The 135417-nt window shown below is 48.8% G+C and overlaps 42 protein-coding genes across 42 annotated transcripts; 21 read left to right on the top strand and 21 right to left on the bottom strand.

Moving 5' to 3' along the window:
- Nucleotides 1-845: 845 nt before the first annotated feature.
- On the bottom strand, nt 846-1720 carry Pdw03_1786 (Cytochrome b561, putative; the record flags this gene model as incomplete). Its single annotated transcript, XM_066099999.1, has 4 exons — nt 846-1340; nt 1397-1459; nt 1509-1543; nt 1591-1720. The coding sequence occupies 4 exons, from the start codon at nt 1718-1720 to the stop codon at nt 846-848; spliced, it is 723 nt and encodes a 240-aa protein (XP_065957726.1).
- Nucleotides 1721-2061: 341 nt separating this feature from the next.
- On the bottom strand, nt 2062-2472 carry Pdw03_1785 (Peptidase C45, acyl-coenzyme A:6-aminopenicillanic acid acyl-transferase; the record flags this gene model as incomplete). The annotated part of the gene is made up of 1 exon (XM_014680992.1): nt 2062-2472. The coding sequence occupies one exon, from the start codon at nt 2470-2472 to the stop codon at nt 2062-2064; it is 411 nt and encodes a 136-aa protein (XP_014536478.1).
- A 653-nt stretch (nt 2473-3125) lies between these two features.
- Nucleotides 3126-4646, bottom strand: Pdw03_1784 (Beta-glucosidase, putative; the record flags this gene model as incomplete). The annotated part of the gene is made up of 2 exons (XM_014680993.1): nt 3126-3262; nt 3314-4646. 2 exons carry the CDS (start codon nt 4644-4646, stop codon nt 3126-3128), a joined length of 1470 nt encoding a protein of 489 aa, XP_014536479.1.
- Nucleotides 4647-4983: 337 nt separating this feature from the next.
- Pdw03_1783 (Alpha-L-fucosidase) lies at nt 4984-7206 on the bottom strand (the record flags this gene model as incomplete). Its single annotated transcript, XM_014680994.1, has 1 exon — nt 4984-7206. One exon carries the CDS (start codon nt 7204-7206, stop codon nt 4984-4986), a length of 2223 nt encoding a protein of 740 aa, XP_014536480.1.
- A 775-nt stretch (nt 7207-7981) lies between these two features.
- Nucleotides 7982-9650, top strand: Pdw03_1782 (Major facilitator superfamily domain, general substrate transporter; the record flags this gene model as incomplete). The annotated part of the gene is made up of 2 exons (XM_014680995.1): nt 7982-8956; nt 9009-9650. The coding sequence occupies 2 exons, from the start codon at nt 7982-7984 to the stop codon at nt 9648-9650; spliced, it is 1617 nt and encodes a 538-aa protein (XP_014536481.1).
- A 2213-nt stretch (nt 9651-11863) lies between these two features.
- Nucleotides 11864-12163, top strand: Pdw03_1781 (uncharacterized protein; the record flags this gene model as incomplete). The annotated part of the gene is made up of 1 exon (XM_014680996.2): nt 11864-12163. One exon carries the CDS (start codon nt 11864-11866, stop codon nt 12161-12163), a length of 300 nt encoding a protein of 99 aa, XP_014536482.2.
- Nucleotides 12164-13378: 1215 nt separating this feature from the next.
- Nucleotides 13379-14449, top strand: Pdw03_1780 (Allantoicase; the record flags this gene model as incomplete). The annotated part of the gene is made up of 1 exon (XM_014680997.1): nt 13379-14449. The coding sequence occupies one exon, from the start codon at nt 13379-13381 to the stop codon at nt 14447-14449; it is 1071 nt and encodes a 356-aa protein (XP_014536483.1).
- Nucleotides 14450-14799: 350 nt separating this feature from the next.
- Nucleotides 14800-21899, bottom strand: Pdw03_1779 (Sensor histidine kinase/response regulator, putative; the record flags this gene model as incomplete). Its single annotated transcript, XM_014680998.1, has 2 exons — nt 14800-18859; nt 18916-21899. The coding sequence occupies 2 exons, from the start codon at nt 21897-21899 to the stop codon at nt 14800-14802; spliced, it is 7044 nt and encodes a 2347-aa protein (XP_014536484.1).
- A 977-nt stretch (nt 21900-22876) lies between these two features.
- On the top strand, nt 22877-24512 carry Pdw03_1778 (Lipase/esterase, putative; the record flags this gene model as incomplete). Its single annotated transcript, XM_066099998.1, has 3 exons — nt 22877-23370; nt 23437-24417; nt 24509-24512. The coding sequence occupies 3 exons, from the start codon at nt 22877-22879 to the stop codon at nt 24510-24512; spliced, it is 1479 nt and encodes a 492-aa protein (XP_065957725.1).
- Nucleotides 24513-24817: 305 nt separating this feature from the next.
- On the bottom strand, nt 24818-27076 carry Pdw03_1777 (uncharacterized protein; the record flags this gene model as incomplete). The annotated part of the gene is made up of 1 exon (XM_014681000.1): nt 24818-27076. One exon carries the CDS (start codon nt 27074-27076, stop codon nt 24818-24820), a length of 2259 nt encoding a protein of 752 aa, XP_014536486.1.
- A 593-nt stretch (nt 27077-27669) lies between these two features.
- Nucleotides 27670-28734, top strand: Pdw03_1776 (KRR1 small subunit processome component protein; the record flags this gene model as incomplete). Its single annotated transcript, XM_014681001.1, has 1 exon — nt 27670-28734. The coding sequence occupies one exon, from the start codon at nt 27670-27672 to the stop codon at nt 28732-28734; it is 1065 nt and encodes a 354-aa protein (XP_014536487.1).
- A 379-nt stretch (nt 28735-29113) lies between these two features.
- Pdw03_1775 (Atg11p) lies at nt 29114-33436 on the bottom strand (the record flags this gene model as incomplete). Its single annotated transcript, XM_014681002.2, has 4 exons — nt 29114-29263; nt 29386-33093; nt 33157-33268; nt 33369-33436. The coding sequence occupies 4 exons, from the start codon at nt 33434-33436 to the stop codon at nt 29114-29116; spliced, it is 4038 nt and encodes a 1345-aa protein (XP_014536488.2).
- Nucleotides 33437-33516: 80 nt separating this feature from the next.
- Nucleotides 33517-34556, top strand: Pdw03_1774 (Centromere protein Cenp-H; the record flags this gene model as incomplete). The annotated part of the gene is made up of 3 exons (XM_014681003.1): nt 33517-33862; nt 33961-34132; nt 34187-34556. 3 exons carry the CDS (start codon nt 33517-33519, stop codon nt 34554-34556), a joined length of 888 nt encoding a protein of 295 aa, XP_014536489.1.
- A 1588-nt stretch (nt 34557-36144) lies between these two features.
- On the top strand, nt 36145-37662 carry Pdw03_1773 (Non-histone chromosomal protein 6; the record flags this gene model as incomplete). The annotated part of the gene is made up of 6 exons (XM_014681004.1): nt 36145-36182; nt 36549-36700; nt 36921-36968; nt 37226-37300; nt 37355-37450; nt 37502-37662. The coding sequence occupies 6 exons, from the start codon at nt 36145-36147 to the stop codon at nt 37660-37662; spliced, it is 570 nt and encodes a 189-aa protein (XP_014536490.1).
- A 2550-nt stretch (nt 37663-40212) lies between these two features.
- Nucleotides 40213-42427, top strand: Pdw03_1772 (Maltose acetyltransferase family protein; the record flags this gene model as incomplete). The annotated part of the gene is made up of 8 exons (XM_066099997.1): nt 40213-40631; nt 40706-41320; nt 41379-41456; nt 41508-41740; nt 41811-41922; nt 41976-42080; nt 42141-42322; nt 42384-42427. 8 exons carry the CDS (start codon nt 40213-40215, stop codon nt 42425-42427), a joined length of 1788 nt encoding a protein of 595 aa, XP_065957724.1.
- Nucleotides 42428-42908: 481 nt separating this feature from the next.
- Nucleotides 42909-44135, bottom strand: Pdw03_1771 (coiled-coil domain-containing protein 174; the record flags this gene model as incomplete). The annotated part of the gene is made up of 1 exon (XM_014681006.1): nt 42909-44135. The coding sequence occupies one exon, from the start codon at nt 44133-44135 to the stop codon at nt 42909-42911; it is 1227 nt and encodes a 408-aa protein (XP_014536492.1).
- Nucleotides 44136-44479: 344 nt separating this feature from the next.
- Pdw03_1770 (Homoserine dehydrogenase) lies at nt 44480-45657 on the top strand (the record flags this gene model as incomplete). The annotated part of the gene is made up of 2 exons (XM_014681007.1): nt 44480-44513; nt 44579-45657. 2 exons carry the CDS (start codon nt 44480-44482, stop codon nt 45655-45657), a joined length of 1113 nt encoding a protein of 370 aa, XP_014536493.1.
- A 146-nt stretch (nt 45658-45803) lies between these two features.
- Pdw03_1769 (HRQ family protein 4) lies at nt 45804-46852 on the bottom strand (the record flags this gene model as incomplete). Its single annotated transcript, XM_066099996.1, has 3 exons — nt 45804-46034; nt 46090-46772; nt 46849-46852. The coding sequence occupies 3 exons, from the start codon at nt 46850-46852 to the stop codon at nt 45804-45806; spliced, it is 918 nt and encodes a 305-aa protein (XP_065957723.1).
- A 361-nt stretch (nt 46853-47213) lies between these two features.
- Pdw03_1768 (NADH dehydrogenase subunit 3, mitochondrion) lies at nt 47214-48117 on the bottom strand (the record flags this gene model as incomplete). Its single annotated transcript, XM_066099995.1, has 4 exons — nt 47214-47236; nt 47305-47368; nt 47648-47968; nt 48052-48117. The coding sequence occupies 4 exons, from the start codon at nt 48115-48117 to the stop codon at nt 47214-47216; spliced, it is 474 nt and encodes a 157-aa protein (XP_065957722.1).
- Nucleotides 48118-49202: 1085 nt separating this feature from the next.
- Nucleotides 49203-52123, bottom strand: Pdw03_1767 (DUF221 domain protein; the record flags this gene model as incomplete). The annotated part of the gene is made up of 2 exons (XM_014681009.1): nt 49203-51986; nt 52037-52123. The coding sequence occupies 2 exons, from the start codon at nt 52121-52123 to the stop codon at nt 49203-49205; spliced, it is 2871 nt and encodes a 956-aa protein (XP_014536495.1).
- A 1622-nt stretch (nt 52124-53745) lies between these two features.
- Nucleotides 53746-54079, top strand: Pdw03_1766 (uncharacterized protein; the record flags this gene model as incomplete). Its single annotated transcript, XM_066099994.1, has 2 exons — nt 53746-53771; nt 53824-54079. 2 exons carry the CDS (start codon nt 53746-53748, stop codon nt 54077-54079), a joined length of 282 nt encoding a protein of 93 aa, XP_065957721.1.
- Nucleotides 54080-54510: 431 nt separating this feature from the next.
- Pdw03_1765 (Glucose-repressible protein Grg1) lies at nt 54511-54845 on the bottom strand (the record flags this gene model as incomplete). Its single annotated transcript, XM_014681010.1, has 3 exons — nt 54511-54527; nt 54584-54767; nt 54831-54845. 3 exons carry the CDS (start codon nt 54843-54845, stop codon nt 54511-54513), a joined length of 216 nt encoding a protein of 71 aa, XP_014536496.1.
- Nucleotides 54846-61470: 6625 nt separating this feature from the next.
- On the top strand, nt 61471-64737 carry Pdw03_1764 (Serine/threonine protein kinase Kin1, putative; the record flags this gene model as incomplete). The annotated part of the gene is made up of 3 exons (XM_066099993.1): nt 61471-62043; nt 62104-62731; nt 62789-64737. The coding sequence occupies 3 exons, from the start codon at nt 61471-61473 to the stop codon at nt 64735-64737; spliced, it is 3150 nt and encodes a 1049-aa protein (XP_065957720.1).
- A 7772-nt stretch (nt 64738-72509) lies between these two features.
- Nucleotides 72510-74268, top strand: Pdw03_1763 (Histone-lysine N-methyltransferase, H3 lysine-9 specific; the record flags this gene model as incomplete). The annotated part of the gene is made up of 3 exons (XM_066099992.1): nt 72510-72602; nt 72812-73727; nt 73784-74268. 3 exons carry the CDS (start codon nt 72510-72512, stop codon nt 74266-74268), a joined length of 1494 nt encoding a protein of 497 aa, XP_065957719.1.
- A 3356-nt stretch (nt 74269-77624) lies between these two features.
- Pdw03_1762 (uncharacterized protein) lies at nt 77625-78152 on the bottom strand (the record flags this gene model as incomplete). The annotated part of the gene is made up of 1 exon (XM_014681013.1): nt 77625-78152. The coding sequence occupies one exon, from the start codon at nt 78150-78152 to the stop codon at nt 77625-77627; it is 528 nt and encodes a 175-aa protein (XP_014536499.1).
- An 804-nt stretch (nt 78153-78956) lies between these two features.
- Pdw03_1761 (Calcium channel subunit Cch1) lies at nt 78957-85457 on the bottom strand (the record flags this gene model as incomplete). The annotated part of the gene is made up of 3 exons (XM_014681014.1): nt 78957-80728; nt 80786-83810; nt 83865-85457. The coding sequence occupies 3 exons, from the start codon at nt 85455-85457 to the stop codon at nt 78957-78959; spliced, it is 6390 nt and encodes a 2129-aa protein (XP_014536500.1).
- A 528-nt stretch (nt 85458-85985) lies between these two features.
- On the bottom strand, nt 85986-87315 carry Pdw03_1760 (26S proteasome complex ubiquitin receptor, subunit Rpn13; the record flags this gene model as incomplete). The annotated part of the gene is made up of 3 exons (XM_014681015.1): nt 85986-86532; nt 86595-87154; nt 87265-87315. 3 exons carry the CDS (start codon nt 87313-87315, stop codon nt 85986-85988), a joined length of 1158 nt encoding a protein of 385 aa, XP_014536501.1.
- A 404-nt stretch (nt 87316-87719) lies between these two features.
- Nucleotides 87720-88687, top strand: Pdw03_1759 (60S ribosomal protein eL6; the record flags this gene model as incomplete). The annotated part of the gene is made up of 3 exons (XM_014681016.1): nt 87720-87824; nt 88134-88469; nt 88535-88687. The coding sequence occupies 3 exons, from the start codon at nt 87720-87722 to the stop codon at nt 88685-88687; spliced, it is 594 nt and encodes a 197-aa protein (XP_014536502.1).
- Nucleotides 88688-89681: 994 nt separating this feature from the next.
- Nucleotides 89682-90749, bottom strand: Pdw03_1758 (Sterol desaturase family; the record flags this gene model as incomplete). The annotated part of the gene is made up of 2 exons (XM_014681017.1): nt 89682-90179; nt 90270-90749. 2 exons carry the CDS (start codon nt 90747-90749, stop codon nt 89682-89684), a joined length of 978 nt encoding a protein of 325 aa, XP_014536503.1.
- Nucleotides 90750-91305: 556 nt separating this feature from the next.
- Pdw03_1757 (3-ketosphinganine reductase (Tsc10), putative) lies at nt 91306-92569 on the bottom strand (the record flags this gene model as incomplete). Its single annotated transcript, XM_066099991.1, has 3 exons — nt 91306-92148; nt 92200-92331; nt 92384-92569. The coding sequence occupies 3 exons, from the start codon at nt 92567-92569 to the stop codon at nt 91306-91308; spliced, it is 1161 nt and encodes a 386-aa protein (XP_065957718.1).
- Nucleotides 92570-92854: 285 nt separating this feature from the next.
- Nucleotides 92855-94788, top strand: Pdw03_1756 (Sas10/Utp3 family protein; the record flags this gene model as incomplete). Its single annotated transcript, XM_014681019.1, has 2 exons — nt 92855-93035; nt 93095-94788. 2 exons carry the CDS (start codon nt 92855-92857, stop codon nt 94786-94788), a joined length of 1875 nt encoding a protein of 624 aa, XP_014536505.1.
- Nucleotides 94789-96108: 1320 nt separating this feature from the next.
- Pdw03_1755 (DNA mismatch repair protein MutS, core) lies at nt 96109-99731 on the bottom strand (the record flags this gene model as incomplete). Its single annotated transcript, XM_066099990.1, has 16 exons — nt 96109-96198; nt 96256-96394; nt 96459-96497; nt 96561-96759; nt 96815-96926; nt 96983-97064; nt 97112-97146; nt 97196-97364; nt 97413-97502; nt 97553-97649; nt 97712-98066; nt 98113-98172; nt 98222-98299; nt 98378-99150; nt 99222-99314; nt 99371-99731. The coding sequence occupies 16 exons, from the start codon at nt 99729-99731 to the stop codon at nt 96109-96111; spliced, it is 2772 nt and encodes a 923-aa protein (XP_065957717.1).
- A 333-nt stretch (nt 99732-100064) lies between these two features.
- On the bottom strand, nt 100065-102434 carry Pdw03_1754 (Heat shock protein/chaperonin HSP78, putative; the record flags this gene model as incomplete). Its single annotated transcript, XM_014681021.1, has 1 exon — nt 100065-102434. The coding sequence occupies one exon, from the start codon at nt 102432-102434 to the stop codon at nt 100065-100067; it is 2370 nt and encodes a 789-aa protein (XP_014536507.1).
- Nucleotides 102435-102761: 327 nt separating this feature from the next.
- Pdw03_1753 (Elongation factor 1-beta) lies at nt 102762-103778 on the top strand (the record flags this gene model as incomplete). The annotated part of the gene is made up of 4 exons (XM_014681022.1): nt 102762-102801; nt 102861-102900; nt 103123-103496; nt 103549-103778. The coding sequence occupies 4 exons, from the start codon at nt 102762-102764 to the stop codon at nt 103776-103778; spliced, it is 684 nt and encodes a 227-aa protein (XP_014536508.1).
- Nucleotides 103779-105768: 1990 nt separating this feature from the next.
- On the top strand, nt 105769-106359 carry Pdw03_1752 (Magnesium transporter; the record flags this gene model as incomplete). Its single annotated transcript, XM_014681024.1, has 3 exons — nt 105769-105824; nt 105913-106153; nt 106300-106359. 3 exons carry the CDS (start codon nt 105769-105771, stop codon nt 106357-106359), a joined length of 357 nt encoding a protein of 118 aa, XP_014536510.1.
- A 2001-nt stretch (nt 106360-108360) lies between these two features.
- On the top strand, nt 108361-109007 carry Pdw03_1751 (uncharacterized protein; the record flags this gene model as incomplete). Its single annotated transcript, XM_014681025.1, has 2 exons — nt 108361-108432; nt 108495-109007. The coding sequence occupies 2 exons, from the start codon at nt 108361-108363 to the stop codon at nt 109005-109007; spliced, it is 585 nt and encodes a 194-aa protein (XP_014536511.1).
- Nucleotides 109008-110964: 1957 nt separating this feature from the next.
- Pdw03_1750 (uncharacterized protein) lies at nt 110965-111624 on the bottom strand (the record flags this gene model as incomplete). Its single annotated transcript, XM_066099989.1, has 4 exons — nt 110965-110987; nt 111046-111083; nt 111133-111431; nt 111574-111624. 4 exons carry the CDS (start codon nt 111622-111624, stop codon nt 110965-110967), a joined length of 411 nt encoding a protein of 136 aa, XP_065957716.1.
- Nucleotides 111625-112498: 874 nt separating this feature from the next.
- Nucleotides 112499-114002, top strand: Pdw03_1749 (Ubiquitin carrier protein; the record flags this gene model as incomplete). The annotated part of the gene is made up of 3 exons (XM_014681026.1): nt 112499-112501; nt 112591-112908; nt 112977-114002. 3 exons carry the CDS (start codon nt 112499-112501, stop codon nt 114000-114002), a joined length of 1347 nt encoding a protein of 448 aa, XP_014536512.1.
- Nucleotides 114003-115107: 1105 nt separating this feature from the next.
- Nucleotides 115108-119456, bottom strand: Pdw03_1748 (Cell wall biogenesis protein phosphatase Ssd1, putative; the record flags this gene model as incomplete). Its single annotated transcript, XM_014681027.1, has 5 exons — nt 115108-115147; nt 115217-116217; nt 116274-116633; nt 116693-119283; nt 119360-119456. The coding sequence occupies 5 exons, from the start codon at nt 119454-119456 to the stop codon at nt 115108-115110; spliced, it is 4089 nt and encodes a 1362-aa protein (XP_014536513.1).
- Nucleotides 119457-121932: 2476 nt separating this feature from the next.
- Pdw03_1747 (GLE1-like) lies at nt 121933-123573 on the top strand (the record flags this gene model as incomplete). The annotated part of the gene is made up of 1 exon (XM_066099988.1): nt 121933-123573. One exon carries the CDS (start codon nt 121933-121935, stop codon nt 123571-123573), a length of 1641 nt encoding a protein of 546 aa, XP_065957715.1.
- A 1866-nt stretch (nt 123574-125439) lies between these two features.
- Nucleotides 125440-126526, top strand: Pdw03_1746 (1,3-beta-glucanosyltransferase Bgt1; the record flags this gene model as incomplete). The annotated part of the gene is made up of 3 exons (XM_014681029.1): nt 125440-125699; nt 125772-126065; nt 126130-126526. 3 exons carry the CDS (start codon nt 125440-125442, stop codon nt 126524-126526), a joined length of 951 nt encoding a protein of 316 aa, XP_014536515.1.
- A 476-nt stretch (nt 126527-127002) lies between these two features.
- On the top strand, nt 127003-129432 carry Pdw03_1745 (uncharacterized protein; the record flags this gene model as incomplete). The annotated part of the gene is made up of 3 exons (XM_066099987.1): nt 127003-127025; nt 127432-127639; nt 129382-129432. The coding sequence occupies 3 exons, from the start codon at nt 127003-127005 to the stop codon at nt 129430-129432; spliced, it is 282 nt and encodes a 93-aa protein (XP_065957714.1).
- Between the last annotated feature and the right edge of the window lie 5985 nt (nt 129433-135417).

Genomic DNA, 135417 nt, shown 5'->3' with positions numbered 1-135417 from the left:
CCGAATACACAATACTATGATCGAAATGAATAGAAGTGACAATTCTCCTCATTTTTTTTTGAGCGCAACGAAGAAAGTACACCACAAGGATTGAACCAAGTTGTCCTTTTACATATGCTTCTGTGTGGTTTAAAGAGATTTGATCGACACTTCGATGTATTCGATGGGCCTAACAATCTACCGACACTTAAGAGGCGTCGGGGAGTACGTTGCTCCTCCATAAGCCTGCGTTGTTTCACATCATGGCTCAATTCATCACGAAGGTGCGAGATATCCTCCTTGGGTCTAACTCTGGTTCGACTGTAGTCGTCCGCTCTCGGAGTCCACGAATGTTCGCTCCGAGCCCTGGAAAGCTTCTTTGGCATTGGAAGCGTACTTAAGCTATGTATCTGGCTATTTAAGTGCAATCTCAGAGCCTTGATCTATCTATGGCCGACAATCTTGAGCTGATAGAACTTGACGAAATTGTGGACGTGATTGTTGGGACATCTGCCATTTCCGCAGTTAAAGATTCAATTGTTGCGAATCAGCATACATCGAAGAACCCCCTGATGAGCAGGGCGCTCAGGGAGATGGTCAATTCTATCCATCTACGAAGTGAAAAAAAAAAGCGAGAGGCAGGCACCGAAATAGAGTACGAAAAAGGGTTCGAGTCGCAGAGAGACTCCGTTACATATTGTTTCTTGTCACGTATGGCTTTTCAGCCAAAAAAAAAGATCATGTTTTCCCATGCATTTCCAAGCTCCTAGAATTGGTAGTCGCCTCGGTGAATATAGATTTGTCGACAGGGTCAAGTGTTCGGTTCATAAATCGTTTGCCACATCAATAGCTTCTCAATCTCCATTTCACAACCCCAACTTGTGTGTCTTAATTCTCGCACCCACGCCCGCGAGAATCAAAACGACGGAGACAAGGACACCCCATAGCGGAATATGTATCGCCGTCACGTTGTAGGTGGTCTGCGTCGCCGCCACGACAGTCGCCATCTCCAGCAGTAACAAAACATATCCGCTCCAGCGATGATACTTGTAAATGCGCTTCCCAGCGTCGACACTGCCGAGAATCGTGACCGGCAACGAGAACTGGATGACACCGACCACGGCTTGCAGTACAATGGCGATGTACGTGACCAAGCCCAGAAGACCGTGGGGGGAAACAAAGTGGGGATGGGAACCCTTGTTAAGTTCGATTATAACAAAGGCCGATACAAAGAGGACCACGCTGAGCAGTTGCAAGACGTAGTGGATGCGTGTACCGATACGCTTCTGTTGTGGGGTGGTCGTTGGTTGTAAGATTAGAGCTGCTTGGACTTGAAGAAGAAGAGCAGAACTTCCGAGCAACTGAAAAGATTCCCGTTAGTGTCTTTCAGCCGGTAATCGGCGACTCAGCTCCTTACTGGATGCGGGGTGAACAACGAGAGGGGTAGGGATAAGACGCCTTGCCAGACCAACGCCGCTAACTTTGTTGAATTAGATCTCGAATCTTCGGAAGGGTTGATGTTCTCTCACTATCCAAATTCCTGCTTGCGCGACACTTGCGGTTCCTGAGTTGGTTAGTCGATGAAATTCGATCAGCGACTTTGACGCTCACCTGTGAAGAGGTTCCGATAAAAGCTCTCGTTGGGATTTTGTGTGACATCGCCTGGACGGCCCAATAGAGGCTCGTCTTCTCGCGAGACAATTGTCGCGGGGGGTTGAGGAATTCCGGTTGTCGAAGCCATGGGAGATTTGATGTTCAAGACCAAAGAGTTGGAGGGGGCCAAGAATCCTGTATTGCTTATCCTCTTCTGGTTTTCCTGGGTTGACGATATGTACGAATCACAAGGTCCCTGATTACTTTCTTTTTTTTTTTTTCTTTCGTGATCGTCGCTCCCAATGACGTTTTGGATATCCGCATTTTGCCGAAAAGGCCACTGAGCGAGGGCGATGTGACTCAAAACTATGAAGGTCACACGTGAGTTTCTTACTATGCTGATACTTCACCAATCCATATTTTTGCTGTCAGCTCATTCCAACTGGAATGACTTCCTTCATCGAACTTTCAACACCTTAAAAGCACACCTTAACACCGAGGCTCAGGCGATGGGGCACCACTTCGGTCACCGCGATCGGGTAAAATCCTGTACTGAATATCCGCGGCGACACAAAAGTTCAAAAAGAGCATCATATTCTGGATATCGGCAGCGACTCTGTAGGTGCTGCTCCGATCCTTGACTAGAGTATCTCTGAAACATTGCATCCGTTCCTGGAGCTTGTTACACTTATCGGTCCAACTAGGGTTGTCATGGGTAAAATGAGCCTGTCCAGACATCCTCAGGCCCTCAACGCGCAAAAGAAGAAGACTTAGAGAATTGATCACCATCTGTCGGCCACCCCTGTAATTGTCCTGGAGAATGTCAATCTGAGCGTGTAAGGTGGTCATGAAGTAGCGACGCTCCTCTTCGTACGTACCGTGGCAAGCGCGTGTCGACATGGTTCTGATGGAAAGTAAATGGAATTGAAAAGAGGAGAGTGTGTGGCTTACTTGAGGAAGTTGTTTGGGACTTGATGGCTTGGAGACGGAGTAGTTCGTGGATGATGTGTGTGTTCAGGTGGTGCATCCGGCGTCTATATAGGTTTGCATCAAGTCGAGTACTTGATCAAAAAGAGGTAAAGCAACAACGATCAGTTTCGGTTCTTTATCATCCAAAATATGGGACAAAGACGTGAAAGATTGTTATTCAGAAAAGCAAATTTAGAACAATAGCGGATCTTCTTCTTCATGGTATAGGATACTCATTCAGTCTAGATTCGCCTTTCATAAGGGTTCACCAAGACAATTTTTAGCCTTGCAATAACTGAAAGCAATCTATGGTATTACAAGGTATGGTACGATAACTGGATCTATGCAAAAATCTCTCATTAATTAGAATGATTACTAGATCAAAAGTTACTAGATAAAATAGGAAGTTAGTAAAAGGTCGAGTCAATATAAACCAGGTTCCAACTACGGTTGTACCGGTAGATAGATAGGCTTACCAAGGCACTACTAAAAGAGGAAGGTTAGAGAGCTACTTCGTACATGCCAGATTAGCGAGAAGGTCTATCAAAGAAAGCAAGTAAAAAAATCTTGTAGTTCGTGAAGCTCTAATTAGCGTCTTTAATTAAATGCTGGAACAACCTATCCAAGTAACAGGCAGATTGCTTGGGATACCGAGTCTTTTCTTCGGACTCAAAGTCGATAAATGTGGAACCGAAGCGATCCGCATAGCCAGCAGCCCATTCTAGAGAATCTTAGTAAAATCACCATGTCGACGAAGAAGCCAACAACTTACCCCAGTTATCGGTAAATGTCCAAGCGAAGTAAGATCGGACATCAACCCCGTCTTCCTTCACAGCCCGCGCCAGCGCATTACCAACATAGCCCTCAAAGAACTTGATGCGGAACTCATCATTAAGAACCTCAGGCGTGGGAGCCGTTTCACCCTTCGCAGTAGTACCGTTTTCCGTAACATAAATTGGCATCTGGTATCGCTTATAGATCCAGTTCAACAGCTTCCTGAATCCCCAGGGCGCAGCCCGCAACCACGGAGTATCACTTTCCTCCCCCCGAGACACACCTTGCTTATTCTCATCGAGGATCTCCACATTTCCCTTATGATCATTGATATCAGGTGCAGAAGTTGTGTGCTTCACGAAGAAAGTCGTGTAGCTATTCATACCGTAGAAATCCGAACTCCCAAACACAAGCTTCGATTCCTCTTCCGTGAACCTCGGTAACCGGTCACCGAGCTGCGCCCGCATTGACGCAGGATAATCACCCGTCTTGTACAACGGATCCGCAAACCAAGCGATCTCAAATTCGCGCGCACGCTCCGCAGCCTCCTGGTCGCGCGGGTCCTCTTCATCCCACGCCTCGGACCAGTTTCCATGTAGTGTGATACCAATAGTTCCCTTTTGCCGGGGCTGGAATTCCTCCCGGTACAAGCGCACAGCATGAGCGTGCGAGACGAGCTCGGTGTGCGCGACGATGAACGGCTCGGTAGATGAATCGCCCTCGGCACTACGCTCACGGAAGGACGATCTGCCGGGCGCGTGCACGCCCGCTGCATACCCAGCGAGGGTATAAACCCCCGGCTCGTTGTATGTAATCCAGTGCTTGACGCGGTCGCCGAAGCGCTCGAAGCAGATGCGGGCGTAGCGCACAAAGTCCGGCGTGTAGGCATCCTGGTTCAACATACCTCCGTACCGATCTTCCAGGGCCTGGGGGATATCCCAGTGGAAGAGGGTGATGAAGGGGGTGATTCCATGGCGGAGGAGTTCGTCGATGAGATCGGAGTAGAATTTGATTCCTTGCTCGTTGACGGGGTCGTCGTGACCGCCGAGGGGGATGATGCGGGGCCAGGAGAGAGAGAAGCGGTAGGCGTTTACGCCGTAGGAGTTCATGAGTCCCACATCTTCGCGGTAGTAATCGTAAGCTCGGACGGCGTCATCGGCTGTGCTTCCATCGGCGATTTTGCCCGGCGTGTGGCAGAATGTATCCCAGATCGATATGCCCTTGCCGTCCTTGTTCCAGGCGCCTTCTATTTGGGCTGCTGCGGTGGCGTAGCCATGGAAGAAGTCAGGTCGAAGCACATCTTTGAGGTCTTGCACGGAGTTCAAATCCATCTCGTTGTGTGTGTTGCTCCTGCGTTGGTACTGATGGAACTGCACCAAGAGGGTTGTCAATTGATTTTCTTTGGCTTGGAGCTCTCATCGAACATACCCCGCAAAAAGATATCCGGATAAAGTGTCACGATTCTCTCTGCAATTTACCCTGAGCCTGGGATGTGCGGGTGTTGCTCCGTGGTGGTTGAGGAAGTGCAGGGGTCTGGGGGTAGCTAGCTATGCAGGGTGGAGGCACAACCGCGGGGAAGATGCCTACACCAGTGTAAAGAATTGAGGTATCTGAGATTTCGGAGTCATTTGGTATATCATTGAGACACCGATCTATTGTTTTCAACACCTACTCAATCTTATGCTGACCGCCACCAATAATCTCTACATGTGACTCGTTGAAGTGAACAACCGTAGTCTCTCCACGCTCCGAAAAGATAGTCACTCCACCTACAACACGGCCATTTTCGAAATCAAATTCCAGCTCAAACCCACCTCGTGCCCGCACGCCTCGAATGGATCCAGTCCAATCCCTCGGACATGCTGGAAGGATGCGAATTACCCCGGGCTCATGGGATTGGACCAGCATTTCGATGATGCCCGCCCCACCACCAAAGTTACCATCGATCTGGAAAGGAGGGTGGCTATCTAGTAGATTGGACAAGGTAGAGCGGGACAAAAGCGAGTCTAAATGCTTGCTGCATTCCTCGGCTTCAAGTAACCGTGCGTGTAAGTTAAGCAGCCACGCACGACTCCAGCCAGTATGACCACCACCATGTTCGGCGCGTCGACGAAGAACTTCTCCGCACGCGCCTGCCAGCTGGGGTGTTTTTGCCGGCGTGATTGCATTTCCGGGGTGCAGGGCCCACAGATGGGACGTGTGACGGTGCCCGGGTTCGACCTCGGCGTAGTCGATGGCCCATTCCTGTAGATAACCAGCCGGGGAAATCTTCAATGGTGGGAGACGGGACTTTGTAGCGTAGACTGCTGGAAGCAGGGCATCCTGGAGATCAAGTTTCTTTGTACAGGATTGAAACGCGCCCAAAATAGCATCAATGATTTGGATGTCGATCGTTGATCCTTCACACAGTACACCCTTCTGTCCCTTGTGATCGTAGAACGAGTTTTCTGGAGAAGCAGACGGACTGGTGATAAGATATGCACCATTGGCGTCGACAATCAGGAAGTCGAGGAGGAACTCCACGCACCCCCGCAGGGTGGGGAACATTCGACGAAGAAACACTTCATCGCAGGTATACTGAAAATGATCCCAAATGTGATAGCAGAGCCATGCACCACCTAAAGGCCAGATACTTGCTGGCATCCATCGATCAACGGGGGCTGTATCCGCCCAGATGTCAGTGTTGGAATGGGCCGTCCATCCCCGGCATCCGTACATGATCTGAGCTGTTGTTTTGCCAGGTTCAACCATGCGCTCAAGTAAATCAAAGAGAGGAAATTCGCATTCGGACAGGTTACACACATTTGCAGACCAGTAGTTCATTTGAAGATTGATATTGGTGGTAAATCTGGAGCCCCATGCCGGATGGAAAGATGGGTTCCAGATACCCTGGAGGTTTGCAGGAAGTGATTTGTGTCCATCCCGGCTGCATGATATCAGAAGATAACGACTGTAGTTGTGGTATAATGCGATGAGCCCCGGATCACGAGAAGACTTGAGACGTTGGTCAGTTGGGATTTCAGGAGAGCCTGGCCCAAGTTGCAATTCCATTCGGTCGTAGAGGGACTGGTAGTCCGCAGTGTGACGGGTGCGGAGGTCTTTCAGAGAGAGGCCCAAAGCAATTTCTGCATCTTGCTTGGTTCGTTGATCGATGTCTTCGTGTCGAAATGTAGTTTGAGCCGCGATAACAAGCAGTGTGTCAGTGGAGTTCACCACCAGATTCTTTCCAATTTTGGTGATTGTACCATCAGCACCGTCGCATCGAACTGACACGACACAGCACACTCGACTACTGTTCTTGCCCCCAGGTGTAACATGCATGGTAATGGAGTTGCCGGATGCACTGATATCGTCAAGCCATTCATTTGTTTCAAATTCCACGTCACTCATGCGTGTCAAGCGAACAACAAACTCGGCCTTGCTCGAGGAGTGCAATCTGATCGCAAGTACATCATCCGGGTTACTGGCCAGGACTTCACGTTCGAAGCAAATACCTTGGTACTCATAGCGAACATGCGCTGTAGCACGTGCGAGATCCAAAGAACGCCGATAGCCTGTGACCTGACTGGGATTATGTCCCAAATCCAAGAACAGATTTCCGAGCGGCTCATAGTTCCGCTGGCTGATCGGATTAGCGAAAAACGCCAGCTTGGCGATCTTCTCAGCTTCAGCATGATTTTCCGCCCGTATAGCTTCTCTCAGGCGTGGCAGATACTCGAGCGCGTCTTGCGGATTGCGATCTTGTGGTCCTCCATACCAAACTGAATCCTCATTGAGCTGTAGCATTTCTGTATCGGTGCGTCCGTACACCATGGCTCCTAGGCGCCCATTCCCGACTGGCAGAGCTGAATTCCAGTCCTCCGCAGGTTGTTGGTACCATAATTCCGACATGTTCAATAATCTTCAACTGGTCTGGTCTGTTGGTCTGTGTTGGACTGATGTGTCAACATGGCCCAGTCCTGGAGACCAATGCGGCAGGTCGGTCCGTCAGCCGCCGTGTTTGAGCAGAACAGGCTGAAATTCCGGAAATCTGACAATTCAAAAGAGCCAGAGGCTAGTGGAATGACCAAGAAGAACCCGATCCAATAGGCCAAGGACAAGGGACTTCGGGTAATCCTACCAACAAGCGCCAGCTCTAACACTTCCCCCCGGTTGTTCCCCCAGACTCCAGGCTAAATGTCTTCCCCAGATGATCGACCTCCTTGCGATCCGGGGTCGATGTGACCACGTCAGACTAGCTTTGGGGGACGACTTAAGCGATACCCCAGCCAGCTCAACGCTAGTCCCCCCTGCACTCGCATCTCACTGGTAGGAAATCCCGAGTGCAGATGGCGAGAAAAGATAATTTAGGAATTGGCATGCAAAACGTACATTATGACCCCCCGCACTCACCAATCACTGTCAATTTTGGCCGTTACATTATACCATGAGCTTAATCTGGATCGGATCTCAAGTCTTCTCCGTGACGAAATAGGTCGCGTAGCAACACCCTGGATACCGACCCCCTAGCTTCGAGAGACCGATTGACCGAAGCAGAAATACCCCGGATCATCCCCGCTTTTAGCTCAATTTTGACTGCGGCTCAAGAGTTCTCGACCCGATGCTTCTGGGACGACATCTGTTTGTAACATCAAGTCTATTCCACCGAGTTCGCCAAAACGCAATCATGACCTCGGATGCCGCCTATGCGAAGCCCAAACTGGGCAAGAGTGTAGATCGAGAACATATTGAGGAGATTACCTTGGCACGGGTGACAGAAGAGGACCTATGGAAGTTGTCCGAGGATTCTCTGAATCTACGATCGTGGACGGGAGTTCGCCTGGGTCTCATCATGTTCATCCATGGTTGTAACCAAGCTGGCTTTGGAATCGACTGGGGTGTTATCAGCGGTATCAATGCTTTGGATTCCTGGCATGACTACTTCGGTTTCGGGAGCAGTGGTGGCACATTTGGTTTGATCAATGCTCTGATGCAGATTGGTATCGTCTGCGGAGCACCCTTCATGGGCTTAGCGGACGTGATCGGTCGTCGTGGAATCAATTTCACCGGCAACGCCATTGTCATCTTCGCATCTCTCATGCAAGGTCTTGCCACGAACCTGCCGATGTTCATGGCCGGTCGATTCTTCATGGGCTTTGGGAGTTCGCTCATGTCAAGCTCCCAGTACATCGGCGAGATCTCGCCTATCCATCTGCGTGGTGTCATGGTCGGCTTTTTCGGCGCATGTTTCCAGGTCGGTAGTCTTGCCATGCTTGGTGCCATGATTGGGCTTACCGAGTTGCCTGGCAACAACTCCTGGCGTGTTCCACTCCTTCTTGAGGCATTGTTCCCTGCTATTGTCTGCGTGGGGATCTACCTTCTAACTCCAGAGTCGCCCCGCTACTATGTTTTGAGAGGCCATCGCCAAAAGGCCAAGGAAGTCATCGCCAAATATCACACCACTAGCGCCGACATCAATCAGCCCATTGTCGATGTAGTAGTGACACAAATTGAGGAATCTCTCGAAAGTGACCAGACCGGCTACAGGGCTGCCTGGGACTATCGCGTCTTCTTCACCAAGACGGCCCGTTTTCGACTGCTGGTCTTGCTTCTGTACTCGCTCTTCCAGCAATGGAATGGAGGTGGCATTATCACCTACTACGTGAGTAGTTGGATCGAAGGAAACTCCATTCGTTTGCTAACATCCTTTTTAGATGGTTCCTTCGTTACAGCAACTTGGCATCAAGGGCGAGAAGCAGCTACTCGGTATCAACATTGGCACCACCGCAGTCTATTTCGTCTTTACGGCTGTTGGCGCGCTTATCATCGATAAATTCCGCAGACGAACCATGATCTTTGTGGGCCTGATCAGCATGATTGCTTTCCAAACGGCTACGACGATCACGTCGTGGCAGTACAATCTCCATGCCACCGCCGCGGCGGCTGCGCTCACCATTCTCTGGATCTTCCTTTACCAGACCTTCTCAGCTACATTTGTTGCGACCATGCACAACTTGTACCCAATTGAAATTCTCTCTCTGCCACTTCGTGCTAAGGGTATGGGTCTTTACGGTCTTCTTCAAGGCGGTGCCGGAGCCGCACAGACTTACGGAATTGGCGTTGGCATCGAAAAGGTGGGTTACAAGATCTGGGTCGTGTACATTGTGTACAACTCGATTCAGCTCCTCTTGTCGTACTTGTTCTTCCCAGAAACTAGCCGTTTGTCTTTGGAGGAGATTGATACCGTGTTTGAGACCCCGGGAGTCCACCCGGTGAAGGTGTCTTTAGATATTCAGGAGGCCAAGAAAGCAAGAGAGACGGCGGGCCGGGACGAAGAGGGCAGGGCTCATCGATAAATATCCAATAGCAGGGGGAACTGTTTCACTAAAAGGGACATGATAAGAAAGTTTGATGTAGATTTCCGTCGGGTTTTCAACTTCAATCTCTAGACTTTCGAGCAAGACTTGAGGACTGCTCATCTCAACGCTGCAAAGAAGGTAATTCAACCCATTACATATCGATCAAAGCCAAGGCACAAGTGGCACAGTTGAAACGCGTCGGACCCGATATCAGCCTGTGCCTACCCGTCGGAAGGGCGCTTGTTCTGTCACACAATTTCCGCCCTCTATCTTCTCAAACGTACCTGAGACACTGAACAAAACGAGCTTTAAAATAGGTTGTACCTCGATCAACTTCCCAAAGGGATAGTGTTAGCTTCAGCCCCAAGATTAGATCGATATTTGATTGACATCAGATGATCCCCCGAGCCCTAAAGTGCCCAGGCCATTTCCCATTGAGACACCTCATGGAACATATTTTTTTTTCTCCGAGACTCATCGCCACACCAGTCCAAAACGCAATCGCGGCCTACAGGTCCCCTACATTTTTTTGGCCTGCAGCGTTGCACAAACAAATCAGGTACCGATTTAGGGCCTCACTCCGATCCTTTTATTTTAGCCCTCTATTTCTAACTGATAGGCGATTCTGATCAACAGATTGGGCCTTAAATTGATATCAGGTGCTTGTAAAGAAAAAAGAAAAAAGCGAAACGGTCAACGGGTTTCCTGCAGTCTATAGTGCCACAGATGACCCGGTGTGGGTGCTCTGCAGCCCTAATATGGTTATCCTTGAAGGAATTGGATGGTGACGCAAGCTGAAAAAGAGACAAAAAGAGACAAAAAGAGACAGAAAAAGACAGAAAAAGACCGAAAGAGACTCCGTGGCTATAGTATAAACTTCAGCTGGTTCATAGGGTCTGTTTCCCCCCCTCCCCCCTTTTTGAAATCCTTCGTACTGAAGACGTGTGTATGTCTCTGGTTGTAGAAGAGAAACCCCCAGCCACTTCTAGTCTGGACCAGACACAGCATTCATACTGGTAGCATTTAGCAGGAGATTTGTGCTCATTTGTTTCGCAGATCTGGATGGTGTGCAAAATGAACAATGGTCCACTTGAGATCATGAAGATGGAGGATGAGAGGATAGGTCAACTGAAAATGACGGGCAGACTACATCAACTCTATTTTTGTGTAATCCAATTTCTGGCCTTTCACCCTCGTGGCAAACGATATCGAACCACTAACCCCTCTTTTCGATTGTCTGAAGATATCCGGATCAGAGAATGTTTGCCAATAGCTAATCCATCCTATAGCAAATGAGAACTTGAGAGATAGGTAAATAGACGGAGTGCAACCACACGACATTTAGATGTCTTCTAATCTACAGACCCTGATACACAGAGATGTGCGCACGACCATACGGACCGAGACGGGACTGCATCTGCCGATTGATGCTCGACCCTTCCAGCAAAATTCCTTGAGTCATGCACGCTCGGTTGCGCGGTCTGGCGATTCAAACATGGTGTTACCATGGCTTTTGCACTAAAAGCGCCAGACAAGACGGCAACTCAGATCCATTGGCTCGGCTTCTCGTCACGAGACAGATGGGACTGTCGCCGAGAAGCAAACGGGTCATCGCTGCTCAACACGGGATGTGTAGGTTCCTACTTCGAGGACCATTCTTTATAAGTGAAGAAATTGACAGGGTGGATGAAAGTAAGTTGCATGTGTCTTTTGATCTCCTTCTCTTTCCGGGATGGCTCGACTGTGGCCATACCTCCCCCTCCCCCCTTTTCTGCGCAGCGTTGAAGGGTGATACATCCGGTATGTCGGGTATTGGAGGGGGCGATGTTTCCTTTAAACAATGACGGTGAACAAGATCTGGTCATGATATAATTGATCGATCTTTCGCTTGCTTTCTTCCCCCTATAGCTCTTCGTCTTTCGGTCCTTAGTTTGGAAGTCGCCTTTTTTTTTCGCCACCATCTTTATTCTGTGTTTGCTTCATACGTGGTCTAGGTGTGACGTCGGTCGTGAATCACTTCATCTTTGGACAGAAATACATACTTCATCCGTTGACCATTCTACTGTGCATGTTGTCTCCACTTCGTCCACACTCACTGCATGGCCAAGACACGGCTATAAAACTAGTCTATTGCCTACCGCATCGACTACCTTTCATCTTTCTCTCTCGTGGTACAGTCCGAGATGCCTCCGAAGAGTACACAAGACAATATGATGCCCGAGGCAAAAGGAATCAAGTACGACGAATGCGAGATGGCTCTTTTCCGCGCCAAACTATCGTATCATGCAACGATTGACGAACGAATGGCCTCACAGAACTCAAACCTGACTTCGATTTCGGAAGCCCAGGCTCGAATCCTCAAGGTGTGGGAAATACAGATGCAGGGCACAAAAGATTTGACCGGCAAGAATGAAGGTCGATCTGCAAGTGATAAGAGGGCGATGGCACAGTATGAGTGGAGATATACGGCCCTGGAGAACGTTGCCACACAGACGACTGGGAAGGGATAGCGACAAAAGTGCTTTTTTCTCTTCTTTTGATTTTTTTCCTTTTGCTGTTTGCGTCAATCATCTTGAATGTTGAGAAGGCATTGCTGGCGTTTAGAAACTGTGCAGCTTAGTTTGGTGTGCTCATGCTGAAATGCTATGTCTATGGTACCACACTGATATTGCTCTCATAGGTTGGAGATAACCTCAGGCGTCCTCATCTCCAACATTTCAGGTTCCATAGCAGTTCGTTCCTCTCAACTGCTTGTGGGCTATGTGTGCAATTAGATGTGTTGCCTGATCCTGATCCTGAATCTTTGACTCGAGGGAGAATTTGTAGAGCGTCACACAAGCAGGTTGGTTAACAATGCAACAGCAACGACGTACACCTCTCGTATATTCTTGCAAAGGAACCGGGTGTCCCATTTGGCGAAAGACGTTCGGGACATGTGGGAATCAGTCAGAAGTTCACGAAAGAGTGCGTCATTGTTTAACCTTGTGTACGGGCACTGCTAGATACCGTACTTGACTTGATTCCCAATCATTTTGCCTCGCAAGTTCTTCTGTCTGATGTATTAGCGTCTTGCATTATATGATTGACATTCCATGGCATTGGAACGAATTTAAGCAGGGCGGCTAGCATCGCCCGTATTCACGAGAGAGAGAGAGAGAGAGGTATGGAGAGAGTAATAAACCCCATTGCAAGTCTTGTTGGCCAAATGATTGAATTACGACCAACTCCGAGCTCTCTGTGCCGGTTGTGCAGGATAGCTGTGACTGCCACAGTAGGCACAGTAGGTGCCAATTGAGCCTTTTTTTGTAATTCCTCTGCTTTCTGTGGAGTCTGTGACTCTAATCATGGTGAATGAGACACTGCCATTCGGACAACGGCGCCCATCGGAGACCTCCGACAGGGCTTGCCATGTGGGTCAACAATCCAACTCCGAAATCAACCCCGAAAGGCTCCAAAATGACATTCGATCTAGGCTTAGCGGCTTGCTGAAAAACCTCCAAGTAAATATCGGAAAACACGGGCTCTGATTGGATCTGACAAGAAGAGGATACAAGAGGAATGAGGTTGTTTGTGGAGTAATGGAAACGTATCTCGAGGGGCAAGTCTCCTTATCGATAACCCCCCACTCTGCTATTTAAGTATACAGTCGCCTTCAACACTCTCATCGTCAACTTCTCTTTTATACAGCTCATTGAACAGATAATCTATAGAAATCAATCTAAAAAATGCAGGTCGCGGCCGCTGATATCGACCAGGTGTTCGCACACACCACCAACCTAGCCTCGTGCAACCTAAACAGCAAGATCCTAGCCTGCTCAAACGACTACTTCGCTTCAGCTGATAACCTCTTAACCCCCACTCCTTCCATCTCACGCCCTGGCGTCTTCATTCACACCGGTGCCTGGTACGATGGCTGGGAGACCCGACGCCATAACCCAGATCCCTACGACTGGGCCGTGATCAAGCTGGGCGTCGCCGCAGCCTACATTCACGGCGTCGAAGTAGACACGGCACACTTCATCGGCAACTACGGCGAGAAGGCAGAACTACAAGCAACACATGTGCCGGAAGGTAGTGGCGTCACAGATGCCCAGATCGCAGACCCCAACTTCGCCGGCTGGAAGACTCTTCTACCCGCTTCGCCTTGCGGTCCATCCCAGCGCCACGGATGGAAATTCGACGACGAGATCAGCCAAACGCCCTACACTCACTTCCGTCTTCTGATGTACCCCGATGGTGGCTTTGCCCGTCTTCGTCTCTACGGCCACGCTATTCCCCCTCCTGCCCCGGCTGTCCAGGATCCCTCGGCACCAGTTGAAGAGCTCTCGTCTGCTCTCAACGGTGGTGTGGCTCTTGCCGCCTCCGATGAACATTACACCCCCTCCTCAAACATTCTGCTTCCTGGTCGCGGCAAGAACATGGGAGATGGATGGGAAACCGCTCGCTCGCGCGCTGCTGGCCACGTCGATTGGGCGATTGTTAAGCTGGGTCTTCCTGGCTCGGTCTCTAAGGTTATTGTCGATACCAAAGATTTCCGTGGAAATTTCCCTCGTGCTGTGCGCGTGCACGGCCTGGTCGCTGGCACTGCTGGTGACGGTGTGCCCTCGGCTGATGATGCCAACTGGGTTGAGGTCGTTGAGGGTGACAAGCGCTGCCAGGCTGACACCGAGCATGTGTTTGGGCCTGATGATCTCACTGCTGGTGGTGAGGATACTCGGGTGTTCAGCCACATCAAGCTGACCCTTGTTCCCGATGGCGGTGTCAAGCGACTCCGCATCTTTGGGCGCCGCGCTTAGGCTTTTCTCTAATGTCAGGAGAATTATGTAAATAGCGGGTATTCGAGACTCAAATAATGCACCGTGTTCAAAAGTCCAATTCAGAATATCTATCCAACCACGTCCAATGAAGAAGTACGTTGTTGATCATGACTATGAGCGGAAAACACCATCGTGCTGGAGGACCAAAAATGACCAGATGCGTGATTCTCATAGAATCAAGTCCAAAAGAAACACCAAAAGGGAAAACTACCTCGACAGTGACGAGATGAAAAAGAAAACAAAAAGCCAAAGAGAGATAAAGTCATCGACCCAAATGACGCCTAACTTATATCTTCGCAAACTCGGGTATATATGAAAAATACATGGACTCATTTCTTTTCCAGTGATAATGGTTTCGGTTCATCAGAAGCCGAAGAGGAGTAACTGGTGGGTGTGACGGCGCCACTATCAGCATTTGCTTTCGAACGCTTTTCTCGGATAGCAAGACGAGACTTGGGGTAGGATGGCGGCACGGGAGCGAGGTATCGGTCCAATAGTTCGCTCAAAACGGGCGAGCGGACTGGTTTCGGGAGATAATTGTTCATGCCAGCCTCGAGGCATTTCTCACGATCGCCTTCGATGGCGCTTGCGGTCATGGCGATGACTAGCACTTCGTTTACATTTGGGTCGGGGTCCCGGCGCAGCTCACGGGTGGCGTTGTATCCGTCAAGAGTGGGCATCATCACGTCCATGAGGACTACATGGAATGGATTGCCTTCCTGGGAGCTTGCACGCAGGGCGTCGACGGCTTGTTTGCCGTCGCTGTATGCGTTGCACTGGAGGCCAAGCCCGGTGACGAATTTCACGGCGATCTTTTGGTTGATTGGGTTGTCTTCGGCAATACACACTCTGATCTGGTCACGAGGGATTTGGGTAAGATCGCGAGCTGAAGCCCGACGGACTTCGTTGTCTGCTTTGCCCAAGTCTTGTGACCATGCGGTTTTGACCGCCGTCTTCTTGGGTGCTTTATTGAAGACCAAGTGGAATGTCACGGTCGTTCCAACTCCAGATTTCGATTCAAGCCAGATAACTCCGCCGAGGACATCTTCAATGATAGCTTTACAGATTGACAGGCCAAGACCACTGCCGCCATAGGATCGTTCCGTGGATGCATCGGCCTGGGAGAATGGTCGGAAAAGGCGAGGCTTTTGTTCATCTGGAATACCGATGCCGGTGTCGGAGACCGAGCATTCAAGGCGAACCCGGCTTTTGCCCTCACGTGCAACCCTCGCTTTGACCGTAACTGATCCGGCAGGAGTAAACTTGTAACTGTTGCTGAGGAGATTCATGAAAATCTGGTGGAGACGAACAGGGTCGCCAAGAACAACGAGCTCTGCTGGTACCTTGTCGAGATTCTCGATGGTCTCTAGGCCTCTGTCACGATGCGTGTATCGCAAAGCCCGGATGACTTCTGAAATTGTTTGTTTTAGATTGAGTGGGACCGTGGAGATCTTCATTTTCCCGGCCTCGAGCTTCGAGAAATCGAGAATGTCGTTGATGAGGGTAAGCAAGGTATCAGCACACACGCGAATCGATTCGACGTATTCGTCTTGCTCATTGTCAAGGCAAGTGCCCTTCAGGAGTTCCGACAGACCAATCACACCGTTCATCGGAGTACGCAGATCATGAGAGATGTTGGCAAGAAAAATTGATTTGGCCTTTGCCGCGTCTTCCTTCAACTTCACGTTGTGCTTGGCTTCGGCCTCCGCGTTCTTTGCCTTCTGTTCGGCTTCGCGTGCCAATGCCAGTGCACGCTTTTGGGACTCAATCATGGAAGCATTCTTGGCACTAACCTTGCGAATTTCACGGAACAGCAACGCGTTGGACAATGAAATACCGATCTGGTTGCAAAGCAAATGCAGGACCACAACATTGCGCTGTGTGAACCAATTTGGCTTTCCTTCCAGATGAATGACGCCGAGAAGGCGATCTCCTTGCACGACTGGCAATGCAATGACAGACCGACCAGTGGGGTAATTTGCCAGGTAGGTCTCACTCACGTTAGAAAACCGTTCATCCTCGAGAACATTATGAACAAGAACTTCCTCTTTTGTGCGCATGACATAGTCTGATATGTGCAAGGCCATTCGATCCTCCATTTCCGAAAACGGGAGACCTTCTGGGAATGATTTCTGACCTTTTTCAGAATCACCTGCTGCGGCAATTGCGAAGCCGTTGTCATCGAAGTCAGTAGCAATGATGGCAAAATCGGACCCGTTGCAAGACTCCAAGATGATCTCAAGCATTTTCATGAAAAGCTTGTCAATTTGAAGCTCGGATGACATGACCTGGCTGGATTCGAGAATGCTAGACAAGTCAATGATGTCTAGCCCGACACTTGAGATGTCCAAAGACCGTTCCCTGGCAGGAACGCCGTTTTGATCAATCCACTGTTGTCTCCTCTCATCCTCTTCCATCTTCTGGGGTATCAGATTCTCTTCTTGCACAACATCACGGCTGATCTCAAGGAGTGAATCTACGGTCTGGCAGCCAACGTCTACGGTTTTTGCCGATGTGGCCGTCTTGAGTAACCATTCATGTTTCTCGGCAAGCTGCGACGATTTTCCACTGGCGCCAATGGAGCTCCATGAAGCGATGGCATCTTGGATTACAGCACGAGCCGCCCTCTTTGCTCCACGTCTAACCAAAAACTCGCCCTGCAGCTCAAGGGCCAAGGCCTCTTCAAGGGGCCAACCATGGATTTGACAGTGGTCGATCGCAGACTCGAAGCCCTTAATAGCAGCACTGTGATCGTTGCGAACTTCGGAGATCAAGGCTTCTAGAATTAGAGCCCACATGCCATAGTTTGCGTCAGATGCATTTCGAGCAATGTCGATCTCGGCCTTGTATTCTAAGAGTGTGTCCATCTTGCCATCAAGAAATCCTTGGGAGGGATTGTCATTGTGAAGCACGAGGAGAGAGGCTGCCAGATAGAAATAAATCACATATGACACACGTGCAGACCAGAGTCTGTGCCTAGTGAACAAAAGTTGAGTACCCACTTGGATTGTTCGGGTGTGGTGACCGAATAGGAACAGTGGTATCATGGCAAGACCCCAGTAGATGTCACGGGGTCTGTCTGCGTTGCTGGAATGAACATCCAAGTGCGTCATATAATCAGATGTGTTGTGATTAGCGTCTGACATGATCCCGTCGGCAGATCGGAACTCGGTCTTGCCCTGCAGAGCGCGTGAGACTTGCTGGACTGCAATAAGACTAGCCCCACCGCGGGTATCTTGTCTCCAATTGGGAATTTCTTCGGGGGCATCCTCGCAGAAAGCCTCCAGCTGCGCCATGTCTTGTCCCAGATATAATCGAGTCATGGCCATTGATGAGATGCTGATCAGGGTAAGATATGGGTCACCCAATGAGAAAGAAGCTTCAAGCGAAGCTTCCAACGCCGGTAGTATTGATGCCATAGGTACACGCAAGTGGCTGACGTAGAGATTATGAACGATAGAGCCTCTGCTCTGAGTCGACAGTTCGGGGCAGAGCTCAAGCAGTTCCAGCGAAAGGTCGCCAAGTCTTTTGCCGAACTCGATGTCTTTGAAGCGACCCAGGGAGATCATAGCAAGATGGGAGCAACCTATGGCGATCTGTGCGAATCCACCCTTGAAAATATAAATGTTCATCACTTCAAGCGCCATTCGATAAAAGGTCAACGCATCGTCCCAGTACGTGACCGTCATCGCCTCCGCCATGACTGCGCCGATAGTCACTATAGTAGGGTCATTGGAGACTGGCTTTCGGCCAATAGAGCTCAGATCGGCAGTTTCGAGATAGGATTTGAGCCGATGATAGGCAGCGTCGCACTCCTCATAGGTTGTAGGCTGACGAAGATGCACGCCAAGTTCATCGAGGCAGGTGAGTAGTGATTCCATCGACCGGTGATGATCGCCTATCTGGGCAAAGATTTTGGCTTTGATGATCCAGGCTCTCGACTTGCTTACGGCGTCCTTTCCATGAACGAATACTTCGTTGATCAACCGGAGGGCATCCTGATAGTGGCCTTGAGACCACGACATCTCGGATGTGGTGATAAATAGACGCATGGTTTCATCGTAATAAACGTCCGGTTGGAGGTCATTCCACATGTCATCCTGAAGTAAAGCGATGCAATGACGAAAGTACCAGAGGGCGGAGGGCCGCGCGCCCGACTGAAAAGCGGTTTGCCCAGCATCCCATAAGATTCGTCGATATTCGAGGCGTCGGCTGACACAGGACTTGATAGTCCGTGAGGCAAGTGCCACATGATGAGCCATTGAATACCGACTGCGATGGTCATGGTAATATTTCATCAGTGCTTGTGAAACGATGAAGTGCATCTTCTCTACATTTCGATCTTCGTTCAGAGAAAGAGCAGCCTGCGCAAGTCGTTCATTGGCGAACCTGTGGAAATTAGTAAGAAGTTTAGATGCCCCAGTAACTAAATGTAGATGCCTTACCTGAACTCATCGTCAGTCTTTCCCGTGTTCAAGAGATTTGCTTGAACCAAAAACTGCAACCCAACAACTAGATCACCCTCTGATTGTCTGATGAGTGTGAGATTTGGCGGTGATGTGAGATCAACATCGTCGTCGGCATCGCTCGAATTGAGGAATTCACTTGTCAAGAGCTTCTGCACCAGAGAAAAGGAGAAGGGGCTGCCCAGAAGAGAACCCCAGACCATGATTGATCGAGCGGCTTGGGGGATGTCCTGGAGACGCTTGGTAAGAAATCCAAGTCCAAGCCCTTCGCCGTAGACAGGGGCCACGAATTCCATAAATATCCGATCAAGGTCAAATAGCCACTTTGAGTCCTTCCATGAATACCAAATGCAGTTTGTTCTATAACAAGACTCAAGCATTACTCGGACGTAGAAGGGGTTTCCTCGGCTCTTCTCCTGAACAACAGCACAGAGTGGTGTTAATGTTCGATCGGGTTTCTGGTGCATTGTCGTCGCTACAAGTTCCATGACATGCTGCTCTTTGAGGGGCTCAAGTGCGATTCGCGTGATCGTTGGTATATTTTCCACAAATAGAGACCTTACCTGTTCAGATGGAATCTCGTCCTTGCGGCTTGAAAGTATGAGGACACAGGGGAGCTTTGCTTTGATGATTTTCAATACCAAGTCCAAAGTTTCGTCATCTGCATGTTCGAGATCATCAAGACATATAGTGATCAGTTTGAAATGACACAACGTCCGCAGTATCTCGAGGAATGTTTCCATGAGCCGCATGTTCTTCGAGGCAGCATTTGCCAAAAAGAAATCTTGGGAGGTCTGCCCTTGATCTAGCCCGGGGATCTTGACGTGTTTCGATGGCTCACCCTTATCTGGCATGAGAAGATTGGCCTTTGCTTCAGTCGGTCTGTATTTCGCACCAGGGGACATCAGCCGCTCGGGAAGATCCAAAACTCTATGTAGAGTAGGCCACATGGGTCGTAGGGCTATCCTAACACTATTGTGGTAATCTGTGGTGACATCGCGTTCGGAAAAAATCTGGCGCAAAAGACTGGCCAGTAGTTTTGCAAAAGGTTCAAATGGGACACGTTTGGCTCGGTCCAGGCGAGTGATTGCTATGCATCCGAGTTTTCGAACTGTCGGCTGTATGCGATTTAAGAGGTCGGTTTTTCCAATCCCAGCGGGACCGCTGATTGTGATCACTTCACAGCGTTCGCTGCGGCGAGACTTTCCACTGTTCTTCGGTTTACTCAATGAATGGAGTGATCCTGATTGACTGATAGTGTGATTTGTTGATGGTTGACTGGGAGGGCCGATGGAGGGGTGACTTTCGCGGTCTGTATTATAGGAAGACCGAGAATGAGATGGGCTCTTGACTCTGCTGGAAGCTGCTCCTGGGCTCTGGCCATATGCATCAGGAAAAATTGCATGCTTCGGTGTGGAAAACGACGTATCACTGCCCGGCGCTGATTCATGGGTGTTGACTCGTGCGAGATGATGACTGGCGACATTGGAAGACGATCGAGGAGGCAGATGGAAAGAGCCAGAATCACTAGAGACAGAAGCAAACTCGAGGCTCTCGATGCGGCTTTCGGATATAGACGAAGCCGATGTTAGAGCGTGCATTGTACCCGGACTTTGGGTTCCGGCTTTGGCCAAGGCAGCCGCCTGGCGCTTGTTGACCTTTTCGATGATGTGAAGGATCTTGTCATATTCTTGTTGTCGCCCGAACATCTGCGTTGGGAGAGTGAAGAAAGAAGACACGTCACCTTGCGCGACTTGGAAATTGCTTAATGCTTCACTGTCACCATCACCAAGCAATTTCGCAACATAAGTCAAGTCTCTCTTCACAGATGAAATTGTGTGGTAGCGATCATGAACCACCTTTTGGGTCATCTTTTGGATCACAGCCGAGATAGCATCAGGGATATCCATTCGTTTCCCAGATACTGGCACCAATCTCTTGCCTAGTACATTTTGCACCACATCAACGGGGTCGGTTCCTTCAAATGGTAGCTTTCCCACCAGCATGGACCAAAAAAAGAGCCCCAGCGCATAAATGTCAGTACGACTATCCGGCTCTGTAGGCATCCTTCCAGTCTGCTCTGGAGCAATAAATTGCAGCTTGTACTTGGCTCCAAGCTCCCGCGAAACGGAGGACCACCCCTCGCTGAGAACGTTATCAAACGATCTAGCACCGTTTCCTGTGTTCGCGAGCTTCACTGCACCGGTCTCCGCACTAAAATGGAACGCATCACCTCTGATTTCGCCGTGCACTGTCTTCAGGCCATAATGCAGAATTTCCAGGCAATCGCACGCCCCGATCGCGAAATCAAAAAAGGCCTGCAAGGGGACCTGCTCGCTGGGGGTGGCATTGTTGTCTTCGCCTCTAGACCCTGCCGCAAATGAGGCAGGGCCAAATGTGACTAGATCCCGCAGCCTGTCGTGGCCTGGAGACTCAAAAATTGCAACCAGCAGCGTCTTCGAATTGCCGTCATCTGGTTGTAACCTGATCAAGTCGACTGGTCGTATGGTATGATTGCAGTCCGGATCTGATGATTGTACAATTGACCTAAGCATGTGAAACTCTCGTTCAAGCCGAATGATGTTGGTGGAGATTCGCGCGATTACCGGGATCCATGTTTGGTCCGTTTCTAGGCTGTTTTGGTTGGAAAGTGAAATCTCACTACTGGTTTCACTTGCGCTCAATCTTCGTAAGGCACGGGCGGATGGCCGGATTTCCGTACGCGGGGAGAAGCGCGTGAGACTCGATGGTCCGGAGGAAGCAGGATTGGAGGAATCTGCAAGAGGGGTTAAAACATCCGGTTCCAAGGCATGGCGGTATCCTGAGATGTGCCAGTGATTGTACGTCGAGTGAAACGGTTCGATCGCCTGGTCCCAGGTATAGCCAGGTAACTGGCCTAATCGTTCGAAAAGTCGGGCCGGTGGGAGAGGCAAATCGTCGCCGAAAATAGTACCCTCCTCCATATCTCAAGTTATTGAGTTGTATCCGCCCAATTTGATACCATGAACATGTCCCAGAGCGATGGGTCAAATTGAGTGGTGAGGGGTTGATGAGGATGAGACGATGGAGAAAACGGACACGCAAGATACAAGCATCCACAGGATAGCTTATGCTCAGTAAAATAAACAGTGAATAGACAGATCAGTGTCGCCTTTAGGCGTGCAAAGTGAAGACATCAAAAACGAAAGAGCCTGAAACAAACCAGGGTAGGTCTAGAATTGAAGATGAAGAAACTGGCCTGAGGCCTAAGCTTAGTCATCTTATCATCGCACCGGATTGAGCTGATTGGACTTTCAAAGTTGGCTCCGGGGCCTTATATCAACGTTAATGATGGTATTTTGGGGGAATATCACTGTAGATCACTCAATGTACATTGTGTGACAATCATTTGAAAATGGCCTGGAGGGCTACATTCCTTTTCTTGTTATTAAATATACCCTGTGGCTCAACTTTCGTATCATGCTACAAACGGCCACCGGTTTTAAGCTTTTTCTACACTCGCCACATATGACAGACGGGATTGTGTGCCCATCATCTTTCGATGTCGAGGATTGTGATTGTCATAAGCTTGTTCGCAGGCAATGCTGCAATGTCAGAGTGATTCGAGGCTAGTCTACCCAGGTAGCCTTTGAAGATCTAAATTATCTTGACAACAGTCTACTGATAAGCTAGATGAACTCTCCTACAGGACAGCCCTCATGCTATCTAGGCAACGGTACCACTAACCAATCTGATTGATGTGAGACATCTCGGAAATTAGGGCCTGTGGGGTAAGATGCTCCACGTCCGGACCTCGGCACTGACGCCACTCAGGCACAAAATCCGGGTTAGCACGTTCCAAGGTTAAGATTTAGGAGACGGGGTCATTAGACCCTCTTCTTTCCACCTCTCTGTTCATATATTAGCAGGAGCCAGCGCTCAAGCCTGCTCCCTTCGCACCATGAGCTCGCTTAGAGAACCTTTCCATCTCTTGAAGGAGCTGCTGGTCCGCATCCCGCTAATCCTCAAGACCATCATCCTACATGCAATTCAAATGTCCCCCGTCAAAGGGAAACAGGACATGCGCACCGAATTTACCGTTTCCATTATTCGTTCATTCATGGGAACGAAAGCTCCACTCGGTAAAACCCAGAAACAAGGCCTACGCGACCCCGGTGTCAAGGGCCCCATGTGGGTGTCCAAGGTGACACTCCCGCAGCCCGATATCGATGTACGTGATGCAGTGCTACGTGCAATTGAAGATCTCAAGACCGGCGATGAGACATACGATATCCCTGCACCGGCCGCCGTCGAAGCCGAATGGACCGGTTACCGCGCCGGAGTCGGAAAGAAAACCCCAGAGCCCGACCTCTCAGAAGAAGAAAAGTACAACAAGCTGCGCGAGGAATCGCCGTCTGATATGACGATCTTGTATTTCCATGGAGGGGCCTATTTGTGAGTGTCACTCGTCCCTCTACCTAACAACCATCCACATAGCTAAAGCATTCAAATCAACAAAAGCCTTCTGGATCCTTGCAGCCACCGAATTCCCGTTGCACACCTATCCCACCTAACCGGCGCCCCCGTCTTCTCTGTCCGATATCGTCTCGCTCCTCAAAATCCATTCCCAGCCGCAATTGTCGACGCCCTAACAGCGTATTTGTCACTTCTCCACCCCCCTCCAGGCTCCCTACACAAACCTGTTCCAGCCAACAAGATAATATTTGCTGGCGATTCCGCCGGTGGGAACCTCTGTCTCGTCCTCCTTCAAACGCTTCTGGCTCTCGACCGCGCATCCCACACAATCCGTTTCCACGGCGAGGATGTGCCCATTGAACTGCCGGCAGGCGTCGCAACTGTATCCCCATGGTGCGACGTGACGCGCTCCATGCCTTCTACCAGTGGTAACGCACATCTCGATTACCTCGAGGCACCCACTGTACCCTCGAATGACCCAGCTGTCAAGACTCTATTTACCCCGCTCCCTTTCACCCCAGACGATGTCTGGCCCACGTCCCCGCCTCGCGCTGAGATCTACTGCAACGCCAGCATGCTGAGCCACCCATTGGTGTCTCCGCTTGCTGCCCCAGCTGAGCTCTGGAAAAATGCACCGCCTATCTGGATTTCGACTGGCGAGGAAGGTCTCACGGACGAGGGTCTTGTTCTAGCCCGCCGTGTCCACCAGGCCGGTGTGCCTCTTGTCGCCGAAATGTTCGAGGGTATGCCGCACTGCCACGGTATACTTATGATGAACAGGCCCTCTAGCCATCGTTTCTTCGAGAGCTTTGCTAGGTTCTGTCGTGATGCTGTTGCCGGCCGGGTCGTGTCGACGGGCAATCTCACCTGGTTGGGCTTCAAGTTGCAATCGACAAAGGAGATACCTATTGAAAAGGCCTGTGAAGTCAGTGATGAGCAGGTCGTGGCCCTCATGCATAGAATGTCTGCTTGGAAGCTGGAGGGAGAGATCGAATTGCAGAAGCAATGGCGAGCGACAGCGCGATTGTGAGTTGATAAATCCTGTTTCTCTCATTTCGCAGAACAACATCCTGATTGTCAATTTCATAACCCTGATTACCAACTGTTCTTGTAATAGATAGGCGACAGCCCTCAAACTACATGTAAACTACCTTGGCTTTTTATATGGCTATCTATAAGACTTCGAATTCTTGACTCCTTTCTTACACAAACGGTCTCCGCAGTAATGAATCACTAGCCAATTTTGAATTTAGATGGCAGCTCAAAGCACGTTCAATTAGACCTAGGACGAGGAATAATATCTATCTCACGCGAGGAAACGGAGCTTCCAAGAGCCAGTGAAATGCCCTTTACTTAGTCCGGATCGAAAGGCGACAAAGGAAGCAAACGTGGTGGGAATTCGAAGAGCAAAACTGTAACCTATGAACTAAAGATATTCGTCGCCGTCCATTGCATCCTCCCCCGAGAGCTGATTACCGTCCCATCTCTGCGGGGGTGGGTTCCGAGCTGACCATACAGGCTGCACTGGTTGCACTGGTTGCACGGGCTGCTGTGTGTAGTGAGCCTGCTGTGGTTGAGGCACAACATTTTCAGCTGTGGGGGCTGAGAGCCAAGGGAGCGCAACTGGCGTTCCGTTGATGCGGATTTCACCAATCATACTTCCAAGTTCCGGCGCATCATCCACGTAGCCATCCGAAATACCCATCAACTGCGCCACGAGTCGAGACAAAGCTACACAGATAGCGAAAATGGGCGTGAAAATAGTCGACAGATGTGACCACCGCCATAACATTGTGACAGTTACCCAGGGGTATAGAGGTGCATCGGGCTGCAGGCAATAGCCTTCGCAGCTTTCGGATATCTCGGGATGGCTATATTGGTCCCACATAAGGCATTCGGTGATGTACCAAGAAAGTGAGATGATTATAAACCAGCCGATCTTGGTCGGCCGAAGACGTTGGGATCGCGGCCCCCGCCTCCACAGCCGAGGAAGAGGTATCGCGGCGTAGACTCGCCCATTAGAGTGTGTGCCACAGCCTTTGCATGATTCGCCTGTGTGAAAGTGTGATGACCGCGAGTTATTTTTGGTCAAGGAGCTTGTTTGCGATACAATTGCGGTGTCTTGAGCAACGTGGCCTTCTAGGCCGTCAAGTCCTTTCTTGACTTCGTCGATATGTCTCATTAGAGAGTTGAGCTTAACGTTCAATGAATCCAAGTCAACCACGTCACTTCCTTTTAAATTAGCATTTTGGAGCTCGGCGAGGACGGCTTTTTCGTATGCTACCTCATCTTCTTCAATTCTGGTTTCGCCCAGCCCAGCGTCCATTAATGCCTGCAAGGACTCGATGGTATCATCTCCGAACTCGACGTCTTTGCCAGAGCTGGCATCCTCAATGACCGCCTCCAAAGCACTTTTGGGTAGATGAGGTCGCTGCAACGGGGGCCTTAACTCTTTCTCATTAAGCGGTTCAGGAAGAGACTCTTTCTCGGTAATCTGCGCCGGCTTTGGTTCCTCGGCTTTCGATTTGACATCCGTTAGTTTTGAAGTAGGTGCAGTATCTTTGGACTCATTCGTTGTGCGCTGAGATAAGTTGTCTTTGGTCAGGTCTTCGGGAAGCTCGATCTTCTCGGTCACCCGCTGGGTCATAGGAGTATCAATCCACGCGCCAGTTACCCGAGGGGTCTTGTCGTATATTTTGCTTTCAACCATTTTGAGTGGCTCGGGAGTTTGGACATGATCAACCTTGGAATTTTCAGTCCTGGAAAGTTTTCGTAGGAGGTCCCGAGAGTCACGCTTGCTGGGGCTGGGCCTCGCGAACGACGAGTTTTTGTACACTATGATGGGCGAATTGGGGATTTGCTCGCCGCCACTAGTGGGTGAGGTCTCCTTTGGACCAGACTGCGCTTCCTCAAAATCCTTCTGCGTTGGCTGCATGTGCGGATTGGCGGTGCGTTCTTCGAGGGCGCTTCTAGCAGAAAGTGTGCTTCGCACCAGAGAGCGAGGAGAAGTACGCATAGGCTTGGGGGATTGGATTTCTTGTGTAGCTGGCGACCAGCGTCGATGCACATTTTCCACTTCTTCTTCGGAAACACTTGGCTGGTTAGGCTTTCTCTCCCACTCTTGTCGGTGACCTGCCCGATGACCCCAGCCAGTAGGTATATTCGGCGAGGGAACAGCATTCCTGTCAGCCTCTCGCACAGGATGATCTACCTCAATCTGAGCTTCCATTCGTCTTCTCAAGTTATCTGCCGTTAAGGCATCCCGTCCGACCTGAGCCCTGCTGAAGACCGGCGAGCGTTGGCCCGTGACACGCTTTAGGCGCTCTTCATCCTTGGCATAGTCCCTGCTCTTGCGAGCTCTATGATCTTCGAGTTCATCCGAAAAACCAGTGTCAGAGAAGGTGTGCTCATTGGCAGATCCACTGCCGTTGTTTGTGTCCCTTGCTCGATAGGACGGGAGGCGACTTCGGCTTCCGGAGCGTGCGCTGTACTGCAGCTCCCAGTCATAGTCGCGCACAAGATCGGCTAGAGCATCATCTTCATCAATTCGCCGATATGCATCCTCGATTTCTTTAGGAGGAGGAGAAGTTTGAGGTATCGGCGATAACGTGATAGTCGGCTGCCGCCTCGATCGCGGGCTTGGTGACGTTAAAAATTTGTATTCTTCGTCGGGTGTGGTAGACATGGCGTGTTTTGATGCGTCTCGATACGCATCAGCTAGAGATCTTGGGCGAATAGCGTGTCGTGGTTGCGGACCATTCTCTTGGGGGGGTGATGGGAGCTTCGCGGGTATCTCGTGTTGGTCGAATTTCGAGGCGCGTAGTAGAAGTGATGGTTGTCTGTTTCGCGAAACTCGATTGTTTTTATCAAATGACATGACCAAAATACCCCTTGCAGCCTGCAGAGGGTCCACATGCAGGAAAAGTAAGGAAAAGGGAGAAAGACGCGATCCTTCTGCACTGTGAAGAAATGACGGAGGTGAATGCGCTCTCACTCCCCGATGTGGTTAGGCCGTCTGAATTCCTTCCGCTCCTTCAAGACAAGTTGTCTACCTGTCTTTTGCTCACATTATCTGCCCTTGACACATCATCTGGAGATCATTCACAACATTCTGATGATCGAAAGACCCTTTTTTTTTGAATTGACATGTGACACGTTCACTTGCCCTATCCTCGACAGCTCCGACAAAAGCACGACTCGCTTGCTAAACCCTGGAAAAAGCTTCAACCCAGATCATATCTACCAATTTAGTGGAATTTATATCTACCAGCCCCGATTATGGCAAAATCATCCCGGCGCTCAGGTCGCGGAAAGACGACAACAACGTTATCTGGAGCCGCAACACCAAGCTCCGCGTCCTCAGGGCCAATCCCACCATTTACCAAAGTCCCCAAAGCCTTACAATCCTTTGTCGAACCACTCTCCCCCGACGAAGTATATTTAGTCCACATCGACATCACAGCAGAGGAACTGAAGCGGCAAACCTTCACCGTACCCCTCATCGTCAATCTGGTAGTAGCAGCTGTGATTGGCCTACGGGTGTACTTGGGAATCAGCACATATCCAGCTCTTATCGCTACTCTAATCGGGCTCCAAAGTTCCATGGCTGTAGACATGGCAGCTACCCCGTGGACAGACGCAGTAAAGATCATCTTGCGCCGGACAGGAACTATATGCATTGACTACTTCCTCGTGACTCTTTTGTGGTCGTGGCCTGTTAATTTCATCAGAGGGCCCGTGCTCTGGCGTCGTGCCATCGGCTTCCGTGAGGGTGAGGTCATTGTTCGCCGCAGTAACCACAGCTGGAGCAAGGAGCTCGAGCGCAACAGGTGGATCCGAGAGGACGAGGTGCATCGCGAAAAGATCGTTGCCGCTGTGACTCCTGAGAAAATAGGAAAAACGGGTTACTTGCTCGTGGATGAGGATTGGAATTTAGATTACGCGGCTATGGTTCGCGCTCATGCTCTTATTGATCATACTCGCAGAGGCGATGGTGTACAGATGGATGAATTCCGCACTGCAGTGCTGGTCAACACCGATGCTGATGGTTGGTTGATCTGGCGTGTCGGCGATGAGAATACCCCCATTGACGAAAAACGATCCGTTCAGCGCGACCAGATTCTCGCCTTCAAGGACAAGTTGGCCGAGATGGGCAAGGAGGATCTCTTTCTCCGTTGGGTCGAGCTAATCCAATGGGAAAGCTCGCAGCCCGGTGGCTTCACTGCGGAACGACAACGGTCTGCGATGCTGCAAGCGAAGCAGATGTTCGAAGATGAGAAAGTGGATTTCAGTCAATTCTGGGACGACATGGGCGGCATGGAAGGCATAGAAGGATTAAACTAGTGGTCCATCATCTCATAATCATCACATGCTTCCTTCATCTAACTCAACCTTGGCCTACTCACTATGTAAATTGCCTTCTGTACCCGATTCCAATGCTGTGTTGTGACGTATGCTTCACAGAGCTCGACCAGCATATGATGCCCTACACCACTTCAAGTATGTCGATATGTTCAAGTGTAAATTGCATTGCAGGGTATCTGGACTAAGTCAATGACAAAAACAAATTGGACATCTCGAAATCCCCGAATAGCATGCAATATGTGGTGCACGCACTGAGGGGACAAACCAAGCCACCTCCCCCACCCCCCAAAACAAAAGATCAATGCACTGCCCTAGTCCGTCGGAGCTTGTTAAAAAATAAGATGAAAAAGAAAGTATTCTATGGTGCGCCACCATCGAGCCCATAATCGAGAGACCACAATTTCTCCAATGGGCGAGATCGGTCATTGTGTCGACGATCGGACGTTGACTGAGCGAGAGAAGAGGCAGTGCCACTCATGTTTAGTTGAGCCGGTGCAGACAGATAATTCTGAGCAAAAGTAACCCATTAGCAGGTGGTGCCAGATTATATTAGAACAGACCCGGAAAAGACGGAAGACAAATTAGTCAATCCCCTACTTTTCACGGGCCGGAGAGCAGGTCGCGGCGAACCTCGTCGAAGATAGGGGCGGCCTCTCGAGACTGCGAGCCGGCGTCAGCTTCGGCAAGGCGCACAAGATCAGTCGTCGAGTCGAGCGCGTGCTGCGATGGCGTCGGGGTGCCCCGCTTGGAATTCGAGCTCTCGCGCCGGCTATCAAGGCTCCTGGATAGGGTTTTGGCTATGGCGCCCTCGTCCGTACCACGTTTAAGTCGGATGCTACCCTTTGCATCGACGTGCGCCGATGCGACTGTGCTCTTTGCTATGCCCGGAGTAGCAGGCGCACCGGGCTTCTCTTCTACTGCGTCGAGGAGATACCAACGGAGGCCGTCAGAAAGCTCGAATGGGTTCTCGTCGGCTAGAGAGGTGCCGTCGCTGGTGTCCCCGAGGGAGCGATGGTCTGATGCTACACCGTTCATTGACTTGGACAGATCTACAACTCGTTCCTCGATCTTGGTGATGCGGGCTAGAAGCCAGTCTCGAGCTTGAAGTTTATGTGAATCTTGCTCGCGGAGGAAATAGTGCGGCGCACCCACATTGAAGGCTGCCCAGGAACGAATGGCCTGATTTCGGGTGGGAAGGAAGAGAGCAAGGTCACCTTCCTTGAAGGATCTGTAGGCAATCTTATCATGAGCTTCGCTCTGAACTCGGTGGTATTTTTCACGATAGCCTCGGGCTTCCTTTTGCCATTTGCGGGCTAGGAGTTCAATGTCCTTGACGCGTTTGACAACAACATCACCAAATAGGGCCACGTCGAACTGGGCTAGACTTTCCATGAAAGCTGAGAATTTGGTATCTTCATCCTCCAGGCTTTCGGCTTTCATCCAGTCCAGAAGCGCTGTATCTGGCTTCAGGGATACAATACCGGACTGGGCGAGGCTTTCACCCAGGCCCAACGATGCACTGAGTTTCGAAGCACGCTGAACAAGAAGCTGACCGTCTTGCTGAATGATAGTGAAACCCAATTGCTCGAGCATCCGACCCAGTTTTTCAACCTGTGCGAAGAGTTGGTTTGAAAGCTCAAAGGACTTGGTACCCCGTGCTTCGAATCGCGCCACAGCCTGTTCCTCGGTCTCCGAGAGGGCCACTGCTTTTCTCTCCCGTTCTGTGGCCTGATCTTTCAAATTTCGAACTTCACTCTCGGCGTCAGCCAGTTTACCTGATAGCTCTGCCGGCTTCCGTTCCTCTTTGGCGACTTGTTCACGCAGCGATTCGGAACCATTCTCTCCGGCAGCTATTCGAGAATGCAAAGAACTGAACTTAGATCGCTCTTTGTCCAGTTCACCGGTCAGTTCCTCCGACCTTGATCGCGCACTTGAGAGCTCTGCATTTAGTCGCGACAATTCAGCCTTGCATTCGTCCAAGCTCTTTGTCCGCTCTTCTGCCTCCGACTCAAATTTCCTTATTTGTTCTTTAAGGGCCTTGTTCTCGGTCATTGCCTGAGATGCACTTGATTCAGCGCTCTTGGCATGAATCGACAGACCCTCAGAGAGAACCTCGATGGCTTTGATTATGTCGGGAAGTTCGAGAGGCACAATGCCCCCGGGCGAGAGGTTCAGAAAGATAGCTTGGAGGGCCTGACAACTTTCTTGATGCTTTTGTTCAAACTCCATTTGTCGGTGCTCGAGATCATCTACCTTGGCCTGGGTGGTTTTTTCATGCCCTTGCCCAGTTTGAATCTGTGCCTTTAGATCACTGATTATCTGTGCGTCCTCGTCGGATTTGGAGTGAGCATTTTCAAGGTCGATTTCGAGTTGGTGCATCCGATCGTCAATCTCCTGTCTTCCATGCTCCCTGCTATCCATGAGTCGATCAAGCTCTTCTTCCATTTCTTCGGTACGGAGTCTGAACTTCTTTAGCTCCGAGTCGAGATATCGGCGCTCATCTTCAAATTCGCGTTGGCGCGCTTCAAGGTTGCCTATGAGATCCTTTTTGGTGGATTGGGCTTCTTGGTACTTGTCAGAGTTGGTTTGCCGCTCGGCGTGGGCTTCCTTGCGGAGTCGCTGGACCGCATCTCTCTCAGCGACCAGCTCTGCTTCAAGCGTAACAATACGCTGGATGAGCGCTTTTTCTTCGGGAGACTGGGTCGCTGAGATTCGCCTGGAAGAGACAGATGACCTTCTAGAGAGTGCATCAGGATGTGGGGATGCAGGTGAACCGGGGAAGTCTGGGCCGAAGTTGCCGCTCGGTGGCCGGCTGAGCTGACTCTGGCGATGCAAAAGGTCTTCCAATTTCCGGACACGACTGTCAGATCCTTTGAGCCTTTCTTCTAGCTTTGTCTTTTCTTCTTGTAAGCTACGGACGGAGTCATCGGCGCGTAAAATAGAGCTCCGGCTCAAGTCAAATACGCTGCCCTGTTTGAATGCTTTGGCCCGTTTTCTTTGCTGTCGAGTAGGTGCATCTAGATCCTTGAGTTGCTGAGTGAGCTGCTCCGCTAGGTTTGTCAAGGAATGAGTGGTTTTTAGATCATCGATGTAATACTCGATCTCTTTCCGAGCTACGTCGGGCCATTCCTCATCCTGACCTTGAAGGTTGACTTCGATTCCTGGTGTGGTGGAATCAGTAACAGTCATAAAGTCTCCCATATTCTTTAGCCATTTTTTCCGGCGGCGTTGCTCCTCGTCTCTCAAAACTGCCATCTCCTCGGCCAGCGTGAGGGAGTCAGTTTTGATCTTTTCACTCCATTCTCGTCGCCGCACGGATTCGATAAGAATCGACCCATACACCATTGGCATTTGAAAGACAGAGTAGATGACCTCAAAGGCGTTACTCCCTACGTCCAGATTGACCATTCGTACGCGGGCATCGGCAAGTCTAGACTCGAGAGAGGAAATTGTGCGCATATGCACAATGGCCGCTTTCTCCACGGCCCCCCGGCGCTGCACAGCATGCTCCAGCGCAGCTTGAAGCTCGACGCTGATCTCCGCTAGCGAAGGAAGAAGGTCCTGGGTATGACTCAATGCTAGTCTTGATATATTGGCCAATGTTTTTTGGTTGTTCGGCAGACTGAGAACATGCTTATAATCAGACGCGATCTTCTTTGCAAGGGTCTCCACTTCTTCCAGCAGCCCATCTACCCCGTTAACATTTGAAGCAAGGGCCTCGTCCACCAGTTGTTGAGTGTCCGAGGCAATGTCGCCGATTGTCTTCTCGATATCGTGGACGCTATCTGCAAAAGCAGCCGAAACAGCTGCTGCCTCTGATCCAGCCCGTTGAACCTCGCCTACATCGACAAAGTCACGCAGCGTTCCAGTTGGTCGATCCTTGTCCATTTTGGGCGTAGACGGGCGTCCAAGAAGAGGGAAATCTTTACGTGCCGGGATGTTGTTCAGTGTGGAAAGAGCTCGTTGCCAGCCATCTAAAGCAGCCTGCTGTTCTTCTAAAAGGCTATTCGCCCACGACTGCGCCTCTTGGAACCTGTGCTCTAGGTTCCCCACATGGGACTTAAGATTCTCCAGAGCCACGCCCACCGCGCGATTTATAACATCACTTCGCTCGTTGTGTTCTCGGAAGTTCTTATCAATTGACCCACAGCGACTGGATATGTCCATGGCCCAGTTGCACCGTGTCATGTAGAGGTTCCGCCATGCCTGAAGGTCGTTCACGTCTTTGAGAATCGCTGGCGGGGTACCGGGTCGGAATGGTTCAGGAGGAGGTAGTTCTGGAAAATCGACATCGCCAGGCTCACTGATGTATTGTCGGTCATATACAAAGATCTCGTTCTGCGATGATCGCCTACGAGTTAGCCTATCTCCATGTCAAGATTGATATCCAGATTGTCGCACCTCGGTAGCGAGCGTTTGGATCTTGACATTCTTTCCCCGGGCGGTCATCAAAATTTGCCGTGGAGGCGGAATAGAGGTATTGCGCACAATCCATGACTTCAAAGCATCGGGACTAAAGACGATAGACGGGCGTCAGCTGGGGTTCAGACAGTCCATTCAAACATAGATTAACAGATGGTAGACAAAGTCAGAAAGATAAAGTGGAGACATACGAGGCACATGCCACTGGATCAGGCAAGAAATGCTCTCCAGTGTGAGCAATGTAGATGTTCAACGACATTACCCCCCCTCTTTCACCAGGCGATATAAAATGCTCAGTGATAGAGGAAAGCGAGAAAGATTTCTCAAAGAAGAAAATACATGCAAGGGAAGAAAGAAAATGATAAGAGTCCTGAAGCCCCCGATCAGGCCGGTCAGGGTGTTGAAGGTTGCGGAGCAACCTCATGTGGCCGGGGAAGCTCGTCCACCGCCTCCGGTCTCATCTTCTCATCACCAGATACCGCCCGCGTTCATGGGATCTACATCTCCATGGCTGCCAAAAATGGCCAGTCGCTGCCTCACCTGCAATCTGGTGAGGTGACACTACTAGATTATTCTGCAGATGACTCTCGCGATGTCGTGACTTTATCGGATAAAGAGGCCTTGGTGCTACAGCTCTACCACCAGGTCCAGGAACAACAGCTGGAAAAGGCATTTCTCGAACAAGGTACATGTGACAAAAGCTTCACTATGCTTGTTATCTTTTGGTTCTTTATTTTTAACTTTTCTGTCTGTATCCCTTTCTGATTTTTTTCATCCTATTAGACCTGGAATCATTTTCGGGCACAGATGCCGAAGAACAGCTCGCAATCGCGGAACGTGAGCTCCTTGAGGCGCGATCTACATTCACTGTCAGGAGGAAAGCCGTCCGCACCATCCTCATGACCGACCCTATTCTCAAAGCTGTTCACCTGAAGGCTGCCACCCCTGCTGAGAGGTACGTTACCCACGAAAAGCTCTTAACTATACCCAAGTCTAAAAGCACACACAGAGCCCTTCTTTGTCTAGTAAATCGTCGTGATGTGCTTGCACTTGCACATGAGAATCTTGCCTCGGCGCATGACTTGGTGATGAGGCAGCTCTCAAACCTGGAGGTAAAGAATCTACAGATCAATCGCCAAAACCAGGAACTGGTGCGCCAGCTACTAGAGCTCACAAAAGAAGACTCGTCATGGAAAGAGAAGCTTGAAGACCCCGAGCTGTTATCGCAACTGGACAGTTTTGAAACAGATTTAAAAGCGCGCAAAACTCAATGGGAGACTCTGAAGTCCATCGCAAGTGCTGTAGTTGTTGCCAGTGGACTAAATTGGGCTGATGACGACACGCTGCGCGCGTTGGTGCTGGATGAAAGTGATGACTGATGTTTTTCTTTTTGACGCGTCCCGATGCCCTTTTTTAACACTTCTTCTACTTCTGGCCTCTAAGTGTACTTGGGAGCATAGGCACTGTACGTTAATACCCAAGTCTCCGTAACATGCAATTTCTACTGCAAAGATAAGGAAAAGATTATGGTCAATTTGAGCCGAACAACGTGGACTAGATAATTAAATTACCCAAGCGACATGTTGAGTTCATCAGTACTGTAATTACAACGGCTATGCACAGCGGTGTACAATTTAGACTCTCGTTGTGTCTTAGAAGTAAGGGCTCTATGATCGGATAGGTGCATAACTGGCTCTCTTTCTTATTATGTAGAGATGAGATAAATGATTTGAAGTCCATAATACAAACGCGACTTTACGGCGTTTTCCTGTCGGAAGGCGTGGAACTGTATGCAGTACATTACGGGTGGATTGGCCCGCCAAACATTCCCACAGTACAGCAGTATCAACGGTATGTGTAAAATAGGGACCTCTTTGCTGAGGGAACACCAGACTTGTCCACGGATGGTCTATGCGTTTCTATGGATTTGACAATCTCTACTTCCTAAAGACCACCGAGTTTTGCTCTTGATCTGTCAATTGATGAATTCCAGCGAGATTTTAGCCGACAAAGGACTTCGTACTCCGTGGTATCTGCAAGATCCATGAGAAATCTAAGCGACTTTGAGCAGTAGCACTCTACAGAGTAGGTGAAGTATCCTTGCTACGGCTCATCATTGAAAAGAGATCCATTCTGAATTTAGTTTGTGATGATGGTGTGATTCGGCTCTGTCAGGAAGGAGCCTAAGCTTGACCATCTATTCTAAGCCGTTCCATGCCCATACCGTTTCACTTTGTAACCTGTGGATATGTAATCCTCGGATTAAGAAAACAGCGATAACATGTATGACCCTTATCAACAGGGTAATTTATGTCAATTCGTTAATGCTCCCTGAGTGTAGGTTCTTAAGTACCTACCCAGCCGTGTTTTCAATTGGGGTTACGCTAAAAGGGTACGCCACGCTTGTGATTGAGCAACCATCCGCCCTTGCCTAAAGATGATGGTTCAATACCAACACTGTTATGTGCACACACATATACCTCCAGACACGCTTTGCGTCTATGATAATTAGGGTTTGCACTATTACACAGAATACTCAACTGAAAGATTTTGTCAATGGTTTTGACACCGAGAGCTTATGTAGACCTCGTTTTCTGGATTCTTATTTTACCCACTAAAGTAATGGTACCAATGATGGTGAATTGGGGCCTGTTTTTCCAAGAGCTAAGGTTACCCCGTATAAGTTCATGTACCAATGCATGGCCTTACAACTCGCGACCAAAGCCATTATACGCTATACTACATGGAAGCAAGTCCATAGCATCCAGTGTCCGTACAAAAAAAAAAAAACTGCCCCGAGGTAAATATATTTCAAGGTTATGCAATACTTGTTCTTTCTACCCTCCTTCCGTATGTCTCTGAGAGGAAATTTCAGTTTTCTGGAGTCGTTATGGTAGATACATGCCTACCTACAACAATCATAGGCTTAAAGAGCATCGTTGCCGGTGGTTTTATTCACTAGGCCAAATGTTACAATTTAAGCTATTCATTCATGGTAGTGACAGGTATGAGATACTTGCCAAGCAGACGCTTTTACTATGGTGTGACCGTGTACTGTGTACCTGTACGTTTTGCGCGGTTTATTAAATATGACGGAGCGCAACCCACAAGTTCCAAGTGCCGGAATGATGGTCTCGTTTCATAACTCCGTATTGAATTCTCAAGCACACGAAAATGCCCACAAAGACTTGCCATTGGATGCAAAAAAAGAAGAGCAAAAGCAGGCATAAATAAATCCATTGCAAACGGTGTGAATGAAATTTTGCACTGATTAATGATGAAATAATACCTAACTTTCCAGAAATTCTTCAGACGTAGTATGGTGGCCAGCGTAAATTACAAGTACCGAACCATACGTTTCTGTCAGCCAGTCAGCGAAACCAGCAAAACCGTGCTTGCCTTTCCCTTGCTGTGGCCCCCTCTCTTTGCTACTACTACGGCCCTCCCCCCTCTACTCTTCTCTTCTCTTACTATCTTCCTACACTACCAACTCCCCATACAAACTCCCTCCCATACAAAAAAGGTACTGCATATCAACCCCCGAGTTCTATAAATCAACACATCTGAATCACATTTCCTCCACCACCACCACACTTCTGTTTTTTTCCAGTTCCTTTGGTCCTTGGAATCCTTTATTTTCACCTCATTGCCTGTCTTTTTTTTTCCAATTTGCGCCGACTTGCGGTCGCGCGCTGCATCCTGATCTATGTTTTTGTCCCCCGAACTAACTTGAAAACCCACAGTTCAATTTTTTTTTTCAACATATTCTAATTTGTGGTCGTCGAATCCATGTGAGTCGATCTTATACCTATCATCTCGAAGCTCTGTTTTCCCTCGGTCGCAAGTGGTTGAGTTGCGCGCAACGCGTCTAGCAAACACTCGCGTCCACGCTTCTTCTTCTTCTTCTCTCACCTCCACTCCGATTCCTTTCAGTACTATGTCAATTGCGCATAAAACCCTTTAATTGACTTAATTGCAAATTTTGTTTCTCCCGCAATACATTTTCATGGCAAAAAAAACCTCGGAATTCACCTCTAACTTTCAACAGTCATCATGCCTAAGGAAAGCACCACCAAATCTACCCGCAAGGCCCCCGAGAAGCGCGTTCAGCGCCGCAAGAAGGGTAAGTCAAGTCTCAAATTGATTTCCACCAGCTTTGTGCTAATTTACTTGCTAGACCCCAACGCGCCAAAGCGCGGTCTGTCCGCCTACATGTTCTTTGCCAATGACAACCGCGACAAGGTTCGCGAGGAAAACCCCGGCATCAGCTTCGGTCAGTGAACTCCCTACCTAGCTTCGGTGTACGTATCTAACACCCCTACAGGCCAGGTTGGTAAGCAGCTCGGTGACAAGTGGAAGGCTCTGAGTGAGACCGACCGCAAGCCTTACGACGCCAAGGCTGCCGCTGACAAGAAGCGCTACGAGGAGGAGAAGGCCGCCTACCTCGCTAAGGCTGAGGAGGAGGAAGAGGAGGAGTCCTCTTAAATGCCCTCTAGCTTCACTTCGTCTTTTGCCTCTGGGCGTTTGTGTTTCTCTAATGGTTCTCCTGATTTTTTTTTCGGTCGGTTTCGTGCACGGTTTCTGGGTTTGGAGGACGGCTGGGGTTTACTTGCTTCTGAACTGTTCCTCTTTGCTCTTATCGAGGGTATCAAGTTATCAAAGGGAAATCTCAACCTTTTTCTAACAGAGCGCCAAGGATACTTCCAAGTAGCTTTAGATGATCGTAAGAACAGCGTACAAGTGCCGGCATGCTCGCTTGCATTGTGAGGATGATGTAAAAATAAGCTTCAGTCTGTTGTGCAAGGGGGTTTCTCTGCCGTTTTCAGATTGACCTTACTTCGGCTCTGGTTTGTGGTTGGTGAGCTTCGGGGAAGCTTCGGGAGCTTGCTGAGCTTTTTTGCCCCCACAAAATCGGGCGGGGCTCACCGCCTGCGTCATTCACCGCCCTAGTAATCCGGGGTCGAAGCTCGAAGCTTAACCTTTTGAGTTTGTTTCAAATGTTGTGCGAATCTTCCAACCTCCGTTGCTTCGCCCACTAACCGCTGATTTCTTTACCAGATAAACCCAAACTAGATCAAAGTCGAAGTCAAACAAAAGTCAGCAAAAAAGCCATCGCTACTAATCACAAATCGTCATCGAAGACTACGATGTACAAGGACCCTACAGCTATCTGGAGCACGGGGTTCGTGAAACCCCGATCCTAAACCCTTGAGGCTCGCTCCAGAGGTGTGAATATGAGCGCTGGTAAGCTGTGGAGATGGCTGGGATTAGCTATATATCCTTAGGGTTAGTGCGAGTGGACGCGGGGCATGCTTATGCAATTTAGGTGGGGTTACGACGACGCGACTGCGATCTGACACGGTGCGATGATACGCGGGGGTATGACGATACGATACAGGCACGGTGACATGCAAAGTGATGATTATACGAGACAATTCCAATTAGGGCTCGCGATGAGACAGGAAGGCAGCAGAGCGACAATACGATGATACGGTTTTGCCATAACACCGACCCTGGGGGCTCAAGGGGGTGGTTCGTTACTATCGGGGCAATCACCGGGCCAGTTATATGGGAGCCTTGAAGTCGGTAAACGCCAGTGGGCAGACAAGATTGAACAGTTTCTTTGCAGAAGATTTGTGGACATCAGACATCAAACCCAACGTTCTGTTACGCGTGCCGACAATTGTCTAAGCAAAAGGCGAATAGTTATCCTTAAACCTGATGTGCCCCGGTATATCGATGCCCTCTTGGGAATGCATTTACTCAATTTCTATCTGCACCATTTACTTTATCTAGGGTTCCATGATGCGTTGGTGGCTTTCGTTGAACCCCTGAACGAAGACCAGCCATCGCGGCGGTCCGGCTTACATCTATAGTGATTAGGTGAGTATGTATGCACTTGCAAATGGGGATTCCGTTGGACTTGTTAAATATGTACGCGCAAGCATTGTCTATTTGCAGTAATCCCAACCATCTTCTGCCGGCCTAACAGAGAGGCACACAGAATTGTATAGCCGGATCGGAATATCTAATAGTGGTGTTTGTTTTATGGCCCTGTTGTGTTAATCAGGGCTACCACGACTACGGTCGAATCATTTCCACGGCGTAGTTGTGCGTGGCGCCTAAAACTCATAAAGACAGAATTTTCCCAAGTCGAATACCCTTCCTGTGACTGTGGAGTATATGACTTTGTCTCCACGCGTAATAAACGATCATGTAGTTGATTTATTGGAATTCACGTTAGACTTGTCTTTCTCTATGTGTTTGCTACTCATCAAGTCCTAGTGGTTTTGTAGCTATAGTGAGTAACTCGGACAACTCTGTTCAATGTTGCAGATGATCCTAGTGTAACTTAAAAAAAAAGAAATTCCGAAGAGCATGTGCAAATCAACAACGTTGGTATATGATCTCCAGAGTACTCGATTTTACAATATCTCCTTCATAGTTTTCTCGACTTTGTATTGTATAATTTTCACACGGAAGCGACCAGATCCAGGAACCAAGAGCTTTTCTTCAGCTCTGTACTTTCAACACTGTGCTCCCTGTACTTTTATCCCAAGACGCTATATCCTATTGGTCTAAGGGAAGAAGAGCATACCTAGGGGCTGTTCTCCACATTTAGGGCTGGAAAATACCCTATGAACCATGGAATTTGAGTCAACCAACCAAAGTTTATGAGCTTATAAGGTATATTCATGGTTATCCCCGCTCTACATCAAGCGGTCCACGATTGAGAACAGAGAACGGACCGAAGATGAAGAAACGAGGACTCCACTAAAAGCCCCGCCATTCGCGCGTGAACACATCAAGGGAGAACCCTGCCCAGAGAGCCGCATGGGCCAAATCATTTCCCACTTGTTGTCTTTGTTAAATAATCTTAATTGTTCACATGTGCGCCTATTGGTCTATTTGGTTCCTCAATTTTTCCGAGCCCCCTCTCCCTTTAAAGAGCCCTCCCCACCATTACCCTCCCCCCTCCCAAAAAAAATTAGAAACTCCCCTCAAAACCTGTGGCCTGACCCTTTGGGCTATAATATGGCTCAAGCTCTGCGCGCATCTCGTCAGAGTGCCGACGACTTGGCTGTTGGCTTTTTTGCATTCCGAGACCCTCTCCCAGAACATGTGGGCGAGATCGCATCGCTCATGTCCGAGTTATACGCAATCAGCTCAACATTAACCACCTTGGAGCGTCTAGCGGAAGATCCCCGAAATCGCCGTTATTTTGAAATGATAAAATCCGATTTGAATGTGGTGCAAGCCAGTTTCACATATACAGTTGAGGACATCGGCGATTTTTTCAGGGATCTCGATGACCCAGATGCTGGTCAAGCCAGATACAAGCGCACATGGATAATTATGAGCCGATTCTTTTGGGATCAATCAAACTACACCCTGGCTATCCGGCTAGCCAAGTATAAGACGGTCTTTCAAGAGTTCAATGACTTGGTAAGAGAGTAGGTGCTCCGCCATAAAGAAGAAACAAGTAGAAAAGGCGCATGTGCGTGTACTTATTCCTGGTCTTTGTTAGGGGTCACTACACCTCCTCGATTCTCGTGGACCTCATCAGTGGCTTCAAGACTTTACTCTCCTCACAAGATAGCCGGTTTGCTGCTCGCTTTGAAGGCATGACGCTCCGCCCAAATGACTCGCCTACCAGCAACCGCGCGAGTCCCCCGAGCCCGGTTAGGGGCCGCCCACTGAGAGAGTGCTTAGTAAGGGACCACTCAGCGAGAGACCATTCAGCGAGAAACCACCCAGCGAGAGACCACCCAGCGAGAGACCACCCAGCGAAAGACCACCCAGCGAGAGACCATCCAGCGAGAGACCACCCAGCGAGAGACCACCCAGCGAGAGACCACCCAGCGAGAGACCACCCAGCGAGAGACCAAAACACGCGACGGCAGAGGTCATATGAGCGTACTCGACCGCCGCATATGTCTCCTCCGCCGATGTCGTCTTCCTCTACCACTTCTTCGGATATCCCGCCGTCTGTACCGGATATCCCACTCTCGCCGCTTACTTCTGCATCTGCAACGACAGCTACTAGCCAGTCGACTGAACCCGATATTATCAAAGAACACTGGGCCAAGGATACATTCGGCTCTAGTAGCACCAGCACTCCTCTGCCATCAGTTAGAGAAAAGTGAGCTGTAGATAATAAGTTTTACTTCTCAGGATTTTACTAACATATTTGGTGATAGGTCACACTGCCGCGGTGAACCTCATCCAGGCATCAAACAATCAATCAAAGACAAGGGCTTCGAGGAGCTTCTCCAACTGCAAGTCAAAATTGTTCACTTCGTTTGAGCATGCATTTTAACCCAGTATAGATCTCTGAACGATGAGTCTGAAATGCGCGTATCCTTTTACCTAAGGAGAACAGACCGCCGCGTCCGCATCCTGTGCAAGGAGCCCCACCGGACGCGGCCTAGTGACTACCACTGCTTGCCGCTTAACTTACTCGAGGTCTTGCGAGATGGCTCTTGTCTCCGACTATGTAGGCGGCGGAATCGTGGGACAGAGCTTGTTTTATGGACGCAATTGAAGTTCACCACATTGGAAGGTCAGGAGTGTCAATTTGAAAGCTCTGCCGTGGCTGTTGAAGTGACAACGCTCACACTTTTATCCGACAGATCTGGTACTATTCCATAACACATTTCTTGCCTTGCGCTCCCAGGATGAAGGCCACCCCATCGAGGAAATTCTAGACCATGAGCTGGCACACGAACAAGAATGCTTTGGAGGGTGAGCAATCCATACCAAGAACAACGAACTGCACAGAGGCTGATGTTTGCTAGAACAATCACCGACGACGACTACGTGCACGCGTTGCGCGTATATAAAGATACGGTGACTGGAGCTGTTAGACTACAGGCGTCAGTCTACCTAGGCGATATGAACCAGTATGTCAAATGTCGGACTGTGTGAATTACATTAAAAAATTCTAATAACAACGAACGCAGCACACCGGTCTGGACTGCGTTCGTTACCCACAACCTCGGGAAACGCAAATGGCTGAAGTTATACGATTCCAAAACGGTGATAATGCGTGATACCAAGCCTGTGGTATTTATATCTATGGATGAGTATACTCCTCTGCAGACGTCACAGGGACACCATGTCTTGGAGTTCACAAGCTCGTCTGGTGAGTGGTCCTGAAGTGATCCCCATCTCGAGGATTGTTGACTGATTGAATTTTGATTTAGATGCCAAGGAGTTCTTGGACGTTATGGATGAATTGGGCGATTGAGGTATTTGGTGAAACCCACAGTTTAGAATTGGAATCTCTGCTCTGACATGATGAGTTATGAGTTATGTCGATATGAATGCGATAATTCAAGATTTCAAAAGCCGTGCACTCCTCGCTAGTAGTTCCGATTTCTAGTTTGGTCCTTCTTGGGACTTTCTATTTCGTACTACAGCTTCAGGTTTTTCGTTGTCATGGTAGCCCTACCACTGGATATGCTGCACAATGCGCTTGACATAACAAGCTAAAGCGCCCTACCTTCTGAGGTCCTCGAATCCATTGGAAGATACAAACACAGACCATGTAGGTCCAATCAAATCCATTTTCGGAAATAATAGCGCAAGCTAACTAATGAGGGGTATCATACATAAACAAAAGAGGCCATGGATTAGGAAGCCGTTAGCACACTGCCAATCAAAGCGTGGGAAAATGCGATGGACAGATGAGGTATCACTTGGCCACCGCGAAACACGATGAAACAAACTTAGGAAGTGTCCTTGTCCTTGTCCTTTGCAGCGTCAGTGATATCGTCTGGGTCGGGATAAACCATCACCATGTAGCGGCGCCACAGTGGGCATTTAGTTCGGTCATACGGGGTGTCTGACTCAGGGTACAACCATTTTGTGGGGGATGGTTTAGGTGGAGGCGTAGTTTGTGGCTTAGGTGGGTTGCGTTCGGCTTCAAGATCCTCCAGACGCCATCTCTCCTTCCTCTCCTCGTTAAGTCTCTTCATTTCTTTGAGTCGCCACTCTATATGAGCCTTGCGTTCGGCTATCCGTTCCTCGTCCGTTTTCCGCTTGAACAAGGTCCCTTCTCGCAGAATCTGGAGTTCCTCCATCTGCTGCTTGCGCTCCTCCTCGTCGGTAGAAAAGTTATAGAATCCAGTTCCACGATTGCGAATCTCTGCTTCGGCATCGTAATGCTTCTTCTCTGGCGGGGTAGGCGAGCGGTCACGACGAGCAGCGAGATGGGACATGTGTGACGCAATGTTGGCATCGGGATTGAAGGCTTCAGTCTGAACAACCTCTCCGTAAATCAAATTTTCAGGGCGAGTAGGGCGCCAGCGTTCCTGTGAAGCTCTGCCACCTGCTTCTTCATCCTTGGCGCGAGCGGCTTCGGCGGCTTCGGCGCGAGTGCCACGGCGAGAACGGCCAAGATCGTCTTCGTAGGAAATTATCGATGCATTATCGTTATCGGATTCTTCTTGCTTGAGAGGCTCCTCGTTTGAATGCTTGAGATCGAAATCTACCAATACCTCTTTCTCCTTGCGTCGTAGTCGGGCCAGGTAGGCGTCCGGGTCGGATGGATCCACTGGCATGTCATCATCATCACTATCACCGGTAAAGTGCAGTCCCTTCTTCATATCATCGTAAAGGCGCACTTTTTCCTGCATGCGGCGTCGAGACCGAGCCAGTGTATTGGCGTCGACGGAGCCTATGTCCTGGGTACTCCTGTGGACTTGCTTGACGGCCCTGTTGTCATCTGCGAGATCGGCAGCTGCGCGCTTCTGAGTGCCTTTGTTGTGCTTAGAGAATATATCTGACTTCGGATTCTTGGAGGGACGCTGGCGCCCACGCGACGGAGCGGAGGTCGCATTTTGTGCAATGAGTGAAGAGAGCTGAGAGGTAAAGGCGAGGCTTGAGCTGGTTTGCTCAGTTTTGTTCTTTTTTGAACGGGGTTGCCCGTAGAGTGAATCTTGATCAGCAGGCATAATACTGTGAATGGTACGTGCGTAATGTCAAGAAGTTGCAAGTTTCACGGATGTTCCACGTCTCACAATTCCCAGGTGCCACTGGAGGCTTATCGTGAGGTAAGAATCGATAAGCCCGGTGGCGTAGCCTACACCGCTAACCTTAGGATCTCTCTTTCTGCCGGCACTTGATGACTAAGACCGATGGTCGGGGCAGCCCCGCACCCCCACTGCTCAGGTGAATAGATCGCGCCGTGACTCAATTGATCGATTCTTTAGTTTTGATCAGAAATTGAACTCTTGTTTGGGAATCAAAAAGTCAAATCGATCAATACAATCAAGACACAAATCTTCCAATCTGCATTATGTCGGCTAGCCCTATCTACCTTGGTGTCATCGGTAATTTCCTCCCACTCCTGAGCTTTGAATTCTGAATTACGTGAGCTAACGTTTTGATGAATTAGGTGTCGGAGGCGTTGGTACTGCCTTCCTCCAACAGCTTGCCCGTCTTCCCAATGCGCCCAAGCTTGTTGTCCTAGCCCGCTCCTCCCAGACCCTCCTTGCCCCGACTCCCGCCTATTCACCAGCCATCCCCGCCGCTGACTGGGCCACAGCTGCTGCTACACCATCTCTGACCAAGAGCGGTGCCCTCCAGGCCGAAGAGATTGCCACATACCTTGCCTCAGCTCCTGGCCGAGCCATTTTGGTCGATAACACCTCCGACATCAGCCTCGCCCGGCAGTACCCTACATTCCTCAAGAAGGGCATCTCAGTCGTGACGCCCAACAAGAAGGGATTCTCCGATGATCTGTCCCTGTGGAAGGATATATTTGCCTCTGCAGCTGAGGGCAAGGCCCTCGTGTACCACGAGAGCACTGTGGGCGCTGGCTTGCCCGTGTTGTCCACCTTGAAGGACCTGGTGGCCACCGGTGACGAGGTCACCCGCATTGAGGGTGTGTTCTCCGGCACTCTTTCCTTCCTCTTCAACACCTTCGCTCCTGCCTCAGGCTCTTCCAATGCGCAGTGGAGCGCCGTCGTCGCCCAGGCCAAGGAGCTTGGCTACACCGAGCCGGATCCTCGTGATGACCTGAACGGTATGGACGTTGCGCGCAAGCTGACCATCTTGGCCCGTATTGCCGGTCTGGAGGTTTCCCGCCCCGACTCTTTCCCTGTTGAGTCGCTGATCCCCGCTGAGCTCGAATCTCTGCCTTCGTCCGCGGACGGCATTACCCAGTTCATGACCCGTCTCCCTGAGTTCGATGCCCAGATGGCCAACATCAAGGACACTGCTGAGAAGCAGGGCAAGGTTGTGCGCTACGTTGGTAGTATTGATGTTGCCTCTAAGGCCGTCAAGGTCGGTCTGCAGTACTTCGATAAGGACAGCGCTATCGCTGGTCTGAAGGGCAGTGACAACATCATCAGCTTCTACACCAAGCGCTACGGTGCCAACCCCCTGATTGTTCAAGGTGCCGGTGCCGGTGGTGATGTGACCGCTATGGGTGTTTCGGCTGATCTTATCAAGGTTGTCGAGCGCCTGCGCTAAATGGCTGAGATTTGGAGGCTAACAAAGATAACATCCAAAATTTGACGGTGCATATAAAAGAAACACCCTTCCTTAGATAGAGGCCTTGTGTCATATCTGCCATGTTGTTCGAACCCTTTTCACATAGCCCTGAAATCTGCAGGGACCTAGGCCCTTAGGAAGTCTTTCAATGCTTCTCCCCAGACATCTCCCTTCTTATAACCATGCATTTCTGGCACATTCCCCCTCCTCAAGCCATCTATCGCATTTGCAAGGTCCTCACCGGAACCCTCCTCCTTAATCTGCCTAACCGGATAAACATAGGTGTGGATAGCAAAGACAAGAGCCTTGGATACCGGCAACCGATGCAATGTCTGACGCTCACATCGCAGAACAGTCTTTAGTGGTATCAGCGCTTTCCCCTCGTCACGAAATTCCTCGTAGCCAACATACCTGATCAATATTTAATTTCCCGAGATCAATAGTCTCCTCCTTTTTCCCCACCACAGCATGTGTCCCACTATAAGCAGCAAACAGCCCCGTGTTTATGGTGATACTCCAATTGACCCGTTTCACAAACTTCCCAACCCGAATGCGCGCAAAGAACCTATCCATGCTGCGCCCAATCTTCTCCTGGTAACGCGGGACCGGAACATGAATATCCACTAAACGCAAGCCGAGTTTCTTGCGCGTGTTGAAGCCAGCCGGGAAACAGACCGCATATGCCTGTAGCACATAATTTGGCTGTTCTTCGGCATCGGATAAAAGCTCAGGGAGTAGGATCAGGAAGTCCTCATCTACTGTCTGGGACAAGATCTTCAGGGCTTGGATTGCTGGCGTCGTTGGTGATAGGGTAGTTGGCCAGGTTGCGCCTGTTACCAGGTTTTGGAAGAGCGATCTTTCGGCGTTTAGCTGGAACATGCTCGGGTATCGAGTTGGTAGGTATGTTCCCAGCACAAAATTGTATAGTTCGCTGATGGCGAGGCGAATACGAGGGTCCTCCTTTGGGGTTTGATCATTGTTGATTGCTACCACGACGTCGTGGTGCTGGTCGAGTATGGACTTGCGGAGTGCGAGTCGGTTCTTATAGGTTTTGTCCATCGGGATGAGCTCTGACGGTTCAAGGTTCTCCAGGGCTAAGATGTGTTAGTCTGGATAGGTGTGAGATGTTGCATTATAGCTCTGTGTCTGACTGGATGAGGAGTGACTTGCCCATGGTCAAGTTATATTTATCTTTTCCCTTGAATGGCCGAAACTGCAATGGCTCGGTCTTCTCCCAATTGAATCCCTCTAGAGGTATGATGGGGAATGTCTGATTGTCCGAGTAAGTTGTCTTCGTCCTCCCGTTTGCTGTGGCCGTGCGAAACTGTAAGATCCTCCCTATGGCAGCACACAGGCCCACGATAAGAAGACAGAGCAGATATCTGGAAGATCTATTCCATGATACATCAACATCTTTGTATAGAGCTTCTACCATCCTGCACAAATCACTACGGAGCAGATCTGCTGTTGAAGTTTGCAACCCCTGCTCAACGGAGACTTTTGCGCTCAGAATAACCACCTACTCCGCATGAACTCTACACGAAAAAGTGAAGTTTGTCTTGGGGACTTGTGTTAGAGCTTATCTCTCTCTACTTTGACTGGCTGAACGGTCCGTCCATGACTCACAAGGCCGAGATCGTCCTGCGGGGTTAGGACCTTGAGATAAGATCGATAGGCGAATCACTCCTGACTACGGATTTTAGATCAAAGATCACACTCTGCTAGTATCGGATCGTCTTCGTTGTGATATAAGTCATGTACATGCAACCTTGAAGGGCTCACAGTGTTACACAACGCTGAGACTCGAGAGCGAAAGAAATGCATGCTTGCTTACATAGTCAACCCGATCGAGACCACAGACGAAAGACAAAACAACGCAAGATCAGAAACATCACCGGTTCTCAGAAGGAAGGAGTCCTGATGAAATCTGCCCCGGGCTCCTTTGTTTCAAGATCCCATCTCCACTCACATGTGGATTCAATGTTTGGGCAACAGGGCTCACGTTCTCCTTCCCAGAGTCATCACGATCTCTCTCCCTCTTCGGCCCCGGATGATCATCTCGGTCTCCACTCTCGCTGTTACCGGTATCTGTTTCCATGCCGCACAGTCCAAAGGCCCTCCGTTGCCCGCCCGGACGTTCATTCAAGCTCGGCGCGCGAGGACGCTGTCGACCACGTGCTCGTCCACCAAGCCAGGGAATCTCCCAGAGGATCAGTCGATATACCCAGAGGGATGCGTCTAGAAATATGAGGAAAGCCCAGGGGCCAATGGTGATGAGACCGAGGAAGAACTGTAGAATCCGGGGTAGATCAGCGACTGCGTCATAGAGAAGGGACCAAGGGCTACAGTCGGTGAAAAAGGGGGGAAACTCACGAAGATGCGAGCTGCCCAGCTTTCGAGGTGGGTAAGCTCTGGTGGAAGGATAGAGTACCACGCCATTTTGGGGTGGATTTAGTGTGCTGGTGAGCCTCGGAAGGTTACGGTTGCTGGTGGGTTAGAGCTGTGTCAGTGCTTTGGCGCGCTGCAACTCGGTCCACCCTTGCTGATAGCTCCGTTCTCACGGTTGCTTCATTTTTTTAGGGTTAGTTGAACACTTTGATTCTCAGCTAGTAACTGAGGTGTAGAGAACCAAAACTGCACTAGTTCAGCCTGGATTCCGCGGTTAATGTACTTCGGACGGATTGGCTGGACCCTGGGTGCTCACGTGATTATGGTGGCCTAATCTTTCAGGGGTCTAATACACCTCATGAACCACAACCACATGTCTTCGTCTCAGCTTCCTCTGGTTTTTTTTTTCCCGGGAATTAATCGGCTCATTTTGGATTAACCGGTCAGCTAATAGAATACGGTCGGACAAGTGTGCTCTAGATACACTGTACTCTTCCCGGGCGATAGCTGACTAAGTATCCTGGTTAGTATGTTAATCGTGGCTTCTACAATCCCGGTATTCGGACGCCAGTGCTAAATTTTCCGGGGAGTACGGATACCGTCGCGGGCGAGAGTGCGTCGATGAGGTTGGTGAAAAGCTGTGAGGAGTTCAGGGATGAAAAGAAACAGGTCGTTGTATGGTATTCGGGTAAATATGTGGTCCCAGGTGGAAAGCGAGAATTCGCTGCGGGTGCACATTTCATCAAGTTCAACGGGAGCCGAGCAAACACCATAATTCGAAAATCTTTCTATTAAATAGGAAAAAATGGCAGTCTCGTACAAATACTTGCTGCACCATGTCCAAGGGTACCATTGAGTGAAGAGCTGGACCAGTAATCAAGAACTATCGGTGGCAAAGTTCGATGCCTTGGCATTTAATATGTCGAATTCATATGTACATGGTAATTTCAAAGACATGGCTTTAACCATGTCTTTGAGCATACAAAAGATTTAATCGTGACCTTCGTGTTTAAAAATGACGCTGAATACCCCCCCAAGAAATGTTGTTCACCAGGCGGAATACACCAGGCGGAATACAAAATGGCTATACAAATGCAGACGCTTGGCCATCAGGCCTAATATGAGCGAGTTACAGCTTACCGCTGCGAACGGTAAGCGTCGTAGGAGGTGTACGAGGGCTCGTCGTCCTGGTCAACAGGTCCATACCCACCACTCCGCCAGCGACCGAGCGGATTCGTGATATCCGTCTGCGCGGGAGCCTGTGCATGACTGAGTAGTCTTGATTCCGCCTCGTCGGCATTTGAATATGCTCCAGAGGGGTCACATTCGCCCCGCGATAGCGGCACATGGAAGGCCGGGTGGGCCAGTCCAGTCGGATCCAAATGGTCGTAGCCATTATACATGTTAAGCGATGGCATTGATGATACAGAGGGTGCCGGTGATGAGGCACGGGAGGAGCCGGGAGACCACTCGCCTCTTAGATTGCTGCGGGGTGTGTGCGAGCGCTCTGTCATCTGGTCATCGGGTCGGCCGTAGATACCGCCTCCAAAATCGTCTCGGAAGTCTGCTCGATCCTTGTAATACGAGAAGTCGAGATGGTTCTCCGGGACAACCTCGAAGGGTGCGGGTTCGGCAGACTTGCCGGGCTGGGATGCGAGCATTGAGTTCATTGCAATGTCTGAGTACTCGCCGTCCGTTTCTCCCTGGTCCAGACGACCCTGATAGATTTCCTTTAGTGCCGCGGCTGCCTTGGCGTGCACCATAGGTGTCAAAAGTGGTTTGTACAGGGCAGGGTGTCCGAACTTGGTGTTCAAACGGTCTGATGCTTTCTTATCGGCCGGGTTCACGCCCAAGGCCTCGAAATCGTTCAGGTTTGCACGATTGTAGAACTCGCAATCGGAGTCGAACTTCTTCATGCAATAGATTTTGAACCCAATCATCAAGAAAGGCAGGGGTGCCACGCAGAACACCATGTCCCACGTGCCGCTCGACTTGGCAACAAGAGCGATGATCACGTTGGAAAGAATACTGGCGAAGATCAAGCGATTGAATAAAACTCGCCAGAACGCACCACCAGACTCATTCTTAGTCACAAACACGTACATCAATAGATACTTCTTTAACATGGCATCCACCCCAAAATAAAACGCCGTCACCGGCAGTACAATGGGTTGCAAGGTAGCGAAACAGAAAGCCACGGTGGCATAGAAGAGGAAGTAGTTATAGTAACTGGCGTAGTCGAACGGTGGTGGTGCGGTCCATTCAATTGCCTGTCGGGGTGTGGGTGAGAGTAATGTCTTGGAAAACCAGACCCAAAAAATGGTAACCAGCTGCACAAGATCAAGGGCAGCGCCAAGATTGCGCTGCAAAAGATACGTCACCCAAAAAGGCGATACGGTGCATAGTGCGCTTACCAACTTGGCATACATCCGGCTTTCCAGGATGGCTTGCCAAGCACCTTCGTGGTCGTGGGTTCTGTCAACCACGAATGACACGAAGTACCAAGCTGCCGAAAAAAACGAAAAGACGATCAGATTGTTGAAAACGAAGAAGGCGTACAGATGCCCCAGCACATGGCGCTCTCGAGATGTTTTAGTCTTGCTGCCACCTTGGACAGATAGTCGACGGAAGATGACCGGGAGAGCCAGATACACGAGCGAAGTCAGTGCGGGCGATGCAATACCCTGGACAGCAGCCCAAACCGTTGGGTTCCTTGCCAGCGAAGTCTGGAACGCCGGCCATACCAAACCCAGATTTGACAGGTTGGACAAGAAAATGGCAATCAGACCGTTAGGAACAATCCATACAAGAGTCAAGCATGTCACCCAGAAAACATTGACCAATCGCTTCCATTTGCGTGCTGATTTGGTAAGGGGTAGGTTTTCCCAGATGATATCGCTTGGCCGCGGCGCAAGAGTAATACTGGTGCCCTCGGGGCGCTTGCGGCGAGCGTTCCATGCCACGGAATGAGCGTGCTCGATGTTGTCCCAACTGGCAAAGCCGTAGGGCATTGCGTTCCGACGATCAATCGAGGCACGTCCATGCTTGATTTCCTCCTCCAATACGCGAATCCGGAGAGATAGATAATCGATCGCATCCACTCTACTGCCGGGAAGTTGGTGACGTTGTCGGCGAGGAGGGCGTAGAGTAGGTCTTTTCGCGGGTAGTCGGTCCGGATTCTTGAGGTACTTGGCCAAAACGGACTCGAGTTCTCGGACGACCTCTTCATGCTCTTTGATGATCCGGGGTAAATCTCTGACATTACGACCAATCGCAGCTCGGGGGAGAGCCGCGGTTGGATTGACCTTGTCGGTAAGCCGCAGGATACCTTCGTCGGTACGACTATTGAGAGGGATATCCGTGATCATCAAGGTTCTGGCATGCATACTGCGCTGGTAATCAGAGCTTTGGAAATATTGCCGTCGCAGGTTCCGTACAACGCGATAGTTCTTCCATAAAAAGAAGACAACAATGAGGTCAAAAGCCCAGGCGCATACTACCTGACTCCAGATGGCCATGGGGTTGGTGATGTTGAGGGGTGTCATCATACTAAAGGCGGCAGTCGCCGATGAGCCAGTAGACCCCTTGCTTTGTGTGATATTGACCGGTATCATGACGAGGCAGCCGATAATGCTGAGAAAGACGAAGATGTTGCGGCACATTGTTGTAAAGCGGAGAAAGATTACGGCGTCCAGGCCGACTGTCTCGATCAGCTGTGATTCCCGTGTCTGAATGACCGGTTTGACCCAGGCGAAGAAGCCCTTGCCCACCGGGGGTGGAGCGTGTTTAAGGTCTGCATGTTTTACTTTGGGCGCATATACAAGCGAGTGACGGGGTCGAACAAGGGAGAAGAGGAGAGTGAGGAGAACAGTGACGCCGATCGAGGTGCCGAGCGAAGCCCAAATAGCGGTACCTGCAAACTGTTGCCCGTCAGCATAGTGTTCTCTCTCCCAATACAATTTGAACTTACTGCAGAGCGAAATGGGTTCGAAATAAGCTGGAGGAAAGTATCCGTCCCATCCGCGCGAACTTGCAAACTCAAGTGATGTAGATCCATTACGTCAAAGCAGAAACGAGTGGCGATCCGGCATGGACGAGTGGCCGGAGGAAATCAAGTGCCCAGCATTCAAATGAAAGGAATAGATCCAAATGAGGGGGGGGGGGGCGGGAGATTCTAAAAGAGATGGGAAACGGAGCGGAAAACCGAGCGGAGGTGAGACACAGATATTGCGCACGCATGAAAGAAAAAACAAGACTCTGTTTGGTCTGGGCTGGTTATTATTAGAATTGGGTCATTGGAGTCATTGGTTTCTTGGCCAGCTTAGCGTCGCTGATCTCCGCCGTTAGAAGAGGGAGCCACCACGAGCCGCTTTTCTTCAATTGAAGCCCTCATATCGAATACAATCGATGTCGTATCCACGGTTCGGGAGATCAGATTTTGCGTCAACATAAATCGGCGTTCCCTGTGGCGCCCCGACAAATTTCAACTCCTCGCCGACCCATGTATCATTGGCAGTCCACCAGCCTGCGCGAAGTGGCACACCAATCAGTTGCCCGAAGTAGAAACAATCTGGAACATTGCGATTGTTGGGCCCAAGGTACCACTGGCACAACTTTGGAAGACAGGAACTCATGTAGGTACATTGTGCCACCCGTCGGCTTGTGTTCTCCAGGGCTTACGGTTCAACCGTTTGAGGGGTTTATCTTCTGTTTGTTGCCTGAGGCAAATATTGATGCCTGAATACATCTACAACCTCATGGGCCCTGGTTGGCAAGACAGCGCAAGTGAATGAGTTTGGACTACGTTTCTCGTACTTCAAGACAACTATAGGAATCTTCTGTCCATGGGCAATTTAAAACTTACAGTACGCAATTTGGTAACCTCTTTTAAGGTCAATCTAATGTCCGTGGCTTACTGCTCGATTCCTCCCCTTTAAACATTCCATGAAGGTTGTAGTAGCAACACAACCAGAAACGGAGATGAAGAAGCCCCACTAGGGAGTTGATAATATATGAAATGCTACCCTTGAGTAAATCCCCATTCGTTGACCCATTATCCAGGGGTATTGTGGAGAGGGCCACGAGGCTCCCGCGCGGGCAAGAGCAGTGACCAGTCTCAACATCCCATGAATGATGTTTAACACTTGAAGGTTGAGAACATGTCCAATTTTCTCTCATTGTGCGTGCAGGTGGTCGACTGCGACCTGGGAGTGTGACCGCAGATATCATATCATGTTATAGCACAATATGTTGTACTAGGAGGGTATGGTATCAGCCATACATAGGGCCTTCGGTGGGAAAAGTGTAGCAAGGGAGCTAGTAGGCGTACTTTGAGCCTTTATAAATAGAATTCCTGTTGGTAGGTTCAAACTGGACGCAAGAGTCCTGAGGGATTGAATCATAAAAAATAGATTGTGTGAGGATTTTTCTCGTTATATATAGATTCAGTCATGCGACAATTTTGAACAAACTATGACGAAAAGAAAAAGAACCTCCTCACCTTGGCAGATGGCCGCAAGCTCAACTAATCTGTTCGCTTAGTATTTTGAGCCCATTAGTTGTTCGAAGACTGAATCCCGTTAGTCTGACAAGAGCAGCTGAGTGGGGCAGCGATCGCGAAGCTTCATGCCACAAACCGAGTTCTGACAACACACACTCAAGGCTGATTACAGGGATAAAATGTCTTTTTGCAAGACTGGCGAGAAGTTAGGAATCCCGATTCTGATCCATGCATTTCCTCTCTAACTTTGGCTTCAGCCGCAACAACCACCCAATAATGCAAGAACGAGTTCCCACCTTCTACGGTCTACGGCCGATGGTCTATGCACTACCGCATGTGTCATTCCTCTTGAAGAAAAACCTACGTAGCTCTGAAATTGGATTCAATTCTTCCGCTTCTATCCAGAGCTTTAACAACCCCCTTGCCCTGACGCAGTCCACGCCGTGGGATTGGTGCTTGAGTGGACATGTCCAGCCGAAGAACTCCGAACTCCAGGAAGTGGCTAGTAATTGAGAAGAAGATACAAAGGTTTTGTCTGCGCGTAAGATGATTTTGTCTTGGTTGACACATGAAGGAGAACGCGTTGTCTAAATGCGTGTTTCGCATATTTCCACAAGGTATCATCTATCAAACGTAGTTGGTGAGCGAACTCCCCAAGTTTTGCTCATTTTGGGCAAGTCATGATTGTGATTTTGGCACCGACCAAGTGAACTTGTGCTAACGACTCATATCAGTAGGCTTTTCTGTATGCTTTTTGATTGGTCTATAGCCAATACGCTTGTGGGCTTGAACTACACAAGGATGCGATGTACTTTATACATCTGTTTGTCAACGTTGTGAATCGTGGATGGTATTATTCGCTATTTACATCATGATGTCATCAAAAGACAGGAATTGTGTCTAGATGGTTTACGGAACAAGTAGTTCGGGAAGTTCTCCCACTTTTAGTTCTTGGCAGCCTCTGAAACATTGTTAGCACTATTTTCTGAGCAGCTTTGCCCGGCACTTTTGGCTTACCCTTGTGGACATCGGCCTTGGTGTTGTGGGAAAGCTCATCCTTCTTGTCGACAAGTGCGTCCTTCGCGGCGCTGGCACGGGTGGAGACGTTGGCATCGCTGCTCTTAGCGACGTTCTTGTTGGCCTCCTTGGAAGCCTCAGCCCCGAGGCCCTGGATGGATTCAGCGACATAGTTAACGGCTTGCTGTATTGTTTTTGGTTAGTCAATGTCAAGGTCAGTACCAATAGAAATTGGTTGATCACGAACCTTGGCGGTCTCCATTGTGAAAGTGGGAATTGAAAAATGTGATTTCGACAGTGATTGTTTGTAAGTCTGTAAGACTGCGTTGTGATGAAGAAAAGAGATACACTTCTGGGAAAGAAAAGGCGATATTTATACTGTTCTGGGGTCCCATCTGGGGCAGGGGCAATGATGTCATGACGTCATCTATGAAAGCGTACCTAGCGGGAACAGCCTAGTTGCCAACCTCAGGTCACGGAGTGCATCGCCAAGTGTAGACATCCAATATCATAAAATCCTGGAAGCTTGGTAGCTGTAACTCCAGATCGTTCCACAGTTTACAGTTTCTAATTTTCTGACATACCTTTTGTGAGCGTCCTGACATCACCAGTTGGATACAGGCGGGGAGACAGATGATACAGATCTAAATCTACAAATTTTACACTACACCACACGCGTGAATATCATTAACAGTTCTTGTAGACACATCTAGCTCGTACCTGCTCTCTTCTTCCACAGGCCACTTTTCAATTTGATGAGGCCATTCCACATATCCCCCCAGACTGTTGACCCACCAACCTTGGAATCTGGTTGCATGACGTAGGAACACCTTTTACTCCAATGCAACAGCACAGTTGGAGTAGATTCTAAGGTTCCATGGAATGTTGCAATGTCATGATTGAGATTTAGGGAAAATAAACGATGACTTCCGATTGAGGCAAATTGAACCCAACGTGGCACCCAATAATTGCAACAAGAAAATGTCAACCTGAATTCACCAAGTTAAAACAACGTTCCCGAACAAAAGCCATCTTGAGGTTAACTTCCATGGTCAGCATAGACGCGGGGGTTGAACACCAGGCCTGCATGGGCCTGGTCTATGCAGGTCACAACTAGCGCCTAGCCTTTTGGATGGGGCCTATGGCGTAGTTCATCTCTTGCTCTAACCCTTGTCTTGTCGAGACCTTGGGGCCTTACCCGGTATCTGAATCCACCAATGAGAATGAAATATGAATTCCACCTATAGCCCTCATTCTCGGCAGTTGTTCTTGCCCGGACCGCTAGGATTTCGAAGCTAGCGGGAATTGGAATAATGTGTTCAATCTTAGTGGGAAGTTGCTAAAATTCTGTTAGGGAAATAACCAGCGATGCTAGCATTCAAGGTTGAGGCCCCAAAGCCGCAAGACAAGGTAGGCACACAGGTAGTTGGGATTTTCGTGCTGTCACCAGATTAATTTTATTCGGGACAGACAGTATTTATTGTATTTGGTCCTCCAAGGCCTGTCCGCCGTCATGGAATAGATTTTACAAGGAATGGAATTTCCACGACAGCTTGTGTTCACACGATAACGGTTGGTCTTGCAAGGCCCGCGTCACCTCTACTGGCACACGATTCTCCTTCACAAATCGGCCATGAAATTCCTTTTCACCAAGATGCTCTGTCTCGACAGTCTCCTTTCGTAATGCATATATTGGCAACGCACCCAACAACTATCCAGCCTGATATAACGACGAAGAATCGCTGTTCAATGATCGCCCCACCTCTCCTTCTGCAGTGTGGCACGTTCGTGTCCGACTTGATCGACCAGGGAATCTATTAAACTCCCGAAGAGCCATCTGTCCCAGATGAAATTCGATGGAGAATCCAATTCGGGCGCATCGATAAGTTGCCAAACAGCATCCCGATCCGGTTTTGCGGCGTCTATTGGAACTGTTCGTCATTCCACAAAAGGAACTCCCAGCACAGAGCCTATCTTTCATAAACTGGGGTGTCAAATAAGCGCCGATAGGTCTGTAATTTGCAATCATGTGCCTATGCAAATAGTGTCCTGGTATCATCTCACGGAAGACCGTCGCACGGGAGAAATGGATGTTGTTCCCGTGTATCCTCATCAGCTTGGCTTCATGAACCACCTGGTCGGTTGGATTTGAAGTGATGATGCTCTCACCTCTAAGGAAGAAAGAGGTTACTCTCTGGCGCTTGGGAGGCATCATAAATATCTGCCAGTTCTCTTTGGCAATCGGTGGACGTTGACGAGTTAGTGATCTTCGACAAATGAGATCGCTTCCTTCGTGAAATCTTACAACTCGATTTTTTTTCAGGCTCGAGAAAGTAATTCTTGACTTCTTCCAGGGCCTGCTTCTAGTCGCCCCCGAACCCTATGCTGCGCGATGCCTGAGTTCACCAACCTGTCATTTGTACTCTTTCTCACCGATTGAGATTAGCTCTTCCGATGTGCAGGCAATCATTTCGCCTAAGAGCTTGCTAATAAATCCCTCTTGACCGATAGGATCACTCACTATCGTATTTTCGTTGCCTAGGCGGATACCGGCCAAATTCTCTCGAACACTTGCTGGAACGTCTTTCAGGCCCTTGTCCAAAACCCCGTATGGTGCGACACCCACCAGGTGAATGAAGGATCATGTCTTTATAGAGTTCGAACCATTCTTTCGGGTGCAATGATTTTGTTTTCCTCGCCTCCATAACGCAACTGTTTTCTCCCTCCGGATCTTGGTCGTGTCGTTCTTGACCATGTCGATCACGGCTGCGATTTGCACCCTTAAGTCACTACATCGGATGGTGTATCCGACTCTATACCACATGTCGCCAGTCAGTCCGAATGGTTGATATTTGGTCATGTCGTACGTGATACCTTAGCCTATAAATTTGCATTGTCTTTCTCCGCGGTTATACCCAAAGCAGTACTTTGTTTTCTTGACGGGACGGTTCCCTACGGTGGGTGGTCCAAGGGTTAGCTAGGGGTAATGTTTGAATGCGGGGGGAAATAACCAAAAGCTACATTGTGCTTAGAGGAATGCCTGTTTTTTTTTAGGGACTGGACTGAAAAGGGGACCAGCCCGGGTAGAACTTGTCTAGATGCATGCCTACATGGGTACATAAAAATAGCCATTGCCAAGTTGACCTAAGAAAAACCAAGCTCAATTGAGGCCTTTATGAGGCAGTCAACACAGGTGACCAGGAAAAGACTGCCTAGTTAGAAAAGACTCTCGCCCAGGATTCTCAATCCGAGTCTGTTCGTGCCGCGGTCGCAATACAGATGGTGGAAAAAGTGCAAACAACGTGCGTGCCTGAGTGATGGGCGTGCTTTTTACTACTATTGCATCAGGAGCCCTGCTATTTTTTCCCCCACTATCGTCTTGCAGTTGCTGGTCTACCTGATGGGTTGCTTGTGGGCCAAGACAATGCCGAATCGGAAATTCTGTGCATTTCAAGTGGAATGAATATTGAATACCGGCCCTTCCACGATCAAAGAGCATGCGATTGTTAAAATAAGATCTTGGAGGTTGATTTTCAAATCCTAACAAAGCTGACCTTTCCCTATGGATTCTGGCAAAGTCGGTGGATATTGGTCATATGCCTTTAAGATCAATCCTAAGCAACTTGTAGTGTGTCGATTGGCTACGCTTATTGTACAGATGCCCTCTTGGAATTGAAAGAAAAGTGCAAGCAATATTCCTCGTGCAGAATCAGTGTCTGTCTAACACAATCTCTCAGCACTCTAAGATATGGAACTGGGATGGGGGTTCCAACTGTCATTCGCTTTGAGCAGTCAGGTAGTTGACATGTCACTGGCAGGCATTTTCCGCCGTTTCCTCGTCTGGAAGGTTGGATCTTTCGCTGCCAAGGCCTGCTGCTATGATGCGACAGAGTCAATTTGCAAACACTTCCTTGTTTTATGCTCTTCACGGCTGGAGCTCCTCGGATGAATCAGAGAGCCATGGATGGAGCATCTCACGCTACCAATATTTTCTAAATGTGACAATTGGGGCTTTGGTCTGATATCGGTAAGGCTCTCTTGTTCCAATCTGAACTGCATATGCTAATATCCTTGAACTGCGGGAGTCATATGGCAATAACTATCTATTTTTGCTATTGTCACCTGTGAGGTCCCGTTGACTCGTTTTATTCCTGAATTGCGCTTACTCTTCTTGTCTGTAGGGATCCGACCCAACATTGTGTTTTTGAACCAGTGGTTCGGAGGCTTTATAGAATTCTCGCTCATTCCCATCACATTTGACTGGATGGAAGATTTGTAGTTCCTCTCAATCAGATAACGGATGAAAGGATGTCAAGGCTGATTATCAACAGTTACGTTTCTGCACATCTCGGAGATCCACTCTTAGCACCGGTCCACGCTCTTGTCAATGTACCTTAATCGGGCTTGTGATTTTTGTGATTATAACTACAATCGGGGTCTCTTACTATGGTGCATTGTATGTTGTGATATTTCGCCAGACTCTTTTAGGGCTGACAGTAATACAGGTACTCTGCCTATCTCCTTACCAACACATCCAGCACCCATCACAACACGCAAAATACCTATAATGTAACCAGAATCTTAGGTTCTAGTTTCTCTTTTGATGAGTGAAAATACAAAGCATACTCACCCACGTTCTTGGCTCCAACTTTTGCCTTGAATTATGGGCTGTCGTTTGCAGCCCTTGCAGCAGCCATTGTACAGGTGATTCCCTTCTACCGAAAGGAGATATGGCATCAATTCATGGCTTCTCAGGGGCAGGAACCTGACATCCATCTCACCATGATGAGTAAGTATAGAAAGGCATCTGACTGGTGGTATGCGGCACTATTCCTGTTCTCGACCGCGTTAGGGCTTGCAGGTATTCTGGCATATGATTCTTAACTTCCTTGTGTCTGATGATCAAACCTGACCATACATATGTTGGGGCTTTTTTGTCTCGATCATCCTAACAATGGTTTTCATAGTGTGTTATGCCACCACGAAATGGGGGTACTGCTGACACAAAAACCAGATTATTACTTCATGGTTCTTGCCATCTCCAACATTACGCTTTGCACGTGCTGTCCAAAGCCTCTTATGTGCGTGAAACGCTAATTTCAATAGCGCTCAATGTTCTACCACCGTTCTTGACAGATTTCCTGATTCCAGGAAAGCCGATTGGGGTCATGGTATTAAAAACTCTTTAGCACCATCACCTTGGGACAAGCGCCAGGATCTATCCTCTCTCTCTGAAATGGACGCTGACCTCATAAAACTTCAAGTATACTGTGCGGATCTCAAAGTAAGGAGCTTCCTCCACGTTTCAGTGAGCCGGATTGTTTGTTCTTCAACACTATGTGAAAGTGCCACCCCCGCGTCACCTTCATGTGTCAAGTTGTTGCCACAATATGGGCAAATTTTGTTCAGATTGCAGCCATGAATTGGACTCTAGGCAATACTGAGAGTGCTTGCACGCCATATATCAACCATTTCTTTGGAGAGAGAATAGACATGAACATGTATTAATCATCTGTGGGAATAGCACTCAGTCGGAGAAATTTAGATGTCCGAATGGAAGAGCATTTTTTTCATCCAGCATTGTGTGGAGTCCATGTGATCTATCTCAAGTACATATCAACATATTAATAACTAATTATCTAGGTGTCATTGGCCCCCAACGCACGTTTGGACCCGGCGCCATGTACGTTCAAATACAATGGTTCTGGCTGATCGACGCTCTTCTTCCGGTCGTATTCTAGATCTGGATAAGAAGGTTCCCTCGGTCTAAGCTCAGGTTCCTAAATGCACCTGTATAGGTCACAGAAGATGATCTTTGGAGGAATATGCTAATTGCATCAACAGGATGCTGGGTGCTATGGCCTGGTTGCCTGTAAGTCTACAACATTCTCGATATTGTGAGTAGCGGTTAGTTATACTGATCACTTTACAGAGCCACTCCGTTGAATTTTTCCCTCTTGGGTTATCTTTGGCCTCATCTTCAACTACTGGATTCGACACCGGTGGGGCGGTTGGTGGCATAATTGCAACTACATCACCGCTGCAAGGCTTGACTCGGGCCTCATTATGCCCACCACTGTTATTTCCTCACGATTGCTCTTCCAATTATCTCGATGCCCCAATGGTGAGGAAATTCAGCTTCATTTGAGACCAGGGTATGTAAAAACATTCCGACATCTATTGGTGTGGGCCGAATGAGAACCATAGGACTTTCTTCACACTGCAGTTAGAAAGACTGTCGTAGGTGGAGAGACATTTGGAACAGAGAAGTGGTGATTTCCTTATTTCTAACATTCAACTGTACTTTTCTTTAAGAAAACATCTTTAAAGGCAGATCTATAACGTTGAATAGTATGGAGTACTGAATATCCTATCCTCGGGATATTTATAGCATTATCTGCACACGTGATCATGGCTAAAAATGGCCGTCAATAGTTCCTCGGGGTTGCATGCAGGCAGGTGGTGACGTGGACACAGTAATATTATACGCTTGTCTAACTATAGTATTCTGTGAAAAAAACTGCAATCTAAAAGAATTGAAAGAATGTCTTGAATGTCTTCCAAAAAAAAGGGGGCGTTGTCGGGGTGAAACCCAGCCTCAAACAGAATTTGGGTATCAACTCGAAAGCCTGCAACCTTGGAAGTGTCGCCCAGACGATCTCCGCGTCCCAACCTCCTCTTACTCTTAAATCTCCTCCCCCCCCTCCACCTGCGTCCATTTGTATCATCAAATTTCATCGCATTGCACAACAGGATTTGTTTCATCCTGTGAGACAGTCCTCGCACCGTCTCAACTGTGCTCGGGCCGAGCCCTGGCTACGGCTTCCCTCATCTCTCCCCGCTCATTCCTTTGACCGCTCCAAACCCTTCAAGGGGAACCATCGACGATGTCAGTACCGACGAATGATATACCTACTGTGGTTCGTAGCCACTCAACTACTTCTCGTCACTCTCGGGGCCCATCGGATCTCCCGCATCGGACACGCAGTGTGGCGGTTCGATCGTCAAATACGACCCAGCCTCCTATGCCGACTAACCTGTCACATTCGAAAACTTCCACTCAGGACCAACGTCCTCCTTTAAACCATACTGGTCTTGAGGGTGCAGCCCGGCGTGAATTCGAGGCATCCAATGTCGCGCGCATGTCTTCTCGTCGAGAAACGTCATCAGACCGATCTCAGGACCGCCCCTCGACTGCTCGAACTGAAACTGCCCGGAGGCATCAAAGGAATCCCTCAACACAAAGCCGTCAGCAAGACAGTGCTGATATGATATCAAGCTCGGCTTCGCAGCTGCCGCCACAACATGCGACCGCAACAAGTGCCCCCGTAGCTGCAGCTGCGCCTAGGCGACGGACTATGATCACGACGCCGACGGGTCAGTGGAATTTAGGCAAAACAATAGGTGCTGGAAGTATGGGAAAAGTAAAATTGGCAAAAAATACAGAGACTGGAGAACAGGTACGAGCATTCGACTTTTTGCTATCTCAAATTATCACACAGTACTGATTAGGGTCGCAGGTTGCCATTAAAATCGTGCCACGACTCTCGACCGAGGAACATCGCACTAGTCGAGAGACAGAGAGAGCTGATCGCTCAAAGGAGATTCGAACAGCCCGAGAAGCCGCCATCGTCAGCCTGGTGAACCATCCGTATATCTGCGGCATGCGGGACGTTGTTCGAACATCATACCATTGGTATATGCTGTTTGAATATGTCAACGGTGGCCAAATGCTGGATTATATCATTTCCCACGGCAAACTGAAGGAAAAGCAAGCGCGCAAGTTCGCACGACAGATCGCTAGCGCATTGGATTACTGCCACCGTAACAGCATCGTACATCGCGATCTGAAGATTGAGAATATCCTTATCAGTAAGACAGGTGATATCAAAATCATTGATTTTGGCCTCAGCAACTTGTTCTCCCCCAAAAGTCTTCTGAAGACATTCTGCGGTAGTCTGTATTTCGCTGCTCCGGAGTTGCTCCAGGCCAGACAATATACGGGGCCCGAAGTTGATGTCTGGAGCTTTGGGATTGTTCTTTATGTCTTGGTTTGTGGAAAGGTACCTTTCGATGACCAGAGCATGCCTCAGCTGCATGCCAAAATCAAGAAAGGTGTGGTGGAGTACCCACCAGGCCTCACTGCCGGTAAGTCAAGGCCGAAAGGATGCTTTGTCTGATTTCATTGCTGATTAGGCTTCGCAGAGTGCCGCCACATCATATCTCGCATGCTGGTCACTGATCCCAAGCAGCGTGCCAGCTTGGCCGAGATCATGAGCCATCCCTGGATGAATAAGGGATTTAGTAACCCTCCAGAGAGCCACCTCCCTCACCGTGAGCCTTTGCAGCTACCTCTGGATCAAGAGGTCGTTGAAAAGATGACCGGTTTCGACTTTGGGCCTCCGGAATACATTACTGCTCAGTTGACTAAAGTATTGGAGTCCGAAGATTATCAACATGCTCTCCGGCTGTACTACCGTGAACAACAGCAGCCTGTTTCAAGTCAACCAGAGCGCAAACGAGGAGTGTTCGATTTCTACAAACGACGAAACTCTGCGGCCAGTCGTGATACCCTTTCCGCACCCTCAGCCGAGGCGGTGCAACTAGGCAACGACCCTTTAAATGCTTACAATCCATTGGTATCCACATACCATCTAGTCAAAGAAAAGCTTGACAGAGAGCGAGCTGAAGCACGACCTGGTGCCCTTGGCCTTCGTCAAAACCCCAGTGAGGTCCACATGCCTGAGCTGCGGCCACCTGAAGCTGCCCACACCAATCAGTACCAGTTGGCAGGTGACAAGGATACTGGACGACGATCTCGGCCACGGGCCCGCACCCATGGCGAGGACGAAGCCTCTGAAGGAATAAAGAAACTTCATTCGACGTCGCCATCTACGCACGCAGTCCCAATCATACCTCCCGACATTCCCGTCAAAAAAGAAAGTACTGCTGCTGGAATCTTGAGACGATTCAGCACTCGCCGGACGAAAGATCGCAGCCGCGATGTGGATCGTGAACGCATCAGTACCCCCAACACACCCACACTCAACGTTCAACCTCCAGCAGATTCAGCGTCCCCGATGCACCGTGGCTTTAGCGTAAGGAGAACCCGACGGGCGGAGCCATCTCCAGGCGAGACCTCTTCGAATGACAGCCGGCCTCAGCAGGATCTTCTAACGGCGCCAGGATCGTCGGAACGCAACGCGCGGTCCAACAAATCCCTGGAGAGATCTACCAGTGTCAATTCGGCAGACTACCGAACTCGGAGAGCCGCACGGAGAAGTGATGCCGATGCCTTGGACGTTACTACAGACCGTCAACCACCATCTACCAGTGACTTTGATCAAGTTGTTCCGAACAACCAGAAAGATTCGGCCGGCTTAAGGCCTGGTGGACGCACGCACACAACGCGCACCTTGTCGTTGGGACACGCCCGGCGAGAAAGTATTCAGGCACGCCGGGCCCGACGAGAAGCTACTCGAGAGGCCAACGTGCCTGAAGAGACCGACGCAGATATTTCCGGCGCAGGAACAGCACTGGAAAGCGCCAACGAGGCAGAAGATCTGTCTAAACCTGTGTTCCTTAAGGGTCTTTTCAGTGTTTCCACCACCAGCAGCAAACCTTTGCCCGTCATTCGGGCTGACATCATCCGAGTTTTGAGGCAGCTCGCAGTTCAGTATATCGAGATCAAGGGTGGGTTCAGCTGCCGACACGCTCCCAGCATCGACCTCGACAAAGTAGTTGATGTTGCCCCTCCCAGTCCAGAACGACAGGGGCAGGTATCAGGGCACCGTCGTCGTATCAGCCTAGGTGGCCTTCTCAACCACGATGAGAGCCGAGACGACAGCCGCATTGGGTCTTCCAGACTTCGTCATACTCAAACTGCGCCGGATCGCAGTTTCACCACGAACTCGGACGGCTCGGATGAATATGTTGCACGAGAACATGGTGGTATGGTCGGCGAACGTGTCGTTGGCGAAACCACTACCCGTGTACAGAGTGACACTGGAGAGAACCTCGTCCTCCGATTCGAAATCCTGATCGTGAAGGTGCCTCTCTTTTCCTTACATGGTATTCAGTTCAAGAAGGTATCAGGCGGCATGTGGCAGTATCGAGAGATGGCGAAGAAGATCCTCGATGCATTGAAGCTATAAGCTGTCTATCTCAGTTGACATTAAATCTTTGGCCCAGGAGCGCATTCCATGACAAGACGTCTTCCCTTATCTCTGTCGGCGATTTCTTTTTGAATTACATCCATCCACGACGCATCCGCACGCACGAGCATTCATCAAGTTTGCCCATTATCATTTGCATGTCCATCGCTATCTTTGCTTTTATTCCTATCTTTCATAGTGGGATCATTTATCTTCATTAGCCTGTCATTTGCTCCTTTCATCCTAAACCAAGTATTGCTCGCCTATTTCAATACCTATTGACCTAGCTAGACATGCGTTTTGGTCTTCACAGTGTATATTGGAATTGAGTGAAGACGTGTTTGGTTGCCAGCGATTTTGCCTTTGCTATTTGCTTTTACTTTGCAACCCCCCCCCCCCCCCCCCCCCCCCCCCCCAGGCGCCATCCATTTATTGTGGCCTAGGGAGATGGGGTTGTACCTTTTGTTAAAAAGTTATGAACTTTGTGTTGTACTTTACAAAATCGTTCCGGCTATCTTCCATAGGATTTCATATACACACAACTATCGCATACCGCGTAGGGAGGTTCAAGTCTCCTTATGGTTATGGATGGTACTTCAAGTATGTTAGCTTGCTTCCTCCTTTTCTCTGCTGGACAACCATGTAGTTCATGTAGGTCTTCGCCTTTTTGGGGTTGGCTTGTCGATGGCACTCTCGGAACTTGTCTTAACCTCGGCATTGGGGTTTAACCAAAAAAAACCCCTTTCCCATCAACGTTGGATCCAACACTAGGTATGATTTGAACCCCCCACTAGGCTCAAACTACTAGCAGTTTATTGATAGATCAGAGTAACTTCCATTCTAGTCTGGTTTGCAATAAAGGATAAAGACAATATCCATGGACCGCACATGAGCCTTAATTTGATAGTCCGTTGATAATGCTCGTGAAACAGTGGTAGGTAATAAACACCACGAGCTGTTGTGGCACGTAGGCCCAGGGCCTAGGATCCACATTTGGGGGCGGCCAGTTGTGCTGCTGTCCCGCACCCTACCCAAACTGAGGAGCGGGCGGGGCTCTGGCTAGGGGAGTCCAGGCACCGCATCAAATTGGCCAGTTGGCTGAGTTAGTGAACCACGACCGCAAGGAATTGAAAAGGGCCAAACCTCTTGGTGCACCTTACAATTTTGGGACGTAGCTCGAAGAGCTACAACAGGATCTAGAACTGAAGTTCAGATAAACATGTCGGAGATCACGTGTCGTGATCTTCCTCTTACTAAGCATCACGGTTCGCACCGTGACAATACTAGTATAATGTTACGCACTGCCTAACTGGTCACAGTTATGTTAGAAGCTTTCCTGATTATACTTGCCTGTGCTGATCCTCCAACGTCAACGATCTGCCTCTCAACCGAGCTGTTGCTGCGCACAGTCTTATTCCAGCCTAAGTCCTTTTGAGGGTATCGAGGAACGATGCCAGGTAGAGCGCCGAGTAGATCTATACCGCAGTATGGGTCTGCTCGTAGGTTTTGTCAAGTGATTATATAGTTAACGAGTCAACATAGCCCAAAGGTAAACACAAGTAACAATGTATGAAATTGAAGACGACGAACTAAACTAAGTACATGAAGGGGTGTCCTTATATATCTGTCGAGATGTGTGGTGCCACCCTGAGATAGGTACAAATGCCTCAATGGTGCCACCTTGAAACAGAAAAACGTTTCAGAGTTCTTCGCTTCCTACTCCCTGGGTGACTCCCCTGGAGTCACTGCTGGGGCCACGGTCACGTGATGTCATTGTTGTCCCAAAGGGTGTTGCTGATGTATCGAGGTACATACACACCAAACTTTAGTCCAACTCAGGTGGATCATGCTCTTGCTTAGACTGCGGCATATCCGCTCCAATGGATATCAGATCGATCCTTATATCCGCAATTTGCGGATATTGGATATGAGTTGATATCCACATCCGCACTGCGGATATGAGTTTATATCCATATCCGCACTAGCATAACTCTCGCTTACTTTCCCCCTTATAGCCTGTCACATGATCTTAATGCAGCTTACCAATATTTCCTTACCACTGAAATAAACGCAAGTTTGGTCCTGACAGAACCAACCCCTTCAATCGACAGTCGGCCCTTTGAAATTTTAGGAAATAGACATGTATCGAAGGTCTCCTTATACAGTATTTGTAGGTGGTGTCGTAGTTTTCTTAGTCCAACGTTTTCATGTAAAGGTGGCCGTAGATTAACGATTTTGTGGTAAATTACATGTAGAAATATATATTTAACTACTGTTAACTATGATAAACTTCGTAGGAGATAGAACATGGAAAATCAAAACCTTTATTATTGGATAAGTTCGTTCGATTTTAGGCTCAAATAAAAGCTAAGAGTCCCAGCTGTCTACTGATTATTTTCTTAATCCGTTTTGACTACTAGAACTTGAGAAACCCGAGATAAAAGTTCTCAAAATGCGGACTTTGCGAGTTTCGATGTCTTGCGGATATCTTGTGGATATCCACAAAATATCCACAAAATATCCGCAAGATATCCTCAAGATATCCTCAAGATATCCTCAAGATATCCTTAAGATCCGCAGGATATCCTCCAATTATCCGCACTAATATACAATACAGCCAATCATTTAGGTAAACCATATCGAAAGTAAGTCTAAGTCAGAATATCCTAGTACGTTTACTTTACCCCTGATTCAGGGGCCCTGAAAACCTCTACTAGTTTAGATGTAAGCTTCTCTGTTCTTTTAAGCACCCTACTACACTATATATTATAACTGTTAACTTCTCAATGTCTCAATCACAGTTCTCATTCACCAATTCGGATGTGGATTTAGCTTCTGATCAGATTTATCCTGACAACTTCTCTGATTTTTTGGGTATCCAAACACCGGTCCCATCGATATCGCCGACTCGTTTAACTCGTTCAACTTTTGCGCCCTTATCCCTTACTCGTGTTGGACCTCCCCTTCAAAAGCACTGGGTTTTATATCCATCTGATTCTATATGTGATGACATGGAGGACGTACGCAATAAATTCGTTAGTTGGTGGCTTACAACTGAGTATGGATCTCAGTCTGATATTAAGAATACAATTCGATGGGAATCAAAAAGCAAATCGGATATCTGGGACAGCTTCTACCAGGTTGCGAATGACAAAAATGGAAAGCCGAAGGTTATGTGCAAGGCATGTCTCTGTACAATTGGCCATCCAAGATTCCGGCGTGCTGGTTCTTCGCCTATGACAGCGCACCTCAAAACTGGCGCATGTTCAAAAAAAAGTGGCCTAAGAATCGACCAGCTTATCAAAAGAATGGTATGTCAACCAGGGTACTTAACTGGCGTTACTACAGTGGTTAAGTTCTTTACAATTTAGCAGCTAACATTGAGTACTTTAATCTAGCCAGGTACCACTAGTATATCATTTACCCAAGACCGTCTCTCCGATGCTATTCTGAGATTCATTTCGACTGCACATCTACCCTTTCGAGTGATCGAACACCCCCAATTCCACCGCATGTTAGAGGTTGCTCAACAATCATCCACTAAACTTACAATTCCATCAGCACGAACCATTCGACGTCATCTTGATATAACAATCCAGAATAACCAGAAGGGGATTCTACAGAGGCTTCCAGAGGGGTGTCGGCTATCAATAGCCTTGGATTGCTGGACTTCTCCTTTCCAGCAGGCCTTTATGGCTATCACTGGTTACTTTATCGATCATAACTGGGATTATTGTGAGATTCTTCTAGGCTTTGAGCCTCTTCATGGCTCCCATACTGGTGAAAATCTCAGTAAAACCGTGACCCAGATCCTAACAGAGCATGGTATCTCGGATCGTGTCCTATCAGTGACTACAGACAACGCAACCAACAACAATACTTTGATGCAGAGTGTCCAGGACCACCTTCAGTCTCAGCATTCATCAGATCTCTCAATCTTCCGCGTCCCATGCATCGCGCATGTGATCCAGCTGAGTCTGAATGAGCTTCTTGGGAAGCTTAAGGCAGTGCCAAGCAATAAGGAGATCGAGTTAGAGTGGTCCGAGGAAAAAACCCACTCTTTCCAGAATAAGCGCAATACCTCCGGCAGTATCCAGATCACATATACATTGAAAAAGGTATATCTTCTACCCCTAGATCCTTATAATGGCTAGACTAATAAAAGTATGGAAGATCCGAGGACTAGCAGTCTTTATTAATGCAAGCCCACAACGTCGGGAGGCATTTATAGCCCTTCAGCCGGAGCCTGCATTGATTCCAATCCAAGATGTTCGGACACGATGGAATTCAACATTTCTGATGCTCAACCGTGCCAAGAAGCTCCAGCCATTCTATGATCAGTATTGTACTGATCATCAATATCTTTATTTCAAGCTCGATCAAGAAGAGTGGCGTCAAGTCGAGTATCTTCTTCTTCTGACAAAGCCCTTCTTTGATTTCACAATGATGCTATCAAAGACAAAGGATATTACCGCACACAATATCTACAGTATCTACAATAAGCTTTTCTCTCATCTCGATGCAGCCGAGGCGAAGCTTAAGAATAAAGGTGTGATCTGGAAGAAACGGATGTTATGGGCACTCCAAACAGCAAAGAAAAAGCTCTCCAAGTACTACACTGCCACCGAATACGAGCCTTATGGTGACATCTACGCTCTAGCAACAATCTTCTCTCCATCAAAGAAGCTCCGGTACTTTTCCTCGACTGATTGGCAGGGCGATATTGATTATGCGAATCGTTATCAAGAGGTCCTGAGCCGAGAGTTCGATCGATATAGGAAGATGCTTACGCATGATACTAATGACCCAGCGGTACTGGAGACTTCTGGAGTAGCCATCGATGAGAATGATGACTGTGATCTTGATGCTGCTTGTGCATCCCAGAACCAGCCATTGGAAGAGCTTACAAAACCAGATGACGACGAGATTGCACGATATCTTGCTCGTGGAATTGAGCGACAGAAACCTCGACTTTTCTGGAAGGAATATGAGAAGAGCTTCCCGACCCTAGCTAGGATAGCAAGGGACATTCTATCTATCCCTGCTAGTGGTGCTGGTGTTGAACGACTATTCAATTGTGCTCGTGATATCTGTCATTACCGTCGTGGTCAATTGAAGCCGAGTACAATCCGTGGCCTGATGCTGCATCAGTTTGCTACCAACTTTGATCTTCGGCAAGAGGAGCTGGAGATTATCAAAGAGCATCTATCTCAAAGTGAAGCTGCTTTGCTAGATCAAACTCGGAGATCATTACCACAGCTTGAGGTCTTAGAGCCTATCAGTGATAACGAGGAGGAGGATCAAGAGACTGGACTCGAGGCTACCCAGCACACTGAGAGCGGTGATAATGACTCGGATGATGATAGGGCTGAGCGATGTAGACGGGCAAAAGGAAAACAACCTCAAAAACGACCATGCGAGGCTGTTGAAGAGGATGATGAGCTTCCAGAGATGCTGGTCGATGGGAGTATTCCAAGTCGTTCAGGGCGGATTCGAAAACAGCCAAGGTTACCAGATGGCTTCCAGTTAGATCTGTAAATAGCAAATAGGTCCTAGAAGATTCAAATTCATAAAACCCCCCAAAAAAGCATAGACTGAATTTCTGACCGTGGTCAAAGACTAGATTTGCGACCGTGGTCAGAGATTCCAATTGTATACTACTATAAGTAGAGCAGTGCTTAACCGTCTACCCATAATTTCTGACCTCGGTCAGAATTTCCAATTGTATACTACTATAAGTAGAGCAGTGCTTGACCTTCCACCCATAATTTCTGACCGAGGTCAGAAATTATACTTACCTGGTGATATTCAACAACCTCGAGTACCAAGTATTACACGAAAAATACATAGGAATGTATAATAATAATGCATACCCCTTGAGGTCACGAGTCTAGGCATGTTTGTATTGTTTGATATCCATTGGATATCCGCAGATATCCAATGGATATGAGGTCCATATCCAAATCCTCAAGGCTGCGGATATTGGATATCAAAAACTATCCAAATCCGCACTTTGCGGATATGGATTGCGGATATCCGCGGATATTGCGGATCGTGCCGCAGTCTACTCTTGCTCAGTGGGCATGATTGTTACGCACTGCCTAACTGGTCACAATTATGTTAGAAGCTTTCCTGGTTATACTTGCCTGTGCTGGTCCTCCAACGTCAATGATCTGTCTCTCAACCGAGCTGTTGCTGCGCACAGTCTTATCCAGCCTAAGTCCTTTTGAGGGTATCAGGGAACGATGCCAGGTAGAGCGCCGAGCAGATCTATACCGCAGTATTGGTCTGTTCGTTGGTGTTGTCAAGTGATAATATAGTAAGTGAGTCAACAAGGTCGTAAGGTAAACACAAGTAACAATGTATGATTGAAGACGAAGAACTCAACTAAGTACATGAGAGAGTGTCCTTATATATCCTTCGCTTCCTGGGGTCGCCAGTGCTCCTGGGGTATATCCTACACCCCGGGGTAGATCGACCCCTCTGAGTATATCCTACCCCGTGCAGGGATATACTCCTCCTGTGATCACGTGATTGCTTGATTGGCTCTCGGTGGCCCATCTGTGTACCCGGTGGGTCACCACTGATTGGTGACGGGTAGGTCCGTAACAATGATCGGGACTTCCTTTTCCTTCGATACCTGGGAACGCCAGTGTATACAGTGTTGCACGTGATCTGCTGACAGATAGATCTATTGGCTCTTGGTGGCCCATCTGTGGGGCACCAATGATTGGTGACGGGTAGGTCCGTAACATATAATCTCTTCTATATAAATTTTAACCACTAATTCTTTACTATTTTAGGCTAATTTCACTATAAATCTATATTAACATAGCACTTAAAGCTTTCATCTATTTTTTAAACTTAAGTAAAACTTAAGTTAATACGAATCTTAGTAGTGAGTGACTATAATTACCTCCTAATACTAATATATAAGTAAAAAACTGTAATTTATAAAGATAAGCTAGCTTTTTATCTATCTATTTTAGGTGATCCTTAGCAGAATTATGCTAGTGCAGCACTAAAACCAGTGCTACGACTAGACTTCCGCAAAGCTCGAAAAGCCCGAAACCCGACCCGACTCGACCCTCAAAAGGGTCGGGTTTCGGGCTTTTCGAGCTTTGCGGAAGTCTACTTACGATTCTGGACACTGATCCCGTTCTTCCCAACCACTCCTTTTAATCGTCAACCAGCGGCCGCCTACTAGAATACCCCTATCAACCCAGAACACAGCGAACTCGAAATGTACAAGATGAAATGACATCATTCAAATCTGGGGAATTCTGGATATCAGAAGAAGAACAATGTATACATGCTTTTCTCTCAATTGAGATAACAACGACGGCTGTCGCTAGGATCAATAACATTAAAAGTGCTGAGTCAGCACCTGTCAGTGGCCCCACCACGAGATCTTACCCGTCCTCATTTCCTCAACCTCACCTCTTCACCACCTCAGGCCTCGATCTTTCACCACGTCTCCCATCCGCCACCCACGTCAAATCTTCTTCTAGTTACTTTTAGTTTTACCGGTGCCTCTTGGAGATATTGTTTCTTTTTTTTTGTCATTTCGCCACTGTTATCTTCTTATCTCCCTTTGTCTCTCCTTTTTAGGTTAGGATCCTCGAGTCTTCGATGCTTTAAGGATTTCCAAAGCCTTTCCTTTCTTTCTTTCTTCTCCTCATCTATCGTCTCTAATATCCCAAACAGATTACAGTTAGGATAGTTCGCGCGGGCTGAAGCCTGTCACCTTCTAACGCCCACGCGTTGATAGGATGGCTGGACGCGTCCCCCTTGGTTCGGGGGCGATCCGGAACAGAGTTTTAATCGACTTGACTGATGAGACCGAGCCAGATGACTCTAAGATGGTAGGTGCTTATGCCCGTTTAGCTTGATCTTCCAAAGACTGCTCTGCTTGAGTCCATTTCTCCTGACCCTATGGCCCCACTATACCCTTCTTTGTCTCGTCGGTTTTTTCTCTCCCCCCCCCCAGCCAAATGTTTATTTAGCCATCGATCCGGCAATCCGGATCCTAAAGATAACTGTTTGTCTAACTCTTACTAAATATCGCTCCTAGACAGAGAATTTGGTGCAGGGCAAGCTGCCATTTGTGGCAGCGTTAGCATATCGGTCACCAACAGTACCGTTGAAAAGAAAAAGCCTAGTGATATCTGATGATATCTCAGATTCCTCCTTGAGTGATGTACACAGGTCTACACAGCGTGCACGCCTCTCACATGCTTACCATGCCCCTTATACGCCAAGTCCACTGCCGGCTATCAGACCATCTCAGATTAGTGTTGTGATTCCATCGTCGACTCCACAGCAAAAACGGGAGAATGCGATCGCACAGGATGTCTCTATTGTAAATGGAATGAACGCCAAGTTCTTTCCAATAACCGACGAAGAGGAAAGAGTTGCCAAAGCCGCATATTCTACTCCTAAAAGCCGTGTTGACCGTCGTTCCATTCCTCTATCATTCAAATCAAGTTCAGCTTTGATCGCTCTCAATCAGCCACCCCCAACGCAATCAACCCACCTCTTAAGGATCCGTCACACTCTTGACGAGAAGCTCAAACGTATCAATGGGCCTACAGTCATTCCGACTGTTGATTCCCCACAGCGTCTTGCCAAACTCGCTGACAATTTCGAGTTTGTTAACAGTTATCAGTATCGTGCGGGTGTTAAACGGATTCCTGATGATTCTGATTTCAATATCGGCTGTGCATGCACTGAGACTGGCGGCTGTGATCGGTTAAAATGTGACTGCCTCAGTAAGGAGGAAGATTCTGAAGATCGCATAGTCCCATATGAGATCTGCGAGAGCAACCCCAAGTTGACTGTCGCAACAAAAAGCTTTCTTCGGCGTAAGGCGATTATCTATGAATGCAACTCCCGTTGCGGATGCGGAGGACAAAGATGCTGGAATCACGTCGTTCAAAAAGGAAGAACCATTAGATTAGAAATTTTCGACACTGGATCTCGGGGATTTGGTTTGTCTCGCTTCATCCCCTCGTTACCCATCATATATTCTAACCATGATATCTAGGTCTTCGGTCCCCCGATTTGATTCGCCGTGGGCAGTTCATCGATCTTTACCTCGGTGAGGTAATAACAAAGGCTGAAGCTGACGAACGTGAGAACCTCACCGACGGTTCACATACACAATCCTACCTTTTCTCTTTGGACTGGTATGTGAAAGATGACGACGATGAAGAGAAAAATATGAAAGTCATCGACGGCCGCAAGTTTGGTTCGGCAACTCGGTTTATGAACCACTCTTGTAACCCTAACTGCAAGATCGTCCCCGTTTGCACCACGAATCATGCCGACGAATATCTCTACAACCTCGCCTTTTTTGCCAACCGCGATATCTCCCCTGGCACTGAATTGACCTTCGATTATAATCAGGGCGAGGAGAACATAACTCCTCGAAAGATCGACCCCGAGGCCGTCCCGTGCCTATGTGGTGAATCTAAGTGCCGTGGTCAGTTGTGGCCAAATAAGCGCAAGGGCCAGGGAGCAAAGCCCTGACAGGCTTTCCTTTGTTTCGATCGTACTCGGTGGTGCTTCATGATCTGACCCGCCAACTGGTCAATATTCTCCTAGCTTTGTTCCCATCACGCTCAGTGGCACACATTCACCTATGCTACCAACCGGCCAGTATCCTCACATCTTTGTTCTTTGCAATTCTTCATGTCCCTATCATGTGTGATTAGCGAATTGGTCTTTTTGCACAGCCATGACCATAACGCAAGTGCATTTAAGCCTAACTACCCCTCTTCTAAGCATCTCTAAGCCTATTGGCATCCTGATTTCTTTCATCTGTGGTATATTTGTTTGACTTTGCCATGTGTTTGATTTTCACAAATACCCTGATAAGAATTTTGTATGATTAACAACAAATTACAAGCAAAGCTTAATTTCGAATTTCTTATCAAGTGCTCTCGACTTCACTTTTAGCCCTTGTGGTGACGTATTTCACAAGACAGCCGCCACCACAAGCGAGCCGTCTATGAATTTTAACCCTTGATACCATGCATGGTTGAATATAGGGTGGAATACCCGGAAAAAGGATACGGACCGCCATAATGGCGTAGTCTATATAAACTGTAGGTTATGTTTAGTTAGTTTTGTCCGCATAGATTGGACAAGGAGATTTTGTCATTTTAGATAGTGAGAGAATTCAGAGTATTTAATCAGACTTCGGCAAACCCCATTCAAAACCCAATTCTTGGCATGCCAAGGACCCATCGGATCCCAACCTGCATAAATCAGCATAAAGGTACCTCTTTAGGCAGGTCTTGGCATTTTTTGCCTAAACTGCATTTTTGGGTTCATGAAATTGTGTTTTGCCAAAGTCTAGATATAATGCTATAGGATTCGTAGCTATTTAGTGATATAATTAATAGAATTTAGTAGTGTAAGCTTATAAAATTAGGAAATATACTAGAGTAAGAGATAAAGTAGAATCTACAAGTAATATTTTACTCGTAGAAAATAGTAGGTATATACCACCAACTTAAATATATATCTTTAAACTATTATAGTATAATTAAACAAGTTAATAATATACTATGTTATATAATATATATTTTGATTAAAAATCTATTCTAAGTCTTATTGTACATATATTAGTTTCTTATATACATAGATATTAAACCGCGATTTTATATAGATTTATTAAAAAAGGTATAAAATAATAGCCATTTAATATAATAAGTTAGCGAGTTATATATCTATTTTAGGTAACTTTATATGATGGTAGGTATAGTGGGTATACCCGGGATAGGTATACCCGTGGGCCGTAGGCGTTATAGATGGGCACTCGAAAATCCAAATAGCCCACCGCCTACCGTGGACGGGCGATGTCGTAGTCTAGGCCTAAGGAAGGGTCTATACCTAGGGTAATCCTAGAGTGTAGAGAACTATAATATTTCTTGTAACTAAGTTTATTCTATAAATTGACTTCGTTATAACCTTCTAGTCTAATTGGTAACTACTTAGAGTAGTGGCTGGCGGATCTCACTAGTTTAGATAGCTAAGAGGTGTCAGTGTCACGGTGCGAACCGTGATGCTTAGTAAGAGGAAGATCACGACACGTGATCTCCGACCTGTTTATCTGAACTTCAGTTCTAGATCCTGTTGTAGCTCTTCGAGCTACGTCTTGTATAATAGCCTGCCCCTGCCTGTACCTGTCAATTGGAATCTGATCTGTTATGACCTGTGTTACGCACTGCCTAACTGGTCACAGTTATGTTAGAAGCTTTCCTGATTATACTTGCCTGTACTGATCCTTCAACGTCAACGATCTGCCTCTCAACCGAGCTGTTGCTGCGCACAGTCTTATTCCAGCCTAAGTCCTTTAGATTGTCGAACCAAGATTCAATGAATACTTTGACTTTGAAAATAATGCATGGAGGTAGTGCCCAACCTGAAGCATTTGTATATTCAATTGCAGTCACCCATTCGCGATTTCCAGGTTGTAAAAAGTGATCGCCGACCGTGGTATTCAGATCTCGTAATGACTTTAGCAGTTGCGGTTAATCCCAATGCAAAACCAGTCTCATCGAAGTTATAAATGTCATCGTTGTCAATGCCGTATTGAAGAATCGTTTTTTGAACAAGTGTAAACCATTCACCAATGATTTTTGGATCTTCACATTTAGCACGTTCGTAATTGTAACGTCTGGAGAATCTCGAGGATAGATTGGGATGTCGTTTAATGTAATTAGTGACCCAATTTTTGCCGACTGTAGATGATGGGTTGATTCCGCGATGCGAAAGTAGAACATTCGCCATTTCTTGCACCATTGAAGGTCGTGGAGCTGAACCACTAGAGAATATCCATTTCTGAAGAGATTCCTCTTCAGTATCGGTCAATTTATGAGAGTTGGCGCGAGAAATCGCGCGGTGTTGTATACCATTCAGGCGGGTAGAAAGGGTGGATCTTGGGACGTTAAAACGGCGCGCTACGTCACGAATTGAAGAGATTTCTTGATTCTTAAAAGCCTTGGTAGCTAGTAAGATCCTACCCTCCTACTCTATTGAATTTCGAGAGTATTGAGTTAGAATTGGTGGCATGGTGGGTGGTTGAACTAACTAAGATCTAATTCATGGACGCGTTTTGGTTGGGGTGGCCAGCTCGCTTACCGAATACGTTATCATTTGGCTAGTAGTTAGTAATCATATAACTAGCCCTACCATAGTTGTATGACCGGTAATTTCACGACTAGTCAGAGACTAGATCTCAACTCCAAGGTCCGGGAATTTTTCCATAGTATATTGAAATGAAATTTCTATCTACTTCGCTTCGCTTAGCAAAACAATAAGCCTATTCTATAGCCGAGGTATAACTATATCCTAATCTTTCACTTGTAGAAGGTAAGTAAGAGCTTCGATAACGACGGAAGAACAGTGTTTCCGGTCGACCATATGTATATTGAAGAGCGTAGTACGGAGCACGTATTTTTGTAATATTAAAAAAAAGCCCAAAAGATTCATCTTCCTTTCCCCCTAAGTGTGAATATATGCGCAGTGCATGCTACCCTGCGCCGTGGAGCAAAGTACTGATGAAGTGGACCACTTAGCGTAAGCAAGTAAGAATAGTAGCAAGCAAGTGTGGTAAATAGAAAGACACAAAACACTCATTTGGGCAGCTATTACAGCAAGGGGTCAAAAGTATTCCAACAACAAGTACAACAAACTCTTTTCAATAAGAAGCCACTATACTCCGTACAATATTCCCTATCCCACATTCTTTTCCGAACGCGGAAGAATCGCAACTTCTAGCAGAGAATTACAACGGCAATTAAAACAAGTAGAGTATCACAGCATAAACCCAGAAATTTACCCCAAAACCCCTCCGATGGCGTAGAAAAAAGTCTAGCCTAAGCCTGCTCCTCCATAACCTCAAAGATGCCGCCCATCACAAAGTTGGGCTTTACCTCTCCAATCCCCAGATCCACCGGCCGAGGCTCCATCAGCCCCAGCCCCTGTCTCTCAATAGAGTCCTCATCGCATCGTGATCGCTCTTCGCTCAGTGCCATGTCGATCTTAGACGGTCGGCGGCGGACAACCATTGCTGAGCGGCCGCGTAGGACAGCGTGGGGGATCACGGTGACAGCATTGTTGGGATTGTCGGAGATTGGGCGCGGGCGGGTTGACAGATTCCCAGGGCTAGTTATATGCCCGAGACGCTCAAGCTGCTCTCGGAATGTGTGGGTGAGGACTTTGGGGGGAAGGAATGATAGGGTGAAGAGGTGGTGTGGAGAGCTCTGAGGTGAGTGTGTGGAGGTTGGAGAGGAGGGTGGTGAGGTTGTTGTTGAGCTTGGACTTGAGAAGTCGCTGTTTGGTCTGGGGCTTCTGGAGCCGAAAGATGTGCTCACAGAGAGAAATGGCGAAGTGATATTATTCATCGTTACTCTGTTGGCTTTAGCTGTGGAATGTGAGACTTTGGCTGTTGGAGATGACCATGTCATAGTAGAATTGGACATGAGGATTGAATTGGTTATTTGTAGGATTGACAGAGATTTTATTGGTGATTTCACTTGGGTTTATTAAATTTTATAACGGGTTGACTGCAAGGACGATGCTGCAGGGAGAGTTGAGACACGGATTGAACCCGGGCGATGCATGCGGATGAATGTGATTGTTCCTGAAAACGGATACACCATGCCTTTGGGACTTGGAGATTTTGGTTCTCTTACCGGGTTTTGCAATCTCCACATGTGGAAGTATGTACTGATCTCAGGTTCATATAGTTCCTATTCGTGTTCACATAGGTCTCATCCGCTTTCCCCGATTTCCTCTTTCGGTGCCAATAGTAACTAGTTCGACCCACTTGATTCATGCACTCTCCTATAGTTTAAATGTTCATGTCTTTTAATGTCCGATTTTCAATAATCAATCTTGATTCAAGTCTATGTAAAAAAAATAAAACAAAATTATTGGGTTGAAGTGGCAATTCCACGCCGCTGCTATGCAAAAATGCTCCCATGCCAAAGAGAGTAGTATACAGCACAATGAAGCCAGAAAAACCAAAAGGGCCAACCAGGCCATGAAACCAAAAAAAAAAAAAAAATCCCAATATAGTCGAGGGGAATACTAAAGAATGAAAGAACAAAAAAGGAATGAGGAAAAAACCAACCCACCCTACTATCCACCCCACCCACGTCGTGACGACATCCAAAATTCATATGGTGATCAACATGCACTGCATTTTATTCAGAGCTGGGATCGCCAGATCGTCGCTGCGTGAAGCTTCGCCGGATACTCTCACCCCAAGCGGAGTTGTCCAGCGAATGCATGACATCCTGTACATTCATACCACTGTTGTGACGGGAAGTATCGCTTGTCGAAGACGCCTCGTGCAGTTCGGTAAAGTCGAACGGAGTGCGGTCCCCGTACATTTGACGCGGGGTGATTGAGGGACTGATACTCGACCACTCCCTCGTAGGTGTATTGGAGCTAGATACCGACCCGCTCAAATTGGTATTGATGCGAGGTAGAGTATTGCGGTTTGCGGTTGGGCTGGACTCGGCTCGTCTGTGATGCGAGACCGGTGAGAGCATAGGGGGGAAGTTTCCGTCTAAATCTGGTTGCGTTGTGGGTGTGATCGCGCCGGAACCTGGCTGGTCGTGCTCTCCAGGGTCGTCGCCTGGATCGTCTACAAAGATCTCTGGCACAGTGAATGTCGGGACTGCACTCATCCGGCCGCTCTTCTTGCGCTCAATCTTGCGGCGGAATTCGCGCGACCAGTAGAGGGTATCAAAGAAACCGACGACGGTGTTTCGACGGACAGCCTCTTCCACCCGCTGCAGCCGTGCTCGACGACGTAGGAATTCTTCGAGACGCAGACTCTTGCTATCGCTAATCACGTTGTAATGGGCGAGGATCATTAAGCACTGATGAAATGAGATGCCGCGATCGGGGTCTGCTGAAACAAGGATTTCTTCGTAAAAGGCATTCAATCGTTTGCGCCGCTCTCGAATGCTTTGAACTGGAATCTTCGATATGATCCGAGAGAGTTCACCGATATGCACACCAGATAAGACACGGGAGTTTGGACGCATTGTATGTCGTGGCTCAGCCAGTGAGACCATCGAATCTCTGGCGTAAGAACTCATCGAGTTCCTCTGAGGATCGATTCGGCATTTTTCGAGGATACTTCCGACCGTGAATTCCCCCTCGTAGATTCGCATTGCAAAGACACCCGAGAGCTCACTGAGCAGTCGAGGAAACTGCTCAGTAGATATGAAGCCCGTCCCCTCTGGATCATACGTCGCCCACGCTTGCTTGAACCGGCGGATCTCCTCCCGACTGATCGCGTAGAGTCCGCTACTTCGCTGGTAGACATAAGAGAAACTTTCGAAAATCAACGATGTAAATAGTGAGACAAAGATGTACATGCTGATCAGGTTCCATGCAATGAAGAGAGTTCGGGCCCACGCCGCGCTTCCACAGTCATCATCGAGGAAGTTGGAGTTCTGCGTGCAGAAGGGTGGTGTCATACTAGCGAAGTCCTCCATAAATTGATTCCACCCTTCTCCACAACTTGTTCGGAACAGTAGGATTAGTGATTTGGGAACATCGCGGAAGTTCTGGTTGTGATCCTCATTTTCGCCGAACTTGGTAAGGCCGAACGCCTGGTTCATCGCAATGCCAAACACCAAGAACATCACGAACCAGGTAGCTAGAAGATTTCCAAACACGGACAGACTAGCTGCTGCTGTCTTAAAGAGCTGATCAAGCTGATTGTTCCTTGGAATAAGTAGCAGAGCGACAGACACGAGGAAGAGTTTGTTGAGCTCCACGACGGCGTGACTTTTTTCATGGTATGAAACGTCAAGGACGGAGGTGATGAAAGCGCCGGGGACAGCGATGAGAGAGTACACATCCCACGAACTTCGACTAAATCGATGCCATCCAAGACCAATTAGTCGGATTAAGACATTCGTGACGTAGACAAGCATAAGTACAAAGAATATAAGAGCTAAATTGACCAATTAGTAAAAGGCAACATTTCGAATCGAGTCAGAAAAAAACTTACATCGAAGCACCTCCCACCAGACGGGCTCTGGATAGTACTCCAGCACAAGTAACAGCAAGTGAAATACAAGGACGCAAGTCACGAACCGTGCCCACCGGCCATGCTTCTTAACTGAAATTCGATAACACCACAGCCGCAACTTCTTGCTCTCGTCGTCAAATGATCGTTTTGAGGGGGATACCTGTCGGAGAAGTTTCCTCAATTCCAACCAAGAACGTTGCTCGGCAGTCAGAAAAGCAACACCAGTTTGTTCTGTGTAGTTGCGCATGAACACAGACACAAACAGTGTCAGAACGAACACAGCCCCAAGTAAGTTGAAAACCACAAAGAATAACCCGTTCTCTGGCGCCACTAGATCCTGCGGTTGGGTCATCTTTCCGGTGATACTCATTGCAGCTTCTTGTACGTCGACCCAACCTTCTTGCGAGACGATTTGGAACAAAATGAAAAGGGAGTCACCAAAATTATCAAAGTCATAATAAGAGTTCCCGGCCACTCGTGGAGCAAGCACGTCCCAGTTAAATGGCGAGCTGGAATATTCATTGACGCAATTGGTCAAATTTCCAGAAAAACCACCGTCATTGCAACTGGCCATCTGCCCGTTAAACAGATTGACTCCATAGATTGCAAATGGTATGAGGAAACTCATAGAAACCGCAGCGGCGGCAATGACCTTCCATCCCCCGACAATGATGACAGAGTGGAAGGTGTCCTTGGCGCTATCACTAACGTTCAGAAGACGCAACGCCCTCAGAGCTTTGAAGGCACCAATGGCTCTCGAAACACCCCAGTCCTGTCTAAGCGCGCTGCCGACACTGACCCACAACGTAATCAACACGATTCCGTCAATGAATCCCCAAGAACTGCGGAAAAATGCGTTTGGCGTCCAGAAGAACCCATCGGCAATCACTTTGATCGCTGTTTCGATGGTAAAAATAACGGCAAAGCCTAAGTCAGTGTAGACGAACCAGTTGCGATCAGTCCGGAAATGCTGTCGCTGATACAATGGCGTTGTAATGCAGGCGAGAAGCACCATGGCGACAATGGCTGCATAAATGAACGCAGAGAACGCATACCACACTGGCTTGTATGGATCCACCCCCTCAACTCGTTGATGCCCGCGTCCTGGGCCAACAATTCGTTGACAAATTTTCCGAACGAAATTATTAGGCGGGAAAAGAAACAGAGAGTTGTTATAGTTGGGGTGTTTCACGAGGTATGCTCGCTGGTCCCGTTTTCTCTGCTCTGCCGCAGTAACAACCTCTCTTGCCATGGTTGTCGGATCCAATTGCTCATAAGCACGTGAAAACTTCAGTTTCGAGTAGAAAGGGTTTGGTTCCCTCCGCATAACGAGCGTTGTGGCTTTCGTCCATAGAAGTGAGATCCATCCTGGTTGAAGGTTCTCTTGAGTCGCGCCTTCTAACACTGTGTTCACGCTCTGTGAGTCCTTCCGCCTCTCCCGTCCTTGTTGCATGGTATCTTCTTCATCAAGGAACTCTTGCACTACAGCGTCTTTCAGCAACATTTCCAACGCCGCAGGACCATGGTCAAGTGGATCTTTGTACCGGGCTGAATCTCGGCCCATGCGAAGAATTGTGGAGAGCGCTAGGTTTCCTTGGGGTGCTCCATGGACTTGTTTCTGTTCCAAAAACGCTCTGACCTGGTGCATTCGTTTTTCGTCTTCTGAAACATCAAAGCTTTCCTGAATGACAGCAATGAACATGTTTAGGATGATAAAGTTGGCCACAATGAACCAAAGAATGAAGAACGCTGCCGAAATCCAGGCTGTGTTAAATTCAGTCGTGTATGCCGTCGCATTGTAAAGAATCGTGGTCCAATTCTCGCTCGATAAAATTTGATACATTCCCAGGAATGAGTTGTAAATATTCGAAAACGTGATCATGATCGTCGTGCCACTTGGATCTTGATCTGGGATTTGGCTTCGAAAAAGCTGTGTTGCGAAAATGGCAGATAAAAAGGTCATCAAGAATAGGAAAAAAATCAAGTTGAGCAGACCGACAGTATTGCTGAATACAATCACGATCAGCTTTCTGGTCACAGAGAAAGCCAGTACCACTCGGTAGACTCGAAGGATCTGGAACAAGGTGAGAACTGTGTATGCGCGACCTGAGTTTCTGATGGGCGGTATCTGGATGATGCAGGTAATTATTACAAGCAAAAGGTCTGTCAAGTTACGACGCTTTCGATGAAACATTCGCCAATCCGAGACAAATCGTAAGATAATCTCGATTAGAAAAATGATAGTGACAACAGTCTCAGTAGTATCGATGAACCGTGTGCGACGTGCAGACATAGACGAGCTTCTAAGGGCTTGCACGATGAGGCCGAAGATGATGATGCAGACCCAAATCCACTCGGTTTGATCATATATACGCTTGAGAGGACTGACTTGGCGAGACACTGTGTCATCCTTGTCGACAGTATCAAGTTTTTGGACGGCAAAAGCGCTGCGCTTGCTCTCTTCTCGTATCACCTGGAATGAATGTGTGATAACCGCAACCAGCAAGTTCACCAACCACAAACTCAAAATGACAAACCCGGAGGCAAAGAAGAGAGCTGTAGCGGGGTAGTCAGTGTCAGTGGTATAGTAGAGCAAATCGGTAAAAGTATTGGAGGTCATAATCACAAAGACCAACTCGAGGGAGTGCAGGATATTGTCAAAGCTCATAGTGCCCCAGTAAGGATTTACACCTTCCATGCATACAGAACCCTGAGGACAAAGATATCCTTTGGGGGTGAACCCTGCGTCAACACCATCGGGGCCAAGCCATGGCATCTTCCCTCCCGTCTGGTTGAGGTACCCACCACAAAATTGCACTGTGTCCCATGCATTATTCAATGTGTAATTGTTCTGGCCTGCGGGATCAATCCAGACACACGTTCTCCTGAGACTGGATTTGAAACTCTGGATGCCAATGATGGCAAAAAGAAGCCAGAAGAAACCGATCAGAAATGCGACATGGACGAGCAGAGGAGCTGCTCGCTTAAGACTTCGAAGAATTACCTAGTGGTGATTGGTCAGTATCTCGAAGGTTCATCCTCGCAACAGAAGACTTACCGAAGTACCATTAGTCATGGCAAGGAGACGTAGAATTCGAAGACAGCTTAACATGCGAAAGATGTACAGTTGGTGTGTTTTCTCAACTCCCGAAACTGAAAGAAAAAAGGATACCCAAAAAGCAACCACGGCTACAAAATCAAGCCGGTTGAAAGAATGTCGCAGGAATGCGCGATGGGCAAGCCTAACGCGAAGTTTGTGGACAGGATCATCATAGACTTCGGGGTCCAGTCCGTTCATCCCTGTGAATGTTCGCAGGATTGAAGCTTGGGGTTCAGCCTGAAGCATCGAAGCTTTCTTTATCGTCCCCTGCCGATGCGGTGTGATTAGGTTCCTGCCCTTCTCCGCGAGCGCTTTCCTGATGCCGAGGTTGCGGTTGAGTGTGCTGTACTCGACAGGGTTGAGAATGAAACCGGACACCAAAATCTTCGAGCCTATCTCAAGTGTGTAAATGATGAAAATGGCTAAGAAAACCCAATCAAACGTGCTGCTTCCCCATTTCATTGAGTTCGAGGAAGTAGGGAGCGCATCTTCAACGGTCAACAAGATGGTCTGGATGATGATAACAATCAAGATGAAGGGTTCCATGAACGGATTCACCAGGATATCACACAGCCAGAGTCGGAGAGGGTTACTCGGTCCCAGGATTCCAAGTGACCTGCCTTTGAATGGATTATTCCGATCCTTCCATAATCTACTGGAGGAACGCTTCTCTCGAGCTGCTTGAGCCTGTTGATTGGAGACATATGCATAGTCTACCATCGCGGGCAAGACCGGTGGTCCGTCCATTCGTGCATTTTTATCGAGCTCCTCCCTCTCAATCGTTTGCTGTACAACTTCTGGTTCATTGCTCAGGTTGACCACTCGCTGCGACATAGATTTGACCATTGAGCTGGCGCGTTTCAGAGCCCCACTGGATGCCGATGGAGACAAAGAACGTGATCGATCCCGGACACTGCTACCACGACGGCTTCCCATCCCATCCTCCAGGTGAGGAAGATCATCGCCCAGTCTCGAGCCACCAAAATGCACAGAGTGACCAGTATCAGTGCTGTACCGCTCCTCTGCGCTGGCAGCACCGCTCATCGGTTGTATATATCGAGGATCGGTCAAGCGTATCATGTCGTCTTCGTCTGCTGGGAGATTGTAGCCGTGCGGGTCGTGGGAATCATAAGAGTCTAGAGGTACGATGTCGAGGTCGGAAGCAGCATCGTCAAAGCTTCGGCGTTCTGATGGGTCCGGGGCCGACGCCGTTGATTGTGGCCCATTGAAGCTGAGGCCAATCGTTGATATCGCTTGCGCGAAACCACCCAGATCATCAAGCGGGGAAGCAATCTCTGTATACCTCGTTTGTGAGGGTTGCAATGGATGCCTGCTCGGTCCAGCCGAATCAATGGGAGACCCTTCCGCAACACTATCATAATTTCTCCGCGAACCCCTCCCGATCAATGATTGTCGTGAGAAGAGACCGGTCCCCGCGCTGCTTCTCCCACGTTTATTGGAAGTGTCTCCCGGTTTCGAGAGATCTTGAAGGGGGATTTGGTTAGGCGGAGCGTTTTCGTCATTATCAAGGTTCTGGCTATCTGGCGCCATCGTCGGGCAGGATCAGATCTTATTGAATCGCAGACATCGCAGGCTGAACCGGGGGTTCTCGGACACGGTGGCGACACGTGTGTTGGCGGTAGAAAATATGTATAATACAGCGAAAGAAAAGAGCGTGAACATAAGACACAAACCAAGAGAAGTGACAAGCCTTAAGCTTCCGAAGATGAAATTGAGCCAAGAGCGTCCGGATCGCAATTGCACTAAAAAAGGACAAGTCCCGGCATGCGCCTCATGGATGTTCAACGTTGTTCTGGCTGACATACTTCGGCAGGGCTGTACATTCATCGTGCTCCGTACATGATATTTTGATTGTTTCCTACATGGTGCCTTGCTTCCCCTACACACTATTTCAGCTCCCATAGTGAAAATCCCTATGGTTTTTACCAAACACTGACGCAGCCTTGCAGTAAACAGTGTTTGCTAGTGGGGCTCCCTTTTTCCAAAAATAGTTCGACAAATTTAACAAAGTCTTAGAATGTCTTGAAAGTATCAAGATCTCGGAAGAATTGTATTGATTCAATCGGTATCCATCTGAGAATCCTTTTCTTTAACGTGTTGCCGAACGCCATCCAGGAACGCATCTACCGCATCGCCGCCACCTAGGGGTACTCCACCTCTCCGCATAAATCCCCCATTAGCCACGGGAATCTGCAAAGCCTCACTGATACTCGGAAGCCCACCATCACGGAGAGCGATAGTAAGACTGGCCAAGCTTTGCATGAATTGGGGAGAACGAAGCACTTTTCGGAGAATTCCTTTTTTCTGGGAGAGGTCGAGGGACAGGAGAGCAGCTTGGGCAAGTTCTGGGTCTGTATCGGCTTCCGAAGCCTCAGCATTGCCCTGGGCCAGCAAAAGTAGTGCGGGCGGCAAGAAGCTCAGAAGATGATCGGCAGTAGTCGTATCAGCAGAATCGATAAATTGCAACGTGGTCGAAGGTGGAAGGAGGTCTTGGAGTGTCGTAGATGGTCGTTCGGGATCTTGGGATTGGCCCGGGCTCGGGCGGCCGCTCAGGGACTTTAAAAAGTCCTGAACAACCGACGCTGAATCTTCCTCGGTAGTTGCTCTGCACGAACGGCAAATTAGCTTGGATGCCCCAGGTTAAGGCTGTCAGAGATATGTACCTACGCTCGTCCACCGTCCGCACCACCCTCTCGCGACTCTTGTCCCTCCTCACGCACATCGCCGCCGGTCGCATCGGGGCCAGCACCACCGCTGCCTGTGCTGTGGTATCGGCCGCGGTCATGGTCGGTGCCTTCCACGTCTTCCATGGTCTCGTCGTCATCACCGCCCGAGGGCCGGCGGGGAAGATTAGCGATCTCATGTTCTACATCAACATCCTCGCCCTGCAGCAGAACATCCACAATTTCTCCAAGCTTCAGGTCACGAGGGCTGAACCAGCTAGGGTCACCGTCCTCGTGCTGGGACTGAGACTGCATCCAGAAGAGGTACCGCTGAGAGCTAGAGGAGAACTTCAGGACAAAGATACGGCCATTTGTAGCATCACCGCCGGATGGCTTGTAGGGAGTAAAGCTGCCATCTGAAGGAATCATCACCAGATCAAGCTCGGGCTCATCTAGTAAGGCGCTGCGCGAGCGCCAGCAGAAGTGGATAAGGTCATCTTCGGAATAAAGATAGACATAGCCCGGGGTGGTCTTTGGCTTTACGGCGGCAGGGGTGCTAGATTGCTGAATTGAAACGGTCAGCAAAGTTGCAATGTTGATATGAGTGCATATCCGGATAATGGGGCTGATTGTCGGGCTGAACCATTCGGGTCCGGAAAGCTAAGCTCACGTACATCCAGATCGCAGATACCTGCTTTGAAGGTAATGATCGGAGCTATCGACATTTTGGGAAATGGATTCTGAACAGGGGTCCAATAGAAGATGAGCTGAATTGGCAACCTCCAGGTAGATAAGAAAAAAGTGATGTGGGGGATGTAAGAGATAGAGTGTATAGAAAGAGAGAGAGGCTGCGAGCAGTATACGTCAGTTGTTTGTGTCGGGCAGTGCTTCTGCGTAAGTGGTTTTACAGTCGCCCGTACATTCTGGCCTTACAGATATGGCAGCCATATGCTGAGCTACCGCTTTCCAAAATTGGCTAGGGCTGTCGGTTAAACACGTGATAGGGCTTCGTACACACAACCCTCGACGAATTCCCGCACTGGAGCCGACTCCGCTTAGCCAGTCCAAGTCCTCACCCAAATCTCCAACAACCACCCCGACAACCATTCATCCTTCGCCAGCAGCCATCATGTCGGACGGCCAGACGAAGCAGTTCGGGAAGAGCCAGAGGGTCGTGCCCGCCGACAAGGCCCAGAAGTGGTACCCCGTGGACGATCAGTCGCAGCCCAAGAAAGTCAGTACACCCTAAGAAAATGGGACGCCACATTAAAGAGGAGGACATACGACTGGCACACATCTGCCCCAATGATTGCGACGATAGCACCGGTATTCTGCGGAAGAGCCTTTGTGAATTACGGGGCGACATCCAGCCAGACACCGGTGTCAATCGACGGCACAAAAAAGTTCATTAAATCTTGTGTTCTTGTGCAAATCGCATATCATCTGGGGAAGATGCGGCTACGACAATGGAGATACTTGGGATTCACGGGAATCGCTGGGAATTTGTGTGACATGTGAGACTAACTACTTTGTGTGTTTACAGGTTCGCAAGACCCTGCGTCCCGCCAAGGTCCGCGAGACCCTCGTTCCCGGCACCATCCTGATCCTCCTCGCTGGCCGTTTCCGTGGCAAGCGTGTCATCCTCCTCAAGTCCCTCGACCAGGGTGTCCTCCTTGTCACCGGACCTTTCAAGATCAACGGTGTTCCTCTCCGTCGCGTGAACTCCCGTTACGTGATCGCCACCTCCAAGCGTGTCGACATCACCGGTGTTGACGCCAAGGCCATTGAGAAGATCTCCGCTCCCGGATACTTCACCAAGGATAAGAAGGCTGAGCAGAAGACCGAGGAGGCTTTCTTCAAGCAGGGCGAGAAAGCCGAGGTATGCATCTTGTGCGCTTCACATTTGCAGTGATCACATGCTAACTGCTTTTTTTGTCTTTACAGAAGAAGGTTGTTGCCAGCGCTCGCGCCAGCGACCAGAAGGCTGTCGACCAGGCTATCCTTGCCTCCATCAAGAAGGAGGATTTCCTCGGCAGCTACCTCGCTACCACCTTCAGCCTCCGAAACGGCGACAAGCCCCACGAGATGAAGTGGTAAATGTGTGGTAGCCGCGGGTTCGGTAGATAGTTGGGGAGGACCATTTTTCCAACGAGGGGCGGCTCGATTGCAGATCGGCATCCTTTCGCGACTTTCTGGGGCCGGTTTCATGAACCATGTCATGTAATTCCTACGGGATCCGTCAAAACACGTTTTTCACTTTTCTTATGATTTGCGGTTAATTCGGACTTCCGGATGTCGTTCTCATGTTTCATGTTTCAAAAAACCCGTTCCCTTTGCGCGTGGCTGATTTTGCATGAAGCTGCGTTATGAAGAAAGAGACTTCAAGCAAAAAAAAAAAGATTTAAAATCACCTCGTTCCAGCAGGCGGGCTGGATTCTCTTTTATGTTCAGTATGACCTACTCCCATTTCGAGGTTCAGGCGGCAATCCAAAATTGGGCAATTCCTTCGATTCATCTCTACGGCCATGTAGCATCTGTAAGACGCTAGGATATAAGGTTGCTGGACCTTCTCATTAAGTGGATATCCCCAATGTCTGGAATTAAAGTATTAGATCTTAAGATCTAGGCGTGAATTACGATCCATAAAACAAATTTCGTCTTGACAACTTGACGGCGGTGCTCAATGGATACATATATAGTACTATGGCTGCTCGGTTGTAATGCCTTGGCATTCATTGAGGTTGTGCGACAAGTCACAGATCTTCTGTATCTAACCCCCCATGTTGATCTAGTGCTAGCCACCATTCAATTCCAGGATCAAGTACCAGCCACCTATACCCTCATGACTACTAATTACACGACACTCGAAGTTTTCAAAATTAGGCTTGAAAAAAAGAGTTGGCTTTAATAATGATAAATTTGCCTCTGTCACAATTCCCAAATCCTAATCTTCTCTTATATGCTGTAGATTCGGACGATATATATAGTGAGCAACATCTCAGCTCACACTCCAAAAATAAACGGCAAAACACAGACAAAACTCACATGGCTATAATCCCAATGATTCATCATGCACTCGTCAATGGTCGTCTCATCGTCGCTTTGACTTTCCAGACCCAACAGCCTTTCGCTTCGCCGCCTCATACGCTTTCCGCAAATCCCGCTCATCTGCCTCAGCACTCACATCATCGTCGGAATCATCTCCAACAACAGTTCCCAGAATCCAATCAACAACACCCCATGGGCCGAAGTTCCCCCTTGCGCCCATCAGCAGGTGCATATCCGTGCGACGGGCAATGCCACCCAAAAAGAAGTTTGTCGGCATGACAGTATATCCAGAATATGCGAAGGTCTCCTCAACAGAGATAATCAGTAGATACAAAAGATAGGTAAGCATATGGAAACGGAAGACGACGGCCGGCGCATAGGTAGGGATGAATTTGGTGACCAGGTAAGAAATCGGGTGGTCGTAGTGCGCGGTCAATGGGAACGGAGCAGACAACGAATGATACCAAGACCGGTGCCACTTGGCAAGTGTGGGAGATAGTTTAGAGTGGAGAGCGTAGCGGTGAAGGACATATGAGAGGAACTAGAAAGAAAAAAATCGGAATGTTAGCAAATTGGACTAGCAAGGAAAGCGCACCACAGCAATGTATCTCTGAGATTCAACTGGACTTACTTCTCGCCCCAGCATCGCTAGGCTCAAATCCCTACATATCTCAAATGGCATAGGAAGCTTCAGCGATACCTTTAGCGCACTGCGCTTGCCAAGCGTCTTAACAAGTAACATCTCAAGTATGCCCTGCACAGCGATACCCAAGAACAAATTGAACAGCCCCCACCCGGCGATCTTGAGTTCCTTTGCGTGGATCCAACGTCGTCTCTTCCCACCTGGCAAGCCGGTCGCGCCATGCGCCTTGATGAGAACTGCCGCCGACGGGGTCAGGATGTCGAAGAGGAAGAAGACAATGGACGGCAGTGCGTAGAAGATTACGCGCACGGCGATTGTTCCCCACAGTTCCACGCGGAGTCGGGAGTGCGACAGTACCAGCGTTGACCAAGTCATGTAGAAGAAAAGGAGGTTCAGGCTGGTGCTGTAGGATGACAGGACTGGAATGAGGAAAACAGACAAAACTGGTATTGAGAATAGGGCCTCCATTCTTTAACAAGTTTGTGTAGCGATTGCTGTAAATGGGGTTGAAGGACTCGAAAGTGAATTTAGTTGTATCTTGCGATCATCGAGTCTTTCGGCGGCGGAGCGAGAGTTCTGTTTCTCTTTTCCCGGCAATTCCTCTTTGTGCCGAAAATAGTAACCTGCAATCAGTTGCCATTCAGATTTGAGACAAAAACTCTTTGAAAATCCAGTCTGGGCAGAGCAATTGGTGACAAAGAAATTGCGAGGTCGAAAATGGGGTGGCAGGGTAAAAGATAAGCAGCTTATCTTTTACCGTACGTCATCCTCCGCGGAATGCGGAATACTACTGCGTGAATGCAGTTGAAAGGTTGGAATTGCTAGAAAAAAAAAACACGAACACAGACATGCTATAATTTATTTACTGTAAAAAAAGAGCGTATAAATATGCCCAAAAAGAATTGAAGAATTTAGGTGTTGCGAGGGGCAGCTGAAGGAGGCGCAATACAGACAGCGCTCAGGGTATCATCATGCATGAAGCAGTCGACAGACCATTTGGAGAAAATAAGAGTATGCCCAATTGTTAAGAAGCCAGAGAACTGGTAGTATTGCTCGGAAGCCCGTTCTGCTTTCCCCAAGTGAACGTCTTGCTGCGAAGGTCTGGAATAACCTGGAGGAATACCAGGTTGCTAAGCCAGCTGAGCAGAGTGTCACCGACAATGCTGTTTTTCGGGCTGGGCCCAAGGGCAGTTCCTTTCATAATGGCACCAACAAGATTGGTAGTGATCAGGTACTCCCCACGTTCTAGGGCACGGATAGAGATTTGCGCAACTTCCGATGGCGTCTGGGGCTTATCGGCTTCTTCAAGTTTCTTGGTCAATTCAGGCTTAGTCTTTTGCTCGTTGTCGAAGCCGGGCGAGAGGATTCCCATGGGGAAAATGGTGTGGATCTTGACATCCGCAGCCGGGGCGTCACTGCGGTGCCGTTGAGTATAGGCTCCGTTGTACATTTCGATTTCCTGGCTCAAAGTGTCGGATAGAGAACGAATGGCTGCCTTGGCAGGCGAATACGGTGAATAGCCAGCGATGGGAACAAACGCAAGAGTAGAGCAGGTAAATATGAGGTGTCTCCGGGGTGTTTTCATCTGGCCACTCGGAGCAACGGGGTTCAGCCAATTGCGCAAGGTTGCGTGAGCCGTGTTGGCCGCAGTCCAATAGATTGTGTCCATTTGCTGCCGGTGATCTTGGATGGGCACATCGACGAAGTATCCAGGGCGGGAGAAGCCCGCGCAGCACCAAACAACGTCAGGAGCAGCTCCAGAATTCCACGTTGTGACTTCTGCGATGACTCTTTCGCACTCGACGGGATCAGTGAGATCAGCGCTGATATAGTGGAATTTCTGCTTAAAGATATTCGCTGCCTTCGTCTGGATGATAGGTGAGCAATATTGATCAATTGTTTTTGAGGGATATCCAACCTTCATCTCATCGACTGCAGTCAACAGCTTGGAGACAGTGCGCGCAACCACGACGACGTTTGCGCCTTTCGCGGATAGCTCGAGTGCGACAGCTTTGCCCATGCCATCGGAACCACCGGTGATTACCACAGTCTGTAAGACCTAGTTAGCACGTACCAAACTGATCATGTTAACTTGCACATACCTGCCCCTCGACATTGAACTCGTTTCGGGATCCGAAACCAAACATCTTAGCCATAGTGTAAAGGATAATAGTGCAAAGGAGTGCGGAAACGCCCAATATCGGGGTTGAGGTATTGCTATATGAGAATTTCAAGGATAGGAGAAGTCGAGGGAGATGCGAACGGGCAAATAACTCGCGAGGATCCATCGTGGATGAATGGCAGCTGTGTCTGTCGGGTTGTCCTCGAAATGGAAGGCACACACAGGGCAGTAAATCAATGACACAGAAATACCCGAGATCGTTCTGTTTTTGACGTTTCAAATTGTGAGATTGTAAAATTACCGGTATTTGGATTCCCAAGGGTGCAAACAGAGCAAAAGCCCCCACTCGAGGTTAGCGTACCCAAGGCGGTGAGAGACCAAAAAATAATTTTATCACAGTTTATCGGCCGGGCTGAGTTGGTTGACTGTCGTTTGATTTCTACACGCAAAAATGGGCAGCAAAAAGAGAAAAGCCGGTCGCCCAGCGCAATCGAAAATAGTCCCTGAGCCCTCCAAGTTCGACATCGAGGAGCGATTCGAAGACTCGGAAGATGACTTCCAAAGCGGCCGTGACCAGATCCTACTTGAGGAAGGCCCAGAGGCCAAGAGACGGCGGAGGGTTGCCGAGGAAGGTATGTACCTCTAACAATAACCAAATCTGGTGTAAACAGTGTCTCACTGATCGCCGCAGAGGAATTGATCCAGCCCTCCGACGAAGAAATCCTTGGCTATGAATCCGCAGACGAGGATGACGACCTTGAAGACTCAGAAGAAGAAGACGAATACGATGACATGGGCCAGCCAAAAGGTGGCGCCGAATCCGAGGAAGAAGATGAAGGCATTGCTGCCTGGGGCTCATCGAAGAAAGATCTTTACAACGCAGATCAGATTGAGACTGAGGTTGACGCATTAGAGGAAGAGCAGGAGGCCAAGCGACTACAACTGAAGCAGTTGCAGGCTATGAATGAGGCCGATTTCGGGTTTGACGAGTCTGAATGGGTGGAGTCCGGCAAGGGTACAGAGGATGGCGCCGATGCTGGTGTGGTGACTGAAGTGCTTCCGCAATTGGAGATCACTGAGGATATGGATACCGATGAGAAGCTGAAGATTTTGACGTCGAGATACCCCGAGTTTGAACCCCTCGCGAAGGACTTCGTGGACCTTCAAAGCACCTTCGAGGATCTTCGACAAGCAGCCTCAAAGGCTTCCTCTACAGACGACGACTCAGAAGAGCCACAGCCTTCACCAGTGCCCGTGGTGAAGTTCCGTGCTTTGTCTGCATACCTTGGCACGATCAGCATGTACTTCATGCTCCTCTCCTCCCCCTCTCCCGATGCAACTAGCGAACATGTTCCGATGACCCCCGCCGAACTCCGACAACACCCTGTCATGGGATCGCTTGTCAAGTTCAGGAAGCTTTGGAATACCGTGAAGGATCTCGAAGAGCTTGAGGAACCCGCTGAGGAGCCTACTAAGGAGACTACGACCGAGACAACCAAGGCACCAAAGACTCAAGAGACTAAAAAGCCGAAACAGAAGAAGCTCAGCAAGGCCGAGGTTGCACAGGCAGAAGCCGAAGCTCTCCGCGCTGAGCGTCTCCGTCAAACAGAAGCCGGTCTCGCCGATCTTGAGAACTTGGCCACTCAGCCTTCACGGAAGCGCAAGACACCAAAGATCAAGGCACCCCTCAAGGATGATGATTCTGACTTCGGTGACGAGGATGCCCTCACGGCTTACGAAGCAGAGGAGAAGGCCAAGCAGAAGCGCTCGCTTCGTTTCTACACCTCGCAACTGGCCCAGAAAGCCAACAAGCGCAACGCAGCAGGCCGGGATGCCGGTGGAGACGCTGATCTTCCATACCGCGAACGTTTGCGTGACCGTCAAGCCCGTCTCAACGCGGAAGCCGAGAAGCGTGGTCGCAAAGAACTCAATCCCGACCAGCAGCTGGGCGGTGATAGTGACGACGAGGATCGTCGCGTCGCCAAGGAGCTCCGCCGTGGCGAGGGTGCCAAGGAGGGCACCGATGACGACGAATACTACGACATGGTGGCATCCCGCTCCAAGAAGCGCAAGGACGACAAGCAGGCTCGTGCAGAAGCCCACGCTGAGGCTGAGCGCCTTGGCGGAAAGGTCTATGAGCAAGAGGAGATTGGTCCGGATGGCAAGCGTGCTATCACGTACCAGATCCAGAAGAATAAGGGTCTGCACGCGAAACGCAGCAAGGACTCGCGTAACCCGCGTGTCAAGAAGAGAAAGAAGTACGAGGAGAAGAAGAAGAAGCTTGGTAGTACTAAGCAGCTGTACAAGGGCGGCGAGGGCCGTGGTGGATACGGTGGTGAGCTTACGGGTATCAAGAAGAACCTGGTCAAGAGTGTTAAACTGTGAATGTGTGCTTGATCATAAACTTCAAGGTCTTGTGTGTATGTTTTCATGGCGTTCACTGCGGGCAGTTTCTGGCATTCGATGTGTATATAACCCCGATTCCATCTTTTGGTTTATCCGAAGTTTCAAAAAATGTTTTATTCATCTGAATCCTTCTTCCCCTAGTAATCGTTATGATGCGTTTGATGGGGGCTCTAGCTACTATGGCCCCCACTTAGACTCTTGTCCCCGATATGATCAGCCCCGGACATGTGCTGCGATTTCTTAACCTCTCGCACTTGAGCTACCCAGCAAGTTAGAAGAGGTCAAGCGCACATATGTGCAAAGTGTTGATACCTTGGATTGGGAGAAATGGGCGAAGTTGGTGCACGATTCCGTGAGCGTCGATATGGCTTCGGCACTACACTGCGAGAGGCCCATCTAATCTTTTCTGAAAACCGGTCTGAGCCACTTCTGATACTTGTGCTCAGGTAGTTGTTACATGCGAGACCTCGGAGATTGGGACTTGGAGCTGCGTAGGATCTTCGGCGGTTGTATGAGGATAGGTTAGTGATTCTGACGGGAAGACAATGGAATTTAATGTAAGAATACCAAATATGTACCTTTCTTTCGCTGCAAGTAACGAGCAATGGACTTCTAGCTCGCATCGATACCATAAAACTCGATCCCGGGGCTGATCTGCGCACTTCCTTTACAGCTCGGAGCTTTCCTGGACTGACACATACTTCCAACCACACAGTACTGAAGATGCTGATGTCAATCAAAGTTACAATTTTTCTTCCAAACTTCGTCGCTCTCACAGCGCCTTCCGCATCGACCGATTACTAATGTAAGTTCGAGAAAAGTGTGTTGTAAGCTCTGCGTCGAGCTTGATGCGGAGCTTCGAGTCTTTGACAAGATCGGAGACCTGCGATGTACGAGGCACAGAGAAACCCCGGACTTGGAGGATAGCTAGTAGTGTAAAGCTTTCATAACGTCGACCTAAAGAATGTGAGTGATGTATGAGATACTTGGCTTGGTGCGTCTGGTAGAATTGGGGAAGCAAAAGATGCTGTCAGCATTTAAGTCGGAAGCCTTCTTCTTTCCAAGGTTCGAAATGCTAAACTTAACATGACCGCGGTAAAAGTCGGAATGAATTCATTTATGATTTTGGGCCCAGGCTGCTACGGATGCAGTGGATGTGGGCAGGACTTCATTTTCCTAATGGGATAGAATTGGCATAGCGAATTCGGCCAATCGATGATGACATGGGGCGTAAAGGTATGCTTTGCTCCGTAAGTATAATTGCCTCCATGAGCGTGTTACCACAATTAAAACCCCATTTCACTCGAACAAGCCCTCGAAAACTGTCCTGACACGGTCTGGGCCACCTCGTGAGAAATCAACTTCCAGAAAGCCTCTTGCTAGAGAGTTCTTGTAACAACGCTGTTAGTCAGATTACGTTTCTTTTAGAGAAAAAAAAACTGGTACCGCTTCTTTTAAGTCCTTCATCTCCTCTAGAGATAAAACTGCACAGGCCGCGACGATGTTTTCCCCTCGCGCCAAAAGAGACGCAATCTCGTTTGCGCGAGATACAATGGCTGGATCGATACCGTTGATTGCCGCACAGCTATACCACAAGTCAATCAACTTCAAACTAGTAGAGTGTCGGAATGATTAGGAGCAGGACGTACATGGTACCAAAGCTCTTGTTACTTCGGCCCGGACGAAAGCTGTTTGAACTGTAAGCATCACTTGTGTACTAATCATCCAAGAGCCTGCGTCTCTTTAGATACTTATAGAGATATGTGATCTGGTCCTCGACCTGGGTTTCTTCGCAGACTTGAACTTCCATATGGCCAAGTTGGAGTCGAGGCTGCAGAGAGAGAAAATTGTTTTCGAAAATCTCATGGAAATGAGTTGCTGCAATGGCTTTAGCGGGATACTTGAAGCACAGAAGGTAATCTAGTATGCCACAGGCAAGTCCAATGCCATCTGAATGCTTTAATGAGTCCGAGTAAAGAGTTAGTACATGTAGATAGGAACATACCGCTTTCATTGGTACCCTTCCCAAACTCATCGATGATGACCAAGCTTCGATTTGTGACTTGTCGTAGGCAGAGAGAAATTTGCTGCAAATCGCTCATGAATGTGCTTTGGACCTAAAGATATTGTCAGGCTGCCAAATCCGAAACTTCATGCAGAGATCCTGAAATACCTTGGAAACACTCTCTTGGGTGTTGATTTTTGTCAATATCTTATCTGTGACCCCCAATTCCGCGCTGTGTGCAGGGACGAAGCTGTAGTAGTTAGCATCTGTATATCATCTTAATGGAAAGAAACATACCTCCCAATCTGCGCTAGATAGACAATCAGAGCAATCTGGTTCAAAGTTAGAAAATGAGTCTATCAAAGTCATAATAAAGCTAACCTGCTTGATGTAGACACTTTTTCCTGAGTAGTTCGGTCCAGTTAAGAGCAACATGCTGGGATAGGAATCTATGAAGGAAGAAGCATCACAGGTTTCGGATTCGTTTCCACCGACGAGCAATGTGTCATTTGGTACATAGGATGAAACTGTTAGCTCTTGAAGAATGTGCCTGCCATTTGTCAGAGATACTGAGGGATGATTGGTAACGAGCTCTTACCGACCACCCTTGATTCTGATCACATTTTGTTCAACCATTCGTGGCCTAGTCAACTTGTAGAAGCTGGCTGCCTGTGTGAGAGCAAGAAGACTGTGGACTTTGTATCAGCAGACCTTGCAACATGTCCGACAAGAACTAACCTATCGATATCCCCACAAAGATCAGAGGCATCGACAAGCACATTCTCATATCGAAGGACCCTCTGCGCCAAGTCGTACACTATCTCAATTTCTTTCTCTGTTAAGACACAGTTTTTAGTTCTCTATCTCCATGGCTTCTCATTGACCCAAAAGTCTTACCGCATATGAAACTGTATAGATCCCCCAGCTTCTCATCCATCTCTCTCATGCGGAAGTCTTTGAAATATGCCCGATTCTCCGTGACGAACATCAAATCCCACTCATCATCGGAGCCCGCATATGCCGCGGCGCCATGGTTTTTGAGTGGAATAGCAATATTGAACCCAAGCTGAGGAAAGTAAATGACGTTGACGTCAACTTCGAGAGTCACCGGGATTGTTGCGGCAATGTCGAGGGCAACGTGCTTGAGAAGGCTGTTGAGACCATCGTATCTGTCTTTAATTTTGTCAAGATCTCTATCAACTCCTTGCTTAACCACTGTTCTTCCTTGTTCTTCGGAGTTATCGATATCGACCTAAAATGTCAGTTGCATTTTTAATTCCTAGTAACAAAGAACTTACAATTTCTTGTATCATGCGACCAACTCTGTACAGCTGTGCTGCTTCAAAGACTTTCACAGCCTGTAAGGTGTCAGTATGTGAAGGACTAACAAAACTATTGGATTTCGACCTTGCTTCGGAGAGTGAGGATGTGTGCGCCGGAGACCTCCCGCAGGGCATCATTGATGTCAATAGAGTAAAACGCAAACTGGCCCGTTACCTCATTAGCACCGTAATGCAAAAAGCATCACTATAACATGGATCGATGATAGCAAATCAAACATACAGCAAGAAGACTAGCCCAAACCGTAGTTTTGAACCCAGTAATCTTTGCACTGCCAGTGCTAATTCCCTTGCGAAGATTGACCATGACAGGCCTGAGATTTTTGACGTGTTTCAATGCTTTGATAATCTTGTCCAATGCAGCAAGATTTTCAGGGCGGGAAAAAACCCCTATAAAGTCATGCCGTTCGCGAATCGTATCTAGATCAACGCTTGGACGGAAAAAGATTTGCTTGAGTCTTGCCCTACCCTGAGGGGTGTATGCAAAGTGCCGGAAGAGCCCATAGACCGAAAGACCCTCTTTGCCCGTAGCTGACTTTTTCCCTGGGCCCTGATTAAACATACTCGGGTGTGACTCCGACTGGATGATCTGTAGAGAGGTGAAGGTATTGCTGTTGATCCACATCATATCCCGTAGATTGAACATCTGCAGTGCTCGAACGCGATACTCATTTCCGTCTTCAAATGAGCTAGGCGCTGCAGCTCTTCGTCGCTGTAGGTAGGTGAGTATAGCTCCTGCGCAACCAATTGTCACAGGGTTTTCCATGTCGACGGAGCTTGAGATGTGTAACAGTCTTCCTTCTTGGAGTGTGAAGCCCATCTCCTCTGGGTCCACTTCTTCCGGTCCAGCAAGGCCATTTTGGGGTACGAAAAATCGAATGCGCTGTTCGTGGGTAGCTGAAATTTCCAAAGCAAGGATTTTGCTTTCTGCATTGGAGTAGCTGAATTCCGACGTTGGACGAATGTCTATCTGGTAAGGAAGGTAGGCAGAAGAAACTGTACAGAAATTATCAGCATTTGCTTGCACTGGAAAGGGCCAAGAGAGCTCCAGAGAAAAGCAAGTATACCATCTTCTTGTGCGAGATTTTGATCTTGATTCTGCGAATTAAGATCGACCCGTGGTGATGTCAAAACAACTGTAGGTTTGATTTGGAGAAGCACTGAGGATCGCCGGATTAGCACTTCGAATCAAGACCTAAACAAATATTCAACGCACGGGCGTCAACGGTCTCCATATCCCCCAAGCGACTGTCACCGAGCAGATACATCTTTTCCTCTTCGGTTGAGTAGTATGAACATCCGACAGTGCCATGATCCTTCATATCGATGGCTGCAACGACACAGTCATCAAAGTCATCATCAGTGGCCCTCACCGACCGATCTGTTACAATCTTGGTGTCTGTAGGGAACGGAGTCCGTAATTGAATTTCCGACGAAATGATAGGGACTTGAGGAGGACCACTTGAAATGCTGAGGGCTTGGCTTGATGGCGCCCTGTAGCCCAGTCGTGGCCCAGAGGTACCAGGTGTGATCGGAGGGCGGGAAGCAGGTGCTCTCTTTCTTTTTAAAGAAGACATATCGCCGAGGCTAATGGAATTGGGATACCTAGAGATGAGATGAGAGAGGGAAAAGGGATGGGTAAGTATGAAGTGGTGAGTTCCCATTGTATGTGCAGTCCGTCCGCCTAGTCACCTGTCCACGGGTCGTTCTTCAAGGCTAACCAAAAACAAACAATTTGATCAATGTAATTAGAACTAGATTTTTGTACAATGAGAGTGGAGGTAGTATACAAATCATACTGTCGTGATATGTCAGAGACGACCCGACATGCAATTGAAAAATTCCAAAAAGGAGACAAAGAACATCACATGTACCACACCACATAAGGACGCTAAATTTCAGGTTTTCGTTTACTCTTGCGTGGTTAACACCAGACCAGATTGAGCCTTATCAAGGGAAACTTGAACTCTCTGACCAGAGACAAGTTCACCTCGGATGATCTTATCAGCCAAGCGGTTTCCAATCTCCTTGGCAATGAGACGGTTCAAAGGCCGGGCACCAAATCTCGGGTCGTAGCCTTTCTCGCATAGCCAGTCTTTGGTTTCACTGTCAACCTGCAGGATCATACGGCGGTCGTCGAGTCTGGACTGAAGCTCTTGGATTCTGATGTCGACGATATCTCGTAGAGCATCCTTTGAAAGGCGCCTGAAGATAATAAATTCATCGATTCGGTTCATGAACTCAGGTGGGTATGCGCTCTGAACCACATCCATAACAGCCGCTTTGACTTTTTCTGGGAGCTCAGCATCACCGGAGTCTTTGATTGGGTGCAAGGGGTCTGCTCCGACCAGGATACTAGCTCCAAGATTGGAGGTCAAAACAATCAGGGTGTTTCTAAAATCGACCTTGTGGCCTTGTGCATCTGTCAGGAAGCCCTCATCGAGGACCTGCAACAGTAGCGCTGAAATGTCACGATGCGCCTTCTCAAATTCATCAAACAACAGAACAGCGTAAGGCTTCCGTCTGACAGCCTCGGTGAGTTGGCCAGCATCATCATATCCGACATACCCGGCAGGGGAACCGATGAGACGACTGATTGTGTGTTTCTCTTGGAATTCACTCATGTCAAACCGTAAAACAGCACTTTCAGTGGAGAAAAGGAACTCAGCCATCTTCTTGCAGAGCTCGGTCTTTCCAACACCGGTGGGGCCAAGGAACATGAAAGAGGCCATAGGGCGATTTTCTCCACTAAGACCGGCTCTCTGCATCCGCACAGCGTTTGCCACAGCAGAAAGTGCTTCGTCTTGCCCACGGACTGATTTTCGGAGAGTGTCCTCCATTCGAATCAGTTTCTCCACGTCTCCAGCCATGAGCTTGTTGACGGGGATGCCTGTGGTCCGAGAAACAACGTTTCCAATGTCATCTGCAGTAACTGAGTCGTGAATCAAAGCTTGATTTTGAGGATCCTGTTCAACGCCTTCTTTGGGTAATTTGGATTCAAGGTCCGGGATAGTAGAGTATCTCAACTCTCCAGCCTTGGCAAAGTTTCCTTCGCGTTGAGCGTGTTCAAGTTCAAATCGAGCGCGTTCCAGATCCTCCTTGGTGCGTTTTATAGTATCAATTTCAGCCTTCTCCTTCTCCCAGGCCTCGGTCAATTTACCAGCCTCCGTTTGCTTGATCTTCAGGTCTTCCTGAAGCTTCTCTCGCCGTTCGCGGCTTGCAACATCCGTTTCCTTGCGAAGAGACTCAAGCTCAATCTGGATGGTAGTGATGTCACGCTCTAGTTCCCGAATTGAGTCAGGCTTTGATTCCTGCTGCAATCGAAGAGCCGATGCAGCTTCATCGACAAGATCAATCGCTTTGTCGGGCAGGAATCGATCGGTGATATAGCGATTGCTGTAAGTGGCTGCAGCTACTAAAGCGCCATCTGTAATTCTGACACCATGGTGTACTTCGTATTTGTTCTTGATGCCCCGCAAAATTGATATAGTCGAGGCGACCGATGGCTCACTTACTAGAATAGGTTGGAACCGTCGGGCAAGAGCCACATCTTTTTCAATTAATCGATATTCGTTGAGAGTAGTAGCACCACAGCATTGAAGCTCGCCTCGTGACAAGGCAGGCTTGAGCAGATTGCTAGCATCAATACTTCCCTCAGCCTTGCCGAGTCCTAGCAAAGTGTGGAGCTCGTCAATGAAGAGGATCACCCCGCCTTGCGCATCCTCCACTTCCTTTAGGACAGCTTTCAGACGCTCCTCGAAGTCACCCCGGAACTTGGCTCCCGCAATCAAAGAGCCCAGGTCCAACGAAACAACCCGTTTGTCTTTAATGCTCTCCGGGACATCTCCTTGTACGATACGCTGAGCCAGACCTTCGAGAACGGCGGTCTTGCCGGTTCCAGCAGCACCGATCAGCACGGGATTGTTCTTAGTTCGCCGGGATAGAATTTGAATGGTCCGATGAATCTCAGCATCTCGCCCAATGACTGGATCTAGCTTCCCAGCTTTAGCTTTCTCCGTAAGCTCGACACCATACTTTTCGAGTGCTGGTTTCTCGTCCTCTCCACTCATATCCATGCGGTGGGTACCGCCTGGGGGGTGTGGACGACCCCCCTTGGCATAGTGGCGGACAGATACCGGGTTAGGGTTGACGGGCAGTTGAATGATAGAGGCGCAGGGCAGTGTGCTTGATCTCAGTGTCGGGAATAGAAGACGGGTCGGGAATACGTGAGGCGTTCGCAGAAGCCGACTGCGGGCATTGAGGGATAATCTCGCCGCCATTGTGTGTATAATGTCTTCCGACCCTGGAGGAGAAGAATGCCTTGGAATAGCTCGAGATCTGAGATGTCACTGGTATAGCTTAAATACTGGCAACCAAGGACCCTCGGGAGGCTTCTCGAAAGATCCACATAGCGAACGCTGAGTGGTGGAGAGAGCTGAAGCTCCGTCACCAGTCAGTCACATGACCAAGCTAGGTTCCACGTTTTTCCGTGACTTCATTGAGATTTTCCGCAACAAAAAAAATCCTCCCTTTTTAACCCCTCTTTCATCTACTTTCTTCTCCTTTTTTTCTTCTCCTTCCAGATACCAACACACCTCTCTTTCACAATGGGTTTCACCGACTTTGTCTCTGATGCCGGCCTGACTCGTAGGCGCCCCTGAGATTTTGTTATTTCGAATCAATTGGTGACTGACTGTGCCCCTCAGTGGCCGACCACTTCCTCTCCACTCGGTCCTACATTGTTGGGTATGAATCCTCCCCTTGTCTAATTGCCTTTCCTCTATTCTCTTTCCCTTTTTGAATGCTTTTATGATGAGAAACATTGGTCCGTGTTTAGGAGGCGGATTAAGACCCCGCTGGATGACTACAACCAATCGCGAGCAATCGCACCTCTGACTTTGCTTCACTATATCATTTTGTTGAATCACTTGGTCTGATTTTAACATTATTGCTGACTCTGTTCAACAGCCACTCGCCCAGCCAGGCCGATGTCGTGACCTTCAAGGCCTTCAGCGCCGCCTTTGACGCTGCCAAGTACCCCCACGTTGCCCGCTGGTACAAGCACATCGCTTCTCACGAGAGCGAATTCTCTGCTCTCCCCGGTGACTCTTCCGCGGCTTTCACCGCCTACGGTCCCGAGACCGTCGAGCTTCCCTCCAACCCTAAGGACAAGCCCGAGGAGGATGAGGATGAGGAGGACCTCTTCGGTTCCGACTCTGAGGAGGAGGACCCCGAGGTCGTTGCTGAGCGCAACAAGCGTCTCGAAGAGTACAAGGCTAAGAAGGCTGGCAAGGTCAAGCCCGCTGCCAAGTCCCTTGTCACCCTGGAGGTTAAGCCTTGGGGTATGTATCTCTCGGTTTCTCTTTCATTTCAAATGCTAATTAATATTTCCAGATGATGAGACTGTCCTTGAGGAGCTCGAGGCCAACGTCCGTGCCATTGAGTGGGAAGGTCTCGTCTGGGGTGCCTCCAAGTGGGTTCCCGTCGGCTTCGGTATCAAGAAGCTCCAGATCAACCTCGTCGTTGAGGACGAGAAGGTCTCCACCGATGAGCTCCAGCAGAAGATCGAGGAGGATGAGGACCACGTCCAGTCCACTGATATCGCTGCCATGCAGAAGCTGTAAATTTGCGATGCCCATTTATGAAGCCGGAATTGTGTGATGGAAATGCGTGATGTCAAAGGAATCCTTTACGAACCTAGTCCAACTAGAAAGCTGGTCCAGTAGTGACCGGTCATTGATGAAAAATTAAAAAAAATTCATGACCATTTGCATCTCCACTGTAAATTGTCCATGTGTCGGGCAATTGTTCAATGTTCTGATTAAGCGATCTGTGTCCCTCTCTAGGCCATCGACCGACCACTCAATTTAGGGGTGGTGCAACAGAGTTGCTTAGCTTGGTTTTCAAGGCAGATGTCGGCATCTGGGCAATCCATGTTTGTAGGCAATCAATCTTACCTGGGCGAGTTGCTGAATCTTTGTTTCTGTTGACGTCGCTGTCTCGTCATTATTTCTTGTGGATGACTGCGATTTGGTCACTTTACGGAAATGGCTCATCAACCCCCGATACTCCAGATCCAGTTCCACCTCCATGTATGTGCATGTATAATGAGTTTTATATTCTGCATCGACCAATGTGAATTTCTATGGTCAAGTCATTGAAGGCCCATTTGAACAAATGTAGGCTACCCTGCTGTGCGGGCAATCGCTAGAAATTAAATTTTCTATCCCTCCCACGATATATTCCGAATAGATTTTGGAAATGCCTGCGGAACAGAATCCCTTGATAATGTTCAGAGTTCGTACGTAGTTTTGGCATTGAAATGTTTTTGATTTTAACCTAGTTCTCGACCCTCCCTTGCCCTATTTTACCAATTGTCAGCCAGAATATCAGAAAATCATTCTTTGGTCCAAGGAACCTGGTCATCGGATGTGTTTTTTGGTGTCGACCGTAGAGAAAAAGAGGGACCGAAAGGATGTATGCTGATAAGCTTGATAAGAAGTCGCTCTAGCTGATCAGCATCGGGTGTGATCGACTGTATAACCAGAGGGTTTGGGGTATTAGGAGGGTCTTTGTATCGAGGTCTAGGCTCTGTGGCTTGACCGTCGAAAAAATGAGAAGAAGGTAGATATGTGTCGCTTTGCGATTGCGCCATGTCGAGAGGCCCAAGGGACATGATTATGGTATAAGATGACTTCGAGAAGTGTCAGTGCCGGAATTTGATTGCTGTCAGGAAAGAAATTACCGCAAATGTCCGCGGGAGCCTGCTCTTTATGTTTCTGTCTCACGGCTCATTCCATGGATTAAGACCCCGTATATAGCATAGACCGGGTAATTCAGAGTGCTTCGATCTTGATCTTCCTCGTTCCAGATCGGCTAGCAAATCCTATCAAACTATGTGTTTCCCCTCTCTTTCTTGAACTATATTTTCCATCGGTGTGACTGCCACAAGCTATCCATGCATCTGTATCCGCCGAAGTTGATGGCGCTTGCAGAAAAAGCAAAGTTGTTGGCTATAGTGGAGGTTGTTGACGAAGATCGGGGTTAGACAGCAGAGTCGAACAGTGTTACCCTCGCGCAGGGGGCGATCTATTGTGGGTTGCCCCTTGGCGTCGCAGAATTCACCGAAATGAAGTATACGGATGAAACAGCCCTGGCATTCAGCCAAATACACCGTGCTATTTCATCAATTGACTTGATGATGGGTTTGTAGGTGTGTACCTAGGCCCAGGGTCGGGGTTGAGGTGGCAAGGAATGAAGACAAAAGGCTCACTGTATAAGTAGACAGGGGGGATGCCCCCTTTAAAATTTAGAGAATACCCCGCAAAGACAGAACCAGGTATCAACTTCAATCTCAGTATGCACAACTGCAAGAGATGTTGTGAAATCCGAGCCAGTCAAAAGTTGATTAGGTAAACCGCGGGATGCTTCCACGAATTTCCCGCCAATGCATCAAGTGGCATCACAGCGCCGTCTACAACCAAGGACTCCAGGCTTCACCTCGACCCCAAAATAACCCAGTGGGACTCATTGAGAAATTCCTCATTGATAAGAATACCCCGCAGCGACCGGATCCAACCATCGAACCCTAACCCGCAACCCTCAGCACCCATCATGAGCTTCCTTTCCCGAGTGGTCACTTTCTTCGGTCTCGTCCTGATAGTTCACGCGTAAGTTCTCCAACCCTATCCGCTCCCTAAATTTCTCTGCTCTTGTTTTTGGGGTTTTTTTTTACAAAGCTAACGACCTGTTCTACAGAGGCTACTCGGCCCACGAACACACTGTCCTTTACAGCAACCTCTCATCCACCGCCCTTCCACAAGACATTATCATCGAAACCCTTGTTTCTGTATTCATTGTTTCAATCGGACTGGTCTTGAGCGCGCAGAAGTTGAAGCCGATTAGCTGGCGTGAATGGGCGGGCGAGATTGAACGGGACGGTGGAGCACGCAACCCGTACCTGAGTCTGGAGGAGCGTTATGGATTCTGGGATATCCGGGTGAGTTTTTAGTCGTGTATCTCCTTTGATGCCTGTCTTGCGGAAATTACATTTGAATATGGATTTATCAAAGATCTGCACTTATTGCTGAATATCAGGCACTGTTTTGGGTTAGGAATTTCGAAGCTAACATTTGGCAAATACAGGCCAAGCGAAAGGAATTTGCCAACTGGGTCCGTGGTCAAGATGTGACGATCAAGAAGTGACGGTCGAATGTTGAATTTTGAGAATATATGCTGCAGTATAGGGGGGGGGGCTGTATAATCTAATGTGCATTGCGGTGAGGGAGTTTAGTGTGCAATTGAGATTCTTCGTTCATTACTGATTACGATGTCTACCTGACCGAAACTCATAGCCTGGTCCTGTTCTTAAGAGTATAACTTACGGGATGTGCCGGTGATGCAGGGGTGGCAAACTCCCATCTTGAGCTGTACTCTTGGGGCGACCGAGAGGTTGCACAGACATCCTACTAGTACATCTGCCCGCCTGCTTGTGACCTGAAGAAGCGGAATCACAGCCAGATATTGACACTTTTAGGCGCAATTTGCATTCCTGCGCCACACCGCTGCAGGACGGCGGATAGTCTAGGCCAGTGAAAGCATGACGCCCAATTATTGTGACTAGGGCAATACGCAAGGGGGGATTATTTGTCGCCTGGTAGCAAACGGCAAGCCGATTCTAGAGTCGGAGAGTGCTCACAGGGAATCACACATTGGCATCGTAATTTTGTATCTGATGATGCGGAGAAGGCAAGTCAAGACCCAGATGAATAGCAGGTACATGTAGTCCTGTTGTATGGCATCTATCATGTGGCTATATGACCTTATTACACCAAATGCACGTCACTAGTATGACCCAGCTGGTCACAAGTAACCGTCTGCAGTGTTCTGAGATCAAGCTTAAAACCCCAAGGTGCACGGAATGAGCACTCCGTATGGTGACCCTCTTTGCCCGCTTTGAAATAAGTTGTGGTTGATTTTGGTTGATTGTGGTTGATTGTGGTTGATTGTGGTTGATTGTGGTTGATTGTGGTTGATTGTGGTTGATTGTGGTTGATTTTGGTTGATTGTGGTTTTGGTTGATTTTATTTTTCATTGGAAGTAGCGACACTGGAAACAGGAAAGATAAAAATAGAGGTCCCTACTGAAGTTAACCGTTGTCTCAAATCGACCCATCTGATCGGAGTCTACTCCGTACGGGTTGGGGTTATGGTGCCCAAAGCGCCCAAAGGCAATTTGTGGAGTATGCCGTAGGGTTGACTCTATAACATTGGTTATGTTGTATGGGGTTCAATTGGCTCTATCCTTACATCATATTTATACGGAGTACAACGGAAGCTATATAATGCAAAGTACTGTAGTCGAAGAGAAGAGGTCGAAGTTGATCTCAGTAAACCTGGATTTGAGGACCGAACAAACTGATGTCTCACTTGATAGTTCAACTTTCCGAGTCCCACACGTAAGATCGCGCCATCTGAGGCCCCGGGAAAAGCGTTGATTACGTGTGGACCGAGTCGGGAGAAAATACTCCGTACAGAGAACTGGATGGTATCAAAAGGGATTCGTATGCCGCCACGCGGTCCATGTCCCACCAAACCAGGGTAGGTGAACTTTCAAGTGAATCATCTCGGGGATTGAGAGAAATCGTACGGAGTTGTTCCAAGAGAAAAAAAGTGCCAGATTTGTGATTGCTTACCGGGTGGTCAGATGCGGCTAAATTAGCTAGTGTCTGGCATTTATTGCCACCATGTTGAGCCTGCCAACTATTCCAACTTTCTCTCGGATTTGGAAGGAGGGATACGTTAGGGTATTTCGTGAGTCAGTACGGAGTAAACGTATCTGCCATGGAGTATTGAAGAGGTGAATCTATGCGAATAACATCAAATCCATGGGGCTTAGAGGGTTGGTGTGACCCCAGAAATCGACCAAAATAGAACTGCAAGACCTTGCAGATCCCACATTGCGTTAGATCCAGACTCTGATCGCTGACTGGAACAGGTATCTATTGGCAAAGCCACTCGGTCGAACGTTGTGTACGAAGTACTTTGTAAATAATAGACAACATGAGACTTGTTTCCCTGGACAACCACAGCCTTATAATCCCACCCATCCCACCCACCCCAGCCATTTGCTCAGAGTACTTTTTATTTCTCTCTCTACTCTCCATATTTCCCACAACGATCCAACCACCAATAATCTTCACTCAACATGCGTTTCTCTATTGTCTTCACTCTCTCGGCCATCGCCCTGGCCAATGCCCAGAGCAGCGTCTCCATCGAGGTAGCCAGAGCCAAAACATCACACAATGTCACAAGAATCACATAAGCTGACCTATCCAACAGACCGTTGACAACCCTGCTACGCAGTACCTGACCCAGACAAACTCCCTCGGCGTCGTGACTGGCCAACCTGTAGCCGTCACTACCCAGCCCACTGTTGTCACGAGCCAGGCAGCTGCCGTGACCTCGCAGCAGCCTGCCGCCTCCATCCCCGCTGGTCTGACCTCGCCCGTCGCCGGCCCCGGTGCCACTCACACCACTTTTTCCACTGCCTCTAGCCTCACTGGCACTGGCACTGGCACTGGCACTGGCACTGACACTGGCGCCAGTACCGACGCCAGCTCCTCTGCTACTAGTACCGAGACCTCGGACTCCTCTAGCAGCACTGTCACTGGCTCCTCCACTAGCACCAGTTCCGCTTCGGACTTTTCAAACTCTTCGTCCAGCTCTGGCTCTGGATCCAGCGCGTCTACTTCTGCTTCCAGCTCCACCTCCAAGGGTGGTGCTGCTATCGCCACTGCTGGCCCCGTCGGTCTCGGCATGGTTGCCGGTGCTGCTCTCGTTGCTTTCCTGTAAGCTAAAATGTGCGTCGCCGATCGGTCATTGACCATTCACTGCATTTAATTGTGCTATGATGTCCACTTTGGTCTCATTTCAGCGGCAAGGGGTTGGTTATGGTTGATCGGTTACGTTGATCCAGTATCTGGATCAACGCAAATGAAGGAACATGAACATGCGAACGTCGAGGTTTTTTTTTAAGGGGATTTGTTATTTTTCCCCCTGGGCTTTTATGGAATTTGTAATACTTCATTGGGCAGGACTCGTGCTTCACTGCGTTGTACCCGGAGGCGCATAGCCACGGCGCACCTGTTTCCAACTTCTTCTCTTCTATCTTTATTCTTACCTTGATCCTTCGCTGGGTAAATATGAGTTTCCATTCAATGCTTTGTATCGAGCTTAAAATCGTAACCTTTCTGCAATACCGTAGGGATATTTTAATATTTCTGATCGATAACGGCTTGCTGGCTCTAATTTACAGAAAAAAAAATTATATCCCAAGTCTTGCAAGGGGGCGGTTGGCATGGGTTATGATGCATATCCTGCAATAGTAGTACGTACATATGTAGTACATCCACAGTCAGTCACGTTGATCAGTGGGTGAATTTGGATCTGGTCTACTCCGCACATTGCACCACACCTCCCCCGTACCCAGTCCCCAGTCCCCAGATTCCTGCAATGATACGCAATGACCTTTGCAAATTGTTGCGGCTGAAAGAGGAAGTAACGGGCACGGGGTTTCCGTTCTAGTTTCAATATGATCTTAGCCTGGCAGCTGCTACTGCTCTCGCTCTCAATGGACACACTGTGGCTAGTTTTCGAAGTAGCCATGCAAATACAAGATGTTAGAGCTGAACTTCAAATCACACTGAATTCTTTACGACCAATGACGAAATATGGACTTGGCCCAAGCTCGAGGCTTTGGGCTGCCAGCTCTAGACTAACCGAAGATCTCATGACGATGGCAGGATAGCCAGCTCCATCCGAAGCGGCCCTCAACAAGATCGATTCTATGCTGAATACCCATGGCTCAAAGTATTACCTGATCCACGGCGCTGTCATGCAACGTATGCAATTAATTGCGCCATCAAGCTCGACATTCGAGTGATCGTGAAATTTGAAGTAACGGCTTATGAATATGTGCATGGGCAGAACCATTCCTTTCTTCAGGATGATCGTACACGCAGCGGAGACCTTATTGTCGCAACCGATGAGATGTGAAGCCAGCTCAAAGATGGTGTCTCCCAGGATATGATAAACTCAACCCCAACGGACGACAGCGTATACCGAGGCCTTTTCGCGCGCCAAGCTTCGGAAAACAGGTACTCATGGACATCATTGAGGATTTTCTGCGTGGAAACTGTATAGTCGTCCCCTCGATGCAGTGAGGGGCCTATACGAATGACATTTCTGGTTCTGCGTGGTGACTCGGCGCATTCGACGCCCCATGTGGCCCACGGTGCTGCAACCTCCGTGGGATATGCTGCGGCTCTAGCAACTTGTCTGAGTTTCCTGTCGCCATCTCGAAATGTAAATGACCTGTTAGGAGTGCATGAAGAGGCCCGCAGTCGTCGATCCACCGTCGCTCGAGTGACCTGGCTTTTGAATTGGATGGAAGGTCCCATCTGATGATCGGAATGAATACAGCGAAGAGATTAGCCATCGGACTAATGCAACGAAGCTGTTCAGAGTGTCCTAGGAGTCGGCTTCATCAGGACTCGCCTTGTTGGGGTTTATAGAGCTCATGGATACCCATCCTCAGCTACCACGATGTAGCCACCGACCTTCTCGAGGCCGCTTGAGGCCCGTCCGATGACGAGTAGAAAAGGAGAGGCGGTTTCTAAGGCGAAAGTTCTCGCCCTAGCTCAAACCAGACAGTAGGGCCGTACCTCCTGAGGTTCTTTTGTGGCGACACTGTGCACTGGAAAGGTGTTCAGGTAGCCACTCCCATCCGAGTCATCCCTGAATCTTCCATTCAATAATATTGAAAAATGAGCGCTACTCCTGTCATCAACACTGATCCAACGGACAAGGGTGATATGAGGCAACCTCTCACCTACAACCTCCCAAAACACGGTGTTATCTCTTGTTTGCCTGCCTCCCGGATACCATATGCCCAGCTGATGCGGCTCCATAAACCAACCGGATTGTCCATCGTATATTGTCCTTCCTTGCCCTGTCGGCGTCGCCTATGCTGCCTCCCTCTCGCCTAGACAACTGCCAGCCTCGGCGCTTCTGTTTCGCGTATCGCTTTTCACTATAAGCAGCGTTGTCTCGCGCAGCGTTGGATGCGTTTGGAATGATATTGTCGATCAGGATCTCGACCGGCAGGTCGCAAGATGCCAACAGAGACCAATAGCTCGAGGTACTGTGACAACCACCCAGGGATGCTTGCTTACAGCTGCGCTGCTCTTGGTCAAATGGAGCCTGCTGTTCTCTCTGCTACCAGAGCCACTTGTTGATGCGAGGATCATCATGCTGCTGGCTGGCATTTATCCGTTCTGCAAACGGTTCACCGACTTTCCGCAGTGTGTTTCTCGGCCTAACTTTAGGTTGGCCAATTCTCATGGCACCACATTCTCACGTTGTCGATTCTCTCACTAGTGATGGTGGCGTTGCTTGGTGGGGCAGGCATTTCTGGGGGCATGGGCCCTATGTATTTTATCATTGCAGTTGGAGGGACGTTGACCAACCTGTTTTGCTTGATTGCCTGTTTGGATTTGAGATACCCATTGCTTTGCGCCAAATCTGCCAGCCGAGCTTATGTGGCTGTAAATGGCAGTACAGCATGTGGGCTGTTGTGGGAGTACTTGAAAGGAAGCCAGAAACTGTAGCGCATTATCTATATATACTCCGTACTCCAGTGAGTTGATTGGTGGTGTTTTACTTTGATAGACAGAAAGATGTCCAATGGAGCCAATTTTTGGATTGAGATCCCTTGTAGATCATATTGTGCCCAGTGAAGGTTCTTTGAATAGCATGGATAGCCCCATTAGCGCCTGATCTTTCGGCGTTCCGTTTCCCTTGCTTTCCTTTCGCTGTCTATGAAGACATCTGGACCTTCTTCTTCTTCCCGTAAGCCTGACATATGAATGGTAAAAGATAGGTGGTCGGGGGTTTCTTTTTCTCCAAACGAGGAGAATTCATTCCATTAGCCCTCTCCTCATCGCTAGCTTATTGTGATATATGTCTCATCGGGTAGCAAGGGTTCTAGCAAGGACGTGGTGAAACGTGGGGCAATCCCAAAGAGGCAAGATTAGTTACGCGCACATGACGCGTCGAGAAGCACGTGACTGACGCGCTACCAAAAAGGTTAGGGTGACCTCCACCCCAAACAAACCGTCGACGAAGTAACCATCTCTTATCATTGTGATTGTGATTGTGATTGTGATTGTGATTTGCTTTGACTGGTCCAGAATCTCTTTCTGAATTTGCATTGTTCTCGAACTTGGTTTACCTTGTATCAAATTTTTAAATACCCTACCCTACATATCAGCCAAAACTTCAGCATGGTAAGTCATCCCTGTTCCAGCCATTGACATACACTGGTTCCCCAGCAACCAGTATATGCTCGTGCTCTATATCTGACATGGATATCTAGCCGTCCAATTTGCGCCGGCTAGCTGCCGACCACGCTGCCTTACACCGCGATCTTCCGCCGTATTACTTGCAGCCGTCGGATGGCGACGACTTGTCACAGCTGACAATCCTCCTCACGGGCCCGGCGGGCACACCTTTCTCACAAGGATTATGGGAGCTTCATCTTAAGATGCCTGATGACTATCCTAAGAGCCCCCCGAAGGCTACTTTCAAGACGAAGATATGGCATCCGAATATGGAGGAACTCACCGGAGCTGTCTGTGTGGACACACTCAAGCGGGATTGGCAGCCCAATCTAACCCTCCGCGATGTATTGGTGGTAGGTTGGATCGTACTAGCAGATTGAGCATCAACAGACAACTAACAAGATCACTTGTTTCTGTTCAGACAATCTCATGCCTGCTCATCTACCCCAACCCTGACTCTGCCCTCAACGCTTCCGCAGGCGCTCTCATGCAAGAGAACTATGCCGCTTTCGCCCACCAAGCCAAGCTCATGACCTCAATTCACGCGCCGATACCGCCAAACCTTAAAGATGCAGTCACCGAAGCAAAGCTCCGTGGCGAGGATGCAGGGACCACCCTCGAGGATAAAGAAGAAGACGCAGTCGTTCAACGCCCGCGGAAACAAGCCCGCACCCGCGCCGCAACTACTAAGAAAACCACCCGCAGCACCACTGCAATTGAAATCCCATCACAGTCCCCTTATCCTTTACAGTCCTCTTCAAATCCTTTCACCCAACCTTCCCCGCCCATGGCAGACGATGATGACAGCGAAAGCGACGACCCCGCTAGCGCAAGCAAAGAAAACAATCCGACTCTTTCCCCACCCCCTGTTCACCTCGCGCCCCCAAGTCCCCGGAAGACTGCCTTGGGGAAACGCCCCCTTTCCGTCCTCTCAATACCTTACTCGGAAGACAGCGAAGCAGACATGATGCTCATCGACTCCGACAACGACAACGATACCCCTGCCATAACCTCCAACGAGCGAAATATCACCGCAAACTTACGTTCTCGTACATCATCGCCACTACGGAAAACGCCCAAGCTCTCCCTACTATGCGGTGGAATCAATGCCTCCGGCCGTCTTCGCGATGAGATGCCAATATTCGAAGACTCGCCCCAGCTGGCCACGACAGAACCCCTTCGTCGGCTGAGCGGAGATGGCAAAGAGAACTGCAGATCTGCAACCGCACGTGGCTTGAAAGAGAAGCACGAATACCACCCCATGAAGACGCTCAATGGCTCTACTCCCCTTTCTCCAGCGCATGCTCAACTGCCCACTCCGTCACTACCTACGCCATCTCTCTCAGGCTCTTCCGATTCTAGAATTCCCAAGAAGAAAGCCATGAATGGCCTGCACAAGCGCCTTGCCGTCCGAGCAAAGCCGCGCATCGGTATTCGCCGGCTATGAGAAATCTGCCCATTCATCTAGAACTTTTGACGTGATTTTGAGCGTTTACAGATCTAACTCAACAGTTGGGAACAACCTCCCTTTTGATTTGGTTCGAGCTGGTTTCTTCGTTTGGCTTTTGCTCTCCGTCTATCTACTCCTATTTCACTTCCCCTACCCCCGTTAGCGACATTTCTTGATACCCTGTTAAATTCAACCGGACTTACAAACTGCATGGAGCGAGGAGCGAGGAGAAATTATGGAGCTAGTTCTATCACATTGCATTGGCAACATGACCAGGCCGAGCAAGGTGACCCTGGGGCTGCAATTTGCATTGGCTTGGACACTATTATTGTTTGATCTTTTGGTTCAGGAGTTTAAGAATTCATAACAAATTACATAAAGTTCTTGAAAGTCATGACTTCCTTCAACCCTCAAAGGAAGCAGTCATGAGCTGTGCTCCTCAGTCATCTTCTCCACGAGCACTGTGATCGGCTTCAACCCCTAGAAAAAGAGTTGAGCAACACCGAGGTGACGGAGTCGATAATGTCAACAATATAGTGCAACCTCATGACTTCTACATTCTATGTCCAACTTGCACTGTAGCAATCTCATGATGCCCTCTTGATCTTATGACCAAATAGACTAGTTGTACACATGCTGAAGCACTGGAAGATGTGTGTAAGTTTGTAACACCATAGATTAATGGAAGGATTTCTGGGGCTATCGAGCTGCAATGTCCTTCCCGCCAAGTTTCCAATCATTCTCAGAGAACGAGAACAAAGAAAACCAGGCAAACTCGGACACTAAGAGATTTGCCCAGGTTTCAACTAAAATGCTCAAAAAAAAAAAGACATACAACCGCTTTACACATATAACAGGATAAGTATAGTGATCCCTGGACACGTTGGAAACATGATGGGTAGAATTTGGGATAGAATCAAGCCACCGAGAAAAAGCGTAACCAAGGAAAAATGCCGATAACGATATGTTCGACCCACGTCGGGATTGGATTATGTCCGTAGGCGTGCACGAGACACAGCATGCTCCGCTTGAGCGAAGGATCTGTAGGGCGACAGGCAAGAAAATATATCCCATGAAAAAAACATAGCTGCGTTTCAGACCACTACAGCGCGTAGGGGTTGACAGACCGAACAGTGAGGCATCTGGAACGGAAATTGCAGTTAGTTTGGGAACTCTCATGCTAAAAAAGAAAGCTGACTGGGAATACATACGGAGGACTCTTGCTCAGGTCAGTCTTCAGGATGATGGGAACACGGGTCATCTCTGTGACATCTTGGATGAACTCTCCATCCACCTCACGCAACTTGAACAGGTTCAAGTACTTCTCCTTGTTGGTCAATTTGTTCTCAGGTGCATCGGCAGTGCTGGAGGCAATCTTGGGATCCGAACGAGTACGGTGAGGCCCCTGCTGGTGGTGACCGTTGCGTGTAGGCGAGGGCGGCATGCTCTGAGTCGAGCGGTCGGTGGCGTTGAGCGACACACCAGCTGCCATTTCAGTGACATCATCCACATCTTCATCATCGTCGAAAAGAGCATCAACATCGTCGGCAGACATTGTGCCGGTCTCAGTTTGTTTACGCATGGCTTCGTCACGCTCTCTGGCACGCTCTCTGGCAGCTTCGGCCTCACGGGCAGCAGCAGCGGCTTGAGCAGCACGGGAGTTACCGGGCTTAGGACGCTCGTCTTCAGGGATGTAAGCGGATGAGGGAACACCCTTCTCCCAGTACAGCTCAAGTACACGACTGTCCTTGCGGTATTCAGCCTTCTTGAGCGGCAGCTGGTCACAGTGCACACGCTTCTCAAAGCCGAATTCCGGAATGAGGACATCAAACGCGGACTCGTAGACGCAGAGTACAATGCCCTCGCTGATGAGATCACCGCCAATCTCGCGACTCTTTCGGTCCATTTTACGGCACGCCTCAATGTGCACACTTTGCTCTTGGGCGTTGAGAGCTGAGTCCTTTTTGTTGTTGCAAAGATCGGCAGTCTTGTTCAGCGACTCGATATCATCATTGAACTCCACGGCACCCTCGGAGAGCACAGCCTCGAGTTGACGGTGCACAAGGATGTCGGCATAGCGCCGAGAGGGGTTAGTGAAATGCGTGTAAACTGGCACATTGAGCATGTAGTGCTGGCGCATCTCATCGGGAGCACCACTGCTGACATAGTACTTGGCACGCTGCATGGCCTTGGCAATGAGAGTCTCCATACCCTACATCTTGCGTTAATACAATCAATTACACTAGCGAGAACAGGAAAGACACTTACCTTGCGGAGATCCACATCTTGAACTTTGCAGAGAGAGCTTTGGAGGCTGCCACTGCTGCTTGAGTCCATTTCAAAGCCAAGGCGGTTCATGCGCTCAACAAACGAAGTAAGACGACGAGAGTTGGGCGAAAACTGACGACGTAAGAAAGCTCTGTCCGGCATAGCGCTCACAAGCTTGCGAGCAACGAAGAAATTGGCCTGGTGGCTAAGCTCCTCAACAAGTTCATGTGCCGGGGTTGACTCAAAGATGTTGTATTCAACTGGCACATTCTCGTCATCAAGCTGCTGAAGCAGACGCTGCACAGGTACGTTTGACACGCGGTTACCGAAACGGGCTTCACGGAATTTGCCAGCAGTATTCTGATTGTTTTTGTTAGCATGGGGGAAAACCCCGAGTGGTAGGATCAGAATAAACTTACGTGCAACAAGTGGATGCTGTCGGCAGAGATGCCACTGGTGTTAACATCGGGCTTGCCCTCAACAAGTGCGTTGACCTGGTCGTAGTCAAGACGGCCAGCGCTCTTGATGACACCTTTGCCAATCCAGACATCTTCATCCACCACACCAGTGGTGGGGTTGGCCTTGAAGACTACACTGACTGTGAGGCGATCTTCGCCAGGAACGAGGGAACAAAGCTCCGTGGAAACACGGGTGGGCAACATGTTCATGATTCGATCGACCAAGTAGACTGCAGTACCACGCTTCTTGGCCTCACGATCTACTAGAGAGTTACCCTTGACGAAGTGAGCAATATCGGCCACGTGAACACCGATCTCAACCTTGCCATCGGCAAGCCTCTTCACATGGAACGCATCCTCGAGGGACTTGCTGTCGGCGGGGTCAATCGTAAAGATGGTCTCTTCACGGAAGTCACGTCGTGAAGTCAGGGCATCTCCCTCGCTAGAGATGGACCAATCCTCCCAGCCGATGCTCTTCAGCACAGCATCTGAGAAGTCATCCGAACCGAAGTTGTTGTCGCGGAGCAGGGCATCTGTCTCAACCCGCAAATCACCCATCTCTCCAAGCTGCTCAACGAGAGTGCCAAAGGGGTGCAGAGAGGTGATAGGCCACCTTTTGATAGAAGCAACAAAGATTCGGTTGGCGTAGTCTTGGTGCTTCTCAACGAAGTCCCGAGGTGCCTGCTCTGTGGGGATGGCAATAAGTGGAACACGCTTATCAGTAGGCTTGAACCAGACAATTTTCGGCTTGTCCTGGTGACGGTCATTCTGCGAACGGCCGTGGGCGCCATCTCTGGCTTGCCGCTCGGCCTCCTGCTTTTCCTTCGTGGCCTGACTGCTGGGACGCAAGAGACCCAGGGTTCCTGAAAACATCTGACCCGCAACACGCTCAATGACCGCCACAACATGGCCGGCGTACAAAGGCTTCTGCTCGTCGCTGATCTCGTCCTCCTCGCACAGAAGAAGGCTCTGGCCCTCGACCTCGACATCGTCGTTCTTCTTCTGCGTAGGGCGCTGGCGAAGACTACCACGTCGACGGATGCTTCCATCCGGGCCAACTTCCTGTCTATCACCAGTGGAATCGGAGCGACCAAGCTTGTCATTTCCAGCATTACTGTTAGAGCGGGCATCAGTGATATCCTTGCGTTTCTTCTTTTCCTCCTTTTCTTTCTTCTGACCCCACACTTCGTCGACATCAAGAAGCTCAATTGCCACATAGTCACCCTCAAGGGCGCGGTTCCGATCTTTGCTACCGCAAATGAAGATGTCGGCATCCAGATCATCAGTGGTCACATAAGCATCGGAACGGTTCTTTTTGTTGACACGCAAAACACCAGCGACCAACTGTCCATTGCTAAGGAGTGCGGGCAGATTTGCCTGGGGAAGGTAGGGAGTGAAAAGGGTCTTCCGCTGCTGTTGCTGCTGTTGAACAGACATTTGGGGCGGGGCATGCTGGCTCGCCTGAAGACCACCCATACCCTGGGCGTTCTGCTGCTGAAGCGCTTGGAGCTGAGCCAGCTGGAGGGGGTTCAGTTGCTGACTACTGAACATTTGAGGGGCCATCATAACTTGGCCTTGGGGAAGTTGGATAAGCTGAGGCTGACCGCTATACTGGAATTGACCAATAGAGCCCATGGACTGGTTCAAGGAGCCGCGCGAGCGGTGGCCGGGCTGGAATCCACCCTGCTGACCGACGGGCCTCTGCTGATCCTGGCTCTGGTTTTGGTTGTTGGGCTGGCGCCAGTTGCCCTCAAAGTTTCGCGAGGATGACCGAGCATGGCCAGGCTGGCTGGATCGCCGTTGATTATCAGATTGGTTGGGTGCTGGCTCACTGGCTTGGGGGAATTGGAAGCCGCCAGCACCGCGACCGGAGATGGAAGCCCGGTTACCACCGATGGCCATCGATTGGCTGCGGCCGTGGCCACCAGCTCGCATGTTTCCGGCCCGCTGGAAAGCGGGTCCTTGAGGTGCCGGAGAAGTGCTGGATGCAGGCTTGTCATCCGATGAAGACTGGATATCAGAGCCACTTGCGCCAGGAGCAGGAGCTGGGAATTGGAATCCCGAAGCTGTTCTCTTCTGCTGGGCCAGCTCGGCGGCTTTCTTGGCCTCAGGAAGAGCAAGCGAGTGGCGGCGCTGGTGACTACCGCTAGAAGGACCTCCACGACCCCGGCCGGCGTTCTCATTCTTGTGGTTATTGTTGGTTTGGCCCTGCTGATTAAATTCGGCGTATCCCGATGTCCCGGAAGACGGGGCAGGGGGAGGACCAAAAGGAAGAACAGGGAGAGCAGACTGGTTGCGACGGTGCGAATGCTGGTTCGGGGTGTTCATTGTTGCTCCAAGCTGCTGCTGCTGTCCGCCCTGCGGGAACTGGAACGCATTCACTTGCTGTGGGGAGACACCGCCCATGGAGGCACCGGGTTGAAACGAGGGCACCTGGCCCAGTTGCTGGGGCTGCAACAGCCCCATGCTAACGTACTGTTGGTGTGTTGCGGCAATTTGTTGTTGCTGCTGCTGGAGCAACTCGATCTGTTGTTGGATGGCCAGTTGTTCCACTGTAGACAAGTTCAAGTTAGCTGCGATGATGGGATTTTGGTGTTCTAGAGGGCGGTCACGAAGGCAATCACATACTCATCAACGGGGTGAGCTCAGATGGACTTCTCCGATGAGCAATATGGAACTTGCGGCCACCGGGGCCTTGAGGCCCAGATTGACTCTGTTGATCCATGATCCCAGATGACAGAAGCTGGCAATTACTGTAGAATGTAATATGTGTGTAGGGCGGGGTGAATCCGGCGACAGGAGAGACTGGTACTGCGCCAAAAGGCAGATGAGCCAAGTGAGATGGATCGCAGGCCGACCAAAAGGGGTCTGTATGTGCGGATTGTGTTTTTCAATACGTGATTAATCCTAGAAGCGTGACAAAGAGTGAATCAGTAAGGGCGTAGGATAGCAGAAGGAATGAGACAAGGCAAGAAGAGGGGAACAAGGCAATGTCAGAGCGTATAAGTCCCGAGGGAAGGGCGGACTCAACGGCGGCTTCGATCTCAGGGGGAAAGAAGCAAACTTGACAATGACCTCAAAAATGACAATCAAAAAGTGGCAGGGGCAATCAAGGCCGGGTGAAACTTCCAAAAGCAACTGCATGGAGAATGTCACGATCCTCTTACCTGCAAGATGGAACTAACGACGACCTCCGAACCCTAGCATTCCAAAAATGACGTCTGCAGAGTTCAATGTGGGATGATCGCCCTTTTTTTTGTTACAAGTCCAAGAGGTGATGAGGGGCAACTGGATGGTGACAAGTAAAAGTCGAGGCAATTGCACGTTCGAGGCAAGCTTGGATTGAGTAATACCGTAGCTGCAGGATGAAGCTTCGAACAGGAGTTGGAAGGACCGAGGAAATGGAGCTGTGCTGGAAAGCACGACTGCAGCCGACAAAAAAGGGAATTCGACAAAAAGCACCTCGATGGAGGACCAGGGTGGGCTTTAAGCGAAGAAAGCCGTTGAAACGAGCTTGCCTTCAGGATGAATCCAAAGTTCTAAAACGGGGATTCAGAGTTGATCCCCGAAGAGAATGACAGCAAATACTGAAATAAGAGGGAAGGATAGAATAGACAATGAAACCATCGACTAATTCCACTCGAAGGAGCGATATGGGGGGTGAAGAAGAGAGGGATGGGATAAGAACAGAGAGGAGGGGGGGAAAGGAGAAGAAGAAAGGTGATGCTGGAGATACAAAGAGGTGTGGGGAGAGGGCCATTGGTACGGAAAGAAGAGGGTGCGTTCGGAAATGACCGAACAAGGTTTTAATACAACTTTTAGCGCAATAATCCTGGAGTGGATCATGTAAATACCCTAACAGTTATCCATCATACTCTTTTCCATGAGGAGCCGTGGATGATCGCCGTTGCTACCACTTCATCATCATCCTGATGCATCCGTTGAACTCCTGTGAGCCCCCACTTAAAGTATCTAGTAAGATCATTGGGGTCTACTCGTAGATGGGAGCCAGCGTGAAGTCTGCATACTCGGAAACACGGACTCTCCCTTAGGACTCTGTGCACAAGTTCAAATATAGAACAGCTAGTGGTGGGTTTGGCTAGCTTAGGGTCTTTTAAAGCTCGAGGAACGGTATCCGAGCTGCTCAATTACAGCAACCCTAAATAAGTGCTTGTTGGCAAGCACAAGTCCGGTATGATCGGATAAATTTGACTAACATGTATTTTGTTATCCAATTATATAGTGTAGGTCAAAAATGGATGATGCTCACAATGATGTAAACGTTAACGCTTCCAAGCGGGAGCGCGCCAGGGAACCGAACCGGCTCGCGGGTCTTGCTTACTCATTCATCTTTGGGGCCCTTGCAAAGGGAGGGGGGCTCTAGAAGACCCTCTTTGACAGTCAAATACTAAAAATTCGGTTGATATAAGTTACTGTCAACATCAAGTTTAAAATCACTAATTGCGGTATCCCGTATGTACATCAATCTTCTTTCAGCACTGGGACAAGGGTGGTCAACAGCCTGAGACCGAAATTAGTGGCTAAAACAGTAAGGCGGTGAAAGCGGTGAGACGTGAGAGGTAAGATTGAACTTTACAGGTAATTTATTTTCTTTGGCTTCAAGATAAGGGCTCTGAAACATTGAGGACAAATTGAAGGTCAAAGGTACATTGATGTACGTTGAAACCTCAAGTTGCTTACTATTGGATGGTTACGCAATGCAGCCAAACGCTTGATTTTGTTTGTGCCCCTCGAAAGCTACATCTATGCTAATCCCAACCTTCCGATAGCTTCAATCTCCATGGACCCTCCCTTCTACCAGTTTTGACGCGACAACGTCCAATTATTCACTATCTGCACGCGCAATTTACGTTCTTCCTCCGTCCCTTCAAAGACTAGGTGCAATTACTCTTACGCTGTGCCGTTCCTCCTTCCTCCTACCGTCAAATTCAGATTGATGGTACATCAGTTGTGAACCTCACTTCGCTTTGAGATATTGTTCTATACTCAAGACACTTCTGAACTACTCTGGCCACGGACATGGTCTCAGTCACTTGAGTTCTACATATCTACTTGACTACCCTTTCCCCTCACTACTCCTCCGAACCTCCACTCTCTTTCCTCAAACATTCACCACTCAACCACTCCTCGCCGGCGACCTTGGGAACAAAGAAATAATTACTCAAATGTCGACACCCACAATGACTCGGTTCAGAACCCATGTCCCACCTTTGGACAGTCCGTCTAAGCAGCTAATGCTTGACCTCGTCCGCGATCTCGAGCAGGTCAAAATTTTTGACGCTGATCTGAAGAAGGTACACCAGTATGAGCGAATACAATTTTACGAGAATCTTGACCGGATCGACCGTGAGCGTGAAGCAGTCCACACGGCTGCTCTTGACCAGGCTGCCGCCTTCCACGACCGCGTCCGCGAGGAAGCGGAGACAACCTTAAAAGATCATCTCCTCGCCGAAGAGGAAGAGCGCCTGCGGAAGGAAGAAGCGATCCGCAAGGAACAAGAACGACTTGAACGCGAAAAGACTGAAAAAGCACGCCGCGAACGAGAAGCAGCCGCACGCGTTGAGGCTGAACGCCAAGCCAAAGAGCAGGCCGAGAAGAAAGCCCAGGAGGAGGCGGCTAAGAAAGCTGCTGCCCTTGAAACCGCACGCAAAGCCGCGATTGAGGAGAAGCTCCGCAAAGAACGCGAGCAGGCCGACGCCCAGAAACGTAAACAGGATGAAGAGGCTCGAAAGTTGCAGGAAGAGGCCGACCAAAAGGCCCGCAGCCAACAGCAGCAGAAACTTGGTGCTGGGAATCTTTCGGCAGGGGAAATCCAAGAGCAGCAACGTTACGTTGAACTACACAAGACTCTCAAAGGAATGCGCAAATGGCTCAAGGACATTGGCCAAGCCCAGCCTGACCTCAAGGCGACCATGGGCAACTTACGGCGCTCCATCAAAAAATCCGTTGGCCAGCTTCGAGCTGGAACCGGTGCGAATAAGCAACAGGTACAAAACCCCTTCCTCACTATCGGATGTCTGTGTCTGGATACTGACTATCTGAACGAATCTCAGATCACTCAACTTAAATCCGAACTTGAGAAAGCTCTTGCCTACCCGGAGCCAACAGTGGATATTCGGAATTTCATCGCTTTCCCACCTGAAGAGATTGCAAAGTCAGAGAATAGGGTACCGGCAATGCTCATTTATGGATTAAACATTCTTGCAAAGAGCTTGATTTCCTCTCTCTTGGCTGAAGCCTCCATCAAACAATCCCACGCCGAACCGATCGGCATCATTGCTGCTCAAATCTTCTCCTTCGATATGTTCACATACAAAGGAGTACACATGTCCGATATTATGTGGGCCAAATACCGTGTTGTCTGTCCCGCTCTGTGGGGATTCACAGGCAATGACAAGACCGAGGGCGGACGTCGTGTTCTAGGTTGGTGGCGTTCTGCAGACACTGGTTCTTGGATTACTGAACAGGTTCACATGGATCGCATGACCGCCCTTGGTGCGGGATATGCTGCTATGACCCTTCGCAACTTCGCGAAGTCACCCCGTCGTAACCCATTCCCGAACACCATGTTCTGGGCATCTATTCACAAGATTCTGGCCATTTCACCGTCAGAGTTGCAGGAGACGCAAATTGCTCTCCTGGCAGCCCTCCTCCGATCATCTGGCGATCGTATTATTGGATTCTTTGGGCAGTACGGGCTCGCCATGATGCACTACGTCATCGTCGACCTTCCCCGCAAGCTCGGGCGGGAGACCATGGCTGTGACCCAACTGAGCACCCTCAAGGAGCTCTACCTCAAGGAGAAGAATTTTGCGCTGTGATTTGGGCTGGCGGGCGTTCGGTTTGGGAAGGGGTTCAAAAATTTAGGATCACACAAGTAGCCCCAGCAAAGACTGGCTGGAGGTAATAGAAACCACAAGGCGTTCTGTTCATCATCTATCGCCGGATATTATCATACCCTCCATGGATCATGTCTGAAACACTTTGTATGATAGAGCTTGTTAACAATAGCTGAAATCTTACAATCAATGCCAGCATACTATAATAACCAAGCGGGTGAGTCTGGCCACAATGTTACATTGGCATTCCACGCGGTCTCGGCTAACCCCAGGAACTCCCAAGCCACAGAGCCACTGCCAACGCATCGAAGACTCTGACAAGCCCCCACTCACATGCTTCGTGGCTTAGTGCCCAACTAGCACATCAATTTTAATCCTAACCCCCGCAGAACTAAAAGCCCGTATTTTCGAGTGCCTCCTTCATCTCCCCATTCTCAATCCTCTCTGAAGACCTCGGGAATAACATGCACCAAATCCACCCCTTACTCATCCCACCCCTGCCATTCGGTGCCTACTGGCTTTAGGCATCTCATTCACTGGCCACCTGTCCACATTTTCGAATGATATTTCCACTAGTGTAGCTTGATCAGACTATCAATGCTACTACTCAATAGAGCCTGGGCATCCATCCAGAGATGGAGCTGCAGCTGGGCGGGGCTGGGAAATGCCGACGGTTGACTTTGATTTTTGGGCAGAGGAAGGGCAATGTCTATGAGATGTGTCTATATCTGTCAACATGCCTTCTTGCGCGTGTCTGTATGAGAAGGGTTAGTGGACTCTTGAATGTTTCCAGACTCGGGTAGACTACAAAGAAAGCCAGATGTGAACTCACGATATATGGCCTATAGGGACAGAACTGACAGAACCTCAACTGAGCCGAATCTCTATTGTACGGATCTTATAGGTCTTCTTCCTAGTGACGTCGGGGTGGCTCGATACGGTTCAGGATGGCCAACAGTGATATGGGGCACTCTTGATTGCCACTAACCAATCCACAACGAGAGGCAATTCTCTAACATTACACAATGGATCCTGTGTGAATGTTACCTGGTTGACCAGAGTGATTCGCTAATTGTGAACCCCGCAGGTGGTTTGAGATCTCCCAAGCTCATTTTGGCAGCAAGGGACAAAATCGGGGATGCACGAGCCAGGTCCTCACTGTATTGTGTCCCAAGGCGACAAAGTAATTGTGCAAAGAGAAGCCGACCTGGCCAGATTGTAGTGAACCACAGGCAATTCCGTTCCAAAGACATATCTCTCTATGGTTCTCTTCCCCGAGTGGGATCGGCAGGCTGTGGGCGGTGTGGACAAAACAGAATGGGGGTCATTGCCATCCGATCGATTTCCCCCAAGTCTCTCCACATGGGGGCGCTATTCCAGAAATCAATCTGAATCGGGGCATCTAGGTATCTGGGCATTGTCAAGGTGACATCACGACTCTACAGCTGTATCTAAGAGAAGGAGATCAAAGATGGGTCTTAAATACTACACTTATTAGAATCTTTCAATGAGATTGTGAGGGAATTCTGATCCGGTTAAAGAACATCACTGTAAAAATGGTAAAAATGGTTCACCCCAGTCATACATCTACACAGTTCAGACCTCAAAAGGGGAGTTGTTTCATCCACGGGTCCAAGAATAGCTTCCTTTAGTTTGATTGGTTTAAGCTGCACCCCTATAAACTCCAGTGGGGAACTGGAGAAGTGCCAGTGTCAGGGCCTAAACCCCCCGAATCTCCGATCAGGGTCTTTCTTCTTGGACCCTGACGTACCTTCTTTTTCTTTTTAAACCCTTACATTCTTTTCTCTCTTGAAGTCTCTCATTCTCTCTTTTCCCCTATCTTTCACAATGCGAACCTCTGGTCTTGTTTCCCTCCTGCTGGCCGCTGCCCCGGCCCTGGTCTCTGCTAAGGGTACTCTCGGTTTCTCGCTCGGTGATAAGAACCCCGATGGGACCTGCAAGTCCACCAGCGACTATGAGGCTGATTTCGATGCCCTGAAGGGCCTGTCTACTCTCGTCCGTACCTACTCCGGCACTGAGTGTACGACTCCTCAAAACATCCTACCTGCTGCCAAAAACAAGGGCTTCAAGGTCGTTCTCGGCATTTGGTAAGTCTTTTTTTGAACTATTTCCCCCACCCCCTAATTGGAACTATATTTAACCAAGCTCATTGTATTTAGGCTTGGCAAGCCTACCGATCCCAATAATCTGTTGGAGGAGCCTTCCTTCAAGGGAGATTGGGCCGCCATCCAGAAGGCCATCCCCGGTTACGAGGACGTCATTCACGCCATCACCGTCGGATCAGAGACTCTCTATCGTGGTGACTTGACTGGACCCCAGCTCCACTCTTACATCAGCCACGTCATGGATAACGTGCCCGAGGGTGTCCTTGTCGGCACCGCCGAGAGCTGGAACAAGCTCGCTGATGGCACCGGTGACGCACTATTCACCCAGGAGCCCGTTGTAAAATATGTGTAAGTGGGAAAACAAAGAACAACAATGGGAACTTTGCGCAACAATACTGACCCCACTGCACAGCTTGGCCAATGCTTTTGCTTACTGGCAGGGTACTGCCGCCGACCAGGCCTACCAGACCTACTTCGACGATATGGCCGGCGCTATGGAGCACATTCAGAAGATTGCCGGTGACAAGGCCGACCAAATCAACATTGTCACAGGTGAGACCGGCTGGCCCACCGATGGCGGTTCCGACTACCAGGCTGCCAAGGCCGGTACCAAGAATGCTGAGAAATTCTGGAAGACTGGTATCTGTGGCATGCTCGATTGGGGTGTTGATCTCTTTTACTTCGAGGCCTTCGATGAGTCCTGGAAGCCCGATACCAAGGGTGACAACGGCCAAATGAAGGATGAGAAGCACTGGGGTCTGTTCACCGCGGACCGCAAGGTCAAGTTCGACACCTCTTGCCCCGAATAGACAATGTGTGACTATTTGCTCGCTTCATCCAAGTGTCTTTGCTTTGATGGCTTGTCCGCGACTAGCGGTTTCTTTTTCAGATTGTATTGATTTATTCCGGGGATTCTAATCTCCTACTCAAATGAAAATATGGTTTAATTGCCTCTTACTGCATAAGCGAATAATAACATGGAAATTGCTGCATCGTTGCGCTGAATTCGAATGGCAGTTACAATATAAAACATACCTTATAGTTTACAACTAGAATATGAGGACCAGTGGGATTGGCGCCGAAAATGACCGCTTTTGAGGCCAGAAACGGCTGCCTTTCCACCCGTAACTTTGGACGTCCAGCCGCCCCTTGACCGCCCACTGCCCTGTAACACCTCTATTCTGCACCCGCCCAGCACTTTTAGTCATCCTCCAGTCCTGATGTTGACGCTCGACTTGCACACTTGTTCCCCTCGTTTCCACTGGCGACCAAAAAGACGCCGAAAATGGCTCCCTTTCAGCTGAATTCGTGTCCCCTACCTTTTCGCCCGGTCCATTTGAGCGCCTATAAGATGCTTCGCCTTCCATCCCCTCCTGTGTCCTTGCACCTCCCATTCTCTCATCCTCGTTGCCCACGCCTCAAGCCGACCTTGACGTTGTCGTTTCCCACAGCACAACATTTCCACCCTGGTCTTTGTATTTGATCTCCTTCATGGCACCTACGCCTGAACACCAATGAGCACCAATACTGGACCGATCCCATTCATTGCTAGGAAACTCGAGCCAGACTGGAACATTTTCGCAGTCTTGGATGGCTCCCTTCAAACTTTAAGCCAAAGACCTTAGAAGGCATCGCTGTCATCGAACGTTATTGGCGAAAGTAAGTTCTCACTTGGTCGGGAAAAGTCTTGTGACTGGGAATAACACGAGAATAGATTTTGCATTCAATCGAACGAGGATTATGTGGACTTTCTTCTTTTGGAGGATCAGACGATCTACATGAACTTTTTTGACTGGATGTTCAAAACATCACGAAAGAAACTGCTTCAGTCGTATGATGAATACTGGCGACGCCTTTGTCAATACTTCGAGCTATTCGCCCGTCGCCGCGTCGGTGAGGATGCCCGTCAACAGATGCGACGAGTAAGTAATGTCCCTTACGTCCCTAAAAGAGTATGCTAATCTTGAAAAGTTTCTCGTAGGTCTGTTTCCAGCTGAGTGCAGAATCCCCCGATGAACGAAGGACAAAAACACTCTAGATATAGATGTATTTGGTGTGATTTACCGGCATCACTGGGTCCATTCGAGATTCTTTCGTCATAGGAGCATGATTGTTCAGTTTGCTACAGTCCAGCTCTGGTCCGCCATCACAGGCACGCGACCTGGCGTCTTGCTTCCTCAAGACACCTCATCACCTGGCACTCCAGCTTTGGGCAAACGCAAACGGGATGATACCTTCCAGAGTGATCTTCCAAAGCACATTACCTTGAAAGATCTTCCGGACTCGGTGTGCTATCGCGATATTGAACTTCTCTACCTGAAAGACCCTCAAAGTAAACGTGATGTCCTCTGTGCCATCATCGAGTTTCGCAATCTCAAAGGTCGACCGGAAGGTGCTGATGGGTAAGCTGAAATTTTTGATTTGAATTTCTCATGAAGCAACTTCGATACTGATCCTTGCTAACAGAACCAAATTCTTCATGCACAGCGATTATCAACTGGCATATTGCCCGATAGCTCAAATCATTGCCTTCGCTTTCCGCGATGGGTCTTTTGCTAATACCGACCTCACACCAGAGCTCATTTGGCGGCTACGAGTTCCAAGAGGCAGTCCATTTCTTCCCCTCCGGTGGAAGCCCGAAGTTCTTAATGTACCCTTCCTTCGACGTCTTGAACGCACTCCCTACGGCTACGGACTCGATGGGTCTTTGCCAATGACCTATGATTTAAGTCGGCAGGCGCTCAAGGAGTTGGGTCGAGATGCTAGATTTGAAGACGATACAGGGCATTATAATTTCCGCCGCTGGACGGCAAATGAAGTCAACAGTATGTTATTTGGTGAACGCGATATGATGGATTCATCTTCGCTATGATAGATGGGATATCTCACAACGGGGCTGACTATCTACTCGCAGAAAATTTTATCAGCCAGGAGCGACAAAGGGTGCTCGGTCAGTCTGGCGACGCAGTTTTTGAAAATCATTACCAATCGCAATTTATTGCGCGCGACCTTCAGCATGTCGTTCTTCTTCGACCCTCCCAAGATGGTCTGGTACGTTTCGCTGGGAGCATGCTTAGGAAGAGAGATCTATCGGCACCATCTGATCTTACCGAAGCGCATAAACGTGCTATTTTCCAAAACCCTGGAATTCTGCAACTTAGACGCGAGAAAAGAGAGCTCATGGCGGAGATGCGGTCCGTGGCTGGCACAATCAAGAACGCCCGTGACACCTTTCCACACCTCTTCCAAAGGCATGAGACCGTCAAAAAAGACCTGGGCAAACTTCGAAAAACATCGGCGATCGAAACTCGCGAGACAGCCAGAAAGGACTATTTTAATAATGCCCCCGTGCTTGAAGTTGACAGGCAGATCAAGCAAATGCTTCTCGGCGAATCTGATGTTGAGGAACGCGATGCTGATAGTTCCGCTGAAGAAGACTGGGAGCTCCCTATCCCGGACTCTCATCTGCTTCATGCACACGACGGGATCAGTTGCAACTGGGAAGCATGTCGCACTCTTCCCAAGTTTGCCAAAATCACCGAATTTTTAGCCTATGCTAATAAAGAACACAAATATGATATCAAAATTAAACTATGTCATCTCACCGAAAGGCCACGGGTTAGCCACGGTGACGGTTCTTCCAGAGAAACATCTATGGAATTAGTGGGTCGGCAAGGCACTGAAAATCCCGCCTCCTCTGTCGATTTCGATATGACAAATATTGATCCTCGATTGATGAGACCCGGCCCTATCACCGTCGTGAAGCCATCAGCCTGCCCGTCTAAAACCGACATTTCCGCCTCCTCTTCTGGATGCCCAGTGACGACCACTGACTCAAATCGGCGGAGATTTTCTGCACGCCGAGTGACGAGGGGAACAGCAAAGGCAGCAAATATAGAACCTGGTCCTAAGCTGGAATCTTCATCACAGCATGCGACGCGCTCGTCTCGAAAAATTCGGCGCCCAGAAGAGCAGCCTGGGGGGCAGCAGAAGGGTAAAGGACGGCCAGGCAAATCGAAAGCGTCTAGCATTAGATATATGCCACGTCGGTCAAAGCGATTACGAGCCCAGTCATTTGTGGCCTTGCGGATGATTCTTTTAGTTCGTATATTTGGATGCAGTTCAATAGATTGATTGTAGACCTTATCTCGGAAGCATTTCTGGCTTAGCAGGGATACTAGTTCCAGACTGTCGTTCACTTTGAATGGCTACGAACGGTAACTTGCATTCTGATGGCGTTCAAAGATAAATATTACGGAATGATGGTAAGGCAATCGGGTCGAGTGGGGTTACGTAGTAACTATGGCCTTCTATGAAGCTCTCCCTTCCCCATTCCTGGCGTTCGGGGTAGAAAAGAACTTCCATCCCTCCTGGAAGGAGCACGAACATGAGAGGTTATTCACGGTCCTTTTTTCTTGGATTTCTTCGCACAGCAGGTGAGATTAATGGGTCTTCAAAAGAACGAGTCGTATCCATTTTTGGTAGCCGAACTTGTCAATCTCGCTTGTCTGGGTAGTATGACCCGTGGGCAGGTCTTATTATTCCGTTCCAGCGAAGTTTCATTGGCGGGTCAACCCTTGGAGGCACAATTTCAAACACTCACGCAAAGTCATGACATCTTGGGACATGCCGAAGATACACTGGATACCTGGTAATTCAAGAAGATGAGGGTTGCTCTCCTGTCGCCATAAAAATCGGAGATGGTTTCATTTTTGCTTGTGAAAATGGAAAGTCTCATTGGTCTCAGTAAACGCGGCTTGCAACCTCTCGTCGAAACCGAGTCCCGCACCAGATCAGCAAATGTCTTGGAAGAATTGGAAACAAGCCGATCCTACTGGAAAAAGTCACAGCGACAATTTGCAGCCCAGGGGGGGGGGCAGGATTTTTGTTTGCCAAGCTACGGAAACTTGGAATAAACAGACAGGAATCCCGATGAAAGACCGAGCGCTCGCATATCCGCCCCAAGTACTCATTCAATACCTAGATTTTTACTGGGGAGTTCAAGTGAGCTACTGCACCGGAGTAGCTAAAAGAGTTCGATAAAGGAGGCTGATCGCAGACTTGATACCGCATTTTTCTGCTGGAACGTTATTTTATCCTAATACTCTCGAAGCGAAACTGAACGATGGAAATATTCGACCAAAGGAGGTTCAGGCCTGGCTCGGTGGTCTAAGCCCAGGCATTCGAGCAGAAATCTTGATTGTTATCTTCAGCATCCTGGATACTCTTCGATACGACTGGACAGTACAGATACATTCTTTTGTGTTGCCTGACCGTTCGAGGGCAACATCACGCAGTGCTTTAAAGTTCCTCTTGATAATACTTGCTCATGTAGATTCATTGGCGGATTCTCACGATTGTGCAACCTTCGCATATATCACAATGGAATGTTTCGAGACGACCGACTTTAAGTGCAGTGGAACTCCAACAACATGCGACAGTATCTTCTCACTGGAGACTGCAGTTACTCGCATCGGAAAAGAGGAAGCCTTGCGTCCATCCTTGCTGCAGCATCACGAGACTTGCTTTTTTTCTAAGCACGACAGTATGTTCTGAATCATTGTGTTGAAGGAGAACACAATAATCAAGCAGCAAGTCTTGTTCAGCTGATGTCTGCCTGCGACGCCCTTTTGTTGCGATTAACAGATTTAGTCATCTCCTTGGAAGCCAATCATTGACCCGATACAAACCCCAGCCTTGCCTATGAAGATTGCAGAGCCCGCCTCGTGGGAATGGAACACGCAGGGACCGCTTGATCTGGACTGATTATTTCTTTGAAAAGGCCCATTCGATTCGGAGCGGGACTTAAACAGGGCTCTCCTTAACGCCTATCAAAAGAATGTGCCGAAACGCCACATCAAAAGTTTTCTTAGTGGAATGCTTTCTCAATCCCACCGCATCTTATTTACGCATGGTGATATCCGGCCTCAGAATGTTATGGTGAAAGATGGACATGTGGTCGCCATTATAGACTGGGAGCGAAGTGGTTGGTATCCAGAATACTGGGAATTCGCAAAGGCACTACTTGTATGGGGCTGGCAGAGTGATTGGACAGACTACCTGATGCAAATTCTCTAACCGTATCACGCTGAATTCTTCATACACTCTTTTTTGATGGAAAAGCTATTGATTTAGCGTGTATGTGTATCAAGGTCTGGTCACTACATACAATAGGTATTTGAAAATCTAATCTACCCTCAACAACTCCTGGTGCTATCCCCTCGGTTCCACATTTATTCCTTTATAATCGAAGCCTCATCCCACTAGCTTGTTCTTCGCCTCCTTCAAAACATCGTCGACCCAATCAGCACAATTTCGAGGTGGTGGGGAAGGATTCTTTTCCGTGAGTACACGTGGATCGTGAGGAACCTTCTGCTTCGCAGCAATTCCTTCGAAGTCGGAGAGCTTCGCTCTCGGGATCTGAAATTGAAATGCTGAGTCTTTATAGCTGTTCGTTCCCTGAAAATTGTACCCGGGACGCGGGTCATAATCCATGCCCAGGCCCAGGTCACCGTGACGTGGTAGAATCTTCCACAGCCTTATTCACTATCTGCGCGGGAACAAGAGCAATGCCTTGATGATCGGGCTTGTCGCTTTGTTTGAAATAGACTCGGTAGACGTTGTAGGCCGTCGTATCAGTAGCCATGGTGCCAAGAAAGCTGAGGACGGGACTTTTGGTATGAGATAAAGGATTGCACAATCAGCTTATTCTGGGTGGGTGAGATTAAAGACAATGGTAGGGGGAATTTCACCTTCAATTTATAGACCTTATCCCTCACGGTTTCACTGATCCCGCAAATGGCCAAGAGCACTTTTACTGATCCATCCCTCTGGGCCAAGCACTGTAAGCATCAACCAAGCGATACGCCAAGAGAAAAGGTTTGTTCAGCAATTAATAGCTAATGGCTTGGAGCGCTCTCGGTCATTTAAGCCGTCCGGCGCGTATTGTACTAACGCAAAATGATAATAAAAGTAGATAAAATAGAATAATACCAGTTACTTCGACTAAGCTTTCGCATCCAACAAAACAGATCGGACGTCAACTCCATGGAAATGTCACGTTATGTGTGCGCGTCTCGCTTTACATAGCATAGTTGATCCTGATTGGCGCGCATATGCAATGCAATGTATTGTAGGTGAATCTTCCCTCCACAGGTTGCATTGCACGGCGAGACGCGCAATATGAAATTTCTGAGTGAACTCATTTGCATTGATTGGCTTGAAGGGAAATAGATCGCCCTTCGGGAAATAGAAAAGATAGCCAGCAGAAAGAAGAGTGAAGGGTAGACGGGCAAGGATGGCGTCCAACAATCACCAGGCCCGTGCGGTCAAAGATTAATATGATGATAGTCTCAGCGTCTATGAATCAAGTGTTGCTGAGTGCTGAGACTCAGGCGAAGACTGCGACGGAGGCCAATTAAATGGCCTTGGTAACGGAAGACATGAAGCTGACTCTGTCCAGGGATTCATAGAATTGGCCGGAAGCCTCCTTTGTTTTCTGTCCAAATGGGCGAACCGCCGAGCTTCTCTTGGGCCCCCAATACCGACCGGCTGTAATGTAGAAGTGAAAGAAAACTACAGAAGGACTTTGTTGCTTAGGGTGGAGAAAGGAGTAACTGCAAGCCAATTATATTCCCATGCTACCATTTCATCATTTCATTGGCCAGCTGTTACTCATTTCTCCACCTTGGGGTAACAATGTCCAATAAGGTGACTCCAGAGCCTGATTTTCTCTCTTGGTCTGCGGCCGCATCGTCCCTACGCCCCATAAAGGGAGAGAGAAGAGAAGGTCCCGAAGAGGTTTAGCCTGAAGGATGCATTACGGCGTGGACAGATCCTAACCAATCAGAATGAAGATATGAACTCAATTGTTTGTCTGATAGACGCTGATTGGCCAAATGGAGGCATTCATTAGTCATGCAGTTAGCACGGCCGATGGTACGGTGTGGTCGAATCCATGGAAAGCTGCCCTTCTACCCCTGAATTTCTCAGATCTCCAATTTTCTTTGTTTATTTTTTTTTTCTGCAAGGTCAATTGCACCTGACCCTAAGGATGCAGTATTAAATCAATCCTTAACTTTTGATCTCAAGGCCAGGATCTTTTGCAACACATTCAGTGCCAGGTACATGTGCGTTATGAGTATAAATGCACCGGATAATGCCTGGCACTCAAGGCCTTTGCCTTTCCATTTTAGTGCTCACCTCTTGCCGCATTTTGGCCACTAAGTAAAACTGAGCACGTCCCTGAGTATTCCGACTTGATCACGGGTCGTTACATAATCAACGTGATCCACTCACTGATCATCATCTGAGCACTCTGATTTGCTCAGTGACTGTAGGGATGAGCGGCTTGAGTAAAGGTACATCAATTAAATGCGACACGCTAATCCCATCACGTGCAACGGCTTCCCAGTTAGATCGCCCATCAAAAAAGATTGGCGGAGCCAACATACCGTTCGTTCTAGCGGTCTCGATTCTATCCAAGTAAAATCCTCACAGTAGGGCTATTCAACTGACCTACCATTTTCATCAACAAAAACAAAAAAAAAAAATTCATTTACCATCTTGGTAGTGTGAATGTGAAATATGAAGTTGCATGTAGAGATGCTTTTTTGTCGAATACTATACAACTTTGAAGATCAGTATCCTAAGCAGCATGTAATACCATAGAATCTTTCACAAGGGTATGAGTTGGAATTATGAAAACTGTCTGTCTAATCTCTTTATTCCTAGGGATGAGGCCTAGTTTATGGCTTCAATTCCACCCCTCTAGATCTATCTTCCTCACTGACTAGTATGCGTTTATAACGAGAGATGAGAGATGGAATCAAGAAGAAGAAGTTCAGACAGCGGTATCAGTACTGAGTACTGAATTCTTTCAGAGCCCAATGACTCAATGTAGCCTGAATTGAAATGCCATCCTAAGATGCGGGATACTTGACATTGTATGGCCGAATATGTGATAGAGTCAAACTGCGTCGATGCCGCTGATCCCGATTCCGTAGGAGTTCTGTATGTAGGATTTGGCGTATGCATGGAGTGACGTATGCAAAAAAAAATCAATTAGGGCTTAGCGTTGAATGAGACTCGATTGCATGTTAATAATGAAGGATTAACTTGAATTTTCAACAATTTTCGGGGGGGAGGGGGTAGAAATCGACTGCCGCAGGACTTTTCATCACATGGTACAACATTGTCCTCCTTCCCCACTCTAGAATCAATATTAGACATGACAAGGTGCAATTCACTCACAATGAGCCTTATCCCAATTATCTGCACTCATGAGGTGTCACCTACTGTATAAAACTCTCTCGGATCCTGGGAAAACACATATTAACTGGCAATGATGGGTCATCACATCTATCCTATCGATAGCATACTAGGCTTCAAGCAGCACATTTCTCCTTATTTACAATTTTTAAAAATTTGTAGGAGAGTGCACGGCTCTCTACTAGCTATGCTAATAGTTAGGCGGTGTCCGTCTCGGTTGCGACCACGGATGGGGGCGTGTTGCGAAGCCTAGCGGATCGTGATGGGGTATATAGAGGGGGTCCGCATCGGCCATCGCCAAGAAAAGGTGGGAAGGCCTTCCCAGGACGCAGTTGTAAATAGGATCATGTGTGCACATAGTGAACAATACTGCTATAGCTGCGGAAGGACTCAATCGGACCAACAATGATTGTAATTGCCCAGCAACTGT

This window comes from Penicillium digitatum, chromosome 5 (genome assembly GCF_016767815.1).
Source record: "Penicillium digitatum chromosome 5, complete sequence".
NCBI lineage: Eukaryota > Fungi > Ascomycota > Eurotiomycetes > Eurotiales > Aspergillaceae > Penicillium > Penicillium digitatum.
Note: the sequence above shows the minus strand (reverse complement) of the source record. Positions and strands in the feature narration are given on the sequence as shown.